At 42.3% G+C, this 129,071-nt stretch overlaps 3 protein-coding genes across 5 annotated transcripts in view; all 3 read right to left on the reverse strand.

Moving 5' to 3' along the window:
• The window catches only part of LOC128691419 (uncharacterized), a 24,087-nt gene extending 2,816 nt beyond the window's left edge, over nucleotides 1–21,271 (reverse strand). Inside the window, exons 1-2 of one of the 2 annotated variants that reach the window (XM_053780289.2) lie at nucleotides 21,165–21,271; nucleotides 9,625–9,767 (exon numbers count right to left, since the gene is read on the reverse strand). In XM_053780289.2, the coding sequence (XP_053636264.2) occupies nucleotides 9,625–9,754 (130 nt within the window). In that variant the 5' untranslated portion in view covers nucleotides 9,755–9,767; nucleotides 21,165–21,271. The remainder of the gene's footprint in view (nucleotides 1–9,624; nucleotides 9,768–21,164) is intronic. The other variant, XM_070083418.1, reaches the window with a different exon arrangement.
• A 1,301-nt stretch (nucleotides 21,272–22,572) lies between these two features.
• LOC128691294 (uncharacterized) lies at nucleotides 22,573–23,514 on the reverse strand. Its single transcript, XM_053780122.2, has 2 exons — nucleotides 23,401–23,514; nucleotides 22,573–23,136 (listed from the first exon to the last, which is right to left on the reverse strand). Exons 1-2 carry the CDS (start codon nucleotides 23,404–23,406, stop codon nucleotides 22,798–22,800), a joined length of 345 nt encoding a protein of 114 aa, XP_053636097.2. The 5' UTR covers nucleotides 23,407–23,514; the 3' UTR covers nucleotides 22,573–22,797.
• A 24,015-nt stretch (nucleotides 23,515–47,529) lies between these two features.
• Nucleotides 47,530–104,219, reverse strand: LOC128691295 (E3 ubiquitin-protein ligase TRIM13-like). 2 transcript variants are annotated; one of them, XM_070083419.1, is made up of 5 exons: nucleotides 97,499–104,219; nucleotides 97,104–97,251; nucleotides 73,313–74,017; nucleotides 48,089–48,235; nucleotides 47,530–47,906 (listed from the first exon to the last, which is right to left on the reverse strand). In XM_070083419.1, exons 2-5 carry the CDS (start codon nucleotides 97,107–97,109, stop codon nucleotides 47,685–47,687), a joined length of 1,080 nt encoding a protein of 359 aa, XP_069939520.1. In that variant the 5' UTR covers nucleotides 97,110–97,251; nucleotides 97,499–104,219; the 3' UTR covers nucleotides 47,530–47,684. The 2 variants fall into 2 exon arrangements, with proteins under 2 accessions (XP_069939520.1, XP_069939521.1); XM_070083420.1 differs by lacking the exons at nucleotides 97,104–97,251; nucleotides 97,499–104,219 and adding an exon at nucleotides 74,951–75,057 and having other exon boundaries at nucleotides 47,567–47,906.
• Between the last annotated feature and the right edge of the window lie 24,852 nt (nucleotides 104,220–129,071).

A 129,071-nucleotide genomic window follows, 5' to 3' on the forward strand; every position in this document is an offset into this window, starting at 1 on the left:
GACTACGGTGTAGGGACGCCAAGCCCATGATGATTCTCTTCAAATCGGTTGTTCTCCCTAGGCTGGAATATTGCTGTACACTAACTGCCCCCTTCAAGGCTGGCGAAATTGCTGACTTGGAGAGTTTACAGAGAACTTTCACGGCACACATACGTAAGATGAAACACCTAAATTACTGTGAACAGTTGAAATCCCTTGATTTGTATTCCCTAACACACACGCGAGAAAGTTACATGATAATACACGAAAATCACTCCTTGTGAAGGCAAAAGACTCGGCAGGAGATGCAACACCAGTACACTGAGACAACACAATAAGTGTCCGGGGCCCAAGACTGTTAAACTGCCTCCCAACATACATAAGGGGGATTACCAATAGTCCCCGGGCTGTCTTCAAGAAGGCACTGAACAGGCACCTAAAATCAGTATCTGACCAACCAGGTTGTGGTCCGTACATCAGTTTGTGTACGGCCAGCAGTAAAAGCCTCGTTGATCAGTCTCTGATCTACCACGAGACCTGGTCTCAAACAGGGCCACAAGGGTGTTGACACCCGAAACCCTCTCCAGGAATACTCCAGGTATAGGTGACTACTATGTATACCTGGAGAGGGTTTCGGGGGTCAACGCCCGCAATGCCCGATCTCTAACCAGGCCTCATGGTGGATCAGGGCCTGATCAATCAGGCTGTTACTTGAGGCCACACATAAACCGATGTATGAACCACAGCTTGGCTGGTCAGGTACTGACTTCACATGCCTGTCCAAAGCCTTCATGAAAACAGCCAGGGGTCTATTGGTAATCCTCCTTATGTATACTGGGAGGCAGTTGATGAGTCTTAGGGCTGCTGACGCTTATTGTGTTGTCTCTTATCGTGCTAGTGGCACCCATGCTATTCACTGGGGGGATGTTGCACCACCTGAGTCTTTTGCTTTCATAGGGACTGATTTTCGTGTGCAAATTTTATACTAATCCCTCTAGGATTTTCCAAGTGTATATATTCATGCATCTCTCCCGCCTGCATACCAGGGAGTACAGGTTGAAGAATTTCAAACATTCCCAGTATTCTAGGTGTTTTATCGCAGTTATGTGTGCCTTGAAGGTTCACAGTACATTTTCTAGATCAGCAATTTCACTTGCCTTGAAAGTTGCTGTTAGTGTGCAGCAATATTCAAGCCTAGATAGAACACGCGAAGGGAAGAGCGTCGTCATGGACTTAGCATCCAAAGTTTTGAAGGTTCTCATTATCTATCCTATCATTTTTTTCAAACAGATGCGATTGACACAATGTTGTGGTCTTTGAAAGTGAGGTTCTCTGACATTATGATTCCCAGGTCTTTTACATTAATTTTTCACTCTATTGTAGGCTGGAATTTGTTGTATACTCCGATATAGTTGTAATTTCTTTACGTTTTCTATATCGGAGTAGCTGAAATTTCTCATCATTGAACTTCATCTTGTTTTCTGCTGTCCATTTAAAGATTTGGTTGATGTCCGCCTGGAGTCTTGCAGTCTTCAATGGAGGACACTGTCATGCAAATTGGGGTGTCATCTGCAAAGAAAGATTCAGTGCTGTGGCTTACATCCTTGTCTATGCCAGGTATGACGATGAGGAACAGGATGGGAGTACTGTGCCTTGTGTAACAGCTTTTCACCGTAGCAGCCTCAGACTTTACTCTGTTTACTGCTTCTCCTTGTGATCTATTTGTTAGGAAATTATAGATCCATCTGCCAACCTTTCTTATTATTTCTTCACACTCAATTTGTGCGCTATTACACCATGGTCACACTTGTTAAATCCTTTTGCAGTCTGTGTACTGTAACTATATTTTGTTTGTTTTCTAGAACATCCACGACCTTACCATAGTGGTCCAATAGCTGAGACAGCCTGGAGCGACCTGCTCTAAACCCATGTTGCCCTGGGTTGTGTAACTGAAGGGTATCGATCTTGCTTCTTAGAACTCTTTCAAGGAGTCTCATGAAATGGGATGTTAGCCCTCTTTGTGGAGTGGGGCTGCGTCTATTGTTTTTAGCAGATGTAGGATGAGCCCTGTGTCCATCCTCCCTCTCCATAGGGTGTTTAAAGCACTTGATAGGGACTACATGCAGTTCTTGAACACGGAGTTCCATGAGGCTAGGCCTGGGGCAGAGTGCAACTCCATGTTATTTATCGCTATTTCGAAGCCATTTGGTGTCAGGATTAATATCAAATAGGTTTGATTGTACCAAATTTTGTCTCGTTCTTAAAAACTTAATTTAGGTGGAGATGAAACAAAAGGGGGTGATGCCTCAGGAATAGCGTTGACACATTACCAGCAAAACCTGCTGGAAGCACTGATGTCCATACAGGGGCAGTAGGTAGAGGGAGAAACAGAAAAAAAATGCACCAACAGTGAACGCAGCTTCAGTAAATCCTAGCAAACAGAATTCCAGTCTATGCAAATTCCATGCTTTGGGTATCTCCAGGCATGGTATATCTGGTAAAATAGGTGGGATATGCGCCTTTGACCATCCCAAAAAATGCCGCACCCAAATGACAAGAAGAGAGTGCAACTCCCCTTCCTGTAACTTGTTTTACCCCAAAATGTGTCACTGGTCACTCCATGAAAGAAAGTGGCAAAACACAAACTGCCAGGCACATCATCTACAGGGAACAAAAAGACACAGACCAGCACGACCATGGGAAACAAAAGAGGTGAGCCATAATCTCTCCATGGAAAGAGGTTTTTTAGGGCCAGGAGGAAAAATGACTGGCAAGAAATATAGCAACGTTACAGTAACTGAAAACACGCCTGGAGCAGAGCCACAGTGATTGGCCTCCACTCCAGAACAACAGATATTAGAGCCAGCAAATAAAACCCCCTAAATTCCACCAATATAACGACATTTGTCTTTGCAAACATATAGGGTCTAAAGACATCAACAAACTTGCATCAAAGGACTGCTCAGAGAGTCAGCATTCAGAGAGACCCACATAAAGGATCATTTTGACAACGAAATATGGATCCCAGGTCAAAACCTATTCAGATGCGACAGATTAAACAGGCAACAAGGAGGGGTTGACCTGTATTTCACAGAGTCGCTCATTTGTTCAGAAATACTGAACACCTCAAATGATGTAGTTGAAGTTTTGGTAGTAAAGATTGGAAACCAAAACTTTTTCATTGTGGTTGTATACAAGCCTCCAGATGCAACTTCCCAGCAATTCCAGGAGCAGCTTTAGAAAATTGACCACTGTCTGAAAATCTCTCAACTCCTGCCTCAAACATCTTGCTAGGAGATTTCAACTTGAAACGCCGAAAATGGAGGAGTGTAGCAAATAATATTTTAGTAGCTCAGATTAAAATTCACACACACACACACACACACACACACACACACACACACACACACACACACACACACACACACACACACACACACACACACACACACACACGAGCTATTAAATCTCTACACCAAATTCACCTAAAACCAGCAAATATTAGAGCATATAAGATTAGAAAATACGCTCAGATCACAACATAATAGAGGTACAGACGTATGCACAGGGTTCCTGACCAGCAAAATGTGATCAGTCATGAGGGGTGTCTTAACAAAATTCAATTTCAATAACAAAAACATACACTGGGAATAAGTCAACCATGTTCTTAATGAAAGAAGCTGGGAAGATATCCTAAACAACACAGATCCGAACCCATGTCTAGAAAAAATAAACTCTCTGGTTCTTGAGATCTGCTCAAGGCACATTCCATTAAGAAAAAGAAAGAGAAGATGTAAACTAGAAAGAGAGAGACTCCCTATAAAGATGAAGGCAAAGAGTCTCAGAGCTGCTGAGAGTGTCCAATATATCTGAAAAACGAAGGGAGTCACTGGTCAATGAAATTGCAAATATCAAACTGAGGGAATCTTTCAGGAGACAAGTGTGGCAGGAAGAACTAAAAGCCACAAAAAAGATTGAAAAAAATGCTTCTTCTCTAATGCCAAATCTAAGGGATAAATAACATCCAGTATTGGGCCCCCTGCTTAGGCGAGATGGGACATACACAGATGACAGCCAAGAAATGAGAAATACTAAAGTCCCAATACGACTCAGTTCAGCGAGCCGCTGCCCAGAATAAGGGTCGACAATCCAAATGAATTCTTTATGAACGAGACCCAAAATTTGGTCATCTCACAAATCTTGGATAAAATCCTAACACCACGAGACTTTGAAAAGGCAATAAATGACATGCCCATGCACTCTGCCTCATGCCCAGTCTCATGGAACTCCGTGTTCATCAAGACTGCAAGAAGCCCCTGTTGCGTGCTTTCAGCATTCTATGGAGAGGGAGCATGGACACAGGGGCCATCCCACACTCTAAACAACAGACATAGTCCCACTCTACAAAGGTGGCAGTAAAACAGTTGCAAAGAACTACAGACCAATAGTCCTAACATCCCATCTCACAAAAATCTTTGAAAGGGTTTTATGAAGCAAGAGCCCCAACCACCTAGAAACCCATCAGTTATACAACCCTGGGCAAACAGGTTGAGAGCAGGTTGCTCCTGCCTGTCCCAGCTACTGGATCACTGTGACAAGGTCCTGGATGCTGTAGAGGATAAACAAAATACGGATGTAGTATACATGTAATCTACTAAATGATCATGCCCCTCGGGTGGTACAATATTGAAAAACTTTTGTTTGTTTTTTCTAACTTCAATAAATAACATTTTCCTTTCGTGTTTGTCAAAAGCCTTTGGCAAATGTGATCATTGTGTAATGGTGCACAAAATGCGTGATAAAGAAATAACAGGAAAAGTTGGTAGATGGATCTAAAACTTCCTGACAAATGGAACACAGTACTCGCTCCCATTCAATTCCACATCCTCATATCTGATATATAGGAGTAAGCCATAGCTCCATGTTTTCCTTTGTGGATGACACCCGGATTGCCATGAAAGTGACCTCAATCGAAGACACCGAAAGACTCCAAATAAGATAGACTCAACGCTTCTAAATTGTCGAGATCATCGGTAACATAAAAGGTCTGTTGTTCATTATTTTCAATTTTATTTGCGATGGTGTGAAATTCTTCTAAGGCGATTCGCTGACGATGAAGAGTCGTCCTTAAACAACGTTTTACGATACCTATCATCCTTTCATAAAATCCTCCTTATCATGGAGCCTTGGGAGGAATTTGTCTCCAGTGACAACTGTGTTGATTCAGCATCTGTTGCACCTCTCGCTGATCAAAGATCTTGCTTATATAAGCAGCACCAGCAACAATGTTTATTGCATTATCTGAAATCATCAGTCTGGGTCATGCCCTTCTGGCTGCAAACCTTCTGAATAGTTTGATATGGGTTTCAGCAGACATGTAAGTGGTTACATCTAGATGTACTGCTCTAGTCGTAGCACAAGTGAACAAACAGATGTACACCTTGATGGGAATTTTGTCAACTGTTTTAGTTAAAATACTGGACCAGTGTATTCTATACCTGTCAGCTCAAATGTAGTGATATGACAAACTCGTTCAGAGGGATATGGAGGTGGACCTGGATACTGACATACTCGCACATCGTAGTGACGACAAGTAATGCAGTCCCTCATTTGTTTTTTCACACTTTGTCGACCTCTCAGTACTCAAATTTCCATACACTTGATCTACATTCCCTGGAACACATACGAGAGAGATACATGATTGTGAAGGCTTACTCAGCCCTGTAATAACTTCAGACAGTATTACCAAGGCTGGCTCCTCCTCAGGAAAATTAATGAATAGAAAAAGAAATAATAACAGACAAACATAAACACTTTATTATATAGAAAATATAAAATATAAAACACTTAAATATGAAATATTAATCTTACATTAAAGAAAATGAAAAATGAAAAATATAAATGATAACTGAATTCAACGCTAATATATATAGGGGTGTCTGGTGTTGGTGACACTGTGTTGTTGAAATCGTAGCCGTTGCTGATGATGGGGGGGGAGGGGTCGCAGGTGTTGGTTACGACCCACTGGCTAGTTCTTCACAGTATAGCCTTGAGTATTATATCCCGATGACAGGAAAGCAGGTTCTTTACCGCTGCAATGATGAGGGGTTACATCCTGCAATTTCATACAGGTGCACAGGTAATTAAATCCAAAAAGGGGAAGTCTCAGGATGTTAGTCCATCTCCATCAGTTCTGCTCGTTGATTGACAGGTGACCCTCTCTGTCATCCAAGCTGAAAAGATAGACAGGTTACCCACTGCTTAAATAATCACTCTCTATGATAAGTACAATACCTAAAAGATGTGGTGATTATTACAACAGTCAACATAGAGCAAGGCTGAAAAGACTAAGTTTATTATTGGTCAAAAGTGAAGCTTTCAACCCATAAATCCACTAGAATACAAGGCAGGCATGTACTTACAGTAGTGCTGGGAGCTGTGAGTCTAGTGATTACTATTTGGACCAGAGCCCCACACGTCACCTTTCGGGGAGGGGGGGGGAAGGAGGAGGGGAAGAGATAGCGGGAGCTAGACTGACCCTACCTTAACAAGCAGCCGGCAGTCAAACTATCACTTTCGGGGTGGGGGAAAAAGGCGGGAATAGCGGGAGCTTGACTTACCCTACCTTAACAAGTAGCCGGCAATGAAACTATTGTTACTATATACTCCCTCGCTACTCCTATCTATTGAACTTTTCCCTCACAATGATAATATACACTTGGAAAATCCTAGAGGGATTAGTATCAAAACTGCACACGAATATCGCTCCCTATAAAAGCAAAAGACTCGGCAGGAGATGTAACATTCCCCCAGTGAAAAGCAGAGGCGCCACGAGTACACAGAGAGAACACAATAAGTGTCCGAGGCCCAAGACTGTTCAACTGCCTTCCAGCATACAAGAGAGGGATTACCAATAGACCCCTGGCTTCTTCAAGAAGCGACTGGACAAGCACTTAAAGTCAGTACCTGACCAACCGGGCTGTAGTTCTTACACCAGTTTGTGTGCAGCCAACAGTAACAGCTTTATTGATCAGACTCTGATCCATCATGAGGCCTGGTTTCAGACCGAGCCGCGGGGGCGATGACCCCCGGAACTCTCTCCCGGTAAACTCCAGGTCTCCAGGCAGATCTTCGACTCAGTCTGGTTAGCGGCTCACTAAAAACCGAGTCATATCGGGACTTGAGTAGCTCGTTCATTTCTTTGCTATCGTCTTTGTAGGACCCATCTCGTCTAAGGGCCCAGTACTGGATTCCCAACTTTGATTTGGCTTAAGAAATGTTTTGGGTTTCATTTTCATTTATGGCTTTTAGTTCTTCCCGCATTTCTTGACTCCTGTAAGATTCCTTTAGCTTTAGTTCGATTGTGGAACAGAGCTTTTCACAGCAGCCACCTCAGATTTTACTCTGTTTACTCTGCTATAGATCCATCTACCAGCTTTTCCTGTTATTCCTTTATCACACATTTTGTGTGCTATTACACAATGGTCATACTTGTCAAAGGCTTTTGCAAAATTTGTGTTTACTACATTTGTGTATTGCATGTCTTCTAGAGCATCCAGTACCTTGTCATAGTGGTCCAGTATTTGGTACAGGCAGGAACGACCTGCTCTAAACCCATGTTGCCCTAGGTTGTGTATCTGATGGGTATCTAGATGAGTGGCGATTTTACTTCTCAGAACGCTTTCAAAGACTTTTTTGATATGGGATGTTAACGTTATCAGTCTGTAGTTATTTGCTATTGCTTTACTGCCCCTTTGTGGAGTGGTGTTATGTCTGTTGTTTTTAGCAGCTGTGAGATGATTCCTGTGTTCATGCTCCCTATCCTCAGAATATTAAATGCACGTGATAGAGGTTTCTTGCAGTTTTTAATGATCACGGAGTTCCACAAGTATAGGCCTGGGGCAGGGTGCACGGGCATGTCATTTATCGCCTTTTCGAAGTCATTTGGTGTTAGGATGATATCAGATAGGTTTGAATCTACCAAATTCTGAGTCTCGGTCATAAAAGATTAATTTAGGTCTTTGTGGCCTTAGTGGCTCACTAAAACCTGAGTCATATTGAGAGCCCTATAGAAATATGTCACTTTGTCTGACTCTTTGGGGTTATCCTAGGTTCTCTGCACATATGCTGCTATGTATGATAATCTATGATACTGTATTTGTGTATACCTGAATAAACTTACTAGCTCACACATTACTTTGCTGTCATCTGTGTAGTACCCATCTCGTCTAAGTAGGTGCCCAATACTGGTTGTTGTTATCGACTTAAATCTGGCATAAGAAAATAAATATTTTGGGTTTCTTTCAATTTCATTTGTGGCCTTTATTTCATCCCATTTTTCTTGATTCCTGTAAGGTTCCTTTAGCATAAGTTCAATCTTTGCTATTTCTTCGCCTCTATTGGGAGCGCCTTTCTGTTTCTAGTTTACATCGTCTCTTCCTTTTCCTCGCGTGCCACAGTTATTTTTTTCTAGACGTAGGTTTGGATCCGTGTAAGTGATTATTGTGTATGTGATTACTGTATAGGTGACTGCTGTGTGACTACTGTGTAGGTGACTACTGCACAGGTGACTACTGCACAGGTGACTGCTGTGTGACTACTGTGTAGGTGACTACTGTGCAGGTGACTACTATGGTGACTAGTATTCTATTTTTATTACTACTATTATTACTAATTCTGTTACTATTACTACTATTATTATTATTACTGCTATTACTACTATTACTGTTATTACTACTATTACTGCTACTACTATTGACGTGAGTTTAGAGACTGATTTTTATTATACTAACCAGAGGTGATAGTGAAGGTAGTAACGTCGTGTTCACCACCAGGATGAGTCTTGGGTACTAATACTACTACGACAACTACTACTACTGCTACTAACCAGAGGTGATAGTGAAGGTAGTAACATCATGCTGGCCACCAGTGTGGGAAATAATTACCTGCATGAACCTCATTATATTGATACCAGCAAATTAATGAAGGCAACAAAGATAACTATTTCTTACCAACTGCTATAACTCTGAGGCATGAAGGAATATTTTGAGACACCCTAGGTCACCAGGAGAATATCACCCTTCGATACCCACTACCCTCATACAATCTCGCAAGTTACTCTGGACCTATATTAACCTTAAATTTAATAAACACTATGCAATTCTGGTAATATTTACATAAAAATTATGTGGACTGTATAATGTTATACTGAAAGAAGGAATACATGTATTTATACATCTCATGAGAAGGTATTTGTTACCAACCCTCACCAAAATTGTTTGGAGATTGCTTAGTGCAGCTAGGTCACCCACAACCCCTGCCTAGATATGAGGAAACTAACTGGCCAGAAGTTCATCATATAAAGTGCAGTATACTTAGCAGTATACTTTTAACATCTAATTTCTAAATCCTGCCAGGTCGTTGGTTTCTCACATTCTGCAGGACTGTAACTCCAATTCTTCTTGCTCCTATTTGAGAGGCTCAAACCACATTTAACCTCCAGAGCTACCGAATAATTCCCTCACATTTCACTGCTGGTTCCCTTTTTAATTCCCAAATTAAATTTAACCAACAATGTATTTAATTAAATTACATGCACAGCATTTTCCTCAACCAGGATGAGTTTAAGGTACTGCTACTACTAACCAGGGGTGATAGTGAAGGTAGTAACGTCGTGTTGACCAGCAGGATGACTCTCAGCAAGGTGCTCCTTCAAGACCTCCTGCAACCATCTCTTACTGACCTCCTTGCTACACCTGGGAGTCTTCACACTCATACCCAACGCTTGCCTGCAAGACCCGTATGCACCTAAGGGGCGACCTCAATCATTTTTCTTTGATTATTTATTGTTTGATATCGTTCATTTTTAGCTTACTTTCAGAAGCTTATGTGAATGTTTTTGTGACGAAGTTTCAATATAACTGCCCCAAAAAATTAAAAGCAAAAATGTATAATAAAAAATTAATAAAACTGACATTTAGCAGCCAAGTCCGACAAAATGGCACTGTGAAAAGTTGTTTGAACACTTCCTACTAATTAAACAATGAAAATCCGTTTATTTTATTATTGTAAATATTTTAATATACCCCCAAAATTACTGGTTGTAAGTTTTTTTTTTTTCACTAGGAAAATATCGGCTTTTTACCCCCACAAATGGTAAAATATATCTGGGATTTTTCAAAATTGTTTCCGTAATCTTGTAAAAAGTCTTTGCTTCATGTATATTGCGAAAATCACTTCAATTCCTTCATTATTGTGATGAATGGTTTCGAAAACCGACAAGATAAAGAACTGAAAAACTTGGATAAAGTTATCAAAGCTTATTTTTTGGGTGGCATTGAAAATTGGGTTGGGCAGATGTTTTGTTAGTGGGATGGATTGTAAAGGACCTGCCTAGTATGGGCCAACAGGCCTGCTGCAGTGTTCCTCCTTTCTTTTGTTCTTATGTAACATATGGGAGCAGAAATGCTGTGAGTACCACTAACCACAATCTTCAACACAAACCTTGAAACTGGGCAACTACCTGAGGTATGGAAATGTGGTTCCCATTTTTAAAGAAGTAGACAGAAAAGAGGCGCTAAACTACAGACCAGTGTAACTGACGTACATAATATGCAAAGTCATGGAGAAGATTATCAGGAGTAGAGTGGTGGAGCACCTGGAATGGAACAAAAGTATAAATGACTACAAGCACGGTTTCATGGAAGGCAAATCCTGTGTCACAAACCTTCTGGAGTTTTATGATAAAGTAACAGAAGTAAGAGACGAGAGAGAGGGGTGGGTTGATTGCATCTTCTTGGACTGCAAGGCCACCTTCGACACAGTTCCTCACAAGAGATTAGTACAGAAACTAGAGGATCAGACGCGTATAACGAGAAGGGCACTTCAATGGATCAGAGAATACCTAACAGGGAGGCAACAATGAGTCATGGTACGTGATGAGGTATCACAGTGGGCACTTGTGACGAGTGGGGTCCCACAGGGGCCGGTCCTAGGACCAGTGGTATTTTTGGTATATGTGAATGACATGATGGATGGGATAGATTCAGAGGTGTCCCTGTTCGCAGTTGATGTGAAATTAATGAGGAGAATTAAATCAGATGAGGATCAGGCAGGCATTCAAAGAGACCTTAACAGGGCAATATAAACACAAATGCAGTATAATGTGATCCTTTATTGACTACGTTTCGCCCACACAGTGGGCTTTTTCAAGTCACAAACAGAACTACCTGGGGTGGAAGGAACGCGAGTATTTATAGTCCGGCTGAGGTCAGGTGAAGAATGCTGCATCTGATGATGTACCGAGTTGGGTTGTAGAGTCTAAAAACTTGGGTAGCTTGGAAAGGAGACTGGACAAGTTTGTGAGCAGATCTTCTACAGTGTTCTTATGTGGGATAGCGATGAAGGAGTTTCTTGGCAAGTGGTTCAGCTATGTTATAGAAGCCACTATTCTGGTTGAAGTTGTCGGATATAGAAATAAGTGATGATTCCAGGATTCTTCGGTATTGAGTGTTGTCTTCTGTGGCGATAAGTCTTGAGTTTCTGTAGTTTATCAAGTGGTTGTGTGAATTACGGTGTTGTACGCAGGCATTCTTTGTGTCGTCAGACCTGCTTGCGTATTGGTGTTCTGAAATACGTGTTTGGAGGTCCCTTGATGTTTCGCCCACGTATAACTTGTTGCAGTCATTACAAGGGATTATGTATACCCCTGCAGAGGATGGAGGCTTGTCCTGCCTACTACTGGTGATGTCCTTGATGGTCGTGGTTGTGGAGGTAGATACTTGGAATGATGTTTTGGCAAAGATGTTGGAAACATGTTTTGCAATGGAGTTGGTGGGAAGGACTATGTATCTCTTCTCGGCAGTGTCTTCTCTGGGTGTGTTGAAGATGTTTAGTGCTCGCCGTCTGCAGTCTCTGATGAAGTGACGAGGATAGTGGAGTTTGGAAAATACTTGTTCAATTATAGTGCATTCTTCCTCAAGGAACTCGTTGCTGCAGATTCTGAGTGCACGCAGGAAGAAGCCTATAATTACACCACGTTTGGTTTTGGTGTCGTGGTGAGAGTAGAAGTGGAGAAGATCGTTTTGGTTGGTGGGTTTTCGATAGACTTTAAAACGAAGTTCGTGGTCAGCTTTGCAGAGTAGAACATCAAGGAAAGGAAGAGTGTTGTCGACCTCTTCTTCAAGTGTGAACTGGATTGAAGGCTCGACCTGGTTGAGCTTGTCTTGGAGAGCTTGAACGTTGAAGCGTTTAGGAGTTATGAGGAGAATGTCGTCAACATAACGGAGCCAGGTGACAGACGAAGGAATAATGGTGGAGAAACGTTCGGCTTCTAGATGTTCCAAGTCTATCGAAAACCCACCAACCAAAACGATCTTCTCCACTTCTACTCTCACCACGACACCAAAACCAAACGTGGTGTAATTATAGGCTTCTTCCTGCGTGCACTCAGAATCTGCAGCAACGAGTTCCTTGAGGAAGAATGCACTATAATTGAACAAGTATTTTCCAAACTCCACTATCCTCGTCACTTCATCAGAGACTGCAGACGGCGAGCACTAAACATCTTCAACACACCCAGAGAAGACACTGCCGAGAAGAGATACATAGTCCTTCCCACCAACTCCATTGCAAAACATGTTTCCAACATCTTTGCCAAAACATCATTCCAAGTATCTACCTCCACAACCACGACCATCAAGGACATCACCAGTAGTAGGCAGGACAAGCCTCCATCCTCTGCAGGGGTATACATAATCCCTTGTAATGACTGCAACAAGTTATACGTGGGCGAAACATCAAGGGACCTCCAAACACGTATTTCAGAACACCAATACGCAAGCAGGTCTGACGACACAAGGAATGCCTGCGTACAACACCGTAATTCACACAACCACTTGATAAACTACAGAAACTCAAGACTTATCGCCACAGAAGACAACACTCAATACCGAAGAATCCTGGAATCATCACTTATTTCTATATCCGACAACTTCAACCAGAATAGTGGCTTCTATAACATAGCTGAACCACTTGCCAAGAAACTCCTTCATCGCTATCCCACATAAGAACACTGTAGAAGATCTGCTCACAAACTTGTCCAGTCTCCTTTCCAAGCTACCCAAGTTTTTAGACTCTACAACCCAACTCGGTACATCATCAGATGCAGCATTCTTCACCTGACCTCAGCCGGACTATAAATACTCGCGTTCCTTCCACCCCAGGTAGTTCTGTTTGTGACTTGAAAAAGCCCACTGTGTGGGCGAAACGTAGTCAATAAAGGATCACATTATACTGCATTTGTGTTTATATTGCCATTGTGTCGGTATTTTATACCATTTATTTCCAGACCTTAACAGGCTGGACACGTGGTCCAGGAACTGGCAACTCGAATTTAACCCTGCCAGATGCAAAGTCATGAAGATGGGGAAGGGCAAAGAAGACTGCAGACAGAGTATAGGCTAGGTGGCCAACGACTGCAATCCTCGCTCAAGGATAAAGATCTTGACGCGAGTATAACACTGAACACGTCTCCGGAAGCACACATCAACCAGATAACTGCTGCAGCATATGGGCGCCTGGCAAACCTGAGATTAGCATTCCGATACCTAAGTAAGGAATCTTTCAAGACACTGTACACCGTGTACGTCAGCCCCACTGGAGTATGCAGCACCAGTTTGGAACCCGCACCGGGTCAAGCACGTTAAGAAATTAGAGAAAGTGCAAATGTTTGCGACAAGGTTAGTTCCAGAGCTGAGGGGAATGTCCTATGAAGAAAGGTTGAGGGAAATCGGCCTGACGACATTGGAGGACAGGAGGGATAGGGGAGACATGATAACGACATACAAAATACTGCGTGGAATAGAAAAGGTGGACAGAGACAAGATGTTCCAGAGAGGGGACAGAGAAATAAGGGGTCACTCTTTGAAGTTGAAGACTCAGATGAGCCACAGGGATGTTAGGAAGTATTTCTTTAGTCACAAAGTGGTCAGGAAGTGGAACAGTCTGGCAAGCGATGTAGTGGAGGCAGGAACCATACATAGGTTTAAGACGAGGTTTGATAAAGCTCATGGAGCAGGGAGAGAGAGGACCTAGTAGCGTTCAGTGAAGAGGCGGAGTCAGGAGCTGAGTATCGACCCCTGCAACTACAATTAGGCTAGTACAATTAGGTGAGTACACACACACACACACACACACACACACACACACACACACACACACGAGCACGCACACACATGAGCACACACACGAACACGAACACGGGGCCAGGAGCTATGAATCGACCTCTGCAACCACAAATAGGTGAGTACACACATGAGTGCATTCACATAGGAACACACACAAGTGTACACACACCGTAGTGACACCGTGTGTGCAAGTCACAACTTTAGTGGTCCGTGAATATAAGTGTTTTTGAGGGCTACTCAATGGTGCTGCAGGGATCATTAAGTGTGTCAGGGTAGCGAACAATCCTTGAAGCAATTTACAAGTTGTCCTGAGCCACATACGTGTGGGGAGAGCCACAATTTTATAAGTGAGCTAAAAAGTGATATTTGGTGGCACAAATCAGAGTGGGCAGGCCTAGTGTTGCACAGGTGACATTGCCACATGTGTCACCCAAGAAAGATAATACAGTGAAATAAATGTGTGACCAGTGAAAGAAGTACAGTGGATAAGTTATATTATATATCGACAAGAAGAGGAAGTGGATATACGCCAGGACATCACACCAAGTTGAACAATCTACAGGCTCCATCGCAAGTATCTCAACTATGCGTGGTGTTTGGGGAGCTTGGTGTGAGTTCCAATTAAAGGCTAAGATGTTTGTGAACGGCCCAAATCTTCTAGTTCGATAAAGAATAGGATATCAGGTACTTAGTAACGAATATCAGTTGGTAATTTATAGTAGAACAGGGTGAGCAGACAAGTGTCTTTCAGACTAGAAAGAAGGAAAAGCATAGAAGACATAAAATAGTAACTGGTTGTGGGTCAGGTTAAGTGGTTGTGGTCAGGTCAGGTGGGTGTGGGTCAGGGAAGGTAGAGAAGCACTGTAGACCATCTGTCACACGCAAACTCCACACATAACACAAACTCCCATCCACTACTTTTCATACAATAAAACCACATTAATATAGTTCCACACACACCCACATGCTCACACCCACACCTGGTCAAGCACATCAAGAAATTAGAGAAAGGGCAAAGGTTTGCAACAAGGCTAGTTCCGGACATAGGTAAGTCGACCACCCATGATCTATCAACAAAGGCAATTGGTAACGAAACAGTGAAACCAGCCAGTGAAAACATCCCAGCGAAGACCCTCTCTGCTAGATCGTCGAGAATGTCAAGCACATCGCCAGTCGAGGTAAGAATATTGTTTTAGTTGGGGACAGTCAGATTAAGTTTATGGATACGGCTTTTTGTCTTAGTGATAGAAATAGGAGGCAGAGGGTGTTTTCCTGGGGCTGGGATGAAGGATATTGTTAGCCGTCTAGACGACATCATGAGAGGTAATGGGAGCAATCCTATTATCTGTCTCAGTGCTGGAGGCAACGATGTTGGCAGATCTAGGATTGAGGACCTCATCAGCAGGGATAGGTCAGCAATAGACAAAATTATGAAGAAAGGTGGGAGCCCTGTCATATGTGATATTTTGCCAAGGAGCGGAGTTGGAAATGAATGGTTGTCCAGGGCAATTGGTGTCAACTGCTAGCTGGACAAATACAGTAAGGAAAATGTGGTAATATTGACAACTGGGACCTTTTCTATGGCAGAAATGACATGTATGCCAAGGATGGGGTTCACTTATCTAGGTCTGGGGTGGGGGCACTGGCAACTGTAGTGGAGGGAGCTGTTAGGGCTTTAAACTAGGAATAGTTAGTGGTATGGGTTTTGGCGGGAAGACAGTGAAGTCCCACTGTAGTAACATGAGTTTTAGGGGAACTAGTAATAGGCAGAATGAGGTGGATATTGGAAAGCCAGTGGCAGTAGGTGACAAGGGCAGTAATAGGTACAGTGGAAAAACAGAAATGAGCAGGAGGGTCTTTAAATATATATTATGCTAATAGCCACAGTGCTATTAGCATAATATATAAGTATCGGGAATTGGGGTGGGGTGGCACTATGTCCGAGGTCGCTTGAACTTATGCATAAAAACGGGTATTAAGTCTGAAGTAACATATACAGAGTGTGTAGATAGAATTTTCAGAGGGGGCATGAAAAATTTATTCTAGGAGTGATATACCGTCCCCCAAACTTAGAGACCAAGGGAGCCTACTATGGGAGGAAATTGTTAAGGCCACAAGGCACGATAATGTAGTAATTCTAGGGGACTTTAACTTTAGTCAGATTAATTGGAATTTCTTGACTGGGAATTTAGAATCAAACGACTTCTTAGAAGTAGTTCAGGACTGATTTTTTGAAACAGTTTGTGACAGAACCAACAAGGAGAAATAACCTGTTTGACTTGGTTCTGACAAACAAGGAAACCCTTGTTAATAATTTAGAAATTACAAAGGAACTCGGCACAAGCGATCACAAATCAATTACCTTTAGCAAAGAATAGAAGTATGACAATAAGGATAGTTCAGTAATGGTCCCAGATTTTTGCTTAACAGATTACAATGGGCTTAGAGAACACTTATCAACTCTGGATTGGTGTAACGAAGACAGCTATCAATATGACAGCTTTCTGAACATTATACATGCTGCCCAAAGAACATTTATCCCGTATAAAGAAATTAGATCGAACAAAAATGACCCAAAATGGATGAATAATAGGCTCAAATATCTTTTAGAGCAGAAGAAATTAATTTATAGGCATGTCAAAAGAAGTGAGGGTCATCTTATGAATCAGTATATTGACATTAAGAGGAACGTTAAAAAGGGGATAAGAAAAACTAAACGGGAGTACAAAATTAAAGTAGCCAGGGATTCGAAAACTAACCCAAAAAAAATTTTTAGGTGTATAGAACTAAAGTTAAAGATAAATAGGTCCCCTTAAAAATAACTATGGGAATCTTACTGACAAAGAGAATGAAACGAGTTTAAATAATTATTTTCTCTCGGTTTTTACACAGGAAGACACTAACATTATCCCAGTAATCAATTTTTATAGTGGCCAGAAGAAGATAAATTATGTATCATCACAGTCACTAGTGAAATGGTTGTGAAACACATAGACCGAATGAAACAAAATAAATCGCCGGGTCCTGATGAACTTTTCTCAAGGGTTCTTAAGGAATGCAAAATGGAACTCTGTGAACCATTAACTAATATTTTTAATATATCTCTTCAAACAGGTGTAGTGTCTGATATGTGGAAGATGGCTTACGTAATTCCTATTTTTAAAGCAGGAGACAAGTCGTTACCGTCAAATTACCGCCCAATAAGCCTGACCTCAGATGTAGGCAAACTGCTAGAATCAGTTATAGCTGAGATTATAAGAAGCCATCTCGATAAGCATAATCTGATTAATGATACTCAGCATGGATTCACAAGAGGCCGGTCTTGTCTAACTAATTTATTAACTTTCTTCAGTAAAGCTTTTGAGGCTGTTGATCACGATAAAGAATTTGATATTGTTTAGATTTAGTAAGGCTTTTGATCGAGTACCGCACCAAAGACTGTTAAAGAAAGTGGCAGCTCATGGCATTGGGGGAGAAGTGCTCTCATGGAAGCAGAGTGCATAAATGGGGTTAAATCCGAGTGGGGATCTGTAACAAGTGGCGTTCAACAGGGATCAGTCTTGGGCCAGTTGTTGTTTATATATATCAATGATCTTGATGAGGGAATTACAAGTGATATGAGCAAATTTGCCGATGACACAAAGATAGGTAGGATAATTGATTCAAACGTAAATGTTAGAGAACTTCAGGAGGATTTAGACAAACTCAATACCTGGTCAGAAAAGTGGCAGATGCAGTTCAATGTAAATAAATGGAAGGTTCTGAAGCCCAGGAGTGTCCATAACCCTAGCACTTATAAATGAAATAATGTAGAACTAGCAATACAGATTGCGAAAAGGACTTGGGGATTATGATAAGCAGTAACCTTAGACCAAGACAGCAATGCCTAAGCGTACGTAATAAGGCAAACAGATTATTGGGATATATATCAAGAAATGCAAGCAACAGAAGTTCAAAGGTTATATTACAGCTTTATACATATTTATTAAGGCCTCACCTAGACTACCGGAGCTCAGTTCTGGTCTCCATATTACAGAATGGACACAAGTTCATTAGAAAACATTCAGCATAGAATGGCTAAATTAATTAATACATAGCATTAGAAATCTTCCTTATGAATAAAGATTGAAGTCCCTTAAATTACATTCACTTGTTAGACGAAGAATGAGGGGAGACATGATCGAAGTGTATAAGTGGAAGATGGGTATCAATAAAGGGGATATAAATAAGGTTTTGAGGATATCTCTCCAAGAGAGAACCCGCAGTAATTGATTCAAATTAGACAAGTTTAGATTTAGAAAGGATACAGGAAAGTATTGATAAATTAGACACATATGCAACACTTGGGTATCTTTGCTGAGGAAACGTTTCGCCACACAGTGGCTTCATTAGTTCATACAAAGGAGAATGTTGAAGAACAGGAAGAGTTTGAGGTAATCAGTCCCTCAGCCTTGAGTCGATGTAGTCAGTCCATCAATCTTGAAAAGAATACAGCAAATGTTCGAAGAAGTGGCTTATATACTGTAAGCAGGAGAGGTGCAGCAGTCGTGTCGTAGGTGATGTGATACCACCTACGACTGCTGCACCTCTCCTGCCTACAGTATACATGACCTAATTCCACGAATGTGGAAGTAGGTCATGCTCAAGGGTTAGGCAAGTTGAAGAATTCCCTCAAACTCCTCCTGTTCTTCACAATTCTCCTTTGTATGAACTGTTGAAGCCACTCGCTGTATAGCCCTTGTGGCTTAGCGCTTCTTTTTGATTATAATAATAATAATGTTGAAGCCACTGTGTGGCGAAACGTTTTCTCATTAAAAGTACCCAAATGTTCCACTTGTCTAATTTATCAACTTGTCAGTTCTCTGAATCATTCATCTACATTCCTGTCTGACACAGCAACATCTTGGGATCTTAATACAGGGAATTCTTCGCTTGCCTAATCCTTGGGCACGACCTACTTCCACAATGGACAAATGTGATACCACCTACGACTGCTGCACCTCTCCTGCCTACAGTATATAAGCCACTTCTTCGCACATATGCTGCATTCTTTTCAAGATTGATTTATCAATCACATAGACTCAAGGCTGAGGGACTGATTACCTCAAACTCCTCCTGTTCTTCACCATTCTCCTTTTTATGGACTGATGAAGCCACTGTGTGGCAAAACGTTTTCTCATTAATTAAAGGTACCCAAATGTTGCACTTGTGTCTAATTTATCAAGATCACTGATGATTACATGTCGCTTGGCTATGTCAAAAGCAGATTTAAAGTCAAGGTTGTGTATGAGCTGTCAGTGTGCACAGTGAGAAAGGTGGCTATGCAATGATGCACACTCCTTCCATACATGAAATCATGCAACCGGGGAGACAAAAATTGTTTGATTCTTTACACGAGACGATTTAGAATCATCCTTTCGAATGTTTTACACAAGCAACTACTAAGAGATATTGAGCGAAATGCATTTTGTTGATCAGGCTTAGGAATGGGAATGATGAGGCTGTTGGTCCAAGATTTGTGGAGCTCCCCAGTTATATAACTCATGTTATATAATTCAAGTAAAGGATTGCCTGGTACTCGACAAAGCAATCTGAGTATGCTTTAATACCATCCTCACCAGGCGACGTGGAGTTGCTCTTAGTGCTGCATCAAGTTCAAAGTTAGCGAAAGGAATGTTACAGACTTCTTCAGTGCTGATCATTTGGTAATGATATCTAATTTCGCAACATTTTCAGTGCCGTGAACGACTGCCTCCTACTGCCAGAGGGACTCCTCAGATACTGAATACTCCTTCAGCTGGCTTCTCTCTCTCTGGTATAGCTCCTCCCACTTTATAACCATGCCAGATGGTAAAATTAATAAATTAAAAAAAAAATTTAAAAAATCTGAAATTCTGAAAATTCACTGCATATTCAGACATGTTACGTGCCGCGTCATTGCTAAAAAAAAAATGTTGAAATGATTATAATTCCTTGTGCAAACATAGTAGTTAGATCTCTAGCACACTCAAATCACACACTGACGTCCGGAGATCGAATCCCCGGTACGGCTGGCAAACATTAGGACGTGTTTCCTAAAGACGCCTATTGTCCATGTTCACCCATCAGTAAATTGTTTACCTAGGTGTTAGTGGACTGGTGTGGGTCGCATCCTGGGAGAAAACTGACCTAATTTGCCCGAAATACTCTGCAAAACAAGTGACTTTCTAAATGGTACTGTTACTGTTGTCAGCTAAGATATTATTATTATTATTATTGAGAAATGTTACTAGAATGTTAACTATATTTATGTAAACTTATTAAATGAGTTTACAGAAAAATAGTTTAACATTTTCAGTGTCAACCCTCCCCAAGTGGCTAAGTATTATTATTATTATTATTATTATTATTATAATCAAGGGGGAAGCGCTAAACCCGGAGGATTATACAGCAAGTGGCTAAGTAGCCAAACAAATGAATAGAGGAGGACCAAGTGGAGTGCCCGGGTGTACACGGGAACTGTTTACTGGGGGCACTGCGGGGAATTGCCAAGTAGCACTGTAACTACACGCTTTAATATATCACTTAACTATATCACGTTATTATAATTACAGGGAAGCACTAAACCCGTACGATTATACAGCGCATGCGGGGGGGATGGAAGGTACTCAGGCTAAATTCAGGGAACCGGAGCACGGATCCAATTCCCTAGATCAAGAGCCCCTCACCAGCGTCAAGGAACCTCCCTTGAGGGGTATATCACGTTAAATATAGTCAAGGTCACAATGATTAACATTGGCACTCAGCCTGACTCAACAAAAAACAAAGTCTTATTTAACTTGTTAAAACTTCTTACACAGTAACTTCTGTTCAATGAAGTTCATTAAGATGGCAATGAAAACACTTAGTCCAGTGTAATAAATTTATCTAAGATTTATTAATCTTTACAATAAATCTGTTAGATTTTAGAGATATATAGGATTGATTATAATAAATGATATTTTTGGAATAAAAACTTACTAGTTAGTGGATAAAGTGATGAGGAGGAAGACTTGTACATCCACCTGCAACAACACTCCGGGGCTGTGTGTAAATATTGATGCTGCCGGGAAACAACTGCCACGAAGAGATTATCGTACCTACTGTATCATACAGCATTCATTATTTGGGGGACTTTTTCACTTGTTGGGTTTGAGGGGTGTGCATGATCAAATATCATTAAAATAAATAATTTATTAGAATAAAAACTTAATATATAGAGGATAAATTGATGGGGAGGAAGACTCATACCACCTCCTGTTACAACTCCCCCAGGGTGCTGGGTATACTCTGGTTCTCCTGGGGGTGGGTGAAAAGAGAAGCTTTTATCATACCTATTGTATCATACAGCATACAATGTTTGGGGGATTTTTTTTTTAGCTGTTGGGTATACTGTGTTGGGTGTGGTCAATAGAAGGATTGGTAACCACATCGTGCCCAGTACGTTAGACACACCCCACCGTCAGCTGACCACATGTAAAACCACCTATTCTCTTATTTGTATCCATTTTCATTACGAAATTTACAAATTGTTATATTCTTATATGCTATGTACTATCTCACTATTATGAATCGATACACTGCCAGCACTAGTAATGTCTCTCAGTGTATATACACTGAGAGGTACACATCTCAATGTATATACACTGGGAAGTATACATCACAGTACAGGTAAACTGAGATGTATACATCTCAGTGTTATATACAATGAGAGGTGTATATCTCAGTGTTATATGCATTGAGAGATGGATAGTTCATTGCACATATAATGAGGTGTATATTTCAGTGTATATACACTGATAGCTTACATTAATCACTTTTTAAGGTATTGAAGTATTTTTGGCTGGTGATGCACAGGTTACATGCAGCCTTAATGTGCCACATGTAGTATACTTTAAATCCCATTAACAAACCAACCAGTCATAATGACCCTCGTATAGTTGATTTTAAACCCAAGTAACCAACGAACCAGTTGTAATGACCCTCTTGTAGATAAACTTTAAACCCCATTACTCAACCAGTCTGAATGGCCCACGTGTAGTAGATTCTAAACCCAATTAACCAACCAGTTTTAATGACCCTCGTGTAGTAGATTTTAAACCCCGCTAACCAACCAACCAGCCTTAATGACCCTCGTGTAGTCTTTCAACCCCATTGCCAACCAACCTGTTCAGAGGGCAATTTCTGATACATTAGAATTTCAAACTTATTAACTCTTAGAGTGGATAGAGTATCTCAATATAAGTTGAATGAGGCCATATAAATGGAATCTGATAGTTAGTTTTCGACCAATTGTTAATCTGCAAAAGGCAGATATACGCACCCATGCCCGAAATAGGGAGTATGAATTTGAATGTTGCAAACTTGTAGTTGTTAATAAAACACCCAATAACTATTTTTAAAATTTATTATACAAACATACAATATCAAAAACATCAATGGAACTTGTATCAGAACATTTTGGTGACTTTGTCAATGGTCCAAGTCGGACCGAAACGTCGTCGTAAGCTTCTCTCTTTTATGTGCGGGTTATTTGTGTATCGTTCCAGTCACGGTATTGTGCCTTTTTTGTTATTTCCTGAGATTCATGAGGAAGAGCAATAATTCTATATTACTAATTGCTAGAATGGAAGTCTATGAAGCAATTTATATCCTTCTTTATGCACAGATTTACTTTGAATACAGAACCTTGAAGAGCAAGATCTTCATAAATATCTTCCTCATCAGGGTACTCCTCGATCGTAATGCCTTTCTTTTTCTTGACTAATTTATGCTTTTTGACTGGCCTTTCTTCCTCATCACTTGAAACCTCTGCATCCGGTGGCAAGTATTCATCACCACTATCAAGCAATTCAGGGTCATCTACCTCTGGTTCTGAGTCACTGTAATCCAAAATGCAGACATATTTTGACCTGGTGTTAGAGGGCTCCCCATAAAACAATTTCTCATTGATCTGGAAGGACAATAAAAACGTTTTGTATACATCCAGACCACTACAGAATACATATATGCAGTAGAAATTTTTTAATAAATATTTATTTTACTGAAAGTGGACTATGTCCCTACAAGGGCAGAGGCAGTCCTGACTGCCCTTCTTTTGTTGCACTTTTTTCAACTGCATGCTACACTCACATTATGCTTCACACGGACTTTATGTATATATCAAAATATGCCTAAACTATTCATGTACACACTAAACACAACAATCAGTACTTACCGACATTGTAGAGGGTAAAATCCAAGAGTATATTAGTGACACTAGATGGAAAAAAACCCACTCTGGGCGACGCCAAACGCCATCACCACTTAGCTGAAGAGACTCAGGAAAGGCTTGTGATTGGTCAGAATTAAAGAATGGGAATCCAGATGCGCGGCGCGAGTAGGATGACACGCGTAAAGGTGCACGTGTTTGAAGGTAGTAAAAACTTCCTCTGCCCTTATCTACTTATCTACTTATCAGGGGAACCACTTATATTGCTGTTAACAACACAACACTATATTGAAGATTGAATCTTTATTAAGGAAACTTTGCACCACACATTGGCTTCTTCAGTCCAATACAAGGCAGAGAGGGGCAAAGAGAGGAGTAGTTTGAGGTAATCAGTCCCTCAGTCTGGAATCGACGTGCTTAGTCCCTCACTCTTGTAGTCAGTACACCATAGGGCCGGAGAAGTGGTTTATATACTGTAGATAGGTGAGTACAGCAGGAGGAGGCGGGATCACAGTGGAACTATCTCCAATGTTACAATAATAATAATAATAATAATAATAATAATAATAATATCTTTATTTACTACAAGTATATGCACAAGGTACACAGTCCTAGCTGACATCAATGACATACTACTGTATAGAAAGCCCCCTGTTATGCTGAGAATTTTGGGCAAATTAGGTCAGTGTCCCAGGATGCGACCCACACCAGTTGGCTGACACCTAGGTACCCATTTTACTGATGGGGAACATAGACAACCGGTGTAAAGAAACACGACCAATGTTTCTACTCTGGCTGGGAATCGGACTAAAACATTCCCCGTGTGAAGCCAGAGCTTTAGTCATCAGCCATATCAGTAATATAAAGGTACCATACCAGTAGTACACTGGTACCATACCAGTAATACTGGTACCATACCAGTAATACACTGGTACCATACCAGTAATAAACTGGTACCATACCAGTAATACACTGGTACCATACCAGTAATACACTGGTACCATACCAGTAATACACTGGTACCATACCAGTAATACACTGATACCATACCAGTAATAAACTGGTACCATACCAGTAATACACTGGTACCATACCAGTAATACACTGGTACCATGCCAGTGATACACTGGTACCATACCAGTAATACGCAGGTACTATACCAGTAATACACTGGTACCATACCAGTAATACACTGGAACAATACCAGTAATACATTGGTACATACCAGTAATACACTGGTACCATACCAGCAATACACTGGTACCATACCAGCAATACACTGGTACCATACCAGTAATACACAGGTACCATACGAGTAATACACAGGTACCATACCAGTAATACACTTGTACCATACCAGTAATACACTGGTACCATACCAGTAATACACAGGTACCATACCAGTAATACACAGGTACCATACCAGTAATACACTGGTACCATACCAGTAATACACTGGTACCATACCAGTAATACACAGGTACCATACCAGTAATACACAGGTACCATACCAGTAATACACTGGTACCATACCAGTAATACACTGGTACCATACCAGTAATACACTGGTACCATACCAGTAATACTGGTACCATACCAGTAATACACTGGTACCATACCAGTAATACACTGGTACCATACCAGTAATACACTGGTACCATAAGAGTAATAAACTGGTACCATACCAGTAATACACTGGTACCATACCAGTAATAAACTGGTAACATACCATTAATACACTGGTACCATACCAGTAATACACTGGTACCATACCAGTAATACACTGGTACCATACCAGTAATACACTGGTACCATACCAGTAATACACTGGTACCATACTAGAAATACACTGGTACCATACCAGAAATACACTGGTACCGTACCAGTAATACACTGGTACCATACCAGTAATACACTGGTACCATACCAATAATACACTGGTACCATACCAATAGTACACTGGTACCATACCAATAATACACTGGTACCATACCAGTAATACACAGGTACCATACCAGTAATACACAGGTACCATACCAGTAATACACTGGTACCATACCAGTAATACACTGGTACCATACCAGTAATACACTGGTACCATACCAGTAATACACTGGTACCATACCAGTAATACACTGGTACCATACCAGTAATACACTGGTACCATACCAGTAATACACTGGTACCATACCAGTAATACACTGGTACCATACCAGTAATACACTGGTACCATACCAGTAATACACTGGTACCATACCAGTAGTACACTGGTACCATACCAGTAATACACTATGTTACCATACCAATAATACACTATATTACCATACCAGTAATAGACTACGGTGCCATACCAGTAATACACTGGTACCATACCAACAATACACTGTTACCATACCAATAATACACTATGTTACCATACCAATAATACACTATATTACCATACCAGTAATAGACTACGGTGCCATACCAGTAATACACTATGGTACCATACCAATACATTATGGTACCATACTAATAATACACTATGTTACCATATCATTAATACACTGTGGTACAATGCCAATAATACACTGTGGTACAATACCAGTAATACACTGTGGTACAATACCAATAATACACTGTGGTACAATACCAGTAATACACTGTGGTACAATACCAGTAATACACTGTGGTTCAATACCAATAATACACTATGGTACCGCACCATTAACACATTACGGTACCGCACCATTAACACAATATGGCACCGCACCATTAACACAATATGGTACCGCACCATTAACACAGTATGGTACCGCACCATTAACACATTATGGTACAATACCAGTAAAAACCCCAATTTTTTTTTTTGCGAATTGCTGAGTAATATTCAGTGCAATACAGAAAAATATAACGAGTCCAGGGACTGTACCTTAACATTACAGAGGTGCATAATGGGTCCAGGGGCTGTACCTCAGCATTACAGAGGTACATAATGGGTCCAGGGACTGTACCTCAGCATTACAGAGGTACATAATGGGTCCAGGGGCTGTACCTCAGCATTACAGAGGTACATAATGGGTCCAGGGGCTGTACCTCAGCATTACAGAGGTACATAATGGGTCCAGGGGCTGTACCTCAGCATTGCAGAGGTACATAATGGGTCCAGGGGCTGTACCTCAGCATTACAGAGGTACATAATGGGTCCAGGGGCTGTACCTCAGCATTACAGAGGTACATAATGGGTCCAGGGGCTGTACCTCAGCATTACAGAGGTACATAATGGGTCCAGGGGCTGTACCTCAGCATTACAGAGGTACATAATGGGTCCAGGGGCTGTACCTCAGCATTGCAAAGGTACATAATGGGTCCAGGGGATGTACCTCAGCATTACAGAGGTACATAATGGGTCCAGGGGCTGTACCTCAGCATTACAGAGGTACATAATGGGTCCAGGGACTGTACCTCAGCATTACAGAGGTACATAATGGGTCCAGGGGCTGTACCTCAGCATTACAGAGGTACATAATGGGTCCAGGGGCTGTACCTCAGCATTACAGAGGTACATAATGGGTCCAGGGGCTGTACCTCAGCATTGCAGAGGTACATAATGGGTCCAGGGGATGTACCTCAGCATTACAGAGGTACATAATGGGTCCAGGGGATGTACCTCAGCATTACAGAGGTACATAATGGGTCCAGGGGCTGTACCTCAGCAGTACAGAGGCACATAATGGGTCCAGGGACTGTACCTCAGCATTGCAGAGGTACATAATGGGTCCAGGGACTGTACCTCAGCATTGCAGAGGTACATAATGGGTCCAGGGGCTGTACCTCAGCAGTACAGAGGCACATAATGGGTCCAGGGACTGTACCTCAGCATTGCAGAGGTACATAATGGGTCCAGGGGCTGTACCTCAGCAGTACAGAGGTACATAATGGGTCCAGGGGCTGTACCTCAGCATTACAGAGGTACATAATGGGTCCAGGGACTGTACTTCAACATTACAGAGGCAACTCACAACTTTATTTTTATTAAGTGTAGTATAGTGCATTGTACAATTATGATCATTGACATGCATATTATTATTTATAAAATAAAAAATAAGGGCTAAGCATACAAGGGCCATACAGCTCAACGGCGCAGGGGATAGTGCAGGAGTAAAGGGTAGCAAGAGGTAGAGTTATAAAGGGCTGTGAGGAGTGCTAGAGGCAGTATCAAAGTTTGTGCAGTAAATCACATGCTGTCAAAATTCAACGAAAGAGTGAGTCAAAGTTGGGTCCGTCAGCAAGGAGGGAAGATAAAGGGCATTAGAGCAATGATGAGGTTGAATGGTTGAATGTAAATTCTGTGTGATGGTTGACATAGTGGACAGTCCAACAGAATATGGCTAACAGAAACTGAAACCTGAAAAGTCTCAGAGTGGAAGAGGGCGCCTCTCCATGACATACCTGTGATTAAGACGAGTGAGCATGTTAGATAGGAGCAAATGGAAACAAATGGTTTTTAGGACTTAACGTGCTGATGGAGTGTGAGCAAGGTAACACTGACAAAGGGATTCAGGGAAACCGGCAGGCCGGACTTGAGCCCTGGAGATGGGAAATACAGTGTCTGCACTCTGAAGGAGGGGTGTTAATGTTGCAGTTTTATAACTGTAGTGTAAGTGCGCCTCTGGCAAGACAGTGATGGAGTGAATGATGAAAATTTTTCTTTTTCGGGCCACCCTGCCTTGGTGGGAAACGGCCAACGTGTTAATAAAAAAGGACAATTAAAATACCATTGACGGCACAATAATGGTAAACAAGAAGCTTACACATAGGAGAATGGAACTTATGACAACATTTTGGTCTGACTTGGACTATTAACTAATCACTAGTTAATGGTCCAACTTGGACTATTAACTAGTCAGTAGTTAATGGACCAACTTGGACTACTAACTAGTCAGTAGTTAATAGTCCAGGTTAGACCTAAACATCGTCATAAGTTTGATACTCTTATGTCAAGATTATTATGTCCTACTATTCTTTATTAACCTACGATCTCCTGCACCTAAATCATTTCGGCATCAGAAGACATTCCCTCGATTACCTAAAAATCTTATCTTAATAGACACCATTACGTATACGCAAATGGAGTCAACTCCACTATCCAGCCTGTAGCTGTCGGAGTGCCCCAGGGTAGTGTCCGAGGCCCACCCCTCTTTCTAATCTACATCAATGATTTCCCCAAAGCATTTCAACTCCTTTAACCAGTTTTATTCAGAGACAACACTACTTATGTCTACACCCACTCAACCCAGCTATACTTAGAGACACTGTAAACAACGAGCTGCTAAAATATATACCTGGATGATGACCAACAAACTCACTCTCAATATAGATAAACCATACTTCATGCTGTTTGGAAATAAAACCTTAAATATCCAGCTTAACATATAAATAAATGGTTTCCTCATTACAAGGCATACTGAGGGCAAATTTTTATATCTTCACATTGCCTTGTAATTTTAAATTTCATTCCCACATCCAGCATACATCCATGAAAATTTCTAAATCAGTAGGCATCCTTTCCAAGATACGGTACTATGTACCCCAAATGACATTCCCTATCCTAAACCACTCTCTCTCTCTCTCTCTCTCTCTCTCTCTCTATATATATATATATATATATATATATATATATATATATATATATATATATATATATATATATATATATATATATATATATATATATATATATATGTTTTACGTGGATAGTGAGGCTCAAGTTAGAGTATGTAGGAAAGAGGGAGATTATTTCCCAGTAAAAGTAGGCCTTAGACAAGGATGTGTGATGTCACTGTGGTTGTTTAATATATTTATAGATGGGGTTGTAAGAGAAGTAAATGCGAGGGTCTTGGCAAGAGGCGTGGAGTTAAAAGATAAAGAATCACACGTAAAGTGGGAGTTGTCACAGTTGCTCTTTGCTGATGACACTGTGCTTTTGGGAGATTCTGAAGAGAAGTTGCAGAGGTTGGTGGATGAATTTGGTAGGGTATGTAAAAGAAGAAAATTAAAAGTGAATACAGGAAAGAGTAAGGTTATGAGGATAACAAAAAGATTAGGTGATGAAAGATTGGATATCAGATTGGAGGGAGAGAGTATGGAGGAGGTGAATGTATTCAGATATTTGGGAGTGGACGTGTCAGCGGATGGATCTATGAAAGATAAGGTGAATCATAGAATTGATGAGGGGAAGAGGGTGAGCGGTGCACTTAGGAGTCTGTGGAGACAAAGAACTTTGTCCTTGGAGGCAAAGAGGGGGATGTATGAGAGTATAGTTTTACCAGCGCTCTTATATGGGTGTGAAGCATGGGTGATAAATGTTGCAGCGAGGAGAAGGCTGGAGGCAGTGGAGATGTCATGTCTGAGGGCAATGTGCCACCTGTAACTCTTGGGAACACAACAAATCCAATTTGCATGTCACATTTGTCTCCCAAACAGATATTGAGTGTGCATTCGAACGCTGTTGCAGGTTTTGGAATAGGTTCATGGGTCTCGCTATACACCTTGCCACTGTGCTGAATGGATGTCAGCAATATGACATCTCATTTGTTATGCCACTGTAATGCCATAGTGTCATTGGCAGCAAACACCTGCACCTCACCACAGCGAGTGCCTGCTTTGAACCTGGGCATGTGTTTATGATTTGCAAACACCGTACACCGTCTGTCATATTCGCATGCAGGAAATCACTGAATAAGGGGACTGTGTGCCAGTTATCAGCATACAACGTGTGTCCTTTACCAAGATATACTAGTTCCATCATTGTTCTCACATCACCTGAGATACCCAATAACTTCCTGCTATCTTTGAATGTTTTACTTTCCATGTTCACGGTTATATCTAATACAAGACCAGTCACAATCACAAAGAACAAATAACTAGATACCAAAGAGTTTCCTCTTGCTAGGTATGTAGTGCTTGAACAACAATCTACCTTCGAACGAAATCAAAGGCTGATCAATAACAAGTTTCTTGAATGGATTAAAACACATACTGAACTTCTGTTTCAGATACATAATAACATACCTAATCTTGTATAACTTAGTATTTCTGTCAGGTCTTGTTTTGTCAGAGAAGTGTAGCATTTGTAACAGTAGGAGAACTCTGTTGATTAAGATAATATGACTGAAGGTCAGCGTAGAAATTAGAAGGTCTGTGGACCAGTATGACTTAATATTATGCATATACACATGTAGCATAGGCCTTATTGTGGCCAAAATGCATCTGTGGTCTCCTACCGGCGTAATTGTGACTATGGTGAAACCATTGTATTTGTCATGGTATAATCTAAGTACCTGTTGCTTTTCCTGACAATGTCCATCAGTGGTTCATGAAAAATGAGTTCAAAGAATTCTGCTTCATTTGCAATGTTGCCAAGGCTACAATTCGGCAGGATTCTACTGCAATAATTATTAAATTGATGGGGATTGGGCACAAAATTCTCATTTCGCTGCCACTCCCAGATATGTTCTGTAGGTTGATTGTGCTTGTGCAGGTTGTGCTGTGGGGTGGTTGAGAATGCCCTGGATTGTGGACGTGTTAAGTCAGTGGCGTGGCTCCTAGCCTGGGCTATTTCTGGTGCCTCATCCCGCATGGCACCACCACGTACTGAATAGCCACATCGTCACTTTTACTGCCTGTTCCTGGTGTAGGGCGACGGGATGTACTGTCCCCTTGGAACTGTATACATCACGCTGGTATAACCTTGATAATAAATACCGACAAGTTGTGATGAATGGTTTGAAAAACCGACAAGTTGAAGATTGAGACACTTATGCAGCATATGGGAATCTTTATTCAGGAAACGTTTCGCCACACAGTGGCTTCATCAGTCCAATACAAAGAGGAAGGCGTAAGGAGAGGAGGAGAATGAGGTAATCAGTCCCTCAACCTGGAGTCGATGTGTTCAGTCCATCTACAAGATTGATGGACTGAACACATCGACTCCAGGTTGAGGGACTGATTACCTCATTCTCCTCCTCTCCTTACGCCTTCCTCTTTGTATTGGACTGATGAAGCCACTGTGTGGCGAAACGTTTCCTGAATAAAGATTCCCATATGCTGCATAAGTGTCTCAATCTTCACCGACAAGTTGGTTTAGAAAGATACGTAAGCAAACACAAGGTCCCAGGACCAAAACGTTTTCTAATAAATATGTCATAGTATTTGCTTACGTGTCTTTCTAAACAAACATCACACTACCAGACCTCACGAAGAATTGTATAAACTGCTGTTTCACTGGTGAATATTCGTGCTCGCTATCGCTACTTGAATGATCATCAAGAATTAGGAAGTCAAAATCCACATCACTATCATCACCATTACTCGCATAAGAGGCCTGGCCCTGGGAAAATATAACGTTACGCTTACAGCATTGTGAAACAGACCAACCCCTGAGGTGGATGATGGGGATCGGCATTGTTTTTGGCAGTACAGTGGTACCGGTTGCTTTGAGTTGTGAACCCAGATCCGAGTTACGAGCGAGCTTCAGATACGCCGCCACTAGTTGGCGGAGTATCTGAAGTCAAATCCAAACTCTGTACCAAGAGGAATGTAAGGTACTTCGTCCCATCCCACATGCTCTTCCAAGACATAACTGGAAGGTTATACTCACTAATCGCAGACTGTAGTAAGGCACATCATCCCTTGTTTGGTTCTGGTATAAATCCGGGAGAAGAGGTAACCTCCATTTCAACACTAAGAGATTTTTCCAGAAACATTAAGGAAGACCTCGGTGATATTTACCTGCCTCACGGAGGTTCCTTTGGTGGGTGAAGTAGTGATGGTGGTGGGTGGAGTAGTGATGGTGGTGGGTGGAGTAGTCATAGTGGATAGAGTAATGATAATGGTGTGTGGAGTAGATATGGTGGTGTGTGGAGTAGATATAGTGGTGGGTGGAGTAGTGATAACGGTTGGTGGAGTAGATATGGTGGTGGGTGGAGCAGTAATAGTGGATGGAGTAGTGATAATGGTTGGTGGAGTTGATATGGTGGTGGGTGGAGTAATGATAGTGGATAGAGTAGTGATAATGGTTGGAGTAGATATGGTGGTGAGTGGAGTAGAGATGGTGGTGGGTGGAGTAGTGAGGGTGGTGGGTGGAGTAGTGAGGGTGGTGGGTGGAGTAGTGAGGGTGGTGGGTGGAGTAGTGAGGGTGAAGGGTGGAGTAGTAATAGTAGTGGGTGGAGTAGCGATAGTGGTGGGTGGAGAAGTGATGGTGGGTGGAGTAGGGAAGGTGGTGGGTGGAGAACTGATGGTGGTGGGTGGAGTAGTGATAGTAGTGGTTGGAGTAGCGGTAGTGGTGGGTGGAGTAGTGATGGTGGTGGGTGGAGTACTGATAGTGGTGGGTGGAGTAGTGATGGTGGTGGGTGGAGTAGTGATGGTGGTGGGTGGAGTACTGACAGTGGTGGGTGGAGTAGTGATGGTGGTGGGTGGAGTACTGATAGTGGTGGGTGGAGTACTGATAGTGGTGGGTGGAGTACTGATAGTGGTGGGTGGAGTAGTGACGGTGGTGGGTGGAGTACTGACAGTGGTGGGTGGAGTAATTAGGGTGGTGGGTAGAGTAGTGAAGGTGATGGGTCGAGTAGTGAAGAATGTAGCAAGTAAGTTACTTTTTCCAGCCTCCACCTCTGCCAGCATCTTCCGTTAGCCCAGTTTATTTCTTTACATTCTCTATTACTATGTTTTATTGTGTTTTTGTGCAATATTTCTTATTTATAAATGCATTTTTTCTTATTTAGAAGCCCATAACAAAAAATTGGGGTATTTTTGGGGGGCTGGAATGGATTAATGGCATTTCAGTTAATTTCATTGATGATAACTTATTTGATATACGAGTAAATTGAGTTACGAGCTTGGTCAAGGAAAAAATTAATCTCGTAAGTCAAGGAACACTGTATTTCTGTCATCCTGACTGCTGCTCCCTCCATACGCTGGTTAGCATATGGAGGGAGGTAAAAGTGATGTTAAATCTTCGTTTATCCATATTATTAGTGCTTTGTATTCATTTCTCATTGTTTTCTGTATTTTTGGGTGTCAGAAAGAGATTAATTGTATTTACATTATTTCTTAGGGGAAACGTTACTTCGGTTTTCGCACTTCTCGGATTTAGAACGATCTTCTGTAACTGATTAAGTACGATATCTGGGGGATCACTGTACTGTCGTTGAAGGTTCTCCAGTTACGTAGTTTCTCCTTCTTTGAAGGAAACCATTAGTTTATAGCAATATTCCAGCCTAGGGAAACCTAGTGACTTTAAGTGTATCATCATTGGCTAGTCATCGGTTGTTTTAAATGTTCTAGTTATCCAGCCCATCCTCCTCCTAGCAATCAAAACATTTTTATTTCTTGAATGTGAGATCCTCTGACAGTGTCACTCCCAGGTTGTTCACATTGACAGTGTCACTCCCAGGTTGTTCACATTGACAGTGTCACTCCCAGGTTGTTCACATTGACAGTGTCACTCCCAGGTTGTTCACATTGACAGTGTCACTCCCAGGTTGTTCACATTGACAGTGTCACTCCCAGGTTGTTCATATTGACAGTGTCACTCCCAGGTTGTTCACATTGACAGTGTCACTCCCAGGTTCATATTGACAGTGTCACTCCCAGGTTGTTCACATTGACAGTGTCACTCCCAGGTTGTTCACATTGACAGTGTCACTCCCAGGTTGTTCACATTGGCAGTGTCACTCCCAGGTTGTTCACATCGACAGTGTCACTCCCAGGTTGTTCACATCGACAGTGTCACTCCCAGGTTGTTCACATCGACAGTGTCACTCCCAGGTTGTTCACATCGGCAGTGTCACTCCCAGGTTGTTCACATCGACAGTGTCACTCCCAGGTTGTTCACATCGACAGTGTCACTCCCAGGTTGTTCACATCGGCAGTGTCACTCCCAGGTTGTTCACATCGACAGTGTCACTCCCAGGTTGTTCATATTGACAGTGTCACTCCCAGGTTGTTCATATTGACAGTGTCACTCCCAGGTTGTTCATACTGACAGTGTCACTCCCAGGTTCATATTGACAGCGTCACTCCCAGGTTGTTCATATTGACAGTGTCACTCCCAGGTTGTTCACATTGACAGTGTCACTCCCAGGTTTCTCACATTGACAGTGTCACTCCCAAGTTGTTCATATTGACAGTGTCACTCCCAGGTTGTTCATATTGACAGTGTCACTCCCAGGTTGTTCATATTGACAGTGTCACTCCCAAGTTGTTCACATTGACAGTGTCACTCCCAGGTTGTTCACATCGACAGTGTCACTCCCAGGTTGTTCATATCGACAGTGTCACTCCCAGGTTGTTCATATTGACAGTGTCACTCCCAGGTTGTTCATATTGACAGTGTCACTCCCAAGCTGTTCACATCGACAGTGTCACTCCCAGGTTGTTCACATTGACAGTGTCACTCCCAGGTTGTTCATATTGACAGTGTCACTCCCAGGTTGTTCATATTGACAGTGTCACTCCCAGGTTGTTCACATTGACAGTGTCACTCCCAGGTTGTTCACATTGACAGTGTCACTCCCAGGTTGTTCACATTGACAGTGTCACTCCCAGGTTGTTCATATTGACAGTGTCACTCCCAGGTTGTTCACATTGACAGTGTCACTCCCAGGTTGTTCACATTGGCAGTGTCACTCCCAGGTTGTTCACATCGACAGTGTCACTCCCAGGTTGTTCACATCGACAGTGTCGCTCCCAGGTTGTTCACATCGACAGTGTCACTCCCAGGTTGTTCACATCGACAGTGTCACTCCCAGGTTGTTCACATCGACAGTGTCACTCCCAGGATGTTCACATTGACAGTGTCACTCCCAGGTTGTTCATATAGACAGTGTCACTCAGTGTCACTCCCAGGTTGTTCACATCGACAGTGTCACTCCCAGGTTGTTCACATCGACAGTGTCACTCCCAGGTTGTTCACATCGACAGTGTCACTCCCAGGTTGTTCACATCGACAGTGTCACTCCCAGGTTGTTCACATCGACAGTGTCACTCCCAGGTTGTTCACATCGACAGTGTCACTCCCAGGTTGTTCACATCGGCAGTGTCACTCCCAGGTTGTTCACATCGACAGTGTCACTCCCAGGTTGTTCATATTGACAGTGTCACTCCCAGGTTGTTCATATTGACAGTGTCACTCCCAGGTTGTTCATACTGACAGTGTCACTCCCAGGTTCATATTGACAGTGTCACTCCCAGGTTCATATTGACAGTGTCACTCCCAGGTTGTTCACATTGACAGTGTCACTCCCAGGTTGTTCACATTGACAGTGTCACTCCCAGGTTTCTCACATTGACAGTGTCACTCCCAAGTTGTTCATATTGACAGTGTCACTCCCAGGTTGTTCATATTGACAGTGTCACTCCCAGGTTGTTCATATTGACAGTGTCACTCCCAGGTTGTTCATATTGACAGTGTCACTCCCAGGTTGTTCATATTGACAGTGTCACTCCCAAGTTGTTCACATTGACAGTGTCACTCCCAGGTTGTTCACATAGACAGTGTCACTCCCAGGTTGTTCTTATCGACAGTGTCACTCCCAGGTTGTTCATATTGACAGTGTCGCTCCCAGGTTGTTCATATTCCAAGAAGATAGAAGTATTGGGAGGGGGGGTGGGGTGGCATTGTATGTCCGAGATCGCTTGAACTGTTGCATAAAAACGGGTATTAAGTCTGAAGTAACACATACAGAGTCTGTTTGGATAGAATTTTCAGAGGGGCATGAAAAACTGATTTTAGGAGTGATATACCGTCCCCCAAACTTAGATAGGGACCAAGGGAAACTACTATGGGAGGAAATTGTTAAGGCCACAAGGCACGATAATGTAGTAATTCTAGGAGACTTTAACTTTAGTCATGTTGATTGGAATTTCTTGACTGGGAATTTAGAATCATACGACTTCTTAGAAGTATTTCAGGATTGTTTTTTGAAGCAGTTTGTGACAGAACCTACAAGGGGAAATAGCCTGCTTGACTTAGTTATGTCAAACAATGAATCCCTTGTTAATAATTTAGAAATTTCAGAGGAACTGGGTGCTAGCGACCACAAATCAATTACATTTAGCATTGAATGGAAGTACGATAGTAGCGATAATTCAGTAACAGTCCCAGATTTTCGCTTAGCAGATTACGATGGGCTTAGAGAACACTTATCATCTGTTGACTGGGGTAACGAAGAGAGCTATCAATATGACAGTTTTCTGAACACTATACATGCTGCTCAAGGAGCGTTTATCCCATATAAAGAAATTAGATCAAATAGAAATGACCCAAAATGGATGAATAATAGGCTCAAATATCTACTAGGGCATAAGAAAGGAATTTATAGGCGTATCAAAAGAGGTGAGGGTCATCTTATGAATCAGTATATTGACATTAAGAGGGACATTAAAAAGGGGATAAGAAAAGCTAAAAGGGACTATGAAATTAAAGTTGCTAGGGATTCTAAAACTAACCCAAAAAGTTTTTTCCAGGTCTATAGAACAAAAGTTAGAGATAAGATAGGTCCCCTTAAAAATAACTATGGGCACCTTACTGACAAAGAGAATGAAATGTGCTTGATTTTAAATAATTATTTTCTCTCAGTTTTTACACAGGAAGACACTAACAATATTCCAGTAATTAATTTTTACAGTGGGCTAGAAGAAGATAAATTATGTAACATCACAGTCACTAGTGAGATGGTTGTGAAGCAGATAGACAGACTAAAGCAAAATAAGTCGCCGGGTCCTGATGAGGTTTTTTCAAGGGTTCTTAAGGAATGCAAAATGGAACTCTGTGAACCATTAACTAATATTTTTAATTTATCTCTTCAAACAGGTGTAGTGTCTGATATGTGGAAGATGGCTAATGTAATTCCTATTTTTAAAACAGGGGACAAGTCGTTACCGTCAAATTATCGCCCAATAAGCCTGACCTCAATTGTAGGCAAATTACTAGAGTCAATTATAGCTGAGATTATAAGAAGCCATCTCGATAAGCATAGCTTGATTAATGATACTCAGCATGGATTCACAAGATTGCGGTCTTTTCTAACTAATTTATTAACTTTCTTCAGTAAAGCTTTTGAGGCTGTTGACCACAATAAAGAATTTGATATTATTTACTTAGATTTTAGTAAGGCTTTTGATAGAGTTCCGCACCATAGACTGTTAAAGAAAGTGGCAGCTCATGGCATTGGGGGAAAAGTGCTCTCGTGGATCGAGTCATGGCTCACTGACAGGAAGCAGAGAGTTTCCATAAATGGGGTTAAGTCCGAGTGGGGATCTGTAACAAGTGGCGTTCCACAGGGATCAGTCTTGGGCCCGTTGTTGTTTATAATATATATCAATGATCTTGATGAGGGAATTACTAGTGATATGAGCAAATTCGCCGATGACACAAAGATAGGTAGGATAATTGATTCAAACGTAGATGTTATGGAACTTCAGGAGGATTTAAACAAACTCCATTCTTGGTCAGAAAAGTGGCAGATGCAGTTCAATGTAGATAAATGCAAGGTTCTGAAGCTTGGGAGTGCCCATAATCCTAGTACTTATAAGTTTAATGATGTAGAACTTAGCCATACAGATTGCGAAAAGGACTTGGGGGTTATGGTGAGCAGCAACCTTAAACCAAGACAGCAATGCCTAAGCGTACGTAATAAGGCAAATAGATTACTGGGATTTATATCAAGAAGTGTAAGCAACAGAAGTCCAGAGGTCATACTGCAGCTTTATACATCATTAGTAAGGCCTCACCTAGATTATGCAGCTCAGTTCTGGTCTCCGTATTACAAAATGGACATAAATTCGTTAGAAAATATTCAGCGTAGGATGACTAAATTAATGCATAGCATTAGAAATCTTCCTTATGAAGAAAGATTGAAGACTCTTAAGTTACATTCACTTGTTAGACGAAGAATGAGGGGAGAGCTGATCGAAGTGTATAAGTGGAAGATAGGTATTAATAAAGGGGATATTAATAAGGTCTTGAGGATGTCTCTCCAAGAGAGAACCCGCAGTAATGGATTTAAATTAGATAAGTTTAGATTTAGAAAGGACATAGGTAAGTATTGGTTTGGAAATAGGGTAGTTGATGAGTGGAACAGTCTACCTAGTTGGGTTATTGAGGCTGGGACTTTGGGTAGTTTCAAATCTAGGTTGGATAAGTACATGAGTGGGAGGGGTTGGATTTGAGTGGGACTTTCACATCAGAGCTTATTTCTTGGGTGGCATTGAAAATTGGGCAAATGTTTTGTTAGTGGGATGAATTGTAAAGGACCTGCCTAGCATGGGCCAGCAGGCCTCCTGCAGTGTTCCTCCTTTCTTATGTTCTTATGTTCTTATATTGACAGTGTCACTCCCAGGTTGTTCATATCGACAGTGTGACTCCCAGTTGTTCATATTGACAGTGTCACTCCCAGGTTGTTCATATTGACAGTGTCACTCCCAGGTTGTTCATATTGACAGTGTCACTCCCAGGTTGTTCATATTGACAGTGTCACTCCCAGGTTGTTCATATTGACAGTGTCACTCCCAGGTTATTCACACTGACAGTATCACTCCCAGGTTGTTCACATTGACAGTATCACTCCCAGGTTGTTCACATTGACAGTGTCACTCCCAGGTTGTTCACATTGACAGTGTCACTCCCAGGTTGTTCACATTGACAGTGTCACTCCCAGGTTGTTCATATTGACAGTGTCACTCCCAGGTTATTCACACTGACAGTATCACTCCCAGGTTGTTCACATTGACAGTATCACTCCCAGGTTGTTCACATTGACAGTGTCACTCCCAGGTTGTTCACATTGACAGTATCACTCCCAGGTTGTTCACATTGACAGTGTCACTCCCAGGTTGTTCACATTGACAGTGTCACTCCCAAGTTCTTCGAATTGACAGCGTCACTCCCAGGTTGTTCACAGTGACAGTGTCACTCCCAGGTTGTTCATATTGACAGTGTCACTCCCAGGTTGTTCATACTGACAGTGTCACTCCCAGGTTGTTCATACTGACAGTGTCACTCCCAGGTTGTTCATACTGACAGTGTCACTCCCAGGTTGTTCATACTGACAGTGTCACTCCCAGGTTGTTCATACTGACAGTGTCACTCCCAGGTTGTTCATATTGACAGTGTCACTCCCAGGTTGTTCATATTGACAGTGTCACTCCCAGGTTGTTCATATTGACAGTGTCACTCCCAGGTTGTTCATATTGACAGTGTCACTCCCAGGTTGTTCATATTGACAGTGTCACTCCCAGGTTGTTCATATTGACAGTGTCACTCCCAGGTTGTTCATATTGACAGTGTCACTCCCAGGTTGTTCATATTGACAGTGTCACTCCCAGGTTGTTCATATTGACAGTGTCACTCCCAGGTTGTTCACACCCTATCCACATTTCCTTCTGAATTCACTTCCCGCACCTCCTGAAGATTTCCCATGTGAACAATCCCACATACCTTAATTTGAGTTACCAGGGGCCAACCCTCCCCCTGCCCGAAAGCCCCACACACACTGTCCCCCACCCTCATGAGCATAGGCTTCTCCCTATTAATCTTTATCCCCGTTGCCACTACAGATCTCTCCACCAATTCACCCACCTTCCGTAAACCCTTAGACCTCCTGAACAGAACTACATTATCATCTATGTAACTCACGATCCCCGGTTCCACAGACACCCCGCCCCTCACCACTCCATCCCTCACACCCTATCGCACAGCCATATAAAATGGGTCCTGGAGCAATGCAAAAAGAACCTGCGACACAGGGCATCCCTGCCGCAGGCCTCGTTCCGTCCAAACAAGTTCCCCTAGCCTACCATTCACTTGCACCCTCACCAGAGCCTGCTCATACAACACCTTAGCCCACCGGACAATTTCCCTCCCCAACCCCTGCCATTCCATAAACTTCCACAACGCCTCACGCTCCACACAGTCATACGCTGCATGCCAATCTAACGCTAATACCCTACCCTCGTCTTCCCCCCCCCACTTTCATCTAGAAACCTGCGTATGATCCTTTTCCCCCACAGACATCGAATGCCCAGGCATCCCATATTGACCTTCATCCAAAACTCTGTCAAGAACTCTTTTCATCCTATTTCCTAACACTTTAGCAAAGATCTTGTAATCACCACACATTAAGGTAATCGATCGGTAATCATGCACATATTCACAAGACTCCTTTTTAGGGATCATGACCACCACACCCGTTCTCTGCAGTTCCCCCAATCTGCCCATGGTTTTCATCGCATTAAATAAAACCACTAAAAAGTCACGCAAACAGTCCAAATGTTCCTTATAAAAATTGCAAGGGATACAGTCAATACCTGGCGATTTTTCCCACACTCATTCCCTCCACTGCCATCCTAATTTCCTCCTCACTTAAAGGTCCATTCAAGTCCAGCCGATCCTTATGCACTAGATTACAACATACTCATTCACTCATTTCACCTGGCGCCTCACAATTAACCCCCACACTCATACCACGCCTCTCATACCACGCATCCACATAACCCATACCCTCCATTGATGAAAGCACCTGCCCCTGACGATACCCCTCCACTTGCTCCTTAACCCTGAAGCTCATCATTTCCGTTGCCCTGCGACATTTCCCCTGCTCTCGCAAGACGCACGCCGAAGGTCGGCCACCATATAAGACCTCTTCAAGTCCTCCAGCAACACGCACCACAGTATCGCCGTCATCAACAGATGGGTATTCTGGCCATTGAGCGTGCCACTCACCAGTTCCACACAAACAGTGTTGACACTCTTGCGTTCACCTTTCGCCATTATGAAGGTACTGTCACCTGCCACCACGGGTCAAAAGTGCAGCTCCACGGATGTCTTTTCTACCCGAGGGTTGAGAAACGAAAGGTCTAAAGGACTGTTATCAGGTTTACGTCGTAGGTTGTTTCTGTACCGTCTGCAGTCTTCATGGCAAACTGTATCTTCAGCTTCTGACTGACTTACTGTCAGGCTCTACTGTCAAGCTCTACTGTGCATTCTTTAGTGGGATGTTTCCCAGCACACCACACTAAAAATGTAGCATTCCACAGTCAATTACAACATGGCCATAGTGCTGGAGTTTGTAACACCTAATTTGAGGAGGCAGGTACTCTTCGATGGGTAGGAAACGTAGACCAGGTACCCAGATATTGGAGGGAGGGGCACAGGATCTTCCCAACTGACAATAATTTGGGATCTTTAAGTGTTGTAGGCTTGATGATATGTTCACATCGAGTTAGATAGGATGAGTCCATGTATCATAATCTAAAGATTATGATACTAACCCATTTTCTAAAGTGGTGAGTGTCTGATGGAGGGTGGAGCAGCTTCATACCTCCATAAGTTGTATTAAGCAGGACACTGATCACATCATCATTCTGTTCCACAAATACATAGTTGTGAGAGTTATTTCTAAATTGGATCCTTGCCATAGGATGTTTCTTCACTTCTTCCATTAGCTATGCACACTTATCGGGCAGCAGGGTGTTGTCAGGGAAGTTCTGCTTAACACATTCTTCCTTAGAAGAAAGGTTTGTTGCAACCTGTGTGCACTAAGGACGTTTAATGTCACATTGCCTACGAGTCAAGTGAGCCTGACTACATCGGCGCTCTAGTTCTCTCTCACATTTTCTCCTTTACTTAAATGTCTGAAAGCTATCAACATTTCCATCACATGCGGAATATGTTCCTCTATGACAGTTGCCATGTTTGCCAGTGATGATATCTCATGTAAGACTCACAACACAAGAATTCCTCACTTATCTTTTCCTTATAGCTTATGCAAGAAAAAATATTTAAAGTCTGAATTCTAACAGATCATATGACACAAAGGTTGAAATTTAATGAACACTTCCAGTTAACTTAACTCAGGTTACTACTACTTAATACGATACACACACCACTAAAAATACATTCAGAGACTTCTTGTATGGGTGTTAATAATATGGCAAATATAATGGATGGTATAGACAAGGCTTTACACCTAAGCACAAATTACAAAGATAAAAAGAGAGAAAATAAAAAAATGTTGAGTAAGCTTGATCATAAAATAAGAATTCTGAAATATATCACATTGAACAAATGTGTTCAAATTCAATTAACACTTCCAGTTGACTCGCTTCAGGCTGCTGCCACCTAATATGTTGCCTCACTGAAATAATTATATTGCACACATCACAATGAATGGTGAAGACAGCCTCTTACACCCAAGCACAAATTATAAGGAAAATTACTTTGGAAAAAGAAGAACAAAAAAGCTGAGTATAAGTGTGAATTCCAACAAAGATGACATTTAACAAAGTGGTTCATACATGAACTTGTATAAAAGAAATTTAATCAGAGAACCAGCACAATTATATAACCTATTGCACAGCTGCACCTTTGAGGCAGTGCCAATGATATAAAGCAGACATCGGTACTACAGGCACACACAGGTACACACAGATACTACAGGCACACACAGATACTACAGGTACACACAGATACTACAGGCACACACAGATACTACAGGTACACACAGATACTACAGGTACACACAGATACTACAGGTACACACAGATACTACAGGTACACACAGATACTACAGGTACACACAGATACTACAGGCACACACAGATACTACAGGCACACACAGATACTACAGGTACACACAGATACTACAGGTACACACAGACACTACAGGTACACACAGATACTACAGGTACACACAGATACTACAAGTACACACAGATACTACAGGTACACACAGATACTACAGGCACACACAGATACTACAGGTACACACAGATACTACAGGTACACACAGATACTACAGGTACACACAGATACTACAGGTACACACAGATACTACAGGTACACACAGATACTACAGGTACACACAGATACTACAGGTACACACAGATACTACAGGTACACACAGATACTACAGGTACACACAGATACTACAGGTACACACAGATACTACAGGTACACACAGATACTACAGGTACACACAGATACTACAGGTACACACAGATACTACAGGTACACACAGATACTACAGGCACACACAGATACTACAGGCACACACAGACACTACAGGTACACACAGATACTACAGGTACACACAGATACTACAGGTACACACAGACACTACAGGTACACACAGATACTACAGGTACACACAGACACTACAGGTACACACAGACACTACAGGTACACACAGACACTACAGGTACACACAGATACTACAGGTACACACAGATACTACAGGTACACACAGACACTACAGGTACACACAGATACTACAGGCACACACAGATACTACAGGTACACACAGACACTACAGGTACACACAGATACTACAGGTACACACAGATACTACAGGTACACACAGATACTACAGGTACACACAGATACTACAGGTACACACAGATACTACAGGTACACACAGATACTACAGGTACACACAGATACTACAGGTACACACAGATACTACAGGTACACACAGATTCTACAGATACTACAGGTACACACAGATACTACAGGTACACACAGACACTACAGGTACACACAGATACTACAGGTACACACAGATACTACAGGTACACACAGATACTACAGGTACACACAGATACTACAGGTACACACAGATACTACAGGTACACACAGATACTACAGGTACACACAGATACTACAGGTACACACAGACACTACAGGTACACACAGATACTACAGGTACACACAGATACTACAGGTACACACAGACACACAGATACTACAGGTACACACAGACACTACAGGTACACACAGATACTACAGGTACACACAGATACTACAGGTACACACATACTACAGGTACACACAGACACTACAGGTACACACAGATACTACAGGCACACACAGATACTACAGGTACACACAGATACTACAGGTACACACAGATACTACAGGCACACACACATACTACAGGTACACACAGATACACAGGATACTACAGGCACACACAGGTACACACAGACACTACAGGTACACACAGATACTACAGGTACACACAGATACTACAGGTACACACAGATACACACAGACACTACAGATACTACAGGTACACACAGATACTACAGGTACACACAGATACTACAGGCACACACAGATACTACAGGTACACACAGATACTACAGGTACACACAGACACTACAGGTACACACAGACACTACAGGTACACACAGGTACTACAGGTACACACAGATACTACAGGTACACACAGATACTACAGGCACACACAGATACTACAGGTACACACAGACACTACAGGTACACACAGATACTACAGGAACACACAGATACTACAGGTACACACAGGGTACACACAGATACTACACACACAGATACTACAGGTACACACAGATACTACAGGTACACACAGATACTACAGGCACACACAGATACTACAGGTACACACAGATACTACAGGTACACACAGATACTACAGGCACACACAGGTTCTACAGGCACACACAGATACTACAGGTACACACAGATACTACAGGTACACACAGGTTCTACAGGCACACACAGATACTACAGGTACACACAGATACTACAGGTACACACAGATACTACAGGCACACACAGATACTACAGGCACACACAGATACTACAGGTACACACAGATACTACAGGTACACACAGATACTACAGGTACACACAGATACTACAGGTACACACAGATACTACAGGTACACACAGATACTACAGGTACACACAGATACTACAGGTACACACAGATACTACAGGTACACACAGGTTCTACAGGCACACACAGATACAGGTACACACAGATACTACAGGTACACACAGATACTACAGGCACACACAGATACTACAGGTACACACAGATACTACAGGTACACACAGATACTACAGGCACACACAGATACTACAGGCACACACAGATACTACAGGTACACACAGATACTACAGGCACACACAGATACTACAGGTACACACAGATACTACAGGTTACTACAGGCACACACAGGTACTAGAGTTACATACAGGTACTGCAGGTAAACAGGAATTAATGGGTAATATTCAATGGAATGTTCTCACATACGTCAAGATCTGCAAAGTAAGACAAATTAGGACAAAAAGGAGCTTACATGAAATATATGAGTTACTTAACAACAGCAACAATTGTATGTACACAATATATGAGTTACTTAACAACAACAAGGACTGCAAGTATACAATATATGGGTTATTTAACAACAGCAACAATTGTACGTGTACAATATATTAGTTACTTAACAACAACAAGGACTGCAAGTATACAATATATGGGTTACTTAACAACAGCAAGGGTTGTAAGTATACAATATATGGGTTACTTAACAGCAACAATTGTAAGTATACAATATACAAGTTACCTAACAACAACAAAGACTGCAAGTATACAATATATGGGTTACTTAACAACAGCAATGGTTGTAAGTATACATATGGGTTACTTAACAACATTAAGGATTGTACGTATACAATATATGGGTTACTTAATAACAGCAAGGATTGTAAGTATACAATATGTGGGTTACTTAACAAGAGCAAGGATTGTAAATATACAATATAAGGGTTACTTAAAAAGAGCAGGGATTGTAAGTATACAATATATGGGTTACTTAACAGCAAGGATTGTAAGTATACAATATGTGGGTTAGTTAACAAGAGCAAGGATTGTAAATATACAATATAAGGGTTACTTAAAAAGAGCAGGGATTGTAAGTATACAATATATGGGTTACTTAACAGCAAGGATTGTAAGTATACAATATGAGCTTTCTCTTGCACACTAACAGAGGAAGAATAAAAAAAATAAACATATTTGTAAGTTTAATTTACTTATTGTTTAATAAAAACACTGCGAAATAGCTGTTGAAATGAAAATGGAAATAAGTCACTTTTCCTGACTTAGTTATCTTAGGTAATTCACACAATAATAATAATAATAATAATAATAATAATAATAATATCTTTATTTCCACAAGTACATGTACAAGGTATACAGGCCTAGCTGACATCAATGACATACTCCTACATAGAAAGCCCCTTGTTATGCAGAGCGTTTCGGGCAAATTAGGTCAGTTTTGTCAGAGGATGTGACCCACACCAGCCCACCAACACTCAGGTACCCATTTTACTGATGGGTGAACATAGACAACCGGTGTAAGGAAACAAGCCCAGTGTTTCAACCCTCTCCGGGAATCGAACCCGGACGCTCTTAGTGTGAAGCGAAAGCTTTTGCCACCAGGCGACGAGCCACTAAGTATGTATGGTAGTTTGTGTAGCTGTATGTAGATGAACCTGTACCCAAACTCGCTTACACACATGTTATCATGTATGACAATTGTTATCATGTACACCTCTATTGTTATAAACTTATTTACTGTTGGTGAGGCGGCAAGTCCACACATCACACATTACCACTCACTCAGAATACACTGCTGGTAATACTGACTTAACGTATGTATAAATCATAACGATAGCATCATTAGGTCTCTTCAATGTTCATGATAATAACGGGTGTGGGTAGGGGATCAGCTGTTGTTGTTTACTCCAGCAGGACGACCAACGTCAGCATTCTTCAGCCATAGAGTTGTCAGGAAGTGGAATAGTCTCTGCCTGTCTTCTGGAGGGAACTTGGCAAGTTCCTGAAATTAATTTCTGATCAGCCAGGAAGTGTTGCTAACGTTGGACTTCGTGCTGCTAGCATCATTAGGCTGGTTAATCAGGCTATCAAACAGGAGGCCTGGTCCAGTACCAAGCCACTATGGCGATGACCCCCGAGCCATCAACAGGTCGTCACTGTTAGGTAAGACACATATGCAACAGTTAGGTATCTTTATTATGAAACGTTTCGCCTACACAGTAGGCTTCTTCAGTCGAGTACAGAAAAGTTGATAGAAGCAGAAGATACTTGAAGACGATGTAATCAGTCCATCACCCTTAAAGTTTTGAGGTGGTCAGTCCCTCAGTCTGGAGAAGAGCATTGTTCCATAGTATGAAACAATATTGTTTCATACTATGGAACAATGCTCTTCTCCAGACTGAGGGACTGACCACCTCAAAACTTTAAGGGTGATGGACTGATTACATCGTCTTCAAGTATCTTCTGCTTCTATCAACTTATCTGTACTTGACTGAAGAAGCCTACTGTGTAGGCGAAACGTTTCATAATAAAGATACCTAACTGTTGCATATGTGTCTTACCTAACAACCTGTCGGTATTTTATACCATTTTAATGTTCAGGTCGTCACTGCTGTCGCTGTCCTCTTCGTCTTCCTCTTGCTCCTGCTTCGCCCTTGCAGCCACAGTCGCCACCGCTTCCTCTGTCTTCGGAAGTAACAGGCGAAATCGTGGCGGATGCATGACCCCGCTTTGTGCTCGGAATAGTGGAGGGAATCGGACACTGCCAAAAGTCCGACCTCTCACAAAAGTAGAGTGTGATAACTGTAAGGAATATTAGAGTAACCTGTCAGTGTAAACATTATGAGGAGTTACACATCGATAACTTAGGTGCCAGGTTTGTTATATTTAAGGTGTAAAAAGAGTAAAGAATAATTTTTAACAATGAATTTTATCGTGATCGTGTTATCATGATTAATAATGTATTACATGATAAAGAAACTCACAAGGACTTTCAACGTGGGACGTATTTCATTAGTGATTCTCTCAACTTTCTCCATGATGGCGGAGCTGGAGTCTTCCAGGAGGACAGGGACAGCTGTGGCACCTATCTCTCTGGTCATGTCCAGAGCCTTCTTGATAGTCTCCTGAACCTGTTATCAACAACTCAGACATTACTGGTGGTCTCCTCTCTAACACACTCTCTTGTTAAATAATCAAGTCTTATATCTTCAAATATCACTCACACCCTCTCTTCTACCCTTCCCAGCATATCTCTTACACTTTCCTTCAACTCTTCCTCCAGTATCCCCTACACCTTTCTTCAATCCTTCCTAGCATATCCCCTATACCTTTAACCAGTCTTAGCGTATCCCCTACATATCCTCCATCCCTTCCTAGGATATAATCTACACCATCCTTCAATCATTCCTAGCATATGCACTACACCTTCAACCTTTCCTGGGATATCACATACACTTACCTTCAACGTTTCATAGCATATCCCCTACACCTTCCTTCAATTCTTCCTAGCATATCCCCTACACCTTCCTTCCACCCTCGACTTATCAATCTTACTCCATATTTTCTAACTGAACCTCAAATATCTTTCTACTGATTCCTAAGTATTGATACAAAACACTGACGTTATACAAAACATCTCCACTGCCTCCATCATCCTTCTCACTGCAACAGTTTCTAATAATAATAGTAATAATAATAATAATAATAATAATAATAATAATAATAATAATAATTAACTTTATTTCTACAAATACATGTTATACAGGCCTAGCTGACGACAGTACATACTATTGTTTAGATAGCCCCTTGTTATGCAGAGCTTTTCTGGGAAATTAGGTCAGTTTTGTCTCAGGATGCGACCCACACCAGTCGGCTAACACCCAGGTACCCATTGTTACTAATGGGTGAACATGGACATCCGGTGTAAGGAAACACACCCAGTGTTTGAACCCCTTCGCCGGGAATCGAACCCGAACTCTCATCATGTGAAGCGAGAGCTTTTGCCACCAGGCCACTGGGTACTGTTGTTATGCACCCCATACCCATTCTATGGGCGGTATTCAAAAGATTACAGAGGTACATAATGGGCCCAGGGACTGTGCCCCCAAAGTTTTCATTGCTGAACAAGTTACAAAGGTAATGAACAATCTACATGCCACGATCATGAACAAATTACAAAGTAATGAGCCATACACACGTTCACACCCGGTCATAACTGTAATGAGTTATTAATGCAAATATTAATTAGGACACACACACACACACACAGGGGCCAGGAGCTGAGTTTTGATCCCTGCAACTACAATTATGTGAGTATACACACACACACACACACACACACATACACATACACAAAAGCACACACACCAGTTTGGAAACCACATCTAGCTAAGCACGTAAAGAAACTAGAGAAATTGCGAAGGTTTGCAACAAGACTAGTCCCAGAGCTAAGGGGTATGTCCTACGAGGACAGGTTAAGGAAAATCGACCTGACGACACTGGAGGACAGGAGAGATAGGAGGGACATGATAACGACATATAAAATACTGAGAGGAATTGACAAAGTGGACAGAAACAGAATGTTTCAGAGATGGGACGCAGCAACTTGGGGGACACAGTTGGAAATTGAAGACACAGATGAATCACAGGGATGTTAAGAAGTATTTCGTCAGTCACAGAGTAGTCAGGAAGTGGAATAGTTTGGGAAGCGATGTAGTGGAGGCAGGATAACGACATAGAAAATACTGCGTGGAATAGATAAGGTGGACAGAGACAGGGTGTTCCAGACAGGGGGCACGGAAACAAGGGGGTCACACTTGTCTGCCTCTTGCAAACCCACTCGAAGGAAAGCTTTACTTAAGTCAGCCATAAAGGCATAATTCTTAACCCTGAAATTTAACAAAATATCCTATTTTTTCTGTCAGTGACGGAAATGTCATTACACAAGTCATTTAAACTTGGTACATTCTTACTACTACTAGCACTACAATTAAAAGCAATTCTTAAGGGAGTAGTTTTAGACTCCTCCTTAACTCCAAGGTGGGTAAGTAATGACCATAAATTTTTGCATGCTCAGGAGGTACCTCAACTATGAATTTATTCTTCAGCTGTCCATTAATTATATCATCATATGCAGTCAATAATTTTGGTGTCTTACTCATTTTGTGGAGCTGAGCCTTTAATTGCCCATATGCCATTCTATAAATTGTAGGCAATTCTGGATGATTCAACTTCAACGGGAGTCGCACCCAATATTGTCCAGATTCATACTTAATATTCTTCAGGTATTGTTCCTGAGTAAAGGTTCTAAAGTGACATCTTTTTTGGTTTATTTGATTTTACTCAGTAGCTCCTACATTTTTAGCTTAAAGTATAAGCCACATAATCATATTTGTTAGTCGTTAACAGTAATTATATTTAATTTTTGATAATTGCAACAGTTTAATTCTCAGTGGTGGGCACAGCTAACCGAAAAGTTAGCTTTTGCTAACCGCTAATCTTCTAACTAAAAAGTTAGCTCCACTAACGCTAAACGGCCGAAAAAAATTAGCGGAAACTAAAGCTAAACACTATCCGCTAACTTTTTCACATGAATTAGGATTCGGTTTAGATTTTTTGTCTTTTACTTTTTCTTTTAAGATTTTTAGAACAGACCAGAATGAATGTCAAGGTCATATGATGATCAAGTGCCGCTAGTGCGAAAATAGAAAATAGTGACTGTCTAATTTTGTGATGTAACGCGAACGACCGACAATTATTATTATTATAATCAAGGGGGAAGCGCTAAACCCGGAGGATTATACAGCGCCTGGGGGGGGGGATGTGGAAGGCATTCAGGCTTAATTCGGGGAACTGGAGCACAGATCCAATTCCCTAAATCAAGAGCCCCTCACCAACATCAAGGAACCTTCCTTGAGGGGAACGACCGACAAGGACACACTTGTCGCTGTACTGAAGCATCCCATAGTTAGCTTATTTGACTGTTTTCTTCATTAGTTCCAGTTACTCATTCTATTCGTTCATTTTATTCTGTTTCTGTTAATGTTTGCATTTAACTTAATTTAGATTTTGAACCCAATAAACTACAAACAAGTAGTTGAAAATCGTGCTTAAAGTTGAAACCTTGAGGTCAACATATTGCTACACCAGATGTTGCTGCGTTGGCAAGTCACGTTTACACATAGTCAGCCAATAGCGTGCCTAACTGATTGTTGGAAAAGCACCCACGTCAGACAGGAACAAATACGTGTGCCGTTGAAAAAGCATTGCTTTCCGACTACCAACAATGTATGAATTTTATTTAGCGGATTCAAAGTTAACAGAACTTTATTTAGCGGAAGCTAATTAGTCCGCTAATCCGCTAAACAAGAAGTTAGTTCCACTAATTAATGGTTAGCAGATTAGCGGAATTGTGCCCACCACTGCTAATTCTCTATGTACCTTTTGTACATACTTATTTACATCCTACTTTACCCTTATGAATATAAATATCGATTCTCGTATTGACCTCTTATTAAACGGCACAAATAATCCTAACAGTGACTACTAGTCATGCTAAAACTGTAATCAGTGCCAGCAAGAACATAAGAGTTTTCAACTATAATGTTAGATCATTGATTAAACACTATGATGACCTCCTTGCACTGCTTAAGTCTCTAAATGCTAATATAATTTTCATTATTCTTACTGAAACCTAGCTCAAACAAGACTTGACAGACATATTTACCATAACTGGTAACACAACTATATATAACTGCAGGCCTGACCAACCAGGGGGAGGCACTGCTATCTACTACTCTGTTGAACCTGAATGTATGAAATTTATTTGCACCACGGACGACAAGGGTGATTATATAATAATTCTCATCAAAATTTAAAATATATATAATATATATATATATATATATATATATATATATATATATATATATATATATATATATATATATATATATATATATATATATATATATAAACAGTTTGAGCAGCCTACACATTACCATACACAAATGCTTACACTTGATAACCTTAGAAACATGATAACTGACTTAGTGTTGAATAAACACTACCAGATACTTCAACATAAACCTCATCCAAGCAGCTGACCCTCCAGTACAACTGCTTTCTACTACCTTCTATAAGCCAACATGAATTTCCGAGACAAGTTCCTCATTCCTTGACCATATCTGGACCAACACTATACCTCCACTACAAGCAGGTATAAGAGCAGCCAACACTACAGACCAGTACCCCACCTTTCTCATAACCACCTTATGTAAATTACCTCAAGACTCGAGTAAGATCTCTTTTTGCCTACATGATGAGTTATCAGTAAATAATTTAATATTAGCACTAAGTGACACTGACTGGCAGAGCACGCTAGCTGACAGCCATAATATTGACGAAGATGTCAAAACTTTTTTACATAAAACCCAAAACCTCTGTAAAATGCATTTTCCAATCAAACTGAAGCAGATCACAGCAAAGAGACTAAACAGCCTGTAGCTAACAAATAGTATCCTCAAATCCATTGATAAAAAGCACCAGTCTGAAAAACTGTTCAGATTAAGCTTGATAACTAAAGAACTGCCTAAGCGATCCACGTCAATGCTCACAAAACTGATAAGGAAATCAAAGCAAATGTATTATGAAAATAGAATTATTGCAACGAAAGGTGATATGAAAAGGACCTGGAAAACCCTCCATGAAATTTTGGTCCCTACAAAACTGTCTAGAAACAGAGAGATAAACTTATGTAAACCAGCTGCACCTCAGATGCAGCTTATAGGCACGGTCAACAACTTAATGTCATCTCTACTGTAGGATCACAGCTAGCAAGAAAAATCTAAAGTTCAAATACTGAGCTGAAAGACTGGCAACTACCTAAATACTCTATATCTAGCTCCAACAAATTCTACTGAAGGCTTACTCATCATTAAATCACTAAAAAACAAGGCAGGAGATCTAAATAACGTGCCACCATTCATATATAAAAAAATTATCTCATGTGCTGTCACCCACTACTGCCGCACAGTTTAACAAAGCTGTTGAGTCCTCAAGACAGCAAGGGTTACCCTTATTTTCAGTGGAGGTGGTCCAACTGGTCTGAACAACTATAGATCTATATCAAACTTGCCCTTCTAAAATCTTCGAGAAAATAATACACAAATTACTTTACTCCTATCTTACGTCCAACCTAACCTCTGCCAGTTTGGATCTGGATCCAAAAAAAGTACGAATGATGGTATTATACAAATGCTTGAACTACTATATACAGCCCTCGATAAAAATGAATATCCATTGGGGCTTTTTATAGATCTAAGGAAAACATTTGATACAGTGGACCACAATCTCTTGCACTTAAAGCTAGACCATTACAGCATCAGAGGTCATTCTCTCGATTACTAACAATTGTATCTTAGCAATAGACACCAACATGTATATGCAAAATGGTGTTAACTCCACTACCCAGCCTGTAGCTGTCCTATACCTACTCCTATTTCTCAGCTACATCAGTAATCTCCCCAATGCATCTCAACTCCTTAATGCAATTCTATTCGTAGACAACACTACTCCCACTCAAACCCGACTGTACTTAGAGACACTGTATACAGCAAGCTGCCAAAAATATCTACTTGGATGACAACCAACACACTCGTCTCAATACACAAAACCTACTTCATGCTGTTTGCAAACAGAGCCTTAAATATCCAACTTAATATATCGATAAATGATTCCCCCATTACAAGACACATTGAGGGTAAATTTCCAAGTCTTCACCTTGACTATAATCTAAAATTTAATTCCCACATCCAACATATATCCAAGAAAATTTCCAAATCGGTAGGCATCCTTTCCAAGATACGGTACTATGTACCCCAAACAACACTCCTACCCTATACTACTCTCTAATATATCCTTACCTCACCTATGGTATTTGTGCCTGGGAATCAACCACAGCTTTTAAACCTCTAATAATCCTGCAAGCATTGTCTGCATCGCTCTTGGGCTGTGTAGACCCCCTTGCCTGACGCTCCTCAGTAACCTGACAGCAGTGGTACGAGGAGGTGTTGCTGTGTGTCTGTTGACACCGCTGGGAAATTACTGGTGTTAAGATGGCGGTTTGTTATCGCAGACGCGTTAATACTATTGGTATTGAACTGCTTCGAGGTGCGATTACACCTAGTTCAGCTCAAATACTCTTACCCAAGATAATCAGGGAGACATACGGCATACAAGATAGTGAATTGTATGGGGTAGCGCTGAACGGAGCGCATAGAGTATTTGTGAAACTGCTTGCTGCGACAGTTTATGAATCGGTGGTTACGCGCTTTCAAGATGTGTGTTTTGACGTTACTCCTGCTGTGCGTGTGAGACTGGTGGACGTGTCTCGATATTATACCTGGATAAAGTTGAGGAATGTCCCCTTCGAGGCAAACGAAGCTGACATCAGAAACGTATTTGAGAAATATGGAACTGTGCATTCTGCCCAGCAGGGTAAGTGGATAATGGGTGCCTACACAGGTATGCCGGAAGGTACATTCAGCCTTAAGATGACGTTGCGCCAACCCATACCGTCATATGTGTATCTTCAAGATTTTAGGACACAGGTAATGGTTTTATATCCTGGACAGCGGCGTACGTGTCGCATTTGTGGAGAGTATGACCACATAGCGGCGGCATGCGAAAAGAACAGACGCGTGACCAAACCTGTGCAAGAAGACGTAGCCCCAGTCACACGTGATGAAGGTGAGCATCGTTCGTCAGAGGAAGGGCGTGGTCGTTTGTGGAGAGAGATGGTGGAACAGGCTTTTCGAAATGAGAGTGAGTCCTTCCCTCAGCTGCCTGCACCTGAGTCGTTGCCGATACCATCTACTGGATTGGTACCCCGGCATGACGTGTTGAGTATTGGTCGAGGACGAATGTCGGTAGATTTAGACGAAGTTTTAAGGACCTTGTCACCGCAAGTGGTGGAAGCTCCGTCTCCGGAAGACGTAGCTGGAGACTTTCTGAGTCCGGATTGTCAACAATATGAGACTCCGCAGAAGGACGACGAGACTGGGACATCGGGAGACTTCATACCTCATTGTGAGGTGGAAGTTCAGGTACACCGTGAGGCTTCCTCGGATCTTGACATGGAGGAAACGGGCAGCTACGTCAGATTCGGATGACGTACTGACGCCGGCACAGAGGACTGGGAAAAAAACTGAGAGGATGGGTGAGGAGAGGGGTGGGGAGGGGGGGAGTCGGGAGGATGGGGGTCATGAGGGACGCCATCGCAAGAAGGGAGGCGAATGGGAAGGTACTGTAAAGAAGACACATAGACGTAACAAATCAAGTGGTGAACCACGGGAGGAGAAGAGGAAAGGGTGGAAAATATAACAGGCCTTAGGTGTATGACTGCTAATGTTAACGGTTTATGTACTAGATTAAAGAGAGATTGGTTGAGCAGTTTTCTTAGCAAACATAGAATTGATGTTCTCTTCCTTCAAGAACACAATTTCAAAGAAGGAGAAGTGTTGGAGGTTGCAGGTTATACAGTACTGACCCTGCCAACTATCCGTTTGAAAGGTGGTGTGGGTCTTTTAATAAAAGAGACGAGCCCGTTTGTGTTGCAGAGATGTGAGGGGGGTGGGGGGAGGGTGTTGCAGAGATGTGAGGGGGGTGGGGGGAGGGTGTTGAGAGTGGATGGGACTTGGATGGGAAAGCGTGTATCCTTGGTAAGTGTCTATGCCCCTGCGGAGAATGACACGAAGGTTCGAACGGATTTTGTGTGTGAGGACCTTGTTTATTTTTTGCGTGGTCTTCCGGAAGTAGCGATAGTGGGGGGTGACTGGAACTGTGTCATAAGGGCGGCTGACGTCGAACCCAAAGGGGCTGGGCATGTGTCTGCACCTCTCAGAGATTTGTTGAGGGATGTTAAGTTAAGAGATGTGTTTGGGGGAGGGGTGTGGGAAACAGAACATACTTTTATCAGAAGGGGATATGCTGCAAGGTTAGACAGAGTGTATATTTCGCAGGGAGTAGTTGTAAAGTCTTTTAATACGGTGGAGACGGTCTTGTCAGATCATAGGGCAGTTGTAGTAGAGGTAGGGTGGGAGGGAATGGCCGAAATTTATAAGAATTATTGGAAATTAAATATTAGTGTGTTAAGTGATGAGGAAGGGTTGGAGGGTTTTTCTATGCTGTGGAATGAGCTTTCAAGGGAAGCTCAGGAGGTGGAAGACATTGTAACGTGGTGGGACTCGGTGGCAAAGGAAAGGATAAAGTCCCTTTATGTGAGGGAGGGTAGGCGTATAAACACTTTAAAATATGGGCTAGCGAATTATTTAGAGGATCGATTACGAAGTTGTTATGGGCAGGGATCGGTTGGTGGTGTTTACCCCATGGACGAGATTGTAGACATAAAAGAGAGCTTGCGAACGTTGCATAATGAGCGGTTTCAAGCGGTGCGGGTGCAAGCAGGATTAGAAGAAGTTTTGTGGGGAGATAGGCCATCCGCGTGTGTGTTGAGACAACAAAAGCAAAAGCAGGCGCTGACGGCAATCCCGAGCTTGGAGGTAAATGAGACGATGGGAATCCATAGAGCAGGTCAAGTGATACGAAACACAAAAGCTATGAGTGCATATGCGGATACATGGTATAAAAAACACTGGACTAGTAGTGGCGTGGATGAAGTGGAATTAAGTAAGGTGTGCACGTATGCTAAGTGCATTTTGGGTCACAGTGATAGGAAGGCATTGGGTGGGGTTATTACTGAGGAGGAAATTGAAATTGCTTTACACGGAATGAGGAAGGGCAAGTCCCCGGGTATTGATGGTTTACCGGTGGAATTTTATTTGCAGCATTGGGAGTTGATTGGGAAGTTCATGGTAAGATTATTAAATTGTATGAAGGAGAAGGGTACGTTAGGGGATAAGCAGAATACGGCAGTTGTGGTGTTGGTCCCGAAAGGCAAAGGGCAGCCAAACCTTGGGAAGTATAGGGCGATATCGTTGCTCTGTGCAGACTATAAGGTTTTCGCAAAAATTTTGGGTAATAGGGTAAAATGCGTGGTGGGGAGGGTCGTTTCGCCATCGCAGTATGGGTTGCCGGGCAGGTCGATGTTAGAAGGTCACGGGCTTATAAGAAGTTTTGTGGAGTCAAAGGGGGGAGGGGAGGGGGCGGCTTTACTGACCTTGGACTGGCGAGCCGCCTATGATAGAGTGGAAAGGGGTGCACTGCAGAGTATTCTTCGGAGACAGGGTTATGGAGAAGAAATAGTTGGGTGGGTAAACACGCTGTATAAGGGGGCAAGGATGAGGGTACAAATAAATGGGTGTATGGGGACGGATTTTGAGATGGGTAGAGGTTTAAGACAAGGGTGCCCTATGTCACAGATCTTATTTGCGTGTTTTCAGGATCCCTTTTACAGGATGGTTGAGAGCACAGTTAGTTCCCGGGGTGGGGGTGGGGTAGGGGAAGGGGATTGTTGGCCGGCATTAATAGGTTATGTGGATGATACGACTGTTTTGGTGTGTGAACGAATGTCTATGAAAGGGTTGGAAGATGTGCGTGTGTTTGAACGTGCCACGGGTATGAAGGTAAATAGTGAAAAGTCGATGATCATGGGGTTGGGGACCTGGAAACAGGGTGGAATGGAGAGCTGTAACGTGGTTAACACAACTGCGATGTCATTAAAGATTTGTGGTATTATTTATAGAGACGATTTGGATGTGGCGCGGGAGGAAAATTCAGTAAGGACGTTGGAAAAGGTCATTGGTCGTCTGGGTGTTTTGAGGCCCCAACATCTCACTCTGGCCCAACGTGTGATCGTTGTTAACGTTTTATTGTATAGTAAGGTGTGGCACGTTGCGGCTGTATTCCCAATTACAGGAACAGCGATCAATGGAATATTGAGAAGAGTATTTACCTTTCTGTGGGGATCGAGGTGTGATTGGTTAAAACGTGAGGTTGTTATGTTACCTGTACGTCGAGGAGGTTTAGGATTGTTGGACTTAAAGCGTAGGGTGAAATGTGCTTTTCTAAAGTGGGAGGTTTTGCGTGTGGGTGTGATGGCGGGAAATATGGACCAAGTATATACGAGGGTGAAAAAGTGGTATAGGGGAATGGAGTTAAGGGACTGTGAGATTGTACTACGAGCTTTGTTGATGGTAAAGGAACGGAGGAACATTCGCATAAGGGTTTTAAGTAGGTTACTAGGGGGTACGTGCGCAGCTCCAGTAGAAGGTTTGTTCCCCATGTACTCGTGGGAAAATATATGGCTCCGATTTAGCAAGTTGAAATTACGACCTAGGGTGCGTGAAGTCATGTTGAGTTTTTTACATGGTATATTGCCGTCAGGGGCAATACTACGATCCAGAAGAGTCGTGGAGGGAGGCGGGTGTGGGTTTTGTGGTGGGGAAGACACGGCTTTTCACGTTGTCTATTTTTGCGAAGGTTTAGAAGATGTCAGGAGTTGGTTGGGTAGGGTGGTACAGAGGGTGGGAGGCAGAGGAGTGCAGGTCCTGCGTGCGTTAAGTCTCGACATCGGTGGATTAGACCAGGACGTTGAACGGGCTTTAGATTATATTATCGTGGATTACATTTATATTTCGTGGGTAATGCGGGGAAAAGGGGTCAGTGAGGTGAGAAGGCGTGTCCTTGCAATAACGTTTTATCGTACAATGTGTAGGAATAGGGAATTGTATGGGAGGAGGTGGGATAAGGGTTTTTCGGACGGTTATAAAAGGCTCACTCTTGAAACCCTTGTGAATCTGTGATAAATATACGGGCATGCCGAATAAGTTGTCGTGTAGGTCAGTGGGCAATAGCTGGCTCGTCTCTTGGGGGGAAGGATGTGAGTTGCGTGAATATGAGTTTAGGCATGAATGTTTTTTAGTTGTTATGGATGTGTGGTTGTAGATTCAGGGGTTAGAGTTACTTATTGTACCTTTTGTGTACAAAATGACTGGGGTGCCTTTACATATTTGTTATGTTTTTGATGCTTTCCTTTGTGTAAAGACTCGTTGTATTCTTGAGTCACTAGTTTTCTTAGTTTTATTTTTGATTGTGTTATGGAGGTCCAGATATTTGGGTATATAAACGTGCATATATATGTATGTATGTGTGTATATGTATGTATATAATATATATATATTTATATATATATATATATATATATATATAATATATATATATATATGTATATATATATATATATATATATATATATATATATATATATATATATATATATAATGTATATATATGTATATATATATATAATGTATGTATATATGTTTATATGCATGTTTTATCCCTTCCCTGTTACTGTTCAATCTAGTCTGTGAGTCACCTAAGTATTAAAGGGATATAATACGTGTACATTACCCTGAGTTATCCAATTGTATCCTATAAATATGTAGCAACATTATGATTTTTGTTTGTGATTCAATCGTAGTTCATAGGTATCAAGATTGAACACTTATGGAATGGATGGAAATTGCTGACGATTACTATGATCGTCAATTTATATAATATTTATTATGTTAATGAATTTGTGTTAGAGTAAATCATTGAATTTGTGTCTAAGTTGGAATTTCTATAATCAATTGTATATTTTGTATGCAAATTGCATAAACTATTGTTTAAATATCTATGTAACATGTTTGTATGATGTGTATGTAGGTTATAATGGGTTAAGTGGGGTTTCCACCAGTGTTATATTTGTTACGCAAACAGTTATATCTTTTGGTATTGTGTGTATTTAGTGAAACGTACGTATGCATTTTATGGTGTATTTGTCGTATATATCTATACGTATTAATTAAAGATTTTTTCTGGTATTTATGGTGTGTACCTCGTTGTACTCTGTAGATTATGTATGGTGATGCTATTTAATTTTTTAAGCAGCCTTGTATTTATGATGTTTTAAATAAAATATAAAAAAAAAAAAAATAATCCTGCAAAAAGCTGGTGTGCGGATAATTACCGGCTCCTGTGCTAGACAGTATACCCCACCACTTTTCAAAAGCCTGAACTTGCTAAATATACGAGACATACACTCATAATATTGTGCCTACTACACATACAGAATATTAAACTCCAATATAAACCCTCCACTTAAACTTCTCCTTGATAGCTACAACAGAACACACAGTCACAATCCAAGGCACAAGGCACTCTTCAACATCCCTCGTGTCAGTCTCACACTATGCAAAAATGCAATGCAAATAAAGTGCCCAATGATCTGGAATTCATTACCAGTACTGGTAAAAGATCCCCTGATTACTTACAAGTTTAGGGCTATGCTTAAAAATCATCTCATGTCTCAGGTTCAAGTGTTGTAGAATCTCAGTTTCAAGTGTTGAAGAAGGAGATTCTACTTCTTCAGGAGGAAAATAGGAGGCTGAAGCTTCGCATAGATGAGTTTGGGAGTGAGTGTGAGAAGGATTTAGCTGGTAAGGAAGGAATGGTCACCAGCAGTGATAGTGGTAGCCGCTTTAAGTGGCAAGTGGTTCACAATTCAGGAAGAAGGAAGATGAGGAGAGTTAACAGAGACGGTGTGAAGGGAGGAAATCGATTCTCTGTTCTCCAAGATGAGTGTACTTCAGTGGTTAGTGAGGTTGAAGGTACCACTGATTCCCCTGCTAATCAAGGTAAGAATATTTTAATAGGCGATTCTCAGGTAAGATATATGGACCGTGCATTTTGTAACAGAGACAGAAAGGTCAGACAGAGAGTGTGCCTTCCTGGAGCTGGTGTTGGTGACATAGTCAGCAGGTTGGATAATATTATGGCAGGTAATGGGAACAAGCCCATTATCTGTCTTAGTGCTGGGGGGTAATGACATTGGGAAGGGCAGGAGAGAGGAGCTGCTGGATAAGTACAGGTTAGCCATAGAAGTAGTTAGGTCTAAGGGAGGGATCCCAGTCATATGTAGCATCTTGACTAGAAAGGGAGTGGGCAATGAATGGATGTCTAGGGCAATTGGTATAAATTTCTGGCTAGACAGGTACTGCAAGTAATTTGCAATCCCATTCATTGATAACTGGGACCTATTCTTTGGCAAACGTGATATGTATGCAAGGGATGGGATTCATCTCTGAGGATGGAGTGGTTGCAATAGCCAATTCAATTGAGAGGGTAATTGATGACTTGTCTACGAATTTAAACTGATAGATTATAGAGGTATGGGTGTTTGTGGGAAACAATCAGGCTGCAGCGTTAGGGTTAAAAACAGCAGTTATTACCGGGATATCTCAGGGATATGTTTAAAAGACAATATTCAAAATATAGTTGCTAGTAATGGCAAATCAATTGATCAACAAACAGAGAGAGATGATAGAGGGCAACGAGTTAAGGTTTAATATACAAATAGTAGGAGTCTAAGAAATACGATAGATGAGCTAAGATTACTTGCAAGTGTAGGTAATATAGATATTATTGGTATAACAGAGACCTGGTTCAACCTGAAAGATAGAGAAATGCCTTCTGAATGCAACATACAGGGTTATAAACTATTCCACACTGATAGGGTCAATAGGAAGGGTGGTGGTGTGGCGATGTATGTCAGAGATAATTTAAAAAGTTGTCTTAGACATGATGTAAGATTAGAAACATCGAACACAGAATCTGTTTGGCTACAGTTTCTCGAGGGACGTGACAAATTAATTTTGGGTGTGATTTATAGGCCCCCAAACCTTGATAGGGAGGGCAGTAAGCTGTTATGAGACGAAATTCATAAGGCATCTAGATATGAAAATGTTGTGATAATGGGAGATTTTAACTTCAGACAAATTGATTGGAACAATATGACAGGAAATCTTGAGTCTAGTGACTTTCTTGATACGGTTCAGGATTGCTTTTTAGAACAGGTTGTGACAGAACCAACTAGAGGAAACAATCTGCTTGACTTGGTTCTTGCCAACAAAGATTCACTAATTAATGATCTTGAGGTTAATGATGAGCTTGGGGAAAGTGATCACAAATCACTTAGTTTCAATATATCATGGAATTACCCAGATAACTGCAATCAAATCTCTGTCCCAGATTTTCGCTTGGCCGACTTCATGGGACTGAAAAATTACCTGGGTGGGCTAAATTGGGATGTCCTGACTATGGGTCAGGTAGGTGATCTTGGTTGCCAATATGACGTTTTTCAGAGCATAGTTCTAGCTGCCCAGACAACTTTTGTTCCGAGTAAGAAAATTAGATCAAACAAAAATGATCCCAAATGGATGAACAATAGATTAAAACATCTCATTGGTCAAAAGAGAAGCATATATAGGTATATCAAAAGAGGGGATGGGCAGTTAAGAAATCAATATATTCAATTAAAGAGAGAAATAAAGAAAGGAATAAGAAAAGCGAAAAGGGATTATGAGGCTGAGGTTGCAAGGGATTCAAAGACTAACCCAAAAGGGTTCTTTCAGGTATACAGAAGTAAGATTAGGGACAAGATTGGCCCACTTAAGAGTAAGTCTGGTCAGATCACTGACAGTGATAAGGATATGTGTGAAATTCTCAATACCTACTTCCTCTCAGTTTTCACCCAGGAAAATACTAGCGATATTCCTGAAATAATATTACATGACCTCTAGTCTTTTAAAACATTTGCTAATCCATAAAATAGTTCTGTTTAAACCATTATTAATATTGCTATTTGTTATGTGCAACTTCAAGATTATTTTTCTTATAAACCTTCATCTTCGACTACCTTCCATTAGTAATAAGATAAAATAAAGATTTATTAAAATGATAACTCCTCTTATCTTGTGAAGACTTAGTGATTTTCTTTGTATTTAACAAATCAAAATTATAATTACACATTGTAACTTTTGCAAAGAAATAAAATATTTATCTTTTATACTTTAATAACACATCACTTACAACCTGTCCCAGTGTACTTGTAGTTGTAATAGATCAATCAAGCCTCGTGGCCGGGTGGCTCAAGCTCTCGCTTCACACGGTGATGCCCGGTTCAATTCCCAGCGAGGGTAGAAATATTGGGCGTGTTTCTTCACATCGTCTGTCCATATTCACCCATTAATAAAATGCGTACCTGGGAGTTAGTCGACTGATGTGGGTCTCATCCTGGAACAAAACTGACCTAATTTGCCCGAAATGCTCAGCATAAAGACCGGGCCGAGGGGGCGTTGACCCCCGGAACTCTCTCCAAGTAAACTCCAGGTAATAACAAGCAGCTTTCTATATAGTAGTATGTCATTGATTTCAGCTAAGCCTGTATTCCTTGTACATGTACTTGTAGAAATAAACATATATTATTCTTATTATTAAGCTGTACTGGTGCTCAGTAATGGCAATATAGTGTAGTACCTCGGTATACGCCCACTGTGGAATAAGTCCAACTTGGCATACGTCCTGTTTGGACGCGAAAATTTTTGCTTGGTATACGACCTTTGTTTGAAATATGACTCGTGTGCTAGAACTTAACTATCGCCAATTGCATAACGCTCATTGACAAATCCTGGCAGGAAGTTTCATACAGAACAATGAACTTTGAGGCTGTGTCTATAGCGGAGGATATTGTCTCTCTGGTCAGGTCCATGGGTCTGGATGTGAGTGATGATGTGGAGGAGTTACTGGAGAGGCACAGGGAAGAGCTGACCACTGAGGAGCTGCAGGAACTTGAGAAGGAGAAACACAAGACTAAGATGGATGCACTCACTTCAGGCTCGGAAGAAGAGATAGAGGAAGCCCCTACTTCATTAATCAAGGAAATCTTTGCCAAATGAATGGACCTCAAAAACTCTGCAGAGAAGTACCACCCTAACAAAGCCCAAACAAGCCGTAATAGCATTGTCTGGAATGACCAGATAATGTCATATTTCCGAAACATCCTAAGTAAAAGGCAGCAGCAAAGTTCTTTGGACAGTTTTTTAGTAAAAGTTAAACCTGGTGAGCTTCAACCAGGTCCAGATAGGGAAAAGAGACAGAAAAGAGAAGGGAACTCTTCTTCAAAACAATAACATCTCCTCCTCCTCCTCCTCCTCCTCCTCCTCCTCCTCCTCCTCCTCCTCCTCCTCCTTCCTCAGCACTATCCTAGTCGGCACTCGACTCTTTTCAGCAAAGTAAAGTGAGGTTAAATTTGCATATATTTCACCTAATTCATTTGTATTTATGTATGCATTTTAGGATTAAGCAGTGTTTAAATTACATATTTTAGTATAAAGCAGTGTTTAAATTATATTATACAACCCCATCAATGTATAATAGGTCAATAGCAATAGGATTTTTTTTTCATGGGAACGGATTAATCGTTTTCCCTATATTTCTTATGGGAAAATTCGTTTGGTATACGTCCTGTTTGGTGTAAGTCCAAGGTCCTGGAACGGATTAAGGACGTATACCAAAGTACCACTGTACTATGTCAAACATAACCAGCACATCCAACTTTGTTCGTGTTCTTCCTCCAGTCTTCCTTCACCTCCCATAGAAAATTGTTTACTAATCTTGTCCCATTATATTTCTACTATAACTTAATAACTTACTGTAACATACTGTATCATCTTAAATCACTCCGTGAAACTAAAGATCACTGAATCATTTTGAAATAATTAGCCATACTTTTAAAATTTGCACCATTTCTTCACTAGCTACATTTCTTATTATGCAAATAATAGTTAACTGCATTATAAATCCTACTTAATAGTCTAATTTCTTAGTTATTAAGCATTAGGAATGTCTATCATTGCCTATCATTGTTTTATTACATGTAAACTACATTATTTTTGACCACATAAAAAGAAATAAAAATTTGAATTTAAGTAGTATGCTAACTTTAAGATTTGCCTGAAATGAAGCAAATTACATATGTATGACAATAAGATTAATATATAAGACACATATTGGCCATTTCCCACTAAGGCAAGGTGACCTGAAAAAGAAAAAACACTTTCTTCATCACTCCTTCACTGTCTTACCAGTGATGGAGTGAGTGATATAATTAAAAAACTCCAACATATCTCCACCCCTCCTTCATTGCTTCCCACCTCCAGGACTCAAGTGCAACTAACCAGTTTCCTTGAATCCTTTCATAAATATTACTTTGCTAACACTACATCAGCATGTCAGATCATAAAAGCCAATTGCCTCCACTCACTCCTATCTAACATGCTCAAGCAAGGTTGCTGGAAGTCTAAGCCCCTTGCACACATAACCTCCTTTACTCCCTCCCTTCATCCTTTCCTAGGACAACCCCTACTCCGCCTTCCGGTACAGATTTATACACCCTCTCAAGTCATTCTATTTCGTTTCAGCCTCTCTAAATGTCCGAACCACCTAAACAACCCCTCCTCGGCCCTCTGGATAATAATTTCAATAGCAATGCTGCACTTCTTTCTAATCTCGAAGCTATGGATTCAATGCATAATATTCACACTACACATTGCCCTTAGATGCGTCATCTCCAATGCCTCCATCCTTCTCCTTGTTGTAACATTCACCACCCATGCCTCACACCCATATAAGTTTAAACATTTAAAAAAGAAAGGCTAAAATATTACAGGTGAAGTGTTAAAATATCTAAAGAATTATGAAACATAATTGTTACTTTGGAGTGGTTGGTGCAAATATTTAATAAATGTATGGAAGAGGGTAAGTTACCTAGGGATTGGCAGAGAGCATGCATAGTTCCTTTGTATAAAGGCAAAGGGGACAAAAGAGAGTGCAAAAATTATAGGAGGATAAGTCTGTTGAGTATACCTGGTAAAGTGTATGGTAAAGTAAAAGGACACAAGTGCAACTAATGTGACATTTGTGTCCTTTTACTTTACATATTGTCAGTAATTCTACCAACTTTATTACAAAGTGTATGGTAGAGTTATTATTGAAAGAATTAAGAGTAAGACGGAGAATAGGATAGTAGATAAACAAGGAGGCTTCAGGAAAGGTAGGGGGTGTGTGGACCAGGTGTTTACAGTGAAACATATAAGTGAACAGTATTTAGATAAGGCTAAAGAGGTTTTTGTGGCATTTATGGATTTGGAAAAGGCGTATGACAGGGTGGATAGGGAGGCAATGTGGCAGATGTTGCAGGTGTATGGTGTAGGAGGTAGGTTACTGAAAGCAGTGAAGAGTTTTTACGAGGATAGTGAGGCTCAAGATAGAGTATGTAGGAAAGAGGGAGATTATTTCCCAGTAAAAGTAGGCCTTAGACAAGGATGTGTGATGCCACCGTGGTTCTTTAATTTATTTATAGATGGGGTTGTAAGAGAAGTAAATGCGAGGGTCTTGGCAAGAGGCGTGGAGTTAAAAGATAATCACACATAAAGTGGGAGTTGTCACAGTTGCTCTTTGCTGATGACACTGTGCTCTTGGGAGATTCTGAAGAGAAGTTGTAGAGGTTGGTGTATGAATTTGGTAGGGTATGCAAAAGAAGAAAATTAAAAGTGAATACAGTAAAGAGTAAGGTTATGAGGATAGCAAAAAGATTAGGTGATGAAAGATTGGATATCAGATTGGAGGGAGAGAGTATGGAGGAGGTGAATGTATTCAGATATTTGGGAGTGGACTTGTCAGCGGATGGGTCTATGAAAGATGAGGTGAATCATAGAATTGATGAGGGGAAAAGGGTGAGCGGTGCACTTAGGAGTCTGTGGAGACAAAGAACTTTTTGCCATCTCGATAAGCATAGTTTGATTAATGATACTCAGCATGGATTCACGAGAGGCCGTTCTTGTCTAACTATTTTATTAACTTTCTTTTGAGGCTATTGATCACGATAAAGAATTTGAAATTATTTACTTAGATTTTAGTAAGGCTTTTGATAGAGTTCCGCACCAAAGACTGTTAAAGAAAGCGGCAGCTCATGGCATTTAGGGAAAACTGCTCTTATGGATCGAGTCATGGCTCACAGACAGGAAGCAGAGAGTGTCCATAAATAGGGTTAAATCCCAGTGGGGATCTGTAACAAGTGGCGTGCCACAGGGATCAGTCTTAGGCCCGTTGTTGTTTATAATATATATCAATGACCTTGATGAGGGTATTACTAGTGATATGAGAAAATTCGCCGATGACACAAAGATAGGATAATTGATTCAAACGTAGATGTTAGGGAACTTCAGGAGGATTTAGACAATCTCCATTCTTGGTCAGAAAAGTGGCAGATGCAGTTCAATGTAGATAAATGCAAGGTTCTGAAGCTCGGGAGTGTCCATAACCCTAGCACTTATAAGTTAAATAATGTAGAACTTAGCCATACAGATTGCGAAAAGGACTTGGGGGTTATGGAAATATAAACACATATGCAGTATAATGTGATCCTTTATTGACAACGTTTCACCCACACAGTGGGCTTTTTCAAGTCACACACAGATCTACCTGGGGTGGAAGGTACGGGAGTATTTATAGTCATGTTCAGAATGTTGAGGTTAGGTGGAGAATGCTGCATCTGATGATCTACCGGTTGGGGTTATTGAGTCTTGGGTAGCTTGGCAGGGGTATTGGACAAGTTGTGAGTAGACCTTCTGCTGTGTTCTATGTTCTTAAGTGGGATAGCGATGAAGAAGTTTATTGGCGAGTGGTTCAGATATGTTATAGAAGCCGTTGTTCTGGTTGAAATTGTTGGTTATAGAGATAAGCGATGATTCCAGGATTCTTCGGTATTGAGTGTTGTCTTCTGTGGCGATAAGTCTTGAGTTTCTGTAGTTAATTAAATGGTTGTGTGAATTGCGATGTTGTACACAGGCATTCCTTGTATCGTCAGTCCTGCTTGCATATTGGTGTTCTGAAATACGTGTTTGGAGGTCTCTTGATGTTTCGCCCACATATAATTTGTTGCAGTCATTACAAGGGATTATGTATACCCCTGCAGAGGATGGAGGCTTGTCCTGTCTACTACTGGTGATGTCCTTGATGGTCGTGGTTGTGGAGGTAGATACTTGGAATGATGTATTGGAAAAGATGTTGGAAACATGTTTGGCAATGGAGTTGGTGGGGAGGACTATGTATCTCTTCTCGGCAGTGTCTTCTCTGGGTGTGTTGAAGATGTTTAATGCCCGCCGTCTGCAGTCTCTGATGAAGTGACGAGGATAGTGGAGTTTAGAAAATACTTGTTCAATTATAGTGCATTCTTCCTCAAGGAACTCATTGCTGCAGATTCTGAGTGCACGCAGGAAGAAGCCTATAATTACACCACGTTTGGTTTTGGTGTCGTGGTGAGAGTAGAAGTGGAGAAGATCGTTTTGGTTGGTGGGTTTTCGATAGACTTTAAAACGAAGTTCGTGGTCAGCTTTGCAGAGCAGAACATCAAGGAAAGGAAGAGTGTTGTCGACTTCTTCTTCAAGTGTGAACTGGATTGAAGGCTCGACCTGGTTGAGCTTGTCTTGGAGAGCTTGAACGTTGAAGCGTTTAGGAGTTATGAGGAGAATGTCGTCAACATAACGGAGCCAGGTGACAGACGAAGGAATAATGGTGGAGAAACGTTCGGCTTCTAGATGTTCCATGTATAGGTTCGCCAGGACCGCACTGAGTGGCGAACCCATGGGTAGTCCAAAAGTCTGCTGAAAGAGGTGATTTTCGAAAGAGAAACACGTAAAGCCAACACATAGTTCAACAAGGTCGATGAAATCGCTGGCTGGAATGGGAAGATCAAGTGAATCGTCAATTTTCCTGCGCAAGAGATCGATGGCTTGTGTAGTAGGTACTTTGGTGAATAGGGAAGTCACGTCAAGGCTGGAAAGTTTCTTGTTCCTGATGTTGATGTTGCGAATGCGATTGAGAAGATCACCCGAGTGTTTGAGATGTGCTGGACTGATAGTGCCCAAGAGTTTAGAGAGGTGTTTTGCGAGAATTCCTGAGAGCTGGTGGGGAGCACTGCCTATTCCCGAGGATATGGGCCTCAGTGGGATACCAGGCTTGTGAGTTTTTGGCAGGCCGTACATTCTGGCAGGTCTGGGGTTGCTTGGGATGGTGTGCAGAAGTTTCTTCCCTTGTTCTGAGCCCCTCAGAATGCGGCGAGTCCTTTGAAGAAAAGTTTTAGTAAGGTTGTCCACTTGGTTAGTTGTGAGAGGTTTGTAGGTATCTGGGTCATTAAGTAGATTGAGCATTTTGTTCCTGTAATCGTCAGTGTTCATGATAACAACACCACCTCCTTTATCAGCGGTGGTGACCCTGATGGTCGTGTCTTCTGCTAAACCTTTGAGTGCATTGATGTAACGTCGAGGTATGACTGGGGAGCTGCGTGTTGAGATGGCTGCTGAGATGATGCCTTGAAGATAGCCTTTTTGGAAGTCGGAGTCATTGTGTCTGTAGTTTTTGGCGATGAAATTGAGGTCTTGTTTTGGTTTCGTAATTCCTGTTGCGAATTTGAGGCCTAAGCTGAGGGCACAACACTCCGGGGCAACATGAACAGACGCACCGCCGAAATCATTCGCAGCAGAGTTACCACAGCGAATGTTCAACAGAAGATCAGACTTACTAGGAAACTACAAACACTCTGCGATAATAGTAATTTGAAAAGTTTAGGAAGACCTGAAATTATTCAAAATCTTTCATCTCGTCCACTGTCAACCACAGAAACTGAAGCCCTCAGCTTAGGCCTCAAATTCGCAACAGGAGTTACGAAACCAAAACAAGACCTCAATTTCATCGCCAAAAACTACAGACACAATGACTCCGACTTCCAAAAAGGCTATCTTCAAGGCATCATCTCAGCAGCCATCTCAACACGCAGCTCCCCAGTCATACCTCGACGTTACATCAATGCACTCAAAGGTTTAGCAGAAGACACGACCATCAGGGTCACCACCGCTGATAAAGGAGGTGGTGTTGTTATCATGAACACTGACGATTACAGGAACAAAATGCTCAATCTACTTAATGACCCAGATACCTACAAACCTCTCACAACTAACCAAGTGGACAACCTTACTAAAACTTTTCTTCAAAGGACTCGCCGCATTCTGAGGGGCTCAGAACAAGGGAAGAAACTTCTGCACACCATGCCCAGCAACCCCAGACCTGCCAGAATGTACGGCCTGCCAAAAACTCACAAGCCTGGTATCCCACTGAGGCCCATATCCTCGGGAATAGGCAGTGCTCCCCACCAGCTCTCAGGAATTCTCGCAAAACACCTCTCTAAACTCTTGGGCACTATCAGTCCAGCACATCTCAAACACTCGGGTGATCTTCTCAATCGCATTCGCAACATCAACATCAGGAACAAGAAACTTTCCAGCCTTGACGTGACTTCCCTATTCACCAAAGTACCTACTACACAAGCCATCGATCTCTTGCGCAGGAAAATTGACGATTCACTTGATCTTCCCATTCCAGCCAGCGATTTCATCGACCTTGTTGAACTATGTGTTGGCTTTACGTGTTTCTCTTTCGAAAATCACCTCTTTCAGCAGACTTTTGGACTACCCATGGGTTCGCCACTCAGTGCGGTCCTGGCGAACCTATACATGGAACATCTAGAAGCCGAACGTTTCTCCACCATTATTCCTTCGTCTGTCACCTGGCTCCGTTATGTTGACGACATTCTCCTCATAACTCCTAAACGCTTCAACGTTCAAGCTCTCCAAGACAAGCTCAACCAGGTCGAGCCTTCAATCCAGTTCACACTTGAAGAAGAAGTCGACAACACTCTTCCTTTCCTTGATGTTCTGCTCTGCAAAGCTGACCACGAACTTCGTTTTAAAGTCTATCGAAAACCCACCAACCAAAACGATCTTCTCCACTTCTACTCTCACCACGACACCAAAACCAAACGTGGTGTAATTATAGGCTTCTTCCTGCGTGCACTCAGAATCTGCAGCAATGAGTTCCTTGAGGAAGAATGCACTATAATTGAACAAGTATTTTCTAAACTCCACTATCCTCGTCACTTCATCAGAGACTGCAGACGGCGGGCATTAAACATCTTCAACACACCCAGAGAAGACACTGCCGAGAAGAGATACATAGTCCTCCCCACCAACTCCATTGCCAAACATGTTTCCAACATCTTTTCCAATACATCATTCCAAGTATCTACCTCCACAACCACGACCATCAAGGACATCACCAGTAGTAGACAGGACAAGCCTCCATCCTCTGCAGGGGTATACATAATCCCTTGTAATGACTGCAACAAATTATATGTGGGCGAAACATCAAGAGACCTCCAAACACGTATTTCAGAACACCAATATGCAAGCAGGACTGACGATACAAGGAATGCCTGTGTACAACATCGCAATTCACACAACCATTTAATTAACTACAGAAACTCAAGACTTATCGCCACAGAAGACAACACTCAATACCGAAGAATCCTGGAATCATCGCTTATCTCTATAACCAACAATTTCAACCAGAACAACGGCTTCTATAACATAGCTGAACCACTCGCCAAGAAACTTCTTCATCGCTATCCCACATAAGAACATAGAACACTGCAGAAGGTCTACTCACAACTTGTCCAATACCCCTGCCAAGCTACCCAAGACTCTATAACTCCACCCGGTAGATCATCAGATGCAGCATTCTCCACCTGACCTCAACATTCTGAACATGACTATAAATACTCCCGTACCTTCCACCCCAGGTAGATCTGTGTGTGACTTGAAAAAGCCCACTGTGTGGGTGAAACGTTGTCAATAAAGGATCACATTATACTGCATATGTGTTTATATTTCCATTGTGTCGGTATTTGATACCATTTATTTCCATCAAGTATCTTCTGCTTCTATCAACTTTTCTGTACTCGACTGAAGAAGCCTACTGTGTAGGCGAAACGTTTCGAAATAAAGATACCTAACTGTTGCATATGTGTCTTACCTAACAACATATCAAGATGTGTAAGCAACAGAAGTCCAGAGGTCATACTGCAGCTTTATACATCATTAGTAAGGCCTCACCTAGATTATGCAGCTCAGTTCTGGTCTCCATATTACAGAATGGAAATAAATTCATTAAAAAACATTCAGCATAGAATGACTAAATTAATACATAGCATTAGAAATCTTCCTTATGAAGAAAGATTGAAGACTCTTAAATTACATTCACTTGTTAGACGAAAAATGAGGGAAGACATGATCGAAGTGTATAAGTGGAAGATAGGTATTAATAAAGGGGATATAAATAAGGTCTTGAGGATATCTCTCCAAGAGAGAACCCGCAGTAATGGATTTAAATTAGACAAGTTTAGATTTAGAAAGGACATAGGAAAGTACTGGTTTGGAAATAGGGTAGTTGATGAGTGGAACAGTCTAACTAGTTGGGTTATTGAGGCTAGGACTTTGGGTAGCTTCAAATTTAGGTTGAATAAATATATGAGTGAGAGTGGTTGGATTTGAGTGGGACTTGCAAATGAGTGGATAGAGTTATCAGAGCTTATTTCTTGGGTAGCATTGAAAATTGGGTTGGGCAAATGTTTTGTTAGTGGGATGGATTGTAAAGGACCTGCCTAGTATGGGCCAGCAGGCCTGCTGCAGTGGTCCTCCTTTCTTATGTTCTTATGTAACTTTGCCCTTGGAGGCAAAGAGGGGAATGTATGAGAGTATAGTTTTACCAACGCTCTTATATGGGTGTGAAGCGTGGGTGATGAATGTTGCAGCGAGGAGAAGGCTGGAGGCAGTGGAGATGTCATGTCTGAGGGCAATGTGTGGTGTGAATATAATGCAGAGAATTCGTAGTTTGGAAGTTAGGAGGAGGTGCGGGATTACCAAAACTGTTGTCCAGAGGGCTGAGGAAGGGTTGTTGAGGTGGTTCGGACATGTAGAGAGAATGGAGCGAAACAGAATGACTTCAAGAGTGTATCAGTCTGTAGTGGAAGGAAGGCGGGGTAGGGGTCGGCCTAGGAAAGGTTGGAGGGGATAAAGGAGGTTTTGTATGCGAGGGGCTTGGACTTCCAGCGGGCATGCGTGAGCGTGTTTGATAGGAGTGAATGGAGACAAATGGTTTTTAATATTTGATGTGCTGTTGGAGTGTGAGCAAAGTAACATTTATGAAGGGATTCAGGCAAACCGGCAGGCCGGACTTGAGTCCTGGAGATGGGAAGTACAGTGCCTGCACTCTGAAGGAGGGGTGTTAATGTTGCAGTTTAAAAACTGTAGTGTAAAGCACCCTTCTGGCAAGACAGTGATGGAGTGAATGATGGTGAAAGTTTTTCTTTTTCGGGCCACCCTGCATTGGTGGGAATCGGCCAGTGTGTTAATAAATAAAATAAATAATTGTTACTTTCGGTTCAGTGAGAGTAGTGGCTTCCAGCCGTGTACCTTTACTGAGGTGGAGACAGTGTTGACATTTGGGAAGAGTTCTTGACACTTCTGGATCCAAACTTCAACCTCCACGTTGTACTGATCACCTTCATCAATGGTTGTGACAACCTCCTGTGCAGTGTTGACTGTGTCGAGGCACTCCAGCATTGTCTGCAGTTGCTTCTTTCCTGCCTCTCCTTCTGTTGTCATATTCGCCACACTGGTATCCTCCTGTTCCAGGAGCTCTATTGCTGCCATGTTCTTCTCCATCAGATCATAGAGTCTTTCCTGCAGTTGGTGGTGCTGGGTCTTCCAGTCCCTCACCTTCCCCTGATACTTGTCTAGCTGGGACAATACTTCTTCGCACTCACTTATAAGGTTATTGATACTGTTCTTGTGTTCCTGTACCATAGACTGTAACTTCTTGCTGATGCCTCTTGTGTGATCTTGACCAGGTTTTGCTGACACCGCACCCACTGATGCGACCTGCATACTTTTGAATTTCTTTATGAAAGCCTCCATACCATAACAGATTGGGAATTGAGTAGCAGCTGTGGCGCTGTGCTCAGCACGGCAGCTGGAAGAGGTTAGTTGAACATCATTTATTGTATCTTCAATACATTGTGAGCAGAATGTGTGGCCACACGGCAGAGTGCGTGGCCGTCGTAGTTCATCATCATAATTGTTAAAACACACTTTACACTCCTCTGGCTTGTTGTCGTCCTGTAGAAATAAAAATTGTTACATTTTACACTAAAACAGGGTTGAATTATATTATTATTTTATATCAATAATATAATTCAACAGTATTGAATTCAATTAAATAACTTATCAATTAGTGCTCATATTAAATATACAAACAATTCTGAAAGTCCAAAGTGTTGTCAAACTTCATAATAACTACCGTCACACACTTCATACATACACCAGAGGTATATTTCCAATCTTCATTAACAATCCAGGTCATATATACACTAGAAGTATATAGTATCATCAACCAGGTCATATATACACTAGAAGTATATAGGATCATCAACCAGGTCATATATACACTAGAAGTATATAGGATCATCAACCAGGTCAAATATACACTAGAAATATATAGGATCATCAACCAGGTCAAATATACACTAGAGGTTAGGTTTCTGAGTAAACAGGACGAGTGTTTCCTGATGTAGGTCTAGTCAGATGACTTGCCATCGGAGCTTAGTGTCATCTGACCTAGGCCTTCCAATGGCTTACCGATCCATCCCTTTAAAAACACTAGAGTTATATAGGATCATCAACAAATCAGGTGTCATTACTGTTTGTACTAATACTGAGGGTTAGGTCACCTACCTGTGCCGAAAAGTGAAACGGCATTTTTGCACTTTCAAATGTTTACACTATCATATATTAAGTGAGCAAAAGAAGTAAGCCTTAAAAGTGAGTACACATAACACACATTACTTATCTTAAAATATTTTCCTCATTATAGTGAGTGGTGAATATATTGTAGAAAGTCTGGAAAAATACATGCAGAATGGGTATAATTGAAAAACTGCTGCATTACCGAAGCACTGTAAAGCAAGACCTGCCTGTAATATGTTAAGTACGAAAATAATATATATTTTAAATATGAAAATAAGATGAGTATAGGATGTACACAATGCTTACCTTAAAATATTTTCTTCCCTAATTTACAGTGAGTGGTAAATGTAGATTTGAAAATGAATATATTTTTCTTAATACACCAGCCATATCCCACAGAACCAAACTGACCTAAAATGAAAAACAAAAGTTTTTCTTCATAAATTTAGTAATTTATACAAGAGGTGTTACTAGCCTCTTCTGCTATTTTAGTGGCCTCTTACAGCACACATGCCTTTTGGAGGAAGAATTCTGTTTCCACTTCCCCATGGAGATAAAATACAAATTTTATTTCTTAGCAAAGGATACAGGGTGTGAATTACGTTTTATAAAGTGTTGTTAATTACAAAGAGAGCCACAAACATGCCATGACATTTCAGGCAGATGCTTACAGACTACTTACAACTAATCATAAGTTACAGAGTGCTAACCCCTCAAGGGAGGTTCCTTCATGCTGGTGAGGGGATCTAGATCTAGGGGATTGGATCTGTTCTCCAGTTCCCTGAATTATGCCTGAATACCTTCCACATCCCCCCACAGGTGCTGTATAATCCTACGGGTTTAGCGTATTCCTATGATTATAATAATACAGAATCTCCCCATCGATAAACGATTTCATCGCTAATCGAGGAATCGCCTTTTACTGACACTTCAAAAGTGTCGCCACCCAAAATTGAAACATTCACTTTTATGTTTGCTGGGAAATTCCTTTCCATTTGTTTATTATTAATGGTAATACAACATGAAATAATAATAATAATAATACTCTCAGGTAAGACCCGTGCGGGTGAAAAGGAGAGAGATTGGACAGGGGAAGAATAGTGGGTGAGAGGATGGTTTTAGGGGGAGTAAAAGAGCCAGGGCTTAACCCAGCTGCATAGCTGTATGAGGCTTGGTTGAGGGTCTGGTTACTGGGCATGGTTGAGCGTCGGAAACGGCGTAATGAAGGACTGGGCTTGGTTTGGCAGTGGAGGCAAAGGCGCAATGGGCGGCGGCACCACGTCTTGGCAGCTTATTCTATTGTCTGCCTCTCGGAATGCAAGTGGTGGAGAGAGGGAGGCCGGAGTTTGGCGAAAAAAGGACGTCGTTAAAGGTCCACACCTGCGGAGGGCAGGAAAGGGTTTAGAGGGAAGATTTATGTGTAAAGAGGGGGCGGGTCAGGGTTGTAGAGGGATTGGAAAAGGTTTAGTGTGTTTTCAGGTTATCTGATTATTTCATCTAGGAAGGTTGTCCAGGTGTCTTGGTAAGTTTTGAGTCGGTCGATTTGTCTGTCGCTGAGTTTCTTCCAGAATACGTTCAGTGCAGGAGTGCCAGTCCTGATGTGGAGAGACTCGCTGGTGGCAAAGTCATCCCATCTCACTCCTAGCACCCACCACAGAGCACGATTCTGGATTTGCTGCAGCTTTTGGACATTCGTTTTGGCAGCAAGTGAAAGGCCGAGAGGTGTATAAGAGAGAAGGGGACGGATGAGAGCCTTGTATAGATGGAGCTTGGTGTGTGGGTTTGAGCCTCTGAGCTTGTACAGTCGCCCTAGGGCAGAACTGGCCAAAGCTCTTTTGGCATTTATGTGGGGTGTGTAGTCTGAGTCTGGAGTCTAGGTTTACACCTAAGACTGTGGTGCTGTATGTTCTGGGGATGAGTGTTCGTGTGGTGGTGGTTCTGAGGTAAACAGATAGAGGCGGGCCTCCTTTGGGGAAGAAGTAGGTGATTTTGGATTTGGCGGCATTTGTTTTGATTCGCCACAGGATTTCCCATGCACTTATCCTGTCCACCTCACGTTGAGTTCTGAGTGAGAGGTATCTGTTGCGTTCCTGTGTGGTGAGTTGTGTGATGTCGTCTGCATAAGCCAGTGTGAGTGTGTTGTGGTGTGCAGGGTTGGGGATGTCTGTGTGGTGAGTTGTGTGATGTCGTCTGCATAAGCCAGTGTGAGTGTGTTGTGGTGTGCAGGGTTGGGGATGTCGTTTGTGTAAAGGATGTACAAGGTGGGGGAAAGGACAGAGCCTTGGGGAACTCCAGCGTGAAGGGTGAAGTGGTCAGACAGTTCCTGAACTTTACTCGCATCATGCGGCCATCAAGGAAGTTGCTGAGTAACTTTTTGACATTCAGGGGAAGGTCAAAAAGATTACATAGCTTGTACTTCAGCCCCGAGTGCCAGACCGTGTCGAAGGCTTTCTCCACGTCCTTAGCAACCAGGGCCGTTGCACAGCCTTGGGCCTCATTTATCTGAATATAATTCAGGATAATGTTGAGAGCTGCCTGCGTAGAGCGGTGTTGGCGGAAGCCAAATTGTCGGTCAGTCAGTAAGTGGTTTGTCTCTAGGTGCGTCCTTAGTCTGTGATTGATAAGTATTTCAAATGTCTTCCCAAGGGTCTCCAGTAGACTGATTGGTCTGTAGTTTCTTGGGTCGGTCGAGTCCTTGCCAGGTTTGGGGATGAGTGTGGCTATGGCAGATTTAAATAAGGAGGGGAAGTATCCAGAGGCGAGGCAGGCATTGTAGAGGTCTTTAAGTGCTGAGATGACAGTCCGGGAGGTGTCGGAGTATGTGGTGGGATAGTCCCGAAGCTCCTGGGGCTTTGGGAGGAAGCTTCAGGATTAAGGCTTTGACTGAAGGTTGGGAGAAAGGGGTGTTTAGAATGTGGGTGGAGGTGAGAGCGGAAAGTTGTATAACAGGGTCGGGACATGTTATGTGTTTATGTGTGGAGACCCAGTATTCTTTGGCTTGTGTGTGCTGTTGCGCAGCAGGGTCAGGAGGGTGGGGGTAGAAGATATTTTCCCATATGTCCTTGAAGGCTTGTGCTGCTTGTGTAGGGTCTGTGATGTTTATGTCGTTGTGTGTGATGTGTTGGAAATATGTTGTTTTTGGGACTCCAGTGACTCCGGATGAAGGTCCAGAACTCCTTGGGGTCCTGTATGCGGTGTTTTTCAGCAGCCTGGACAAGGGATAGCCAGTATTTGGCGTGGTCTTCATCCAGGCTACAGATGATGATGTTCCGTAGGAAAGTGAGGTCTCTGCTGACAAAGGCAAATCTGTGGTGGTTGGAGGCAAAACGGTGTCTGTAGTAGAGGAGAAGGCGTTTTGGTCTCTCAGAAGGGCGGAAGGAGTATCTGACAGTGTGACGTTTCTTTGGAATCGAGTGATCAGCAGCTTGTGTAATAGAGTCCTGGATGAGAGCAATCTGGGTGTCGATGTCTGAGGTGGGTCTGTTGTCAAAGTTGTGTGTGAGGTTGGTGTTGTTTAGGTGTTGTTTGAAGGAGTCCCAGTTGGCCCTGGAGAATGAGGGAATAGGTCTGGAAGGAATGAAGATAGGGTTAGAGGAGATGTGGAGGGTGATGGGAATGTGGTCTGAGCAGGAAAGGGGGCCTGGTGTGATGTAGTGGTGAAGGTAGAGGCTGGCTCTGTTTGTGATGATAATGTTGGGCTTGCCCTGGCCAAGTGTGCCGAAGAAAGTGTTGAAGTGTGGGCCAAGATGTATCAGGTGTTTTAGTGTGATTAGTTGTTTCAGCTGGTTTCCATGAGTGTTGGTGTATGTGTCGTGAAAGTCTTTGTGTTTGGCGTTGAGGTCAGCAAGAAGGTAGACAGGAATATTTGAGTGATTAAAGAGAAGGGAGAGATCAGGAATGTTGATGTTAGAGTTGGGTCGGGCATATGTGGTATAGATGATGATAGGCCCCTGAAGAGTGAAGACTTTGACAGCCATGCTGTGAGGACAGGTGAATGGGAGGTTTAGGAAGTCATGTCGGATAGTGCTGTTCACCATGATGGCAGTGCCATTGTAGGGATCAGCTCTAGATTGGCGGGATGTGTAACCCTAGTGCCGGATTCGCTGGGTGTTTTGCACACAGGTGCTGTTGAGAAGCAGCACGTCAGGGCGCTCAGTCTCAACGAATTCGGCCAGGATGTGCTTGTTCATGTTGTAGCTGCGTATGTTGAATTGTGTGACCTTAAGGGCCATGTATGTTGTTGTTTGTGGGGGCAGGGTAGGGAGGTCTAGCTAGTTCAGGCTTAGGTCCCATCCTGGTTAGACCATCTGCAATAGTTTCTATGTTGTGGTATGTTTCCGTTTTGCTGTGTCTACTGGTGGACTCTGATGATGGAGGGCGTGAGGGCTTGTGTGGTTTGTGAGTTTTTTTGTGTCTTCACATTCTGTATTGGTGTCAGTGTGTGTGTGTTGTTTATTGCCACTGTTCTTGTTTCTGGTAGGATAGCGGGAGTTATGAGGAGGGATAGGATGATTTGATCCCAGATTAAACTCATGGTGTCCACCGAGGATTGTGGGAGGAGAGTCTGAGTCAAGGGAAGGTGTGGTAGGTGTGGAAGATTCATTATCGGCAGGTGTGCAGGGCGGAGAAGGTGTGATAGGCTCAGGCGGAGTGGGGGTTTCAGGAGGAGGTGGGGGAGGGGTGGGAAGGGTGGGAGTTGTTGAGGTGGATGGGCAGGGAACATGTGGGCATGGAGGGACAGCTGGTGTTGTCCTGGCATGAGGGAGGGAAGGTGAGGTCAGTTGCAATGCTTGAGGCAGATTGGAGAAGGTTGGAGCACACGCCTGTGACGTTGTCCAGGCGGGGGGGAGGGGGTAAGGAGAAGTCAGGGGGAAATTAATTGGTGTTAGGCCATTTGCTGTGAGGAGGCCGTTTAAAAGCTTGGGGAGGTCAGCTTCATAATATTTGGGAATCAGGACAGAAAGGTGTACAATTGTGGAGATCATGTTATTTGTTGAGTTGGTGTCTGTGTGTGAGGGTAATGAGGTGGCAGGTCCTCTGATAGTGCTAGCGTAGGTGGGGGAGGTGGACAGGGAGGGGGGAACCTGAGAGGTGGGGGGAGGATGGGGGGGTGGCTTGGGGTAGAGAAGGGAAGTTGTCAGAGGAAAGAGTAGGCTGTGGTTGGGAAGAGAATGGGTTAGGAGAGTTTGCAGCATTATCGGCACGAAGGTTGAGAGTGTAGTCTTTTCGTTTTTGGCATTGGAATGAGGTGGCAGGGTGGGGTTGTTGGCAGTTGGGGCATTTTAAAGGGTTGGAGCAGTTGGTCCAGTAGTGGTCAGGGGAAGAACATTTAGAGCATATTTGTTTCTTAGAGCAGTTTTTTTTCGTGACTGTATTCGTAGCATTTTAGGCATTGTATAATAGGAATGTAGTTTGGAGTGAAGAGGGAAGTGTTTGGGATTAGGTACATCAGGCATGGATGCCATGTTGCAGGAGGTGAGAAGCCTCGTCAGGAGTGGAACTGTGTATTTTGAGTGTGTTAGAGTTGGGAGGTCTGTGTATGTCCTCAACAGTGACGTCATTGTTGTTGGCAATGTCCTGTATTAAGTCAGTCCGGTTGTGTTGGTATGCAGTCAGTATAGCGTTGTCGACATGTTTAGCAACAACTGTGCTCCTGGCGCGATGCTCAGGGGTCCAGTTGATGGTGAAACCTGCATCTGAGATGTGGAAAAAGACACTTATGTACAGTTCAGGACATTTATTAAAGGAAACGTTTCGCCACGAGTGGCTTCTTCAGTCCTAATATAGAGAAAACTAAGAAAACATATATATATATATATATATATATATATATATATATATATATATATATATATATATATATATATAGTGGCAGGAGTCAGGTGAAGTGACGTGTGGGTAGAGGTGGTAGTAGTAATGGAACTAAGGAGGTGAGGCTAGAGAGGGACCTGCTGGCATCAAGTAACACCAGTTCCCAGGATGGGTAATATCCTCTTGCTTAGTAATTTTGAAATACTAAGCAAGAGGATATTACCCATCCTGGGAACTGGTGTTACTTGATGCCAGCAGGTCCCTCTCTAGCCTCACCTCCTTAGTTCCATTACTACTACTACTACTACTACTACTACTACTACCACCTCTACCCACGTGTCACCTCACCTGACTCCTGCCACTCTATATATATATATATATATATATATATATATATATATATATATATATATATATATATATATATATATATATATATATTTGTTTTCTTAGTTTTCTCTGTATTAGGACTGAAGAAGCCACTCGTGGCAAAACGTTTCCTTTAATAAATGTCCTGAACTGTACATAAGTGTCTTTTTCCACATCTTGTAGGTATCACCATACCATTTCCTCTGCATCTGAGAGTTTAGATTTGATAGGCTTTGAGCAGAAAGTTTTGTAGGAAGTAGGATTAAGACGAACCTTAAAGCCAGAGTTGGTAGGGAATACGCTGAGGAGAGGGGTTTGGCACTGAAATGTAGAGGTGAACTATCGCCGATGGAGCACTGTGTGCCCTGAGGGGCGAGGTGAGGCGGCCCAATATGGGTGTTGTGCACGTGACACGCTCAGCTGAGGTGTGGTTGCTTCAATCAGCCAATAGGAGTGCAGAGGGAGACTCCCAACCTTTTGGAAGGTTGCCAGCGAAGCACAATCCTTGTTGGTGAGATTGAAGACGTTGGTCCAGCAATCTTGAGTTCAGCAGCAGGAGTGCTGAGGGAGGCAGCCTGCCCTAGGAAAGGCAGCCAACGATGCACCAAATCCTGATGTTGAAGGCGAAGATGAAGGTCCAGGTACCACACAATTGTAAAGAGCCTCTCCCAAAACACAGGGATTGCAAGGCACTGAGGTGTAGAGAGCAACTGTGTCTGCACAGGGCGAGAGCTACAGCGCTAATGCACATAAAATAGGCGAGTGACTTCTGAGATATTTTTTTTTTATTCGCTGAAACGTGTACATAGTTGATTACTTGGGATGGATATTAATATATATATATATATATATATATATATATATATATATATATATATATATATATATATATATATATATATATATATATATATTATATATATATATATATATATATATTATATATATATATATATATATATATATATATATATATATATATATATATATATATATATATATATATATATATATATATATATATATATATATATATATGTGTGTGTGTGTGTGTATCGTGCCGAATAGGTAGAACTTGCGATCTTGGCTTAAATAGCAACGCTGATTTTGCCATATAGAACAAGTGAAAATTTGTGTATGCAATAATTTCGCCAAAATCATTCTGAATCTAACGAAAAAAATATATTTCATTGTGTTTCTTTATTATTAAATTATTGTGAACTTATAAAAAATGTATTTAGTTGGGTTAGGCTAAAATAAATTGTTCTTGTTATAATAAGGTTAGGTAAGTTTTCTAAGATTCTTTTGGTGCAAAATTATTTTTTTTTACATTAACATTAATGAAAAAAATATATCTTTAAACGTATAAGAGAAAAATTCAGATAGGACATAATTTTAAATGAATTCTTGCTAATTGACCAGTTTTACATATTCGGCACAACATATATATATATATATATATATATATATATATATATATATATATATATATATATATATATATATATATATATATATATATATATATATATATATTTTTTATTATCACACCGGCCGATTCCCACCAAGGCAGGGTGGCCCGAAAAAGAAAAACTTTCACCATCATTCACTCCATCACTGTCTTGCCAGAAGGGTGCTTTACACTACAGTTTTTAAACTGCAACATTAACACCCCTCCTTCAGAGTGCAGGCACTGTACTTCCCATCTCCAGGACTCAAGTCCGGCCTGCCGGTTTCCCTGAATCCCTTCATAAATGTTACTTTGCTCACACTCCAACAGCACGTCAAGTATTAAAAACCATTTGTCTCCATTCACTCCTATCAAACACGCTCACGCATGCCTGCTGGAAGTCCAAGCCCCTCGCACACAAAACCTCCTTTACCCCCTCCCTCCAACCCTTCCTAGGCCGACCCCTACCCCGCCTTCCTTCCACTACAGACTGATACACTCTTGAAGTCATTCTGTTTCGCTCCATTCTCTCTACATGTCCGAACCACCTCAACAACCCTTCCTCAGCCCTCTGGACAACAGTTTTGGTAATCCCGCACCTCCTCCTAACTTCCAAACTACGAATTCTCTGCATTATATTCACACCACACATTGCCCTCAGACATGACATCTCCACTGCCTCCAGCCTTCTCCTCGCTGCAACATTCATCACCCACGCTTCACACCCATATAAGAGCGTTGGTAAAACTATACTCTCATACATTCCCCTCTTTGCCTCCAAGGACAAAGTTCTTTGTCTCCACAGACTCCTAAGTGCACCACTCACTCTTTTTCCCTCATCAATTCTATGATTCACCTCATCTTTCATAGACCCATCTGCTGACACGTCCACTCCCAAATATCTGAATACGTTCACCTCCTCCATACTCTCTCCCTCCAATCTGATATTCAATCTTTCATCACCTAATCTTTTTGTTATCCTCATAACCTTACTCTTTCCTGTATTCACCTTTAATTTTCTTCTTTTGCACACCCTACCAAATTCATCCACCAATCTCTGCAACTTCTCTTCAGAATCTCCCAAGAGCACAGTGTCATCAGCAAAGAGCAGCTGTGACAACTCCCACTTTGTGTGTGATTCTTTATCTTTTAACTCCACGCCTCTTGCCAAGACCCTCGCATTTACTTCTCTTACAACCCCATCTATAAATATATTAAACAACCACGGTGACATCACACATCCTTGTCTAAGGCCTACTTTTACTGGGAAAAAATTTCCCTCTTTCCTACATACTCTAACTTGAGCCTCACTATCCTCGTAAAAACTCTTCACTGCTTTCAGTAACCTACCTCCTACACCATACACTTGCAACATCTGCCACATTGCCCCCCTATCCACCCTGTCATACGCCTTTTCCAAATCCATAAATGCCACAAAGACCTCTTTAGCCTTATCTAAATACTGTTCACTTATATGTTTCACTGTAAACACCTGGTCCACACACCCCCTACCTTTCCTAAAGCCTCCTTGTTCATCTGCTATCCTATTCTCCGTCTTACTCTTAATTCTTTCAATTATAACTCTACCATACACTTTACCAGGTACACTCAACAGACTTATCCCCCTATAATTTTTGCACTCTCTTTTATCCCCTTTGCCTTTATACAAAGGAACTATGCATGCTCTCTGCCAATCCCTAGGTACCTTACCTTCTTCCATACATTTATTATAAATATATATATATATATACATATATATAGATATATATTATATATATATATATATATATATATATATATATATATATATATATATATATATATATATATATATATATATATATTTTAGAAAATCGCACTTTTTTCAATCTTTGCACAGTGTAAGAGTGATTTTTCTGTAGTAACCCTTCAGGCGCGTAACGTTTTCTGTTATGGTCGCGGTCACTTTTTTTTTTTTTTTTTATCCCTCCCGGCCCTCCACCCTTCAATACCTCTCTATATAATGCCAGTTTTCAATTCAGTTCAATTCAATTCAAGTTTATTCTCTTTAAGGGTTACAATGTGGTGTTTACAGGTTTTGGGTATTGTGTGGTTTACATGTTATAAAATACTAATTACAGAGGGGGCCACTAGGACACCTAGCATGGCTAGGCATTTCGAGCAGACTTAGATTAATTCTTAACATTAAATCCTTACAGATTATGGTATTAAGGCTAAGTGACTACATAATTTGTGAGTTTAGTAATGTGAATGTTTTTGTTTTGGCACAATACAAAGTGTCTATATTGGAGTATCATAGGCAAACTTGTATGGATTAATTTGGGCATTTTTATCGTGCTTCTACGTTATTTATGTTATACCTAATGTTATTCTGGAATAAATATGATGGGTAGATAACCTTTATCAATAGTAATAGTATAATTATACAATATTTTATAGCGCTGTGAGCTTACACGTCCATATGTCACAGTGAAGCATGAGTTACTGAGAGACATTGCTGGCGCCTTCTCCCTCTCTTTCATATAGCCTCACACACCCTCCAGTACCTCTCCATATATGTCAGTTTTTATTGATTTTGGTGTTTTTATCATGCTCCCCCTGCCTAGTTATTATGGCTTGAAATCCTGTCGATGCTTTCACTGCCTCTTTCACTCTCTTTATCCTTCAAGATAGTGGGAATGGTAGAATGCATGAGCTTCAAGTCTTTGGCTATCACCTGTACTTTCTAACCAGCTACATACTCATTTATAATCTTCATTTTCACGTCAAGATTGAGAGCCTTCCTTTGTTTCTTGGCGCTTACTTCAGGTGAAGGCAAGATCTTCCTTTTCGCCGACATCTTGTACTATGGGATGCACAATAAAGTGCAAATATGTAGTCTTGGAGACAGTGAAAGTTTGTGTACTCAGTGGCTGTAGGAAGCAAACTGAGATACTTGACACTGAGATGCCACGCTGCCTGTTTCCATGACCAAAGCTCTCGTATGGCATAAAATTATAATAATCATAAAATACTACTACTAATAATATAATAATCATAAACCCTTAAACTGTTCAAACGTAGATCTGCGTTTTTTCAACATTTGAAAGTGTGTAAAAAAAACGTAGATCTTCTTTTCTTTTTTTATACATTTGAAAAAGTGTAAAAAAACTTTGATCTACTTTTTTTTTTATATTTGAAAATATGTAGAAAAACGTAGATCTACGTTTGGAGTACTATACATGTGAACATAAATTTGTTTGGACAGTTTAAGGGTTAAAAACTGTAGTGTAAAGCACCCTTCTTGCAAGACAGTGATGGAGTGAATGATAGTGAAAGTTTTTCTTTTTCGGGCCACCCTGCCTTGGTGGGAATCGGCCAGTGTGTTAATAAAAAAAATCATAAAAATAATAAATAATTGCTCTGGAGTGGTTTAAATGTCATATGCATTTTGTACAGGCTTGGTAGCTGACATTTAAACCACTTTAGAGCGATTATTACAGTGGACCCTCGGTTATCGGCTATCCCTGTTATAGGCCAACTCAGTCATTGGCTGGGGTTTCAGCTCCCAGTGATCGGCCGTTTAGAACACTTCCATCCACTGGCTTGGGCTGCTTGCAAGTCAGTTTGGCTGTGTCTCTTGGTGCGTGAGGAACCTTATGCTCGCACATCGAGACATTTCGCTTGTTTTCCATTGTTTTTTGTTGATTTTTTGCAGTGCAACTGTGAAATAAGTAACCATGGCTCCAAAGGAAGCTCCTAGTAAAGCTCCTGTGGTAAAGAGGAATTTAATCGTGAAATGGTTGATAAATACAAGAGAGGTATGTGGGTGCAGGAACTTTCCAGGATGTATGGGAAAACAAATCAACAATAACATCCATCCTGGCAAAGAAAGAACAAATCAAGGATGGTAATGTTGCTAAAGGAGTAACTTTTCTAACGAAACAAAGGTCACCAATAATGGAACAGATGGAAAAATTGTTGTTATTGTGGATTAAGGAAAAATAATTAGTGGGAGACACTGTTATGGAATCTATTATTTGTGAGAAGGCAAAGCAGTTACACAAGAATCTTCTACAGAAAACTCCTGGAACAAGTGCTGCTGGTAGTGAATTTAGGGCCAGCAAAGGGTGTTTTGAGAGATTTAAGAAACGTAGTGGCATACATATTGTTGTAAGGCATGGAGAGGCTGCAAGTTCTGACAAAAAAGCGGCTGAAAAGTATGTACAGGAGTTCAAGGACTATGTAAAGGCAGAATAATTAAAACCCCAACAAGTGTTCAGTTGTGACGAAACAGGCCTGTTTTGGAAGAAAATGCCAAACAGAGCCTACATCATGCAGGAGGAAAAGGCACTGCTAGAACACAAGCCTATGAAAGACAGGCTTACTCTTTTGTTGTGTGGTAATGCTAGTGGGGATTCTAAAGTGAAGCCTTTACTGGTGTATCACTCAGAAAATCCCATAGTGTTCAAGAAAAGCAATGTCGTCAAAAATTGACTGTGTGTGTTGTGGAAAGCTAATCAAAAGGCATGGGTCACAAGGCAAATTTTCAGAGAATGGGTTAATGATGTGTTTGGCCCAAGTGTAAGAAAGTACCTCCTGGAAGAGAAATTGCCACTCAAGTGCCTCCTGGTACTGGATAATGCTCCTGCACATCCTCCAGAGTTGGAAGACTAAATGTTTAGTGACTTCAGTTTCATAAAAGTGAAGTTCTTGCCTCCTAACACCACGCCTCTCCTCCAGCCCATGGACCAGCAGGTCATTTCTAACTTTGAAGTGACCTCTGGCACTCAGTTGACTCTATGAGAGTTCTGAAAGATCACTTCACTATCCTCAGTTGCATAACCCTTATAGGAAAGGCTTGGGAGGGAGGGATTTTCAAAACTTTAAACTCTGCTTGGGGAAAATTGTGGCCACGTTGTGTCCAGGTTGAAAGGTTTGAAGCTGACCCTGACCTTGCCGATCCTGTGGGCTCTATTGTGGCACTGGGAAAGTCCCTGGGGTTGGAGGTGAGTGGCGAGGACGTGGAAGAGTTGCTGGTCCACAGGGAAGAGCTGGCCACTGAAGAACTGCAAGAGCTTCAACTTGAACAGCAGCAGACTGCAGCTGAGGAACTTGCTTCAGAGGTGGAGGAAGAGGGAGTGAAGGAGGTGCCTTCTTCAGAGATTAAAGAGGTGTGTGCAGTGTGGACCAGGGTGCAAGCTTTTGTAGAGAAACACCACCCTGACCAAGCTGAAACAAGCCATATCTGCAACATGTTCAGTGGCAAAAACCCTGTCCCATTGCAGGGAAATCTTAGAGACACCAGAAACGGAGCACTCTTTAATGTTATTTTGTGCGATATGGGTCCAGTGACTCTCAAGCTGGTCCTAATGGCATTAAACAAAAAAAAAGAAAGGAAGTAACCCCAGAGAAGCCTTTGCTACCTAAAGTCTTTATGGAGAGGTATTCCTCCATCCTAACACTAACTTCTCCCTCTTTCCTCCTCCCTGTCTTCCAGAGGCAATCATTAGCATTCAATAAAGGTATGTAATACTTACATAATTGTTATTTTTTGTGTGTGAATATTTTTTCTGGAATGGATTAATTGTATTTCCATTAATTCTTATGGGAAATATTAATTCGGTTTTCGGTCTTAGGTTGACCTTCTGAAATGGATTCCAGACGATAACCGAGGGTCCACTGTATTATTATTATTATTATTATTATTATTATCATCATCCACATACCTTGTTCAATGAGTTTAATCATTTATTAAGATGCCACGAGAGTTAGTTTAATATGTTTATTATGCACCTTATACCCATCCTGTGGGTGGTAGTCAAAAGATTACAGAGGTACATAATGGGTCCAGGGACTGGACTCCAAAGTTTTGATAACCGAGCAAGTCACAGAGGTAATGAACTCAGTTACAAAGGTAATGAACTCACAATTTGCAAAGGTAATGAACTCATAATTTACAAAGGTAATGAACTCCAGGTAGGTCTGGTCACAATCAAGACAAGTTACAAAGGTATTTACAGATTACAGAAGTACGCAGTGGGTCCAGGGACCGGGCCCTCAAAGTCCCGATAGTTGAACTAGGTACAAAGGTATTGAACTCACTAGTTACAAAGGTAATGAATCCTGTAAGAATGGTTGCTTATGTTTATACATGGCTACAATCATGAACTAATTAAAGAGTAATGAGCAATTCACACTTCCACACCCGGTCACAACTGTAATGAGTTATTGGTGCAAATATTGATTGTTGAGTCACACACACACACTCATATACACACACACTCATATATATATATATATATATATATATATATATATATATATATATATATATATATATATATATATATATATATATATATATATATATATATATATACACACACACACGAGAGACAGAAAATATAATAATAATACAGCTTCTCCTCACTTAGCGACATACTCGTTTACCGACGCCTATGACGGGCTCTTTGACTACTAGCATGCATGCCTAAATAATGAATATTAGAGCTGACTTTCTCTATTCTGTTTATTACAATACACAGTTCACTAGTGTATAAAATTTAAAAATATACCAGAAATGTTACAAATAGTGCAAAGATATTAAAACGATATCTAAGATGGTTGACATAAACCAACTACCATCATAGTATACTCATCATTTAGCAACGAATTTGTTTACCCACGTGGTCTTAGGAACAGAACTCTGTCGTTAAGTGAGGAGAGACTGTAATGTAATAATAATTAATTATAATAATTATTAATAATAATAACAGTCAACCTGGAGTGCTTTAAATGTCAGCTACCAAAACTACATGAAATACATATGACATTGAAAGCGCCCCATAGTGATTAATTATAACTTATTATTAATTATATTTTATTATTATTATTATTAGTATCATCAGTATTATCTCCATATCTTTTTCAAGAGGTGTAATCATTTCATAATTAAGTTTCCACGAGAGACCGAGAATATAAACACAGACGAAAACACCAGCTAACCCATTTACTGTGAACTTCTTTTCTTCTTGTTTGCTTACCAGCTTTGCAGGAATAGTACTGGGTAGCCACGTGATCACACCTGAGGTTGGAAACTGCCCTCTCTACCTCAAGGAGTCTCCAGAGGTGGTCATAGCCCAACTTGGAATCTCTCTCCATAGCTGGTCATTGCTCGACTAGGACCACTCTCTAGACCTGCTTCTTGTCCTAGAAATTTGATTCTCTGTCTGGCTGTTTCTACGTGATTTAGACTGTGTTTTGGTAGAGTACGATATCGTTGGTGAGTCGAAAAATACTTCTAGTAACTCTGTGTAACTCTGTTCACATAGAATTGTTAAGACCTAGTGATTTTTGATGTTTTGCTGAGGTTGTATGTCGCAGAGATGCTGTTCAACCCTGGTCCCAAGATGAAGATTCTGACCAACATTTTGTGGAATCTACACACACTCGTAGTCGGGTATTTGGTTATGTTGAACTTAGATTCAATATTAAAGGAGATTTATGCCTTTTATGGAGGATCTGCTGATGGTCCCAAGTTAGGGTTGTTATTTTGTCTAGTTGTTCCTGGCACCGTGCTGCTGCTTTGTACATTATTATTGTTGAAATTGAGACACATGTGCAACATCTGGGTATCTTTATTGTAGACGTTTCGCCATCCAGTGGCTTTATCAATACAAATTCCAGGACATAACTTGAAGACAGGAGAACTATGTACAGAAGATGAGGTAATCAGTCCCTCAACCTAGCAGTAGGTGCGAAGAGCACCGTAGTCGTAGGTGCTCTTCGCACCTACTGCTAGGTTGAGGGACTGATTACCTCATCTTCTGTACATAGTTCTCCTGTCTTCAAGTTATGTCCTGGAATTTGTATTGATAAAGCCACTGGATGGCGAAACGTTTACAATAAAAATACCCAGATGTTGCTCATGTGTCTCAATTTCATCTTGTCGGTATTATATACCATTCTTGTACAACATTATTATTGTTCCTCAAATGGTTTGTCATATTCAAGCAAACTGTTTTGATTGCCTTGTTGGTCAAGAAGATAGATTATTTGAGGATGTTTAGTCAGTCACCGTTTAAGTCTAAGTCAAGCCTAGTCTTACTAAGATATGGCGAGCACTTCCGAGCATGTGTAAATTTCAATAATACAATAATTGTGTAATAAAATGTGATGCTGATTGGACCCATCGAGAAATTCTAAGTGAAGGAAGGTGTAGAAGAGCCACTGAGTGATGCAGAGAAAACACCATTTGCAATGTGTGAATACTGATTGTAGTTAGAAATTCTGTTAATAATCAGCATTCTCGGAGGCCAAATTGGGATGTTTCGGCCTGAATTTGCAATAGGAACCCGTGTAAACATCCCCTGCTTAAGAACTGAGACAGGAAATTTGCGGGACCTCATGAATTATGTGTAGATGGCGAAGTAAGGGATGCAGACATCACTCAAAGGGAAGTGCACCATGGTTCTTACATTCAGATCTCAGCTGACCAGTGTAGGGTCTAGGTGTTAGGCAGGTGTTGTGGTGTGATTCATCTACAGTAATTCAATAGTAAGTGTTAATATGAATATTTTGTGTACCCAGCAAATAAACCAGAATAACATACAGTCCACCTAATTTTAATTTTATCAGATTAGCTGGTTTTAATTTTATAATTATTAATTTAATGTTAGGTCTAGCTTTTTGTGAGAGTGGTGAAGAAGTGAGCACTCGGAGAGTAACAGTTCAGTGACCTACTGTGAATTAAGTCCCACTTACCTCACCCAAATTACTTGCAGATAATAATTCAGGTGATGCCCTATAAGCCTCCTGCTGGTGATTTGCTCACATAATAATAATAATAATAATTCTGCTCCTATCAACTTTTCTGTACTCGACTGAAGAAGCCTACTGTGTAGGCGAAACGTTTCGAAATAAAGATACCTAACTGTTGCATATGTGTCTTACCTAACAACAATAATTTTCATACACACTTGTACATTGTTATTTATCATTTGAGTATAGCTCATCATAGCTATATACCAGACAGTACTTGTGAGTCATATTGATACGAAATGTGCACTCAGCACTGTAGTACCATATGTACAATTTAACATTGCAATTAATAAATACACAAATAATATCAGGAGTGTAGGAGCTTATATCCTAAATTACATTAAATTTCTCTAATAATGTCAACCTAGACACCTTTTTATATTGAAAGATCTCAAATTTTCTTTTCTTTGGTTTATTATCATCCAGTTGGAATCTCAAAGCAATATTAATATTTTACTCAATTTAAAGGATAACTGGACTATATCATATTCTTACAAATTGTTACAAAACCAGAAATAGGCTAAATGCTAGAGGGTGATCAATAAGTTGTCCATGTATTCTCTGCAGATGTTTATACTGTGTGCATATCGCATTTTTTAACAGTGATACTGGTAGTGGTTGCGGTGATACTGATAGTGGTGGTGATAGGGTAGTGATTAATTGTGGTGATGTTAGTAATAGTGATAGTGTGGGGTAGTGTTAGTGATGTAATGAATATGTGATAGTGCCTGTGATGAAGATGTTGGAGATGCGATGAATGAAAATTGATAATGCTGCGAATGATGGTGGAAACAGTAAAGATGCATTGGGCAATGATGAGGATGGTGACGTCACAGAAAACCCAACAAGTTTGAGCCTGGTATTGCGATGTCATAGAAAGACCAGCAGGTTTGAACATGGTACTGTGACTTTATAGGGTTAATGTGCCATAAACACGTTTAAATAAGCAAAATTAGTGAGAGGTATAATAAGTGAAACACGCACTAGAAAAAATAAAATGCCAAGAAGATTCACGTAATGTATTTTTGTAATACTTAAAATGATGTATTAGGATGGCAAGAGTGATAGATGTGTTGGTGAATTTAGGAAATGAGTGATTGGCAACTTTATTCAAGACATACCTGTAAGGTTACAGTACAAAGGAGTACTTGCTGGTGCTATTTCCCCGTGTTACCTGGTATGCTTGTTAACCTAGAGTACTTCCTGGTGCTATTTTCAAGTGTTCCCTGGAATGTGCCTGTGAAGCTAAAATACTTCCTGGTGCTATTTCCCAGTGTTCCTTGGTATGTGACACTTAAACTAGAGTACTTCCTGGTGCTATTTCACTGTGCTCCCTGGTATTTGACTCTTAACCTAAAGTACTTCCTGGTGCTATTTCCTCATATTCCCTGGTATGTGACTGCTAAGCTAGAGTACTTCCTGGTGCTATTTCCTCGTGTTCCCTGGTATGTAACTCTTAAGCTATAATACTTCCTGGTGCTATTTCCCCTTCTTCCCTGGTATGTAACTGTTAAGCTAGAGTACTTCCTTGTGCTATGTCCCAGTGTTCCTTCGTATGTGCATATGAAGCCAGAGTACTTCCTGGTGCTATTTCCTCGTGTTCCCTGGTATGTGACTGTTAAGCTAGAGTACTTCCTGGTGCTATTTCCCAGTGTTCCCTGGTATGCGACTGTTGAGCTAGACTTCTTCCTGGTGCTATTTCCCCGTGTTCCCTGGTATGTGCTTGTTAGGGTAGATTACTTCCTGGTGCTATTTCCCCGTCTTCCCTGGTATGTGACTGTTAAGCTACAGTACTTCCTTGTGCTATGTCCCAGTGTTCCCTCGTATGTGCATGTGAAGCCAGAGTACTTCCTGGTGCTATTTCCTCGTGTTCCCTGGTATGCGACTGTTGAGCTAGAGTTCTTCCTGGTGCTATTTCCCCGTGTTCCCTGGTATGTGCCTGTGAAGCTAGACTACTTCCTGGTGCTCTTTCCCCGTATTCCCTGGTATGTGTTTGTTAGGCTAGAGTACTTCCTGACACTATTTCCCCGTGCTCCCTGGTATGTGACAGTTAAGCTAGAGTACTTCCTGGTGCTATTTCCCCGTGTTCCTTTGAATGTGACTGTTAAGCTAGAGTACTTCCTGGTGCTATTTCCTCGTGTTCCTTGGCATGTGACTGTTAAGATAGAGTACTTCCTGGTGCTATTTCCTCGTGTTCCCTGGTATGTAATTGTTAAGCTAGAGTACTTCCTGGTGCTATTTCCCCGTGTTCCTTGGCATGTGACTGTTAAGCTAGAGTACTTCCTGGTGCTATTACCCCGTGTTCTCTAGTATGTGACTCTTTAGCTAGAGTACTTCCTGGTGTTATTTCCCCGTGTTCCCTGGTATGTGACTCTTAAGCTAAAGTACTTCCTGGTGCTATTTCCTCGTATTCCCTGGTATGTGACTGCTAAGCTAGAGTACTTCTGGGCGCAATTTCCCCCGTGTTTCTTGGCATTTGACTGTTAAGCTAGATTACTTCCTGGTGCTATTTCCTCGTGTTCCCTGGTATGTTTAAGCTATAGTACTTCCTGGTGCTATTTCCCCGTGTTCACTGGTATGTGACACTCTAGCTAGAATAATTTCTGTTGCTATTTCCCCGTGTTCCATTGATTGTGACTGTTAAGCTGGAGTACTTCCTGGTACTATTACTCCCTGTTCTCTAATATGTGACTCTTAAGCTAGAGTACTCCCTTGTGTTATTTCCCGGTGTTCCCTTGTATGTAACTTTTAAGCTAGGGTTCTTCCTGGTGGTACTTCCCCGATTTCCTTGGAATGTGCTTGTTAAGCTAGAGTACTTGCTGGTGCTATTTCCCAGTGTTCCCTGGTATGTGCCTGTGAAGGTAGAGTACTTCCTGGTGCTGTTTCCCCGTGTTCCCTGGAATGTGCTTGTTAAGCTAGAGTACCTCCTGGTGCTATTTCCCTGTGTTCCCTGGTATGTGGCTGTTAAGCTAGAGTACTTCCTGGTGCTATTTCCCCGTGTTCTCTGGTATGTGACTCTTAAGGGAGAATACTAACTGGTGCTATTTCCCCGTTTTCCTTTGAATGTGACTGTTAAGCTGGAGTACTTCCTGGTGCTATTTCCCCGTGTTCCCTGGTATGTGCTTGTGAAGCTAGAGTACTTCTGGTGCTATTTCATCGTGTTGCCTCCTATGTCACTGTTAAGCTGGAGTACTTCCTTGTGCTCTTTCCCCGTGTTCCCTGGAATGTGACTGCTAAGCTAGAGTACTTCCTGCTGTTATTTCCTCGTGTTCTCTGGTATGTGACTGTTAAGCTAAAGTACTTCCTGATGCTATTTCCCCGTGTTCCCTGGTATGTGACTCTTAAGCTAGAGTACTCCATGGTGCTATTTCCCCGTTTTCTCTGGAATGAGCTTGTTGAGCTAGAGTACTTGCTGGTGCTATTTCCCCGTATTCCTTTGTATGTGCCTGTTAAGCTAAAGTATTTCCTGGTGCTTTTTCCCCTTGTTCTCTTGTATGTGACTGTTAAGCTAGAGTACTTCCTGGTGTTATTTCTCCGTATTTCCTGGTATGTGACTCTTAAGCTAGAGTACTCCCTGGTGCTATTTCCCCGTGTTCCCTTTTGTGTGCCTGTTAAGCTAGAGTGCTTCCTGGTGCTAGTTCCGCGTGCAATACCCTTCAACACTGCAACAAAAATAATGAGAAACACAAATGAAAAAAGTTCAAATGAACCAGGTTATATAAAATAATTTTGACATAAATAGGTGATTAGTGTACTAGATAAACTATGTTCAAAGGGAAAGTCCCAAGTGCAAGAGTTTAACACTATAGACCCACCTTGATGAAAACCGAACATGAGTAGGATGCAATAGAGGATAAACAAAATGTAGATGTCGTATACACAGACTTTGCTGAAGCCGTCGACCATTGCGACCACAGTGTAATAACGCACAAAATACGTGATAAAGAAATAACAGGAGAAATGGTAGATGGATCTATAACTTCCTAACAAATACAACACAAAGATCACAAACCACCTAGATAGAGTATTAGGAAACAGAGTAAAGTATGAGGCAGCTACAGTGAAAAGCTCTATTCCACCAGGCACCATACTCGATCCAGTCCTATTCTTCATCCTTGTCTCTGACACAGACAGAGATGATAAATTAGATACATGTGCAGCTCTTGGGTATCTTTACTGAGGAAACGTTTCGCCACACAGTGGCTTCATCAGTCCATACAAAGGAAAATGGTGAAGAACAGGAGGAGTTTGAGGTAATCAGTCCCTCAGCCTTGAGCCGATGAACATGGTCAGTCCATCAATCTTGAAAATAATACAGCATATCTGCGGAGAAGTAGCTTATAAACAGTAGGCAGGAGAGGTGCAGCAGTCATAGGTGGTGTCACATTTGACCCAAGAGTTGCACATGTGTCTAATTTATCAACTTGTCGGTTCATCTACAGTCAGAAATGTAAGCCACAGCTCCATGTACCCACCTAATTGTGGTCGTAGGGGTCGATACTCATCTCCTGGCCCCGCCTCTTCACTGACCGCTACTGGGTCCTCCCTCTCTCTGCTCCATAAGCTTTATCATACCTCGTCTTAAAACTATGTATGGTTCCTGCCTCCACTACATCTCTAAATATTTCCTAACATTCCTTTGACTCATCTGATTCTTCAGCTTCCAATTGTGACCCCTTGTTTCTGTGTCCCATCTCTGGAACATCCTGTCTATGTCCACCTTGTCTGTTCCACGCAGTATTTTGTATGTCGTTATCATGTCTCCCCTGACCCTCCTGTCCTCCAGTGTCGTCAGACCGATTTCCCTCAACCTTTCTTCAGAAAACATTCCCCTTAGCTCTGGAACCAGCCTTGTTGCAAACCTTTGCACTTTCTCTAATTTCTTGACGTGTTTGACCCGGTGTGGGTTCCAAACTGGTGCTGCGTACTCCAGTATGGGCCTGACGTACACATTGTATAAAGTCTTGAACGATTCCTTACTGTGGTACCGGAACGCTATTCTCAGGTTTGCCAAGCGCCCATATGCCGCAGCAGTTATCTGGTTAATGTGTGCTTCTGGCGATGTACTCGGTATGATACTCTTTTGTGAATGACACCTGAAATGCCATGACAGTGACCTCCATCGCAAACACCACAAGACTCCAAGCGGACATCAACCAAATCTTCAAATGAGCTGAAAATAATATGAAGTTCAATGAAGAGAAATTTCAAGTACTTAGATATTGAAAACTTGAGGAAATTAAAACTGTATCAGGCTATGCAACAAAGTCTAACCACACAGTTGAGCGAAATACTAATGTGAAGGACCTGGGAGTGATAATGTCCGAGGATCTCACCTTCAAAGACCACAACAATGTATCTACCTCTTCTGCTAGAAAGATGATAGGATGAATAATAAGAACCTTCTATGCTTGAATATTGCTGTACACTAACTGCACTCTTTGAGGCAGGTGAAACTGCTGACCTGGAGAGTGCACAGAGAACTTTCACTGCACACATAAGTACGATAAAGTACCTACATTACTGGTAATGCTTAAAGTCCATTGATTTGTATTCCCTGGAATGCAGACGAGAAAGATACACGATAATATACAGCTGGAAAATTTTAGAGGGAATAGTACCAAATTTGCACATGAAAATCACTCCCTATGAAAGCAAAAGGCTCAGCAGGAGATGCGACATTCCGCTATTGAAAAGCAGGGGCGCCACAAGTACACTAAGAAGCAACACAGTGTCAGGGGCCCAAGACTGCTCAACTGCCTCCCAGCATACATAAGGGGGATTACCAATAGACCCCTGGCTGTCTTCAAGAAGACGCTGGACAGACACCTAAAGTCAGTACCTGATCAGTCTGGTTGTGGTTCTTATGTTGGTTTGTGTGCAGCAAGCAGTAACAGCCTGGTTGATCAGACTGTGATCCACCAGGAGCCCTGGTCTCAGACCGGGCCATGAGAGCATTGACCCCGAAAACTCTCTCCTGATACACCATTATTAATGTTCTGTGAGTGGTATTTAAATTGTCCTTACCATCATTAATGTGCTGTGAGTGGCATTTGAATTTCTTCAGTGGTCAACAGTGGGACTGGAGTGATGTTGCTTGTTGCTCGGGTCAAACAGTGAGATGGCGTGATGTTTCCTGTGGTTTGTATCAGTGGACCTGGACGTGAAGTTGCCTCTGTTAAAGATAATTATTTTAATTATACTGGTCAAGTACTAACCCTTGAACTTTCACTCGCATAGATCTACGTCAGTGGGATCAATGTAACAGACGTAGATCTACATCTACGCCTTAATCACAGCACCCTCAAATATGCTGTGAGCAGTAAATATTGGCCTACATATAAGAGAATGTGTCTGTACAGCGAGTGTGTGCAGTATAAATACAATCCTGTCTCAGGAAGTGCATGATAGGAACAGCTAACCTCTGATCTTGTTTGAATAATCATATAGGCGGACTATGTTGTATGGATTTTCGTTCTTCAGCGTTCTGTCGAAAAACGAAGCACACCTGTTTTGCTATTCCGGCAGTTTTTAGGCATGAAGCACTAAGCAGCTGGGCGTCCATGTGTCATTTTCTTCAGTTTATTTACAGCCTCTGTGTCCTCTGTGTCCTCTGGATTCTGTCTGGAAACTTTCCAAGTTTCAAGCATTTTAATGTTATTATGTATGTTATATATACTATTATATTGTGTTAATTCCCAAGTTTGGAATGATTAATCTTAGTGAGCAAGGTATGCCTATGTCTGAAACAGGATGTAAGCTAAGTGTGGCTCATCAAACGGTTAGTACAACTGTAAACTCTAAGAAAGTATTAAAGAATACCTTTGATATATACCCACCTTTGACATATACCCACACATCCATCACAGCCTGATTGATCTGGCACCTGGTAAAGATACTTGTCCAGTTTCCTCTTGAAGGCTTCTACACTTGTTCCAGCCGTCTTTCTGATATCTTCTGGTAAGATGTTGAATAGTCTGGGATCCCAGATGTTGATACAGTGTTCCCTTATTATCCCCACCGCACCCCTGCTCCTCACTGGGTTTATTTTACACTTCCTCCCATATCTCTCGCTCCAGTATGTTGTTATGGCAGTGTGCAGATTTCGTACCAGGCCCTCGAGTACTTTCCAGGTGTATATTATCATGTATCTGTCCTCCGCTCCAGTGAGTATATGTACAAGACTATGTAAAGTAAAAGGACACAAGTGCAACTAATGTGACATTTATTGTGGCAACGTTTCGCTGTCACATTAGTTGCATTTGTGTCCTTTTACTTTACATATTGTCGGTAATTCTACCAACTTTATTACATGTACAAGACTAGAAGGCGTTCCCAATAATTTAGGTATTTTACTGGCTCAGTGTGAGCCGTAAACGATCTCTGTATTTGTTCCAGCTCTGATATTTCTCCTGCTTTGAACGGGGTCATCTGACATATTTATTCCCACATCTTTTACGTGTTCCTTTCGTTGTATTTGGTGACCCTCTTGAGTTTCGTATAGTGTGTTACTTTTGAGTTCTTCATTCTTTCCATACCTAAGCAGCTGGAACTTATCATCATTGAACGTCATGTTCTCCACTGCTCACTGGTAATCCTGCTTATGTCTTCCCGTAATTTTTCAGTGACCTCTACCGTAGTGACTTTTATGCTTATTTTAGCGTCGTCTGCAAATGATGATTCAAAAGTGTGACGGGTGTTTTTATTTATGTCTGCTATGAGGATGAGAAACAGCAGAGGTGCCAGGACAGTGCCTTGGGGCACTGAGCTTTTGACCTCGCTGATGCTGTATCTTGCTCTATTTACTACTGCTTTTTGTGTCCTGTGTGTTAGGAGCCCGAAAATCCATCTGCGTACCTTCCCCCTAATGCCCATGGCCATCATTTTGTGCTCGCTTATTCCATGATTGCATTTGTCAAACGCCTTTGCAAAATGTGTAAATCACATTTGCGTTTTGGTCGTCTTCCAACGCCTCCGTCATTCTGTCATAATGGTTTAGCAGCTGTGATAGGCATGATCGTCCTGCTCTGGTTGGGGTTATGTTGGTTGTGGTGGTCCATGAAATTTGTAATATGCCGTCTCATCATTCTATCGAAGATGTTTATGATGTGAGAAGTTGGGGCTACTGATCTGTAATTTTTAGTATGTACTCTACTACCTCACTTATGCAAAGGAGCTAAGTCTGCACTCTTTAAGGCTTCCGGGATTTCATCTAGATCTAAGCTCTTTCTTCAAAGAATACTGAGGGCTCGTGCTAGTGGTACTTTGCACTTGTTTATAAATACAGCATTCCATGAATCTGGTCCAGGTGCTGAGTGAGGGGGCATGTTGACCATTTCTAAAAAGAAATGGACAACAATGTCAGTCAGTTGGTCTGCGCAGCCTTCTGTAGGAGTGAAAAATATTTCAGCATTTTCTACATTGTTGCCATTTAGGAAGTTGCTGAACGCCGACTCATACTGTTCTATTAGGATTTCACTAATTTCCTATTCATCGTCAGTATACGAGTCTCATCTCATTAGTGGTCCACCTCTACAGGTAGTTCTTAGCGTGGATTTTACATAGGAATTGAAATATTTTGAATTTCTTGCAATATCCTATATGGCCCTTTGTATTTCTTGTGTTTGGATTGACATCCTAAGTTTTTGCTCTAATTCAGTGATCTCTCGGCTAAGACTATCTATCTGTTGTAGCATATTTGTGTTTTTAAGCAAATTCAGCAACCCGTTTTCTTCTTCTGTACCATCTCCTACACTATATATCTGATCTTCTTCTGGGTTTCCTCAATGGTACGTGTTTCATACATACTTTGTATGCTTCTGTATTCAGCTTCTCTAGGCACTGGTGGGGATATAGGGTGTTCAAGTCTGATCCCCAGAATGTCTGATAGCTCTTGGTTTATTTTTCCCAGTCAATTCTTCGGTTGTTAAAAATAAACTTACTGGACATCCCGTCCTTAACATTAATCTCTAACATTAGTGAATGTAAAAGTTATGAGAAAACTTGATAACCTTTTTGATAACATGGAAAAACTTTTAATTGGTGAGGAGAGCAGATCAATTCAGTCACAATGTGCTGCTCTTAAACCAAGCCATTATGATGGCTGAGAGAGGTGAGGAAGCTGATGAAGATAAACTCGAAGCTAGCTGAGGCTGGTTTCACAGGTTTAAATAAGGAAAGCCAACATCACAAGGTCCAAGAGCGTAGGGTGAAGCAACTAGCAACCTTTACCAGCAGCAGCTAGTCTTCAAGAATATTAATAATCAAAAACACTCACACTCCTGCAAGCGCTACATTCAACTATCCATCAATAAGAACAATATTCATTGAAGAATCAGAGGATGAAAATATAATATCTCCTTCAGACTTCCTACAATAAATATACTATCTCCTTCAGACTTCTACAATAAATATCCACCAATCACTATAAGTTGTTGCCGAAAATATTTTAAGGTAAGAAATATATGTACTTCATATGCATTTTACTTTTCTATTGTTATTTTAAGCCTAGCTCTATTGCACACTAAATATATGAGGGTAAACATGTTAGGCTTATATATGCACCAGAAAAGGAGAAAAGACTGTTTCAGTCTATAGCGATTTTCGCTTTTCAATAGTAGCCCAGAACCTAACCTGCTGTATACGTGAGGCCAGTAGTAGCTCGGAACCTAACCTGTTGTATAAGTGGGGCCAGAAGTAGCTCGGAACCTAACCTGTTGTATAAGTGGAGCTAGTAGTAGCTCGGAACCTAACCTGCGGAATAAGAGGGGTCAGAAATAGCCTGGAACCTAACCTGCTGCATAAGTGGGGCCACCAGTAGACAAGAACTTAACCTGCTGTACACGTGGGGCCAGTACAAACGTGGAACCTAACCTGCTGTATACGTGGGGCCAGTACAAACGTGGAACCTAACTTGCTGAATAAGTGGGGCCAGTACTAGCCCAGAACTTAACCTGCTGTATAAAAGGGGCCAGTACAAGCGTGGAACCTAACCTGTTGTATAAGTGGGGCCAATAGTAGCCTGAACCGTAACCTGCTGTACAAATTGGGCTAGTACTAGCATGGAACCTAACCTGCTGTATAAGCGGGGCAACTAGTACCTGCAATCTAACCTGCTGTACAAGTGAGGCCAGTAGTAGACCAGAACCTAACCTGTTGTACAAGTGGGCCTAGTAGCAGCCTGGAACCTATTCTGCTGAATGCGTTCGGCCAATACTAGCCCAAAAACCAACCTGCTGTATAAGTGGGGTCAGTAGTAGCTTAAAACCTAACCTGTCGTATAAGTGATAAGTGAGGCCAATATTAGCCTGGAACCTAACATGCTATATAAGTGGGCCTAGGAGTAGCCTGGAACCTAACATGCTGGATAACCAGGGCCAGTAGTAGCTTGGAACCTAACCTGCTGGATAACCACGGCCAGTAGAAGCCTGGAACCTAACCTGCTGGATAACCAGGGCCAGTATTAGCTCGTAACCTAACCTACTGTATAAATAGGGCCAGTTGGAGTCCAGAACCTAACCATCTGTATAAGTGAGGGCTGCAGTAGCCCAGAAATTATGGTCCGAATATGTGTCATCAGTTTTAGCTGGGAAGCTAGCCTGCTATACAAGTGCTGCCATTAGTAGCATAGAACCTAACCTGCTGTATAACTGGACCCAGTAGTAGTCGGGAGCCTTAACCTGAGGTATAAGTGGGGCCAGTAGTAGCTTGTAACCTAACGAGCTGAGGTATAAGTGAGGCTAGTAGCCTGGAAAGTAAACTGCTTTATGAGTGGGTTCAGAAGCTTGAAACCTAACTTCTGAATAAGTGGGGACAGTAGTTGTACGGAATCTAACCTGCTCTATAAGTGGGGCCATTAGTAGCTTGGAACCTAACCTGCTGTATAGGTGGGGGCAGAAATAAGTCGCCAGGAACCGAACCAACTGTATAAGTGGGGCCACTAGTAGCCCGGAATCTAATCTGCTGCAAAAGTGGAGCAAGTAGTAGCTTGGAAATTAACATGCAGTATAAGTTGGGCCGGTTGCAGCTCGAAACCTAACCTCATGTATAAGTAGGGCCAGTATCAGCCCGCAACTTAACCTGCCGTCTAAGTGGGGCCAGTAGTAGCAAAGTCCCTAACCTGCTACGTTAGTTGGGGCAGTAGTAGCCAAGAACCTAACCTGCTGCATAGGTGGAGTCAGTAGTAGCCCAGAAACTAACCTGCTGTATTAGTGGGGCCAGTAGTAGCCAGGAACCTAACCTGCTGAGCCTGCTGTATAAGTGGGCTCAGTATTAGATTGGAACCTAAACGCTGTATAAGTGGGACGAGTATTAGCCCGAAAAATAACCTGCTGTATAAGTTGGGCCTGTTGCAGTCCGGAACCTAACCTGCCGCATAAGTGGGGTCAGTAGTACCTCGGAAAATAACCTGATGTATAACTGGGGCTAGTAGTAGCGCGGAAGCTAACCTGCTTTATAAGTAGGGTCAGTAGTAGCTCGGAAAATAACCTGCTGTTTAAGTGGGGCCGGTATTAGATTGGAACCTACCCTGCTGTATAAGTAGGGCCAGAAGTAGCATGGAACCTAACCTGCTGTACAAGTGGTGTCAGTATCAGCCAGGAACATAACATGCTGTATAAGTGGGACCAGTAGTAGCATGGAACCTAACCTGCTGCATAATTGAGATCAGTACTAGCCCAGAACCTAACCTGCTATATAAATGTTGCCAGCAGTAACTCGGAACCAAACCTGATGTAAAAATAGGGCCAGTAAGAGCCCACAACCTAACCATCTGTATAAGCGGTGCCTGCAGTAACCCGGAAATTATCGTCGGAATAAGTGGGGTCAGTTATAGCTCAGAAGCTAGCATGCTATATAAGAGGAGCTATTAGTAGCATGAAACCTAACCTGCTGTATAAGTGGGGCCAGTAGTAGTCGGGAACCATAACCTGCTATATAAGTGGAGCCAGTAGTCGTCCGGAACCTTAACCTGCAGAATAAAAGGGGCCAGTGGTAGTATGTAACCTATCGTGCTCAGTAAGTGGGGCTAGTACCCTGGAAAGTAAGCTGCTTTATAACTGGGGCCAGTAGTAGCATGGAACCTAACCTGCTGTGAAAGTGGCGGCAGAAAGAAGTGGCCCGGAGCCTAACTTGCTGTATAAGTTGGGCCAGTAGTAGCCCGGAAAATAACCTGTAGTATGAGTGGGGCCAGTACTAGGCTGGAACCTAACCTGCTTTATAAGTGGGGCTAGTACTAGATCAGAGCCTAACATGTTGTATAAGTTGAGCAAGTAGTACCCTAGAACCTAACCTGCTGTATAAGTGGGGCCAATACAAACCTGGAAACTAACCTGCCATATAAGAGAGGTTGGTAGTAATTTGGAAAGTAACTTGCTGAATAAGTGGGGCCAATATTAGCCCGCAACCTAACCTACCATATAAGTGGGGCCAGTATTAGCCAAGACCCTAAACTGCTACATAAATGAGGCCAGCAGTATCCAGGAACCTAACCTGCTGCATAAGTGGGGCCAGCGGCAGCCCAGAAACTAACCTGCTGTATAAGTGGGGCCAGTAGTAGCTCAGAACCTAACCTGCTGAATAAGTGGGCCCAGTATTAGACTGGAACCCAACTTGATGTATAAGTGAGACCAGTATTAGCCCAAAAGATAACCTGTTGTATAAGTTAGTCCAGTTGAAGCCCGGAACCTAACCTGCTGCATATATGGGCCTAGCAATTACTCAGAATATAACCTGTTGTATAGATGGGGCCAATAGTACTTCAGAACCTAACCTGCTGTATAAGTGGTGCCAGTAGTAGTATGGAACTTAACATTCTGCTTAAGTGTGGCCAATAGTAGCCTGGAACCTAACCTGCTGAATAACTGAGGTCAGTATTGTCCTGTGGGTTCCGTAATGTGGATTGGGTAATAACACTCATGTAGTCAATAATGAAGTATATTAAAACAAAATATTTGGGAAGCACCAAGCCTGACCTGTGTCTCTCCTGTCTATCCTTCAACTCACTCACGAGATGATTCCTAGAGGGTGAGCAGCATTCAAAACATGCTAGGGTCAGCTGTAACAGTGAATAACAAGTGATTCAAACAGAGGGTTGGTAGTGAGTCATACTACTGGTAACTGATACTGGTACTACTGAGAGCTCAGTGACGCTAATGTATGGCATCCTGACATACAGCTAATACAACTAGAGACAACAGGCATGTGGCCTGGGCTGATTCTATACAATGTCAAAGTACACAACAATTGAGCATTATAACATACATAAGGAGAATATCAGAATGGACACTAATGTAACTTACTGTAATGCATTACAAGGTACGATATAGCACAACTTATAGAATGAGATTCAACATTGGGATTACACAATAGAAGTGATAATAAAAAATTTGATCGATCGATCTGTATTCATGTGATCTACGGATTCTGAGGAACGAATATATACAAAGAAGTGTTTAACAGAAAAGGTAGACTTGGTGCACTCAAATCTAGACTGTTAAATCTCAGAATTCAGAGAAAACTTGAACACAAAAAAAAGTAACTTGAAGATTAAGAAGTGATATTGTAATTATTCATCTATACAGGTTATTTACATTTAACCCTTTCAGGGTCGGTGGGCCCTCTCTTAAACTTGTTCTCAGGGTCGGAAATTTTTCGAAAAAAAAAAAAATTCTTATGGAATGATAGAGAATCTTTTCCTGACCATAATGACACCAAAAGTATGAAATTTGATGAAAAACTTACGGAATTATGCTCTCACGAAGTTAGTGGTCTCGACGATGTTTACGCATCGGCGATTTCGCCCACTTCGAGCACTACTTTCAGCCAATTTCAATGTACCAGTCGACAAAAATCATAACTATTTTGCTAGAATTCTATTTTTGCTATCGAATGAGTACAAGAAATCACCCATTTACCGATTTCAACTATCCAATAAAGTGGTCAGAAATTGGCAATTTTGCCAATTTCACACAAATTTCAAAATATGCCAATTTCCAAATAGGGTCCAGAATAAACAAGACAGACATTCCTGGCACTAAATAACATTTCCTCTGTTCATTAGGCACGTCCCCAGGCCTCTGTAACATTTCTTTTGCTTTCCACTTTGAATTTTTTTTCTCTCAAAAATAGAAGATTTACTGTTATGCAGACTACTGCATTAGTGTAGAAATGGTGTAAAAATGACATAAATAATATCAGCGCACTTTTGAAAGAATATTGGACTAACCAGTTGATGCGTATTGGATGCATGGCATGTTTTTTTTACTTCTGAACTTTGGCAAAAATCGAACATTTCTGCTACTTTGAGCTCAATTTCAAGGCACTTTTCATTGTGAAACCAATCAATATCATCTCAATTTCCGTACTATGCCTTCCATTCTATAAAATGGGACCAGGAAAACTAGAATACAACCATAAATAGCATACGAAAATACACTGCAAAGTGGCTGTTTTAAACCAAAAACACAGTCGGAGTTTTTTTCTTATTATGCACTGTGTGCTGCAGGATTTTTTTTTATACTGCGCACACTGACCACATAGATCCATTCTTTCATATGTAGCTCTACCAGCTTTCTATCGCCAAATTTGAAGGTCCTAGAATTTATGCGTACTAGTATGGCACCATCTCTGAAAGGGTTAACCCCAACTCTGCTAGAGTGAGATTAACATATGTTGAATGGGTATCATCTGTGGGAGGATCAAACTCTGTTGCACTGGCTAACTCATGCCGTGGTTGAAGCAGACCTGAATTGGTAGTTACAAATGATACTTCAGGATTTCTCAATACCTGTCGTGTACGTAGGGAATAACAACATTCAGGTTGATCGTCTGACTGAGTATTAGAGGTAGAGGGCACAGGATCAGGAGGATTGTCAGAGTCTGTCACATTAGTCTGAGTTGGAACATCATTATCATCACATACTAACTTCATATGATCTAAATGCAATTCATTATACTGATCAGTACTAATTTCTCTAACCTTATACTCATTGCCATTGATATGTTCAACTACTCGATAAGAACCAACAAACTTTTAATCAAGCTTAGGCATTGAAGTCGTTTTGTTAAGGTTAGTCAGCATAACTCTCGAACCTACTTTAATTTTGGTCGGCTTTGCTCGAGCGTTAGTGACTTGTAAATTCTGCTGTTGATTTATTGTTTCACGGATTCTTCTAAAGACACTTTGAGCTAAGCTGGTACGAGTCGCTATGAAATCATCAGGGTTGTAATTTGGTTTCGGATTAGAATATAACAACTCATAAGGCAAGCATTTATCTACACCATACAATGTGTAATGTGGAGTTTCACCTACAGAAACATTGTAAGCAGAATTTATGGCACACTGAACATCAGGTATAACTTCACCCCAAGTTTCACCGTTGGGATTGATAGTGGCTCTCAAGACATCAAGTACTTTCTTATTGGTTCGTTCCTCTAACCCACTGCTGGCAGGATGATGAGGAACAATGGTGGATTTAGAGATCTTGTACAAAGTACACAAATTTTCAAGAATCTCATTACAGAATTCTCCTACATTGTCTGTTACTAGGGGTTTAGGGGTGGTATGCCTGCTGATAATGCATTCTTTAAATGCTTTAGCTACTGTCTCAGCAGTCTTATCTGCAATAGGAACAACTCACAATATCTGGTGAAATGATCTACCATAACACACAGATGTTTGTTGCTCTGGAGGGAACATTGGAAATTAGTTAACAGATCTAGCGCAACTCTTTCCCATGGTTTGCTAGCAGTTGGATACACGTGGATTGGATTAGGACCATTAATTAACATTGCTTTTGTGTTGCATGAAGACACTACATTTCTTGACATACTCAGAAATATCAGTTGCCATACGAGGCCAAAAGTATTTCAATCTGGCTTGCTTTACAGAACGATCCATACCAGGGTGCACAAAACCTGGTACATCGTGAACTAGTTGTAAGGCTATATTTCACTAGTGACTGGAATTACTAACTGGTATACCCTCCTGCTAGGACTACCCTACTTGGCTGTTCGATACAGTAATTGTTGGTTCATGACAGTCACTGATGAGTGCAGGTGGTTTCACAGTCAGAATAAGATCTTCCAGGAGCAGGACTCGAATCACACCAGACCACATGGCATCTGTTCGTTGAACATTCTTTATGTCCTTGGCAGTAAATGGAGGGTCTGCAGTTACTATACTAACATGTAGTGATAAAGCATCTGCGACTACATTTTACTTGCCAAGTAACTGTTGAAAGGTAGGATTGAACTCTTGAATAGTTAAGGTCCATCTGGCTAACCTTCCAGTGGGTTGTTTGTTCTGGAATAAAGGTATCAATGGAGCATGGTCTGCCAAGACATGAACAGAGTACTGATAAATAATGTCTCAGAAGCGCTTTAAAGACCATACTATTGCTAAAGCTTCTTGCTCAGTAACGTTCAGCCTTCATAAGAACTCGGCTAGCAAATGCAACAGCGTTGTACTTGCCATCATTCGTCTGAGCTAGTACGGCACCTATGCCAATTGAATTAGCATCAATTGTCAGAAGGGATTAGAAAAATCTGGAAATTTCAAAATTGGAGCAGATGTTAGCTTTTCTTTTAGAGTTTGGAATTCTCTTTCTTGACGGAAGGTCCAAATGAAAGGAGCATCTTTCTTAAGCAACTCAGAGGAGCTACTATAGAAGAAAAATTGGCAATGAAAGATCTATAAAAACCTCCTATGCCCACAAAGGATCTTACGGCATCAGCAATTTTGATGATGGAAAATTTAGTACTGCAGTTACTTTGGTTAGTCATGTGACCAAGAAACTTGATTTCTGATCTGAAAAATTGACATTTAGACAGTGTGATCTTTAAATTAGCTTCTTCAAGCTTACCAAGTACTACATCAAGTCTTTTCAAGTGCATATCCACGTCTTCAGACATGACGATTACGTTATCTAAGTACACCATAAGTGCATTACCTACGAGACCTCTAAAGATATTATACATGAGCCTTGAGAATGTGATAGGGGAAGATTATAACCCAAAGGCCATATGGAGGAAGTGATAATGACCTGTAGGAGTGGAGAATGTGGTTAGATCTTGGCTGTCCTCGTGAAGAGGGACTTGCCAAAACCCTTGCAACAAGTCCAGGGTCGAAAAAACTTTGTTACCTCTGCTGTTACGTAAAAGATCACCAAGTTCAGGAAGTGGGAAGCGATCTGGAATAGTTTTCACATTTAACTTCCTAAAGTCAATCACTGGGCGCCAATTGCCATCCTTCTTAGGTGCTAGGATCAAGGACGCATTCCAGGGTGAATTGTTAGGTGCAATAACTCCATCATTAAGCATCTGATTGATCAATTCTTCTGTAACACCAATTTGTGAATGAGGCATTCTGTACGCAGGTTCAAGTGGGATATGTTGGGACAATATGTTCGTTATACCCATCTTCTCACCTGGTAAGGCAATGGCTTTGACATTTGTTCAACAGAGTCGACAAACGCTTGATCTCATTTGGGAAGTCAGTGGGAGCTAAGTCTTTCTCCTCTACTGGTGGAATGGATTGATCCAGTGAAGTGGATGTGGTCTTCCCCGTAGAAATAGCACCGACCCACTGGTCAGGCGACAACTCATCCTCTACCTAACAGGGTAAGGATAGTGAACAAGGTCAACAAGATTGGTATTTGCTCTGAGACGAATACTGTGACCAGAAGTGTTTGCAAGGAAGAAATGGATCTTACTATCTCTTACAGCATGTAAGGATGGCTCAACAAATAAACACTTTTCTTTGCAGGAATCACAGTCAACTAGGACATTATCACCATCTGGAACACTAGGAACAACAACAAACACTCGAATGAGGGCACTAGCAACGACAGAAACGTCTTTTGCAGACGGCATGTGACATCAACAAGAGATGGCATTGCTAGTTGCCAGTAATCGTTTTCCGACAAGGCGTTCCCTGTGGAGAAACTACTACTTGAACTAGCAGACATTGCAGGGATAGGCTCAGCACTCAAGGTAGTCAGAATGTCCTTGGACACTTAAGGCAACTGGACACTTGTTGTAGGTGAAACACAGACAGGAGTGACAGGATCACCAGTGCCTGACCACCTGGATGCACTACTGGAAAATGCACTGGCTTGTAAGGACATAATCCGAACGTCGTACTCTGCGGCAGTATGGCAGATCTCGGATCCAAGCTGGTAACCCAAAAATGGTACGATCAAGTCATCAATTTGGGCATGCCATCGGTAAGGGTCAAGCACAATACGTAAGTCTCTCATGGAAGTAAATCCCAGTAGAAGATCACCAGGGAAAGTAATCTGGTCGACAACAAGGAAGGAAGCAGTGAAGTCTCTACCTTGGATAGAAAAAGTGAGGGAAGTTCGACCTCGGACACGCAGGTGAGAACCAGCTGCTCCACTAAGGGAGGACACATGAGTCGGTTCTACGAGAAGGACATGCCGTAACTGCTTATCCTTAAACAAACTAGACCGGATAATATTGACTTGTGCACCAGAGCCCATGAACACATGAACGGGCGCATTATGAACAGATGCTTGCACTATGGGACCTATAGTTGCATCGGAAGTTATGTTGTAACAAGTCCGCAGACTATGGTTACTGAATGTACTATGAAGACTACGAGGTTCATAATGACTCTGTATACTGGTCCTTGGTGATCGCTGCGATAATTGTCTTCCATGATTAGTCGCTGTGACACAAACAAGAGGTGGTGCAGACTGAGGCATAGGTGTGAAATTACTTTTGATACACGGGAAAGTAACCTGGGGGCACAAAGAACATACATGATTTAGGGCTGTAAGTGGTTCCATCGTCACAGTTGGAGGATTAGCCTCATAAGCACACATTAGTTCTTTGTTTGCTCCAAAAGCTGCTATTTTAGCAAACGACACTATGGATCGTTTATCCTCGTCAGAGACAAAGGCTAAGGACTGGACAGCATTGATAAGTGTGATGATAAAAGTTTATCTAATCTAATAGCAAATGCACTCAACGATTCATTAGTCTTGGGTGTAGCATTCACGAGTTCCCTAAGAACGACAAATGGATCAGTTGTTTTTGCTGGTACATGGGAAGAACGAATCAGTTCCTTATATTGTGACCACTTAATAAAATTCCTGAAGTCTCGCATTTCAAGGAGATCGACAACGTGAACAGCAGCAGGGGGCCGATGAAGAGCTTCTTTTGCAAATCTGATAAGGCTTTCCTTTGAAGGAGGACCGTCAACTAGAGCATTAACACGAGAACGAATGGCAGTAAACCATGCTTCAAGACTATGTACATGGCCATTGAATAAAGGTAACTCATCAAGGGAATCACGAGTAAAACTATAGTGTCTCAGTATCTGGGTCGGTCTGTCAGTCGATAAGGAACTCTGAGGACTGATACACTACACTGAGGACTGATGACAGGAGCAGCAGTAGCCTGAGAGGTCTGAGTGTCGCCATTCACTAAAGTATCACTTGAAGGTATGTGAGACATAATGGCAAAGAAGTTGCACAAAAACAAATAAGGCAAGAATAATGAATAATAAAAATGACACAAATGCTAAAATTAAAATAAGAGATGTAACTAATTTTGCAGAAGTAAAAAAAATGTCTAAGATACACTGCAAGAGGAAGGCCAACTCATTGTAAGGGACTGCTGACCAAGATAAAGAAACACATTGAAATTTATAAGAAAGTAAAAATATTACTGAAGGCTGAATTAAATGCAAAATGAGCTGTCAGTATCCTTACTTCAATAAAGAAATTTACTAATAAAATTGTAAATCAATGTAAAAAGTATAAAATAAAATCACTAAATTGTATGCAAAGAGAGATAACTGGGAAATTTAAATATTATCTAAGAGTGCAGAAACAAAGTTAAAATATAACGCAAAGAAGATATCAGGAAAAATAATAAAATTAAAAACAAGACACTCAAACAATAATGAACTGAGAATTACAATGCATAAAAATATCAATAAAAAGAAAATTCACTGCAGAACAAGTGCAATAAAATAAGGCGCAGAATTAATCAGTTTAACAATAAAAGTTACACTGAGAAAATGCAGGTTAAATAATAATAATAAAAATATGAAGAAAACTGGCTGAACACTTTAACTCTTAATTGTAAATTAGAAAATAATTTACTTATACAGAGTAAATATAACACTTTAAGTTAAAAAGAAGCGAAAATTACACTAAGAGTGAATTTGTTCAAAGAAATATGAATATGAATAAAAATGACACAAGATACAGAACGGGAAGTGTAACACTTGCAAGTGGCGGCACACACACCACTTGCAAGTGGCGGCACACACAACACTTGCAAGTGGCAGGGCACACACCACTTACAAGTGGTGGCACACACAACACTTGCAAGTGGCGGCACACACCACTTACAAGTGGCAGGGCACACACCACTTACAAGTGGCAGGGCACACACAACACTTGCAAGTGGCGGCACACACAACACTTGCAAGTGGCAGGGCACACACCACTTACAAGTGGTGGCACACACAACACTTGCAAGTGGCGGCACACACCACTTACAAGTGGCAGGGCACACACCACTTACAAGTGGCAGGGCACACACAACACTTGCAAGTGGCGGCACACACAACACTTACAAGTGGCAGGGCACACAACACTTACAAGTGGCGGCACACACAACACTTGCAAGTGGCAGGGCACACACCACTTACAAGTGGCAGGGCACACACCACTTACAAGTGGCAGGGCACACACCACTTACAAGTGGCAGGGCACACACCACTTACAAGTGGCAGGGCACACACCACTTACAAGTGGCAGGGCACACAACACTTACAAGTGGCAGGGCACACACCACTTACAAGTGGCAGGGCACACAACACTTACAAGTGGCGGCACACACAACACTTACAAGTGGCAGGGCACACAACACTTACAAGTGGCGGCACACACAACACTTACAAGTGGCGGCACACACAACACTTACAAGTGGCGGCACACACAACACTTACAAGTGGCGGCACACACAACACTTACAAGTGGCGGCACACACAACACTTACAAGTGGCGACACACAACACTTGTGGCGGCACACACAACACTTACAAGTGACACACAACACTTACAAGGGCACACAACACTTACAAGTGGCGGCACACACAACACTTACAAGTGGCGGCACACACAACACTTACAAGTGGCGGCACACACAACACTTACAAGTGGCGGCACACACAACACTTACAATTGGCGGCACACACAACACTTACAAGTTGCGGCACACACAACACTTACAAGTGGCGGCACACACAACACTTACAAGTGGCGGCACACACAACACTTACAAGTGGCGGCACACACAACACTTACAAGTGGCGGCACACACAACACTTGCAAGTGGCGGCACACATAACACTTACAAGTGGCGGCACACACAACACTTACAAGTGGCGGTCACGCAAAGCACTTACAAGTGGCAGAGCACACAACACTTACAAGTGGCAGCACACACAACACTTACAAGTGGCAGGGCACACAACACTTACAAGTGGCGGCACACACAACACTTACAAGTGGCGGCACACACAACACTTACAATTGGCGGCACACACAACACTTACAAGTTGCGGCACACACAACACTTACAAGTGGCGGCACACACAACACTTACAAGTTGCGGCACACACAACACTTACAAGTGGCGGCACACACAACACTTACAAGTGGCGGCACACACAACACTTGCAAGTGGCGGCACACATAACAAGGATTGTTCATTTCACTTGCAACAAAATCTTGCTGTGACAGATACGACAAGAACACACTCGCTGGGCATAAAAATAATGGTACAAGAGTCTGCGAAAAAATCCAGGGAATGAGACACTGCTTGACATAGAAAAACGGTTCACACAGAAATAAATGGGTAATTTAGTATAATGTTATGAATAGCACAACATGAATTGCAATAACGACAAATACTGGAGAATACAATGCTGAAAGAGCACAAGGTAAAAACAAAAATAAATGAATTACTTCACACGGAGTGAATGGGGTAAGGAATAAAATACTGCGCACAATTAAAGAAACTTGTACACTACAAAATAATACTACAGGCAGAGAGTAGCATAAAAAAATATAAAAATGAAACACGAAAGATGAACGATAACACTAGGAGAATATATAATAATGAGTCAAAGAAAACACTGAGTCTGCACTGAAAACACAAGACTTAGAGGACACAAGAAATTCACTAGAAATGTCTCGCACACGCAAATGTCTTTAAATGCAAATGCAAACCTCTCTAAACAGAAAATTATCACTGAAGTCTGGAAGCCGTGGTGTTGGGTGGTGAACAGTGAGGGAGCCACGGCTGTCAGCGGGACACCACTGGAAGAAACTCAAGAAATGCCCATAACTTGGAGACTCACACACTTAGGCTTTAACGGTGGTGCTCAGGTGAAATACAGGTGAAATACAAGTGAAGTACAGCTCTTGACCCAGTGTGTGAGCAGTAGAAAGGTGAAGAACACAAGGTGGAGAGTGCCAGAAGTGGGGATGTGAGAGGTGGTGGGTGGGTGATGGAGGATTGCGGTGGCGGTGGGAGAGCGGAACAACCTGACCCACTCTGCACGCTCACTACCACTCACTAAATCTCGCCTCTCACGAGAAAACCCAAGTGGCTTAAACCACTATATGCCACAGGGATGGTGAATAACTCTTACCAGCATCCAACTGGTAACACAGTGTTACTGGAGACAATTTCAAAGAGGAACTTGCGTAGCTTATGTCTCTCTCTCAGCTGAGTTAGGAAGCTGGTTCGTCTTGCTGGCTTAACCCTCGAGAATGGCTGACTGGAAGGTGTGTAACGATGCACACAGCATGAAGGAGCAGGTGGATGACAGGAGACAGGCTGGATGATAGACTGAGGCAGGCTGACTGGCACTCTCTCCCACAGACTGGCTTACTGGCTGGCTTAATTGCAAATTCGGGTCAACCCCTCGAAGATTGAAGCAATTAGCACACGAACTAAGCCAGAAAGCTGGAGAGGCAGCTGCAACTGGCTTGCAGGCTGGGGCAGCACTGGGTGGAGGTGGGTGAGGGTAGAAGCGGGCTAAATGGAGGTGGCGGTAGAGACGTCCCCTCTGACCTGTGGGCACTCCACAAACAATCTTCTAACGGCGGAAATACCACGCCCACAATGCTACCACCAATTTGTCCTGTGGGTTCCGTAACGTGTATTGGGTATTAACACTCACATAGTCAATAATGAAGTATATTAAAGCGGAATGTATGGGAAATACCAAGCCTGATCTGCGTCTCTCCTGTCTATCCTTCAACTCACAAGATAATTCCTAGAGGGTGAGCGGCATTCAAAACATGCTAGGGTCAGCTGTAACAGTGAATAACAAGTGATTCACACAGACGGTTGTTAGTGAGTAACTGGTAACTGGTACTGGTACTACTTAGAGTATTAGCTCGGAATCTAACCTGAATGAAAGGGGCCAGTAGTACCTAGGTACCTAACCTGCTATACAAATTGGGCGAGTAGGAGCCCGGAACCTAACCATCTGTATAAGTGGTGCCTTCAGTAGCCTGGAAATTGTCATCCCAATGAGTGGAGTCAGCTTAGCTTGGAAGCTAGCCTGAAAAATAATGTGAAATTTGTAGCATGGAACCTAACCTGCTGTATAATTGCAGCCAGCAGTAGTCTGAAGCCATAACCTACTGTATAAGTGGGGCCAGTAGTATTCCGGAACCTTAACCTGTTGTATAAATGAAGCCAGTAGTAGTCCGGAACCTTTTAACCAGCGGTATAAGTGGCGCCAGTAGCTGCTTGTAACAAAATGTGCAGTATAAGTGGGGTCAGTATCAGCCTGGAACAAAACCTGCTGTATAAGTGGGGTCAGTATCAGCCCAGAACAAAACCTGCTGTGTAAGTGGGGCCAATAGTAGCCTGGAACCTAAATTGATGCATAACCGAGGTCAGTAATTGCTCAGAACCTAACCTGCTGTATAAATGTTGCCAGTAGTACCTCGGAACCTAACCTGCTGTATAAATCGGGCCAGTAAGAGCCCGGATCCTAACCATCTGAATAAGTGGTGCCTGCAGTAGCCCAGAAATTATCGTCCAAATAAGTGGGGTCAGTTATAGCTCAGAAGCTAGACTGCTATGTAAGTTGGGCAATTAGTAGGATGGAACCTTACCTGCTGTATAAGAGGAGCCAGTAGTACTCTGGAACCTTAACCTGCTGTATCAGTGGGGCAAGTAGTGCTAGTAGCCTGGAAAGTAAGCTGCTTTATATGTGGGGCCAGTAGCTTGGAACCTAACCTCTGAATAAATGGGGACAGCAGTTGCACGGAATCTAAACTGCTTTACAAGTAGGGCCAGCCAGAAGTTGCCCAGAACCTAATGTGCTGTATAATTGGGGCCAGCCAGAAGTAGCCCAGAACCTAACCTGCAGTATAAGTGGTGCCAGTACTAGTCTGGAACCTAACCTACTGTATAAGTGGGGCTAATACTAGCCCGGCACCTAACCTGCTGTATAAGTTGGGCAAGTAGTAGCCTTGAATCTAACCTGCTGTGTAAGTGAGGCCAGTATATTAGCTCGGAAACTAACCTGCTGTATTAGTAGGGTCGGTAGTAGATTGGAAACTAACCTACTGTATAAATGGGGCCAGTACTGGCCCAGAAACGAATGTGCTGTGTAAGTGGGGCCAGTATTAGCTTGGAACCTAACGTGCTACATAAGTGGGCCCAGTATTAGTCGGGAAGCTATCCTGCTGTATATGTTGGGCCAGATGTAGCCCAGAACATAACCTGCCATATAAATGGGGCCAGTAGTAACTCTGAATATAATCTGGCGTATAAGTGGGGCAAGTAGTAGCTCGGAACCTATCCTGCCGTATAAAGAGGACCAGTAGTAGCCTGGAACCAAACCTGCTGCATAACTGAACATAGCATTAGCTCGGAACCTAACCTGCTGTATAAATGTTGCCAGTAGTACATCGAAACCTAACCTGCGATTGTACTATAATACTGATAATTCTAGCACCACACTTAGTGTTTAAAAACTACACTGCTAACAGCTGAGTGCTTCTGTCAGCAATATTGCATCAGACATTACTGACCTACTAAACTTGACCTCAGGGTCAGTGACCTTGAAGGGTACAGGGTACATATGGCTGGACCTTGATGCCAGCTGTCCTGTGTGATGTGGTCTCAGCTTGGAACACTGCTGAGTCACCATAAGTAATAATGTTATACACTTCATTCACTATATATAAATGTCACTGTATAATTGTATATGTATATCACACATGTATATTTCTTACACACACATATATAAATGTCACTGTTAATATATGAAAGCTTACACTTTATATAACTTCCTTACTTATATATAACAGTTAAATATATAAGAGGCAAATAAACACAGTCTTGTCTCTTAATTTATGTCTATAAACATTATAAACACTGTATATATATACTCAAAAACTGAACGCCATCTGGCTTGTTGCTGATGTCAACGATTCTTGAGTTTGGTCGCCAGTGGATGACTTGAGTGGGCGATCCAGCACCTGTTTTCTATTGGGTGACTGAGGGACTCATAGTGAGCACCTCCCATTTTCTATTGGCTAGTGAGGCTGCCCATTCTCTGTGATTGAGCCTGGAGGTACTCATTTATTCTGATTTACATTGTAAAAACACTTGTTTTACGAAGGACCTTGGCTCTTAATTTATTTGTGCACTGTAATACAAGGTTTGGACCATCATGTGGCCACTTATCTGGTTCGAAGGACCGACAGTAGAGGTTACATACAAACAAGCAAAGTCATATAAGTGAACTGTAAAGGGACTTAGCTTGATGACAATTACACTGTTCCGCGGCCATTTCCAGAAAGATCTTGGAGTAGTCGATGTAACCACACTTGGGCTGCCAAAAGATGGGTTTTATAATTATAATTATTCCTAGGAGTTGTTATTCATCATATCTCAAAAACTAACTACTAAAGTTATACATACTTGTGTAGGCTTGATGGCCCATGGATCACTGAGTGTATGGCAATAAATCTAGAGAAAAATGAACTAGCTATTTGCTGTGCAGCTGATCTAACTAGTATCATTAATGACTAGACCTACCTGGGTAACTGTATCGGACCCATATGTTTACTCGAGTATCGGTGTCTTGATTAAAGAATGAGTGTCTTGCAATGCACTGTTAGTGCACCTAATTGTCTTTCAACCAGTTAAATTTAAAGTATTATTACTATAGGCAGTTCAACACACTTCCTGTAATTGTTCTACTGTAAATGTGGACTGTCTTTGCACAAAAACGCACGGATTTGTGTTCTTTGTTCATTATCCCAGCATTAATGTTTCCCTTCACGAGGTTTGTGGAGAAATTTTCTCCAGGAGGGGGTATCAGCCCCCTTCAGCCCCTTTCAGCCCTGAGGGGCCCAGCCCTCTCAGAAGGGGCAAACATCTTGTTTACTGCTACAGCAAGTAATTGATTCCAGATGCAATACGAGTATGTGACGTGGTCAAGCGACCACTGCTCCTTGCAAGAGTCCAGTGTTGCAAAGTGTAGTTAAATAAGAGACAGTCGATCTCTTACCTTAGCAGGACAGCTAAGGAAAATCCTGCTTCCACTTTATTACCATGGTGAAGATAGTGGAGATTGTTGTCTATGCTTAAGACAACAAGAATCAAGCATTCTGCTTTGGTTCATGGAGGAAGTTTGGCAAGGAAGCAAAAAGTACTAGGTCAGCTTTTCCTTTATGTTCTAGGGGTATTGCAGTGGCGTAGGATGCTGTGAGGTCAGATTACTTTTCACCCTACTGGGAGTCACACTGACGCCAGGGTAACCAACAAAGAACACTGATCCGTGCATTAGTGTGAACAAAGTATCTCACAAAACACGATAAACACTTGCAGAGAAGTGTGATCAGCTTATTTAGTGATAAGATTGTGAACAATAAAGACAAATCTTGTGGAACATAGTTTACCAGTGTATGTATTCCTAGACTATGGAAGACGTGGACATCCAAGGACATTTCAGCTATCAAGTTACCGATATTTGTTGAGGGTGTAAAGAACACCATAGCTCATGCTACAAGAGCAAGGTAGGTTATGAATTTATTGTAATACGGGGGACTGCACAGTTCTTGTGTCGCAAGGAGTTTGTAATCAACCTATAATCGACAGTGAGGTTCGGACTTTTGAGTCCACACACAAGTTTGTCTGCAATCAGTGAATGAAATATACTGACATAACGCCCCGTAGGGGTAAATTATTGTTAACATAATACATATATCCTATTACAACCTGTTGTGAAGTGGGTAAGACAACTTCTCAAAACCTTGCCTTCAGGGGTGGCTGTGTGGGCGATAGCTGTCTTGTTAGCTAAGTACCCCCTATATTTAATCTTTAACCTTAGCTGGTAAACCATTTCTGAACACCTGCTGTATAACTGTGGCCAGTAGTAGATCGGAACATTTCCTGCTGAATAAGTGGGGCTAGTAGTCCGGAACCTAACCTGCTGTATATGTGGCACAAGTAGCCAAGAATCTTCCCTGTTATATAAGTGGTACAAATTGAAGCTAGAACCAAACCTGCTGTATAAGTGGGGCCAGTAGTAGCCCGAAACCTACCTTGATCAATAAGTGGGGCTGGTAGTAGCTTAAAACCTAACCTGCTGTATAAGTGAGGCAAGTAGCCTGACACCTAACCTGCTGTATGAGTGGGGCCAGTAGTAGCTCGGCACCTAACCTGCTGTATAAGTGGGGCCAGTAATAGCTCGTGATTTATCCTGCTTTATAAGTGGGGACAGCAATAGCTTGGAATCTATGCTGCTTTATGAGTGGGGCCAATAGTAACTTGGAACCCAACCTGCTGCATAAGTGGCGTCTTACTCTAGTGACTTTCAGTTTTTTCTCAGTCCCAGTTTATACTAATGAAATGAAGATGATTTTATTCATTTTTAAATTGAAAGTGACCTGATATAAACCTGAAAGTGATCTGATATAAACTTGAAAGTGAGCTCATATTAACTTGAAAGTGGTGAAAATACAGTGAACCCTCTATTTACAATATTCTTCCTATAAGACATATAACACCTCAAAACTATCATTCAGAACACAAACACCAATACACTTGTTTTATGGTAATTCATTCCAAGATGCCAGAGCACATACAACCTGCCCCTGGACATTTTTTGTTGCTAAAACACTCTGGTGTTTTCTGAGTGGTAAACAAATAGTCTTAAGCTTGTAATATCCAGAAGCATTGACATCAAACAGCAGAGTAAGACATAACTCCATAGTCTTATGACCAGCCATAGTGGCAGGATAGTGCAGGACAGGACAGGGAAGAAGAAGCAGGGTAAGACAGGGAAGAAGAGGCAGGGCAGGACAGGGAAGAAGAGGCAGGGCAGGACAGGGAAGAAGAGGCAGGGCAGAACAGGGAAGAAGAGGCAGGGCAGGACAGGGAAGAAGAGGCAGGGCAGGACAGGGAAGAAGAGGCAGGGCAGGACAGGGAAGAAGAGGCAGGGCAGGACAGGGAAGAAGAGGCAGGGCAGGACAGGGAAGAAGAGGCAGGGCAGGACAGGGAAGAAGAGGCAGGGCAGGACAGGGAAGAAGAGGCAGGGCAGGGAAGAAGAGGCAGGGAACAGAAGAAGAGGCAGGGCAGGACAGGGAAGAAGAGGCAGGGCAGGACAGGGAAGAAGAGGCAGGGCAGGACAGGGAAGAAGAGGCAGGGCAGGACAGGGAAGAAGAGGCAGGGCAGGGAAGAAGAGGCAGGGCAGGACAGGGAAGAAGAGGCAGGGCAGGACAGGGAAGAAGAGGCAGGGCAGGGAAGAAGAGGCAGGGCAGGGCAGGGAAGAAGAGGCAGGGCAGGGCAGAGAAGAAGAGGCAGGGCAGGACAGGGAAGAAGAGACAGGGCAGGGCAGGGAAGAAGAGGCAGGGAAGGGAAGAAGAGGAAGGGCAGGGCAGGGAAGAAGAGGCAGGGCAGGACAAGGAAGAAGAGGCAGGACAGGACAAGGAAGAAGAGGCAGGGCAGGACAGGGAAGAAGAGGAAGGACAGGACAGGGAAGAAGAGGCAGGGCAGGACAGGGAAGAAGAGGCAGGGCAGGACATGGAAGAAGAGGCAGGGCAGGACAGGAAAGAAGAGGCAGGGCAGGACATGGAAGAAGAGGCAGGGCAGGACAGGAAAGAAGAGGCATGGCAGGGAAGAAGAGGCAGGGCAGGACAGGGAAGAAGAGGCAGGGCAGGACAGGGAAGAAGAGGCAGGGCAGGACAGGGAAGAAGAGGCAGGGCAGGACAGGAAAGAAGAGGCATGGCAGGGAAGAAGAGGCAGGGCAGGACAGGGAAGAAGAGGCAGGGCAGGACATGGAAGAAGAGGCAGGGCAGGACAGGGAAGAAGAGGCAGGGCAGGACATGGAAGAAGAGGCAGGGCAGGACAGGAAAGAAGAGGCATGGCAGGGAAGAAGAGGCAGGCCAGGGCAGGGAAGAAGAGGCAGGGCAGGACAGGGAAGAAGAGGCAGGGCAGGGAAGAAGAGGCAGGGCAGGACAGGGAAGAAGAGGCAGGGCAGGACAGGGAAGAGGAGGCAGGGCAGGGCAGGGAAAAAGAGGCAGGGCAGGACAGGGAAGAAGAGGCAGGGCAGGGAAGAAGAGGCAGGGCAGGACAGGGAAGAGGAGGCAGGGCAGGGCAGGGAAGAAGAGGCAGGGCAGGGCAGGGAAAAAGAGGCAGGACAGGGAAGAAGAGGCAGAGCAGGACAGGGAATAAAAGGCATTGCAGGGAAGAAGAAGCATGGTAAGACAGGGAAGAAGAGGCAGGGCAGGACTAGGAAGAAGAGGCAGGGCAGGAAAGAGAAGAAGAGGCAGAGAAGGGCAAGGAAGAAGAGGCAAAGCAGGACAGGGAATAAAAGGCATTGCAGGGAAGAAGAAGCAGGGCAGGTCAGGAAAGAAGATAAAGGATAGGGCAGGGAAGAAGTGACAGTACAGGACTGGGAAGAAGAGGCAGGACAATACAGGGAAGAAGAGGCAGGGAAATACAGGGAAGAAAAGGCAGGGCAGGGCAGGGAAGTAGATGCAGGGCAGAGCAGGGAAGAAGAGGCAGGGCAAGGCAGGGAAGAAGAGGCAGGGTAGGACATAGAAGAAGAGGCAGGGTAGGACAGGGAAGAAGAGGCACGGCAGGATAGGGAAGAAGAGGCAGGGCAGGTCAGGGAAGAAGAGGCAGGGCAGGATAGGAAAGAAGATACACAAATAACCCGCACATAGAAGAGATGAGCTTACGACGACGTTTCGGTTCGACTTGGACCATTTACAAAGTCAGTCTAACCAGAAGTGGAGCAGGACGGCTATATATAGGCAGGAAGAGGTAGTGGTGGTAGTAGTAGTAGTAGTAGTAGTAGTAGTAGTAGTTGTAGTAGTGGTAGTAGTGGGGAACTAAGGAGGAGCCAGTCAAATATAAAGAAAGGGGAGGACTGCAAGGGAGCTAGGTGCCCATAGAGGGAGAGCAAGTGCATAGAGGTGGGGGGAAGGGGAAGTGATGAAATAAATAATGAAGGAACAGAAACACGCGACAGAAGGAAGACCAAAAAAAAAATGAAAGGGGAAGAGGGAGAAGAAGAAAAATGAGGAATCAGGTTAAGTCACGGGTGTTCTGAAGTTTGGAGCATTTTACAATGTAGTGGGAGGGGAAGGCATCTACAGAGACGAAGCCGGGACTAAGATTCATACAAGGAAAGTTGTGTATTAGAGAGGATTCAACAAGACGGCGACTGTTAAAGTTGGAAGTAGGGAAGACAGTTTTAGCAGAAGACCAGTCAATAGGATGGCTGTGATCTCTGACGTGACAGAAAAGAGCATTGTTAGTGTCGGCAAGCCTAACACTATTTTTGTGCTCCCTAAGTCTGTCAGAAAGAGATCGGCCAGTTTCTCCAAAGTATTGAAGAGGACAGGAGGAACAAGAAATAGAGTAGACACCAGGAACATCTGTAGAGGGAGGAGAGGTATGAACGAGATTAGTGCGAAGAGTGTTAGTCTGGCGGAAAGTAAGCTTGATGTCTAAGGGACGGAGAGAATTGTTGAGATTAGAAAGACCGGAAATGTAGGGAAGGCAGAGGACAGAAGAGTTCCCAGGAGTAGAGAGTTTGGGAGAGAAGAAACTGCGTTTAGCACGTGAGAGGGCAGAGTCTATGAAATGGGAAGGGTAGCCAAGACGGGAGAACGAATTATGAAGAGTGGAAATTTCTGCTGGAAGGAACTGAGGATCACAGATGCGGAGGGCAAGCATACTTTCCGCCAGACTAACACTCTTCGCACTAATCTCGTTCATACCTCTCCTCTGCAGAGAAGGGCAGGGAAAAGAGGCAAAGCAGATCAGGGAAGAAAAGGCAGGGCAGGGTAGGGAAGAAGAGGCAGGGCAGGGTAGGGAAGAAGAGGCAGGGCAGGACAGGGAAGAAAAGGCAGGGCAGGGTATGGAAGAAGAGGCAGGGCAGGACAGGGAAGAAGAGGCAGAGAAGGGCAGGGAAAAAAGGCAAGGCAGGTCAGGGAGGAAAAGGCAGGGCAGGGTAGGGAAGAAGAGGCAGGGGAGGACATACAAGAAGAGGCAGCGCAGGGTAGTGAAGAAGAGGCAGGGCAGGACAAGGAAGAAGAGGCAGGGCAGGGTAGGGAAGAAGAGGCAGGGCAGGACAGGGAAGAAGAGGAAAGGCAGGGTAGGGAAGAGGAGGCAGGGCAGGACAGGGAAGAAGAGGCAGAGAAGGGAACTAAAGAAGAGGCAGAGTAGGACATAGAAGAAGAGACAGGGCAGGAAAGGGAAGAAGAGGCAGGGTAGGGTAGAAGAGGTAGGACAGAACAGGGAGAAGAGGCAGAAAAGGGCAGGGAAGAAGAGGCAGGGTAGGAAAGAAGAAGAGGCAGAGCAGGACATGGAAGAAGAGGCGGGGTAGGACACAGAAGAACAGGCAGGGCAGGACAGCGAAGAAAAGGCAATGCAGGGAAGAAGAGGCAGGGCAGGTCAGGGAAGAAGAGGCAGGGTAGGACACAGAAGAAGAGGCAGAGCAGGACAGCGAAGAAGAGGCAGGGCAGGGAAGAAGAGGCAAGGCAAGGCAGGGAAGAAGAGGCAGGTCAGGACAGGGAAAAAGAGGCAGGGTAGGACATAGAAGAAGAGGCAGGGCAGGATAGGGAAGAAGAGGCAGGGCAGAACAGGGAAGAAGAGGCAGGGCAGGACATAGAACAAGAGGCAGGGCAGGACAGGGAAGAAGAGGCAGGGCAGGACAGGGAAGAAGAGGCAGGGCAGGACATAGAAGAAGAGGCAGGGCAGGACATGGAAGAAGAGGCAGGGCAGGTAAGGGAAGAAGAGACAGGACAGCGAAGAAGAGACAGGACAGGGAAGAATAGGCAGGACAGGTCAGGGAAGAAGAGGCAGGGCAGGTCAGGGAAGAAGAGGCAGGGCAGGACAGGGAAGAAGAAGCACGGCAGGACATAGAAGAAGAGGCAGGGCAGGACAGGGAAGAAGAGGCAGGGCAGGACATAGAAGAAGAGGCAGGGCAAGACATAGAAGAAGAGGCAGGGCAAGACATAGAAGAAGAGGCAGGGCAGGTAAGGGAAGAAGAGACAGGACAGCGAAGAAGAGACAGGACAGGGAAGAATAGGCAGGACAGGTCAGGGAAGAATAGGCAGGACAGGTCAGGGAAGAAGAGGCAGGACAGGTCAGGGAAGAAGAGGCAGGGCAGGTCAGGGAAGAAGAGGCAGGGCAATACAGGGAAGAGGCAATGCAGGGTAGGGAAAAAGCAGAGCAGGTCAGGGAAATAGAGGCAGGACAGGAGAAAGAAGGAGAAGCAGGGCAGGGGAGGATAGAAGAGCCAGGGCAGGACAGGGAAGAAGAGGCAGGGCAGGGTAGGACAGGGAAGAAGAGGCAGGGGAGGGCTGGACAGGGAAGAAGAGGCAGGGCAGGACAGGGAAGAAGATGCAGGGCAGGAAAGAGAAGAAGAGGCAGGGTAGGAAATAGAAGAAAAGGCAGGGTAGGACTGGAGAGAAGAGGCAGAGAAGGGCAGTGAAGAAGAAGCAAGGAAGGACAGGGAAGAAGAGGTAGGGTAGGACATAGAAGAAGAGGTAGGGCAAGACTGGGAAGAAGAGGAAGAGGAGGTCAATAAAGAAGAGGCAGGGCAGGACAGGGAAGACGAGGCTGGGTAGGACATAGAAGAAGAGGTAGGGCAGGACTGGGAAGAAGAGGCAGAGAAGGGGAGGGAAGAAGAGGCAGGGCAGGACATGGACGAAGAAGCAGGGCAGGACATGGACGAAGAGGCAGGGCAGGACATGGACGAAGAGGCAGGGCAATACAAGGAAGAAGAGGCAGGGCAGGTCAGGGAAGAAGAGGCACGGCAGGGCAAGAAGAAGATGCAGGGAAGAAGAGGCAGACAGGGAAGATGAGGCAAGGCAGGGCAGGGAAGAAGCAGCAGAGCAGTACAAGGAAGGAGACGCACGACATTAGAAAGAAGGAGAAGCAGGGCAGGGCAAGAAAGAAGAGGCTGGGTAGGACGGGGAAGAAGAGGCAGGGCAGGACAGGGAAGAAGAGGCAGGACAGGGAAGAAGAGGCAGGACAGGAGGAGGTAGAAGAGTCAGGTCAGGGCAGGGAAGAAGAGGCTAGGCAGGACTGAGCAGGATAGGCTGAGTAAAGCTGGGCAAGCCAGGGCAGACAGACTTCAGCAGAAAAGGCAGGCAGGGAAATTAAGAGTAGCCATATCAAGCTGGGGTACATAAAGGAGGCATGCCAGGCTTTGATATGTACAGCAAGCAGAGAAGGCTGGGTATAAAAAAGTAGGCAAGGCAATGCAAGAAGAGAATTAAACAGCAGAGCAGGCAGTACACAGCAGGCCAGGGCAAGAAGGCAGGAGAAGCAAGACAGATCAGAGCATGTAAGACAGAACAAGGAAGGGTAGGCAGGTCAGCACAAGAAAGAGCCTGCAGGGCAAGCCAGAGCAGGCAGGACAGGCGCAGCACGAATGCACGATAGAAACACGCACAGCAGAGAGGCAGGGCAGAATATGCACAGCAGGCAGGCAAGGCATGCAAGGCAGGCAAGGCATGCAAGGCAGGACAGGCATAGCAGGCAGGCCAGGGTAAGACTGGCCAGAGCACGCTGAATAGGACAAGTCAGAGCAGGCATAGCAGGCCAGAACAAGGAGAGAACAGGGCAGAAAGGCAGGCAGGAAGGCATGCAGGCAGACAGGCACGGCTGGCAGAAAGTCATGTAGGCAGGCAGAGAGGCAGGCAGGAAGGTAGGGAGGCAGGGCTGGCAGAAAAGCATGCAGGCAGGGCTGGCAGAAAGGCATGTAGGTAGGTAGAGAGGCAGAGAGGCAGGCAGGCAGACAGGCAGGCAGAGGCTGACAGGCAGGCAGGCAGGTAGGCAGGCAGGCAGGCAGGTAGGCAGACAGGCAGGCAGGCAGGCAGGCAGGCAGGCAGGCAGGGCTGGCATAAAGGCATACATGCAGGGCTGGCAGAAAGGTATGCAAGCAGGGCTGGCAGAAAGGCATGCAGGCAAGTAGAGAGGCAGGCAGGCAGGCAAGCAGGTCAAGGCAGGGCAAGGCAAGGAAGGATAGGGTCAAGCAGGGACAGACAAGGCAGGGTGAGGCAGGCAAGGCAAGGCAGGGACAGGCAAGGTAGGACAACGCAGGCAGGGCAAGACAGACAGGGTAGGGAAAAACAAGGCATGGCAAAGCAAAGCAAACTGTTGAGAAATGGTTTACCAGCTAAGGTTAAAGATAAAATATAGGGAGTACTTAGCTGATAAGACAGCTATCGTCCACACAGCCGCCCCTGCAGACGAGGTCTTGAGAAGCTGTCTCATCCACTTCTTACCGGGCTGAAATAAGTATATTAGGTAAGATTATAAATTACCCCTAGCGGGTGTTATGTCAGCATATATCAGACACTGATGGCTGACGACACTTACTTGTGTGGACTCAAAGGTCCACTTATCACAGGGGTTTATGATAAGTGACTAACTCGTAACTTAGACTCAACTGTGCAGTCAATAGTAGTACATCATGAGTTAGAACACTTACCTGGGTATATGTATCTGACCTGTAGTTACGCCCGGATATCCGATGAGTTGATTGAAGAATAGTGTTCTTTGAAGAATGTCGCACTACACTGTTGGATCGCAACACTCGTTGTTACACAGTTCATCAATAATTGTTCACACCATATCACTAAAGAAGCTGATAACACTTCTCTGTAAGTGTTTATCGTGTTTTGTGAAACACTTTGTTCATACTAATGCACGGATCAGTGTTCTTTGTTGGTTATCCAGGCGTCAGTGTGACTCCCAGAAGGGTGAAAAGTAATCTGACCTCACAGCCTCCTACGACGCTGCAATGCCCCTAAAACATAAAGTAAAAGCTGACCTAGTAATAAAGTGGGAGCAGGATTTTCCTTAATTGTCCTGCTAAGGTAAGAGATGGACTGTCTCTTATTAAACTACACATTGCAACACTGGACTCTCGCAAGGAGCAGCGGTCGCATGACCACGTCACATACTTGTACTGCATCTGGGATCAATTCCTTGATGTACCAGTAAACAAGATGTTTGCCCCTTCTGAGAGGGCTGGACCCGTCAGAGCTGAAAGGGGCTGAAAGGGGCTGAAGGGGCCTGATACCCCCCTCTTGGAGAAAATTTCTCCACACTGGGGGCGGCGAAGGTTCGCTGCAGGTGAACTATTCATCGCTTAACATTAATTTGATTTTCTCACTCGCCACCACTGCTGCTTGTCTTTTCTGAACAGCTTTAATCTGTGTGGTTTCTGGAGAATCACTAATTTTATTTTCAACACTGTGTAATTCTAACGGCACTAGTTTGATTATTGTCCGCTTATTCACTACACCTCTGCTCGAAACATCAACTGTCCTGATGATTCCATTTGCATCATGATATACGGTCACAATTTTTCCAAGTGGCCATTGGGACCTAGGACCATCATTGTCAATAATCACTATGTCACCAGGTCTTAAGCACTTATGATTTTCCTGAACACCAGCTCCATAGAAGTGTTCTCTCAATGAACACTTTTCGCCAAATTTTCTCCCAACGTTCAATCACTTTATTAAGGTGTTTGAATTTACGTCTGAGTTGCTCAGGTTCGAAATAAGTAGGATCCCCTATGATTTCTTTATCATTCATGGTAGGAACAGGTTCGAGCCTTCTGCCATGAAGTAAATGAGATGGACTTAACACTTCTAAATTGTCCAGATCATCGGTAACATAAGTTTGAGGTCTGTTGTTGACTCTATTTTCTATTTCAGTCACAACTGAGCGGAATTCTTCTAAGTCGATTCTCTGACGATGAAGAGTCTTCCTTAAACAACATTTTACAATGCCAATCATTCTTTCATAAAATCCGCCGTGCCATGGAGATTTAGGAGGAATGTATCTCCAACGACAACTGCGTTGATTCAACATCTGTTGTACTTCTGGTTGATCAAAGATCTTGCTTATATAAGCAGCACCAGCAACAAACTTCGTTGCATTGTCTGAAATAATCAGTCTGGGACGTGCCCTTCTGGCTGCAAACCTTCTGAATAATTTGATAAAGGTTTCGGCAGACATGTCAGTGGCTACTTCTAGATGTACTGCTCTAGTCATAGCACAAGTGAACAAACAGATGTACACCTTGATGGGAACTTTGTCAACTGTTTTGGTTAAAATTATTGGTCCAGTGTAATCTACACTTGTCACCTCAAATGTAGTGACAAGACAAACTCTTTCAAAGGGATATGGAGGTAGACCTGAATACTGACATGCATATCGTAGTGACGACAAGTAATACAGTCCTTTATTTGTTTTTTCACACTTTGTCGACCTTGAGGTATCCAGTAAGATTGTCGTATATGACAAAGTGTGTCAGCTACCCCACCATGTAACACGTTACTGTGGGCGTTTTGCACAATCAGTTTTGTTAGCCAATGATTCTTGGGGATCAATATTGGATGTATGGCTTCTTTAGATAGTGAAGAATTATGAATTCTTCCTCGACATCTTATAATCTTTTCTGAGTCGAGATAAAGTCCTAAAGAACTAATCATGACAGGTTTCTTTGGGGATTTATCTTGTGTTTCCAGAAATTTATATTCTGGAGAGAAATCATCACTCTGTATTAGTTTCACCCAGTATTTAATGGGTTCAAGACATTCATAATTAGGTTTTATTCCTTTAATGACTTTAAAGACCAGAGCTGTAACTCTTAAGAGTTTACCCAAAGATGAGTATTTAGATCCATCAATGACTGTTTCTGTTGTGTCTGCAGTATTTACACAACTTATTTCTGCTCTGTTCAAGAAGACTGTTTCTTCTGGCATAATGTGAGCTTTTTGCTGAGGCCAGTTATTTTCATTAGAGATCCAGTTCGGTCCGTGGAGCCATAATTTATTATCCACAAATTTCTTGAGTGGGACACCACGTGACAACAGGTCAGCTGGATTCTCTTGGGTAGAGACGTGGAGAAAGAGAGAATCTCTCTGCATCTCTCTTATTTCTGCTACTCTATTCTGTATATAGACCAACTTACTCTTATTATTTCTTAACCACTGGAGAACTGCTTCATTATCACTCCAGATCACGTTTTTTTCAATAGTGAGATGATCAAGTACTTTGTTGAGATACAGATAATTTTGTACCTACATAGAGTGCTGTCAGTTCCAATTGTGGTACTGTTCTGACCTTCAAGGGTGCTACCCGGGCCTTTGAAGTAATTAGTGTACTTTCTTCAGTATTACTCATGTAAGCTACAGCGCCATAACCTCTGGTTGACGCATCACAAAACACATGTAATGTATACTTGTTTCCCTCTTGACCTATTTGTCTGAGAAATGTAATTTGATGAAGTTTTTTAAACTCCTTGGAAATTTCATCCCATGCCTGACTCATTTCTAGAGGCAAGTTCTCATCCCATCCAATTTTGAGCTTCCATGCATCTTGCATAAGCATTTTATCTTTTATGATAATTAGTGAGACGAGTCCTAGAGG

This window comes from Cherax quadricarinatus, chromosome 9, assembly GCF_038502225.1.
Source record: "Cherax quadricarinatus isolate ZL_2023a chromosome 9, ASM3850222v1, whole genome shotgun sequence".
In the NCBI taxonomy this organism is placed as follows: Eukaryota; Metazoa; Arthropoda; class Malacostraca; order Decapoda; family Parastacidae; genus Cherax; species Cherax quadricarinatus.

Bases quoted from the DNA above. Each gene is read 5' to 3' on its own strand.
- LOC128691295 (XM_070083419.1), bottom strand. The intron at 48,236-73,312 runs GTACACGGCTGG...TGTTGATAACAG, and splicing joins CTGTCTCCACCTCAGTAAAG to GTTCAGGAGACTATCAAGAA. The intron at 47,907-48,088 runs GTGAGTTTCTTT...TATTCCTTACAG, and splicing joins GTCCCACGTTGAAAGTCCTT to TTATCACACTCTACTTTTGT.